We start from the raw sequence: 141,537 nt of genomic DNA, 5'->3' as shown, positions 1-141,537 counted from the left end.
ACTTTTGATCTTTATATTTTATCTTTATATTTACCTTTTAAAATGTGTTCATTCAGAATCGTCTGGAGCAGCTCTGCATCCACTTCCTCATACTAAAAAGGTAAACAATATTTTGTTTAAAAAGATTTCAGCTTTAGTCTTAGTTAAGGTGATAGTGTAGGCAACTTTTCTCGACAGTAAAATCGAATACCCCTCAGAAAATCAGCGCCACAGAATCCAGGATTAATGATGCTGGAGAGCTATTATCGCTTCTTCACCAAAGCCTTTGAAAAACTAGAAATGCCCACTCCTACCTTCAGGGTTCCAACTCTCTTGGTGAGAATCAAAATTGTTTGTATGTCTTTACACACTGTAACTATCGTGGCATTACTGTAACATTTTGAGTAGTTACCTGATCAGAAAACTGTCGGAATAGCATTTTCTTGTTGTTGTCCTTTGTTTCATTTTCTTCATGCGAGTGCTGGGAGATATTATATTATTTATATCATACTTCTCAGTAGGGGGAAAAATGTAATGCATTTTACCGACCTGTTCCCCCTCCTCATGACTGTGATTATGGCCCCCCTCCTCATGGATGTGGTTCTGGACACTGGAGCTTTCACTGCCAAGAAACAAATACAGCAATGACATTGTTTTTTTGTGTGCATTTGCATTGATTATGCATTGTTTTAGTCTAGATGGACTGACTGGACGTGGGTTTCGGCCTTGGAGAGGATGGTCAGCAGGAAAGTAGCTGTCTCGTTGGGCTTGAACGTGGATGGCACAATCAGGTATTCTCCAGGCAGCAGCATCACAAATTCCATCACCTCACGCGCGTCCAGGTGTTCTTTAGTCTGAGCCACCACTTTGTTCGTTTTAAAGAAAGAAGCAGGAAACTTCCCTTGGACTCCCTTGTACTTGTACATCAACAAGAAGAAATGTATTATAGTACCATATTCAACCTATGGAACAATGCTATAAAGAAAGAAAGTTATGCTTTCTTACATTGTCCGGCACGGCAAAAATTGAAATTCCAATGCCACAGTTTTTCACCAGTCGTCTGTTCCTCTTATCGGGTTTCTGCATAAGTGACACCAGCATGTTCTTTTCCCCTTGGCTCGTAGCACACTTTTTAAACGCGTCAATCTTCACTCGATACTGTGGATTTGTCCAGAAGCTATCTGCACGCAAAATGGATAAACCTTTCTTGTTGGAATTATATATTCATATTCTGGACCTGTTGGCAATTATTTATACAATATTCTTTCTTCTCTTGTGTTTTGCTTGGGAAATATTACCTGGGTGGTTCAGGCACCCTCCTGCTGTGGTACCTGCCAACCATCTGCCCTCATAGATGGACTTTTTCCAGTGACAAGTGGAGCTTCCGTCCAGAAAGTCAAGACTCAGGCAGCAGATGTCCATGTCTGAGTAGAACTTACAGAAGTCCTCCAAAGGCATCCTGTTACAGCAAACAGTAGGTTTTGTTATCTCTCTCTTTAAGAAAAATAATCAAACTAAATATGTTTACCAAAACTCTCCATCGTCAAACACCTTGAGGCACATGTCACGCTCTTGGGGGCTCACCGTCTGCCAGAGCGGTGACCTGCACGATATAGTTGGTTTAATAACTTTCTCCAGGAACATTGTGTAGGCAATGTGTCCTCTTACTGATCGCTCCAGTCTCCATTCCATTCCCCTGTGCCCCATGGGTTCCACAGACGCACCAGCCTCTCAAGCCGCCCTCTGCTCATCATCTGACAAATGAGCAAGTCTTATACACGAGTTTGCAGATACTACTTTGCTTTTAACAGCCATGTTTCTACAAAGGTCATACCTCTTTGACCCCAGTCACAGCATAGGCATGACCTTGCACCAGTCCATTTGGCAGGACAGTGTTCTCAGATGTGGCCTGTGAATGCAGGCAGCGTTTAGTCAGTGCAGTTTACTTATTTTCTTTGGCCACTAACCACACTTATCTCATTACATAATACAAGCATCAAATTACCTTGTGGTAATAAATATTTTCACATGGGAATTGTGCAAGTGATTGGCACCTGCATCTGCATATATTGGTCTGTATCCAAAATGCCCAAAGTTGTTTATTTTAAACTTTAGAAAGAACTTGATTTTCTGGTTTTGGCTCAATGATGCCTAGAAAACATTATAATAAGAACACTTTTCCTTCCAACCATAAAAGCCATTATCTTTTATGTTGTGTTAATATGATTTTAGGCAATTCCTAAATGCCGCGATCATAATTATTTTGTTGGACTTCGTTTACCCCTTGAGGTGTTCCACATCCCATGAGTGACTTTGACTTCCCCGCTCTGCACATGAGCTCCCAGAGGTTTGGGGGAGGACTGGACAGTTCCACACAGATGTGCACTCCTCCAGTGAAGTCCGCCAGCGCCTCGGCCGGAGTCCCAGAATTCATGTCCGAGTAGGACCCACACACTCTGACAGAAACATGTTTCATCTCATGAACATCTCCTCTAAAACTAGTATTTTTCTGAAACAAATCATTTTTAAAACATAAGTGTTACATACTTAGCATAGGCTTTTTCCAGTAGGGCGGGCCAGAACTCAGTGGGGTCTTTTGAATGAACAAAGATCAGTCTTCCGTTGATTGTGGGGAGTTTATCGTCAATTACAACGTCCACCCACCTCCCGAATCTCCAGAACTGAGAGGCACCAATACAACCTTTGTATCAGTTTTTATAATTGCAGCATTAAGTCCCAAATAGAGAATGTTTACCCTAAAGTGGAACAGACCGCAGTAATTCTCCTCAAACATCTGGTCCTTTGGGACAACCTGAGCCAGGATGGCTTTCTGGAATGTTAGAGCTCCAATGGATGCTAGGAACCAACAGTTCCCTGGCAAATACAAATAATAATATTACTGCACAATACTATTTCAATTACATCTCACACAGCCATTAATTTTAACAATACTCAAAAAAATAATAATAGTATCTTACCAACCATGCCTTGACCAAAGTCAAACCTGGAAATACCATCAACAACTAAAGATGGATTTGAGACAAGTTTCTAGAAAATAATTAAGTTAAAAAAAAAACACTCATTTAACGTTTATCTGACATTTTATTTTTTGAATGATCTGGACCATGCTTTCATCAAGCCATACTCACCCAAGGCCTGACCCACTTCACTTTGCTCAGGTCTGAAGGATTCAGGATGGTGGGTCCGATGGATCTCCTGTCAGGGGAAACATGTCATCGATGTAGCGGACCTGTCGGATCAAACAATACTGCTTGAGCTGCTGGTAGTCCTGGTTGAGGAACTTCTCGGGGGTGTCTTGGCTTCCGCAGCCGTTTTCAGTGTGCCTCGCATTAAGGATGCTCTGGCAAACTCCTGGGACTGCCATGGCGCTGTGCTTTTTGGGCTCCAGGTATGTCTGTTTGGAGGCTTCTCTGCAGTGTGGGCATGAACTGAAACTCAATTGGACCTTAGTCCTACCCGAGAGAGGTGTGGAAATTGAGCAGATTAAAGGAACTGTGACATTTATACAAGCTTGTGTGTGCCTGAGGCGTTTGGTACCTGCATAGTCATGACTTTTGCCAAGTGAACACGCCTCCATCCCATAGACAGACAGCTTCAGAATCAGTGGCGGCGCTAGAGATTTGTTCCAAGGGGTGCTTAGGGGGTGCTGAGGTTTTTCATGGGGGTGCTCACAAAAAAATTACATTTTGAGGTCGATTAGACAACATAACACACGCACGTGCACCCGCAAATGCGTAATTTTCTGTTCACAATTGCGTCCAAGCAAACGCACCAGCAGTCTTTGGGCTGCAAAGGCGTCGTGAGCTGTAAATGTCCTGTGTGGAGGAGGAGGACACTCTGGACCTGCCTTTAACTCCAGCGGCACCGAGGAGCCTCCGTGAGACGGTTTTATGTAAACCCCCGGGAGGATGTTTGGCCAGAGGAGCAGGTCCTCGTGAATGTGTGGCACTGCTCTCACATCGTAATCTCCCTTCATGCTCCCCTCACTCTCTGCATCCTAGAGCTGCTTTTATCTCGACCACAGTTAATGTTAAAGTTGAGCTGATTGTCAGACGGATGCCCACGACTTGAGAGAAGGGCACCGCGCTCGTGACTTAAGTCAACTTTTTTCCGTGTTGTGCGTAATTTCCCCAGCCAGACTTTGGCTCGCTGCTGGAGGACTCGGTCTGTTGTTGTTCTTCAGGTTGAGAAGAGCACAATAATAACCTCTGAGCCACAGGAGCAGTGTCTGACTTTATAACATCAGTCTAACTTCAGCTCATTGATATATTTTTGTAATAATGACCAAGGAGTCAGGCTCACCCCGACTACTGATGCTGTCGCCGAGCGTGTGCTCTGGGTCACGACCGCATTGACATCACAATGGGCCTCGGACAATGCCCCGTACTTAGTTGAAATTAAACCAGTCCTACTCACTCCTTTTCATACTAAACGTCTCAGGAATGTTTCTGGAGATAAATAGTGCTCCTTTGATTTAGTGGCCAAAATCTTTGGGGGTGCTGGCGCCGCCCCTAATCAGATTAGAGGTGCGTGCAAAGCAGGTCGCATTTAGAGTGCACTGTAAAATTCACTTACAAATGTTTAATATCTGTGCTTGTACAGGACTGGGCAGAACAACCTGTTATTACTGAAATTGTCTTATGAGAACCAATGTGCACAAGCATTAAACTATATATCTTGTCTACACCTATCCCTTCCTACAACAACTTCACAATGAAATTACACACTTTAAAACTCCCAGGGCCTGTAGACCCTGGTGACCTTAAGGAATGGTTGCACGCTGACAAATTGCCAGTTGCTGCACCCAACTGTATGTAAGTCAACAACAACATTTTTAGGCTCCTTTCAGGCTAAATCTTTTAAGACCCATCTCAAGATTCTAAAGCCTTTTTCACCTTTTGTTCGTAAAAAGTCGATTTATAGCTGTGTTTACGGCCCATTAAGGCACAGATTTATTTGGTTTTACTCCCTTACTGTAGACCACACAGCATGCAGTCTCATTTCTTTCTATTTTATTTATTTCATTCAATCAATCAAAAAGATAATTCATTACAAATGCTTTTGCGATCATAAAGCAGTCTGCACATATCTCATTTGAGTGTGATTCATCAGTAGACTTAGTTGACTTGTTTTCGTACAATGCTAAAGAGACACTTTTGGACAGCTGCTGATTTGTCATTATTGGAATATTTGCTAACGATATAAATCATACATTTTTCCACGGGGTATATTGCTGTCATATAATTGCTTTACTTTCTTCCTTTTCGTATTTGTAGATCCGTCTCCGTCCCACCGAAAAAATAAATGCGCAAAAATGTAAGCCCCCCCCCCCCCCCCAAATCAACCCAATTTGGCACGTGACTCCTCACTCTCAATACGGCACCACTCGGACCAGCATCAGCGCTATGTGAACAGTAGGAACTTACACAAACTGCAAAGAACACGCTTACCATCGAGGCATGGAGGTTGCATACAAAGTTGATGGCCTTAAGCCTACATCGCCGGCTTGACGCTCCCGACACGACGCACAATCAGACAACCCCAGACTAGCCGCTAGCCAAGCCAAGTCCCGCAGCAGGTGTGACGTAAGAGAGGTGAGAGGGCAGGTGATGCGGAAAAGGCCCCTTTTATAGCTCTCTACATTTCTTTGGCTAAATGTCGGGACACCTGCCCCACCTCACTACACATGGGAAGCCGCTCTGCTTCATCAAGCGCGCTCCAGAGAGCGAGAGAGAAGTGTCAGCTTTACAGCTGTTCCCTACGCAACACCACACCCCCACGGACAAAAAAAAAAAGAAAAGAAACGCAATAATATATATAAAATGTCCAGATCGTGAAGTTTTTGATCGTCATTTATTTCAGTTCTGTTCTTCACAGAGCCTTCTTTAAGTTATCCTGACCGAGGAAAGGTTTAACCTTGGCCAGGAGACGGAGGTGAAAGAAGCTTGTCCTAACAACAGTGTCGAGCTGCTTGTCGAATTTCAGTTTGTCGTCAAACTTAACTTAACTAAGCTCCCAGGTCCAACACAGAGTCCATGAATTTTGGTCCAAACAGAATGCACTCACTTTTACTCTTTTACAAAGCTGAAAGAGAATCATATTTTTAGAAATCAGAAGATTTTTCTTGCTCTTGTAGATAAAATATCAGGTTAAACACACAAGGTATTTTAATTTTGCCCACTTCAGATGTCTCTCAGTTTCAGCCCAGCCAAGAACAAAGGGCATGAGGTTGGACAAGGACTTATTAGTGCAGTCGTCAAGTCAGGCACCAAAAGACATGAGCACATCTCGCCCATTCGAAAATTCTTGCTCCCTTGTTTGTTTTCGTGTTGATTTTAAGATTATTTTGATATGTTTTTAAATTCTTTCTTGGCCTCGCTCCACGGTATCGCTCTGACCTTCTGCCGCCCTACACTCCTGCTCACTCTCTCAGGTCGGCAGATTTTGCTTGTGGTGCCCATTATAAATAGGAAGCTGCGAGAGGGCCACTCTCTCTCTGTTTTGTGACCCAAATTTTGGAACACATGGCCCCTGTACCTTTTCACAGGCTGAGTTTCTTGCTGATTTTTATTGTTCCATTCATTGTACTGATTTTATTTTGTTTTGATGTGTACTGCAATTTGATCCAACATTATAACAGCACAGTGCCACTTGTGGCTTCTGTTCTACAGGTGCTAAACCTGAAAAATGTTGCTGTTTTTCTTTCAAAGAGTTTTAAGTTCTTATAATAATGACAGTTTCATATGCAAGCCTACATTTTACGTACATTGTATATATAGCTTTTGATGTGGACAAGCTTCCCATATAGAGATTCATTTAGAGATAACATGAAACTAAATCATCAAAGGGCAAATGCCGTCAACAACTATAGCGGCTGTTTTTAACAAAATATGTGGGCAGTAAAGTCAGACATGCATTTTCATGCATTCTGTGTCATTCACAGACAGTATGCCAATCGGAGTAAGCTGTCGGCACTTGCCTGTTTTATAGTGTAATGACCTCATGGGACATAACTACTCCATTTTCGGCAATAGAGCACAGAGTACGGGTGAGAGACATGGCCAAACAGCTCGTAGCAGGAGCCGGTCTGAGTACCTCTCACTGCACTGTACGAGAAGCCACCGTGAGCGTGAAGAATGGGCAGGTCGCCAGGGTTATGAATCCTGACATCGGACTGGGAAGCTTTTCACGCACAGTTTGAACTGTTAGCCCAGGCAGCCAGATGGTCTACACTGAAAAAAGTAAAACACAGGCTTAACCTGAAAATTATAAAGAAATTATTTACATAACATTTTTATTTCATAATTATATATATCCACTAGACCAACTATAAATGTTTCATCAGTCACCATTTGTTTTTGTCTCAGAACTTGGATCTTGCCGCATTTGAGCCCAACCCACTCTAAATCACTGTGATTTAATTGGCTTCTGAGTTACGCTGTAGGCCAGACGCCGTGAGTAACAGTAACATGACACTATAACATGACACTACAAGTGTTATATTTCTTGTAAACAAAAAGGCTGAGGTCTCACGCTCTTTAGCCTGTCTCAGACCGAAAGGTGATGAAAGACGTCATGGAGCTTCTGCGTCAAACAGATATTTCATATTTCTGCAGAATGAAAGATTGAATATCAAGTATTTCTTAGTCACTAGCAGAGGTGGGAGTAAGTCCCTAAATGCAAGTCTCGAGTCAACTCCAAGTCGTGAAGGTCCAAGTCCCAAGTAAGTCCAGGTCAATCGGCCATGGGGTCAAGTCAAATCATAGCTTTTGTCAAGTCAAGTCTTGCTTTAGCTGGCAAGTCACCTCAAGTCACAAACGCCAGCGTGTCTACTTTTCAAAATGTGTTTAATCTTGAAAATAATAATAAGTGCTTTCTCAAGATATAGCAATTTGGAATTTAGGCTAAAATCACACTTTTTAAAATGCCATGGATTTGGATTTAAAGTTTAATTAAAATTTAATCGCCACAAAATTCAAAATACATATATTTTAAATGTTCCAGTATATGTACAAAATTACCGGGACAGCATTTTAAGGAAGGGGGCCGACTTAAAAAAAAATGAAACTGAGTCTTTTAAACATGAGCTGTTTTTCCTTGCAGTCTGAAAGATAAAGATAAAATAATATTTTTTTATATTTATCGGTCTCTGGCAGTTTTTCTGTCAGTGGTTCCCCTGTAATGCCGCAGCCCCTGTATACTCGGATTCGCCCCTGCTCAAAATAGATTCCGTAGCCTTCAGTCCCGCTGTCACTGGGCTGTGTGCGGATGCGTAATATAACCACTAAATGCTGTAAACTTTGTGTGAACGCCTTAAAACATCGAAAAGCCCCCAAGATTTCTGTTGATTAATCCAGCTCTTAACCCCCGGGAAAACCGATTCCAGTTTAACCCCTTAACCCCCGGGAAAACCGATACCCGTTTAACCCCTTAACCCCCGGGAAAATGAATCTCAAATTGTGCTTGATTCCGGTGTGAGTTAAATGGGATGATGACCTTGACTAAAATCCTGCATTTTCTTTACACTTGCACACTACCCATATGTATCCAGTAGAGGGCAGTAAGTGGCGTCTTTTTTTTTCCTTCTTCCAATCAATCATTTCTTGTACGGTCAACATTTTGCATTAAACAGGCCGTTTCAATCCAGATGTGAGGGATCTCTCATGATAAAGCAAGTTATAGTAAGTAGCTAATCATTGCTTATTTCAGTCATTTATGTTGCTGTTGTTGAGAGATGCCAGCGCTGTTCATGAAAGCGCTATAAGTATTTTGTGACATGCCCTTTATTCTGTTAGAATACTTGCAATGTATCGGTGGAGGAGGGACGCACTCATTTCCTGTGATTGTCGCCGGGTACTTCCTGTATTTAAAGTGTGCTCATGGCCTCAACAAACACAGGAAGCGTCTAGATTCACATAAATGCCCTGGCCACTTTCAGTCATAAAACACAGCTCTTTTAGGGGACAAACAAGTGAATCATGTGTCTCAGTTTAGCAGCTGAATAATTTGGCTTATCAAGATAAAGCATGTTTTCAAAGAACTATTTTTGTGCCATTTAAAGGGCCATATCTATTCGTGTTAGTCGTGAAACTCAACATACATTCACTTCAGTAAATGTTGTTAATATTGTTCGATTGCCGTGCTTAAAACAATTTCTTCGCAATAACATAGTTCATTTAAGATCGTACCCCAAGCCTGAGCCTGAGGGCGTTTTCTCCAGTTCAGCTTTACCCGAATCTAATCTCGACTGGAGAGTGCCTCATTTGAGAGGAAAAGTGATCGGAACTTTTCTTTGACACGTCGTCACCACGTTTATGTCACATTTTTGAAGCATATTTGTTGTGTCGTCGACTCATTTTTGTCACTTTTTTGTTGCTTTTCCGGCACATTTTTGTCGCTCTGTTGTCGCTTTTTTTTGTCTCGTTTTTGTCACTTTTATGTCTTTTTTGTTGCTTTTTCATCTGGGTTTTTTCATTGCTTCTTTGGAGTGTTTTTGTCATGTTTTCATCACTTTTTTGTCATATTTTTGTAGCTTTTCTGGCACGGTTTTTGTCAGTTTTTCTGTCTCGTGTGTTTGTTGTTTTTGTTTTGTCACATTTTCATGTTGTTTTGATCCTTTTTTTTTTTAGGTTTGTAGATTTGGGTGATGTCAAACTGAAATAAAGATACTTGGTTCAGGTGGGGGGTTAAGACTATTATATTTTTTGTTTCCTTATTGGACATTGGACACCGAACATATAAAGAGGCAGAATTTCCATAATGTTGTGCAACCATAGTATACACCTGGGTCAAGAGCAAGTACTAGTTGTTTCCTTTGAAAATGGACCTCAGCATCATTGTGCCCTGAAACTAAGAAATAATCATGGGCACAGTCCTCTGCTTGGAAAACTCCATGGAGGACTGCAAGTAAAACTCTTATGATTACCCTCTCCTCTATAGTAGTTACAGTAGTTGTAGTACACTCTATCAGTTTAAGTTTCCCTTTGTTGTGGATAAGGTTTACAGTCTGTCAAACTACAGACATGCTACTGCATTCCCTCCATCCATTCGTCATGTTGGCTCTGACCTCTTCATATACACGCATTGTGAGGTTACAATCAGGGAGTCACTTAAAAAGTCCTCTGGTCAGCTGGGGCCGGAGACATCTGGAGGGGCAGTCAAAACACCGCGGGCCTGCCCATTGTTTTCTGGGCCCATAGCGGAACTGCTCAGGGGGGGAGAGGGAGAGTGGGAGAGAGGTTCCATATCTGCTGCAAAACATTTTTCCGTCTTTTCTTACTCTCCCTGAAGCATCAAACAGCCAACTAGGAGCATGACTTTTGGCGCAAGAGCTTCTACACGGTTGCCATGAGTGTGCAATTTCAGCTTCTACCGCTTCTACCTGAATTTTTACACTCTTTTCCACACATTTTGCAAGTATGCTGCTGATTTTTATGCTCATGTTGGCGTTTTCTCGTGCAGAACACCAGACTTTGTGCACCTCCAACGCCTGTTTCACCCTTCACTTGGACGCCGTTTCATTTGACAAGGCGCAGAGGACTTGTCATGACAATGGGGGCTATCTAATGACGATAAGAAACAAAGAGGAGGAAGACACACTCCGGACGCTTCTATCTCAAACTCCAGAACAGGAAAAGCCTTTGAAAATTCGGATTGGACTCAAACTGCGGAGAGAAACCTGTGCGATATCCCACGCGGTGCTCAAAGGATTCCAATGGGTGTCGGGGGAAGAGGATTCCCAGTATTCAAATTGGGGGAGAGAACCGCCGTCCACTTGCCACGAGAGGTGCGTCGGTGTCACCTATCACCCAACGGCCCACAATCACATGAAGTGGTTCGATGTCAGCTGCAATAGGCACGTCCCCTACGTGTGCAAGTTTTATTTTAGAGGAATGTGCAACGCTTTGACGCTTTTGGGACAAGGACATATCACCTACACCGCCCCGTTTTCACAAGAATCACAGACTTACCAGATGAAGTCCCTGCCGGTGGGAACCTACGCCGACATAACATGCAGCGACCAAGAACCTCTCTACTCGGTGTGTGCCAGAACGCATGATGACCTGTACGCGTGGTTAAAACCCGGTCCCTTTTGCCAAACAGACAGAAGCTGCACGACCAAAAACGGAGGATGCGAACATGTGTGTGACGTGGAAGGCGATGAGGTGATGTGCTCGTGCGATGATGGTTACGAACTCGACGGAGATGGACATTCCTGTAGGTTGAAGAACATGTGCTTTGAAGACACCTGTCAGTATCAGTGCGTCATGGGAGGGACGGGGTTTACCTGCCTCTGTCCGCAGGGCCTTGAACTAGCCTCGGACCAGCGCACGTGCTTTGACATTGACGAGTGCCTTTCGCAAGAAGTTTGCGGGGAGCATTTGTGCGTCAATACTGAAGGAAGTTATGCTTGTTTTTGTAAAGAAGGTTTTGAGATGACGGACGGAGAATGCATGGATTTTGATGAATGCGTAAGCCCTATGTGTGAACACACTTGCTTGAATAGCATTGGGTCGTTTTCTTGTCAGTGCTATGACGGTTTTGAACTGTCAGAAGATGGACAGTCGTGTGAAGATATCGATGAATGCTTGGTCGACAGTTGTAAATTTGAGTGCGTCAATACCAGGGGGAGCTTTCTGTGTGCGTGTCCCGTTGGTTTCCAGCTTGACCGCAGTGGAGAGTGCTTCCCCAACGCTGTCCCCTCAGCGTCCCTGCCTGAGTCTCCATCGGAGTCGTCAGCCGTTTTGGAAGTCCAGGAGAACTTTACGGAGTCTTTCAGCAGCACGGTTGAACTGCAGCACGAATCGCCTCACACAAACGCGCCCCGTCCTGAAATCAACCAAACCCACGATCACGAAAAAGCGGACACTTCTCTCACCACCAGTCGAGGCATATCCGCCAATTATAAGATCATAATCTGCGTCCTCGGTTCCGTCATCCCGCTGGTGGTTCTGGTGGGGATAACGCTCGGGATTTTGATATTTAGATACAGCCAAGTCAAAAAGGAAGCCAAGAAAAACACCACGGCAGACGGGTACTGCTGGGTGCCCTCCGGCCTGGACCCACGTTTGGAGAAACTGTACGAGTCAATCCCAACAGACGACCTATGACCTCTCAGAGAGACAGACTGCTCCTGTTTGATGTGTACATTTTCTGAAATCGAGCACCTGCTACATATCTAAGTTTGCACAAATAAAAAACCTCTTGTGTTTTAAAATGATGTAATTAAAGTTGGAGTAACATATCATAGACCTATATTGCGTAACCAGTTGTTTTTATTGATGTAAATAGTGTTTTTTTGCTTCTTTGTTTTGATCTAAATAGAGAATGTCTTGAATAACATATCTCAAACCACTGACTGATTGTATGTTGGGCTCTTTTGTTATAAATAGATTTATTTATAGTCCATGTGTCTACTTTCTTTGCTTAAAACCATACTGCGTTAATATTTCACCCCATAAATAGAAGAGAACACAATACAAGCATTAATTCTTTTGTTTTTATTTGTAGTGTTCAGGAAATAGGTACATTTTTGAGGAACATGTGTCATATTCTGTTAATATGCATGTATGGAAAAATAAAAGAGGCAGTACCATCATAGTAGATGTTTAAATATTTGTCATGATTGCAATGATACACCTGTATGCGTCGCACTGTAAAAAGTAATGGCTTGAAAAGTTGAGGTAACTCTCAGCATTGCATCTCTTTGCATTATTTCAGCAGGATTGCAATTGTCTTCAATCAATAAATTATTTTCTATTTGGATAACATGAATTTATATACAATTACATATCTAGTTATATTTCTACTCAATAATATTGGCTTACTTTTTTTCTTTTTTTTTAAGTTGAGTGCATCTCAAAGAAGAGTTGGAGGTCATTGCATTTCAGCAACTGGAGGAGTGGCTACAGCAGATCGGAAATACATCAGACAGGGTGCAGTTCTAGGAACAGAACCCTCAAGCTATAAACTCCACTATAAACACTCTACAACGCTCCAATAGACAAAGTGATTACAGCAGGTGACTTGAAGAACTTGTGTGGATTAAGATGGTTAGTGTGCCATCTGCTGTGGAAATGAAGTAACTGCAAAAATAGTGTACGGTTAGAGCAGTTTATTTAGCTACTTGTTGAGTGTTGCTTTTATGAGATATAGTGAATTAGGCTTGGCTACCAATAAGTAAGGTAAAACACCAAAATGTTTTCAAAATATTTTGCAATGTTAGAAATGATTACGAGTCACATATCCTCTAAAGCCACCCCTGCTTTAGAGGATAGTGCGGCCTGGAGCAGGCACATATCGTCAGAGATGCAAATGAGACATTGAGTCTCAAGAGACTAGATAAAGGAAATAATAATTTAAAAAAACATGGTTGGAAAAAAAGCATCATTTTTTTTGTGCTAGAATAGAATGGAATAGAATAGAATTGGGAAACAATTTATCCTCTCTTAACTGCAGTGTATGACTGCAATGTATGACTGCACTGACCAACGATCTATGGCCCCCCATAAACATTAATATGCAGCCCTCAAAGACAATCGTTTGGACACCTCTGCTCTAAAGATTGCTCTAACTTTATGGTTTTTCTGATTTTTACATTTGTTTGCCCAATCTAATGCCCAATGTCCGTGCAATGACAAGACTGCACTGTTTGCCTTTAACATATTTTAACAAGCACATGTTTATTACAACTTTTTTTTCTCTTGGGCAAAGGCTTGGAAGAACATTGGACGTTATCTTGCTTCCTTCCTCTCCCTATCCGTGTGCTTGTTCTGAGGGTGTTGCTTCCTGAGTAGGTATAGCCTTGGGCCCTTATGTCTTTCCTGACTCCCACCAGCCAAACATTTTATTATAATCTACCACTCCATTACAACATGGCCTGCCTGTACTCACTCACTTTGAAAGGAATAGCAATCAATTTTTGGCTTGCTTTATTTTCTGCAGGTGTGGAGCGGGCTGATAGCTGTAGACCTCACTGCACTGGAAGCTATTGCGTAACCGTCCAAAGACTCAAGGTGGATTTCAAGTCAGCTGATGAAATTTGCCGAAGGAGCAGAGGGGAGCTTCTCTCGCTTTTGCCAAATGACGACATCCTGCACACACTGGATTATGGAGGCTATGGCGACTTCTGGATTGGACTAAGTTTACCAGACAGAACATGCACAAACCTCTCTGCTCCACTCAGGGGTTATAAATGGACAAGTGCGAGTAAAAATTCGGATTTATCAGTTAACTTTTGGAAAAACAGTGCCCAAGTGTGCTCCCCGAGCTGTGTGTCAACATCCTTCGACCTAAAGTGGACAGAGAGGCCATGCTCGCAAGAAATAGAAGGCTTTTTGTGCAGGACTGACCACGAGCATGCATGCCAAGTCCAAGAATTAACAGATTTTTTTAGAAGCACCACTGGTTGTTCAGATGCCCCTTGCGAACACGTCTGCATGCCGGTGAAAGATGGATATAGATGTTCATGTTATAAAGGTTACGCCCCAGACAGTAAAGACCCAAGAAGATGCAACATCCACTGTGCCCACGAGAAGTGCCCCCCAGTGTGTGACGCAATCGACAAATCAGTCTGCTCCTGTGCTGGTGGATTCATAATCAATGGAAACATGTGTGAGGACATTGATGAATGCGAGATGAACGAGTGTCAGCAGAGGTGTAAAAATACATATGGTAGCTTTAAATGCTCGTGTTTTAAAGGATTTTCTCTTAAGGACCAGGTCAAATGTGTACCATCAGAGGACGTTGTATATTTGGACAGCACTACCCCAATTGTACCAGCCTTTGTCAAACCAGCACCTAAAAATAGCACATCGAAAGGGGCCTCATTGTCCACAGGAGAGTTTATCTGGCTGTGGATCTGCTTAGCTGTGTTGGTGATTGTTTTTGTATGCGTGGTCAGATGGTATGCTCTGAAAAGGCAGAAAAGGGTACAGCAAATCTCCACGCAGCAAATGACTGTCACTCAGGGGATCAATACCCAGCGTTAAAACTCTTTTCGGTCTCCTTTTCATCATGCCATTGTTTAGTAATCATGCACTGATAAAAATAAAATAAAAACTTGACCAATGTATTGTTACGTTGATGATAAAAAGCACTTTTACAATATGTTTAGTGCATTTGCAGTGTAGCTCTAGTGCATGTTGCAACTCTTTTGAGTGAAGTGCACAAGATTGTGCCCTCTGGTGGTTGAATTTGAGCAAAACTATGTTTTTTATGTTGGCCTATTTAGTAACATAAAAAACTAAATATTACAATGCATTAAATATCTCATCCTAAAACCCTCAATCATCAGGCCCAAGCCACATGTCACTAACATGATGTTTGCTTTTTGTTTTCAAATAAATGTCATTTGGTTTATGAGCAAAAGTTGCTTTTTTGTTGCAGTTCCTGCATTAGGCCTACCTGGTGTATAGGTCTAAATCTAATAGGCGTATGGAAAATGTTCTATACCTTCAGAATGGTGGGTAGACTAGGCCTATGTCTCAATAAAAAGAAAACATACGCCCTATTTGTTTTGTGTTTTCGGTAGCAGGTTAGAGGAGGCAACAAAGTAACTGGGAAAACAAACGGAACATTGTAAAACTAATAGTTTGTTTTGCAGACTTTTGCCTTGGTGCACTTGGCCGACACTTGGCAGATAATACAGTAACCTCGTTGATCATTATGTAAAGTGTGGTGGGGGCGGGTCTACCCTGGACTGCTCCGGTTAGAGCTGACCCTGCCTCACCACTGCTGGTAATTATAGGTTTTGCGGACATGGATGCAGCCAATCACATCAGGAGGAGTTTACTCATGACCTAATTGATAAAAACGCAAAAGAACCTGTAGTAGCTACATGAACAGCACGCCACAATATGATTAAAATTGTGCAGAGCGTTTAACATGTGTCGTGATGTTTTATGTATCCACGTTTTTATATAGGCTGTCTAGGCTTTGTCTAAATAGTGGCAATGACAAACATTGTTTTCACAATGTGCTCTTTTTTAAAGGGTGAAAGGTTTTATGGACCCACAGAGCTATACATTATTGGCGTAAACACGGAAATGGGAGGCAACTTTAATATTTTTAACCAATCAACGAGGAGGCGTGAGTGACTGAGAGAGCGTCATTGGATTAAAGTTTCCAGCCTACATGGCTGGTATAAATAACAAAAAGCAAACTCGAATAGCATGTGGATACGTAGGTGAAGAGCTGTAGTGCTTCTGTGCAGTGAAATAAAGGCAGCTATCTGCAGTTTGCACACCTCTGTGTTCTGTTTGGAGGAATCTCAGCAGCATGTCGGCCGACGGTGTGTTCAGGACTCGCTCCCTCGGTGTGGCCGCCGTGGGTCTTCCTGACCAATATGCCGACGGGAAAGCGGCCAAAGTGTGGCAGCTGTACATTGGGGACACTCAAAGCCGGACACAGGAGTACAAGAGCTGGGTGGTGGCGCTGCTGAGGGAGCACGGAGTGAAGCGTGTGCTGGATGTAGCCTGCGGAACAGGGTACACGATACACTTCCTACCACAGGGAACGTCTCACTGAACTGCATTGATATTTAGCACATTATGGCTTGTCATACGTCACAACACAGTCAAACGCTTTCTGTAAACTTTAAATATGCGATCACGTCATATCGTGTTGAGCTCTTAGGCTTATTATTACTGAGTTATTACAAATCCACACTGTTTATCATGGCGACATCGATGTCATGTGCAGCCAATGTGCTGTTCCTTTTTAGGCAAATAGGCCTTGAACTGCTAAGCTCATAAACTCCAGACAAAATCTGGATTAGTCCAGAGAAAAGTGAATGAAAGTGCAACGTTGCACAGTCATGGCAGTGTCCTGGGTGCAGCACATGGCTCGATAGGACATGTTCAAGTGTTATTGGCTGCCTTTGTGGGTATGATAAAGGCAACCAATGATAATCACATATTCACAATGTTGTTTCTCGAAGGTACTTTAGACCTGTTTGTTCTGTTTGGTTAGTCTGTATTAGGTTAATCGTGTCCTGACTGGTTTGTAGCAGCTGAGTCTCACCCAAATAGTTGTCTATTAATTGTGTACACAGGGGCTCCTGTCAATATCAGCATTTATTTGATGATCATATAGTCTATTGTCTCGTTCTTACTTTATGCACATGTGTTACATGTTCTTTAGATCGCACTATTTTATACCTAAATTAGTAATTATATTGTAACTTTTGTAAAGGTCTGTTATTGACACCAGTCTATAGTGAATACCAGTTGTTTGTGTCCCAGTTTACTGGAGCATTGAGGGGCATTGCACACATGCTTCTAGTGGAATGAGGTTACAACTCATACTATTTTTGTCCTTACTTGTATCCAAAGTGACTAAATTTAATGTTACACTACATGAAGGTGACACTGTAAAATACACCTGCACCGTATAGACTTTAAATACATGTGTTAGTGTACTGTGTATTGTATGTGCTGTGTTTGATATTGTTCATTTTTAAATGCTGAAGGAAAGATGGATTGCAAAAATATTTTTTTTCTCGTGATAGTAAAACATCCATATGCTCCATATACTTCATTTTTCCCTCTTTTTTTTCAAATTAAATTCTACTTTTATTTAAGCACTGCTGAGTTTGTAAGTTGTTTAAAAAAAAAAAACTTTACAGATAATGGTTGCTCTCTTTTGTTTTGCAGAATTGACTCCATTATGTTGGTGGAGGAAGGCTTTAATATGGTGAGTGTGGATGCCAGTGACAAAATGCTTAAGTATGCACTGAAGTCAAGATGGGAGAGGCGAAAGGAAAAATCATTTGACCAGTGGGGTATGACAATCATTTCTTTATTACCCTCATCATGTCTTAAAACTGTACGACTCTTTTTCTTTATTGAGGCTCTTTATTTACAGTGATTGAGGAGGCCAACTGGCTAACGTTAGCAGATGATGTTCAGAAACCTGGGGATGGCTTTGATGCTGTTATCTGCCTTGGCAATTCATTCGCTCATTTACCAGACTTTAAAGGTAGATATCAAAATAGGCGTGGGCATATTATTTTCCCCCGTGTATGGTTTTGTAAGAAATGTTAGTGTAAGAAATGTTGATTGAATAATGATGATTGGATTTTTTTTCATTATCATCAGGGGACCAGAGTGACCAGAAGTTAGCGCTTCACAACATTGCCAGTATGGTCAAGCCAGGCGGAGTCCTCATCATTGACCACCGCAACTACGACTACATTCTGGAGACTGGAAAAGCACCGCAAGGCAAAAACATTTATTACCAGGTACGTTCTCATTTTGGATTTGCCTATGTCTTTGAAAAACGGTGCATTTGTCCGATGTAAGGAGACACAACATGTTTTTTACTTGTTTTGTATTACTAGTAGTATTAGTATCAGTGTTAGTATTAGTATCATTCAAGACATTTTGGCCCAGCTTGTGCCAAAATGCTATGTTCCATAACTCCTCATTACGACAAGACATTTTGAAGTTTTGAAGAATGTTGTTTGTTTAAATGTTCTCAAAGCTCCATATTGTTCAATTTATTCAAAGTAGGATCCGTCCATCTGGAACCCGACAGCACAAATACTTAGTCAACACTGAGATGCTGCAGGGAAAATCCATTTTATATAGCCCTCTAATCCCAGTCTGTTCTCATGGCCTGCCTTCCTCTTCCAAAACTTCATCATGCTATACTTTTATTAATGGACATGACAGCTCTAGCTCTTTTCTGCCTTTTAAAATATTTTGTGTTACAGAGTGATCTAACTCAGGACATCTCTACCTCCGTGTTGTGGGTGAACAGCAAACCTCATATGATCACGTTGGACTACACCATTCAAGTGCCCCCAGAAGATGACCAAAAGCCTCCCGAAGTCAGGTATAACAGTGAAGCTGCCATTGGTGATGCTGTTCAAACTAGAGCTGCACTTTATATTGTCATTTATTTTTTCACTCCGTTTTGTTGAAGTGTAGTCTAAGTGTAAGGGTAGTAAGAACTGGTGTCAAGTGATTATGCGGTGTAAAATGTACGATAAAGGGTGCAAACAGCTGCATATTCATGAAGCAACACGAGATATTTGTGAGACTGTTGCACATTGTCCTTCTTATCTGAACACACTTTGTTTTGCATTCTTAGAACTAAAAGGACAAAAAAAAATCTTCAATATTTTCTGAAACGCCTCACTTTCAAGGTCGCTTGACTCTTGCACCGCCTATCCCAGACACAACATGAATGTTTGTGATGTGTCTCTGTTTTTGCAGTAAATTCCGCCTGTCCTACTACCCTCACCAGCTGGAGCAGTTCAAGGGGCTGCTGAAGGAAGCGTTCAACGGCAAAGTGGAACACAGCGTCTATGGAGATTTCAAGACCTATGTCCCGGGACAGGGCCAGGCTCCTTGCTACTTCATCCACGTCTGTAAGAAGACGGCCTGAGCTTGACCAAGTAAAAGAGCATTTAGAAGATGTTACATTACTGGTTTTATGTCAATCGGCCAAAAGCGTTTAGTCCTCCCAAAGAAAAGGAGAATCTTTAATTTTGCCCTGGTTTTTATAAACGCAACGTCTTCTCAATTAATTTAGAAAGAATCAAAGAGGGAGTTAAAAGCTCTCAGGTGTCCTGGTTATGTTCTGTTTTTTAATAATCCTGGCTTTGTCTGTGTCCGTGTAAACACAGTACCCTGACTTGAGTGTGCGGGACACTCTTATTACCTTAAATATCCAGGACTGTCATTCCACGCATACTCTTCATGTACTCAGTAATGAGTATTGCTCGCTCGCCCTCCCCCGCTCTCCTGCGCCCTCTCTTTATCTTGGTGCCTCTGTTCACGTAAACATTATACCCACAACAACGTCTGAACCATGATAAGACCTATCTGTGACGTTCAAGTGCATGAAAACCCATAGCGTTTTCGAAGTTTACTCTTTTATTATCATCGATTACGCACACAAAACATAACATGAAGTTTTTTATCAAAATTTGACCAAAGAGTGTCCTATAGCATATGAGCTTAATAAACATTTTGCGTATGCTGTTGCCTTAAGCATTTTTTAAAGTTTATTTTTCATTGTAAAATGGTGCTGGATGTCCTTGAGATAAAATATTTTGTCTTTTCAAGATATGTACAAAATTAGTTTAGATTAGGTAGTGCTTGTATTTCAAAGGTCTTAAAATGCTGTAATCAATTCCGAAGCTTGAAAGTCTTGTAGTTAAACAACATTGTCTTAACGTCAGTGCAAATAAGCCGAGCCTGTACTAGGATGACTCTGCAAATTCATCTTTGGGCAGGGCATCTGTATTAATTCTTTTTGGATTACTCAGACCTGCATCACTGTAACCCAAACAAAATAAGAGTATGCTGTATATGCATCCATATCATTGATAGTTCATGTTATCAAGTTTGTGGCACCAGGCCATCATTTACATCGGAAACTCAGATCACACACAAATACATCATATATTCTCTTTCTGATTCTAAAATAAGGTGCCATTAAATACATAAATACAAAAAATTTCTCTACCAAAGAACAAAAAGCAAACTAGACACTGACTAAAAAGTATTATGTATGACTGTGATATAGATGTGTTTCCAGAAAGAATCATTTCAAGTGGAAGTGTTTTATGTTTAAACTGTGTAAAGAAAATGCTTATTCGAAATGCATGAAGCACTTAAAGAGTTGTCATTAAAAAAAAGCCTTTATTAAAATGTGTCGGTAGATTTTTCTTTCTTACATTGATGTGTTGCAGTCATACAAACCCTGAAGAAGAAGGCCACGTCTTTGTTCGCACTCATTTTAAAAGCCTTCATTGTAGATCATTCTTTTGGCACAAGAGGGCAATGTTGCACTGATTCAAATGACTTGACAACCTTGAAAGGGCTTAAACCTTTATAATATGTGTTTGATTGTATGCACCCAAAGCTTAAGCAGTTCATGTACTTGCTTTCAGAACAAGAATTTACCTAAAAACATCAACTTATTATGAGCACAATAAGCAATAGAAGAGTGGACTGTGTAGACCATCAGGAAGTGGATAATATAATCATGTTTTTTTTAGTTTTTTTTTTTATTATTACTGAGATTGATTGGTTAATGCTTAAACTATATACACCCCTGATGTAGCAGTGTTATGAAAAGCATGCAAACAAACCAACTTTATGTTCTGAAACTAGAGTGACATACTCAAGTGTAGAACTGGGACTGTTTCATTCAAGGCCCTTGTGCTCAAAAGGGTTGATTGGTGACAGTTATGTAACAACTACATGTTCAAATGTTAAAAATGTTCAATATATCCGCGTTTGGTGAAATGGGTATAATGTGTTTGAGATTCCTGTGATGGGCCCTTTCCTGTATCTAGAATGTGCTATCAGACGCAATGGTCACGCACAGCTAATACACAAAACAGATGTGAGAAGAATCATGTGCCAGATGCGGCTGCTGAGGTTGTTGTTTTTTTGCTTTTTGCTGTGCTCCAGTTGGGAGAATAAAAAGTGGTGAACCATGACTGGCTTCACCGCGGAAGATCATTTACGCAGCACACCAGTGGACAAGTCAAACAATCACAAAACTACACTTTTTTTTTTTTTTTAAGTTTCCACAACAGCAATGATTTACAGAGCAGACGCCATTGTTTTTAACAGTGAGCAATGCCAGGTATTAATCCAGCTGTTTTGTATTACATCTGGATTCACTTGGTCATTCTTGGAGTGAAAAGAAATCCGGCGTTGCTAAGTGTGTCCAAAGTCAATCTGCTGCATCCATGCTTGCAAAAGGTGTAATTGTATGGAAGTTAGATTGTCTTTACGGTTTTGATATTAAGACAGTTATGGTCTGTTGTTGTCTTTGGGGAGGTGGGTGGGGGGAGTGTGAATGCTACAATGTGTCTGTTTTTTTTTTTTTTTTTTTTTTTTTTTTTAATTTTAATTTTTATTTTATTTTTTGGAAGGAAGTGGGTGTGAGAGAATGTTTTTAAATCTGTAAAGCACTTTGTGTTACATGACATGTATGAAAAGCGCTATACAAATAAAATTGATTTGATTTGATTTGATTTGATTTGATTTGTTCACATTGTGAGTTACAAAATGGAAAGGCTCCATGTCAAACTTTCTTTCTTGTAGGAAAGTTTTTTGTTTTGTTTTTTCAGCATGTTGTAAAAACATTCATTTATGGAACAGTGGTTCAAAAGAGAGAGAGAGAGAAAAAAACAAAACAGGAATATTATATTTTATCACATTATCTTTCATGTTTATCTTTATATATAAATGACCTGAGGTGGGAAAAGTCATTAAAACTGAGGAAAAATAACAGATCTTTGTGAAAATATGAATGATTGTGTTCAATAACTTTTTTATCTTATCTAACTGGAGTGAAAGGTAAAAGGAGAGTCAGGACTTTGGAGAGAAGCCTGTTTCTACCATTGAAAAAGCTCTGTTGCCACATGATCATTAGCCAGTCACAATATTGTTGATAAGACAAAGGTGAGAGTTAGCCTTGAGGTGTCAAGTGCCACCTTAATATAGCCTCCATTTAGGTTTACGTCAACAAGACTGAAGTCCTTTGTGGAACTTTGTCTCACCACTTATGGAGAGACAAAGTTCCATTGAGGACTTTGTCTCAATGATCTTGCAATATGAGTTCTTTAAATTAAGTTCATTTAAAGAACTTAAGTGTAAGTTCTTGCCTTTAATGCAAGTTCACATTTAAAGGCCGAGGTCTATTTCCTGAAAAGCAACAACAACAACAACTTTTTTTTCCTGATCATATTCATCCATCTATTATCTTGGGGCTGCTTCGAGCCTTTTAGAATATTTTCTCTGCATGTTTATAATTTATGTGACAAACACACATGACGTTGACGCTGTTTAAGGCTGTGGTAAGATTCTTGAGGTTGAGAGTACAGAGCTCTGGGTCTTTGTAGCTGACTGATTAACTTACGGTGGTGAATGGGGGAAAACAACACAAACTCCACCCTGAATGGCTTCACTTGATCTGGGAGTCAAACCTGGGACCAGTGTTGGGCAAGTTGCTTGAAAATTGTAATACATTCTATATTAGTGATTACAGCTTTTAAAATGTAATATGTTTGTATTACATATTACTGTTTGAAAAATGTAGTTGCCTTACACTACTTTGAGTTACTTTCGAGTTACTTTTGGCAAAATATAAATTGAAAATAGTAATAAAGCCACTGAGCAAAAATGCAGTTATTTTCCCCCATTCTCTTGTGTTTTGTTTTGAGGACATTAGCTACTGACTGCAGATCTTTCACACCAGTGTCCAACTTGATTTCATACAATAATTGCTCTTGTAACTTGAGTTACTTGAATTGTAATGACTAATATATTCACATATTTAATATGCTATCTTCCTACGTTACTGAAAAAAGTAATATATTTTTTAACTCATTACTTTTGTAATACGTTACCCTCAACACTGCCTAGGACTGTATTGCAGCAAGTCCTTTTCCATCAGGAAATTCAGTCAAAATACATGTAGATTGTTTTTTACTGACAGCCTATGAAGTGTGGAAGTACAGTCACCAGATGGAGAAGACTCTTCTCTGCACTCCCATCAGAAGAGGTGGGAGTAGATCAGATTGGAAAGATTGAAATATATATATTTGTGACTTGACACAAGGGGGCAATGTATAACTGCTCAAACTACAGTACAACGATGATGTACATAATTTTAGATTCATGTGTAAAAGGAAAGCGTAACTTGTCGCTTTTACCACCTTTACAAGCACCGAAAGAGAAGCTACGACTTTTGGAATAGGAACGTTTCAACATTTCACACTGAAAACCCTAATATAAAGAAGAGTAAGAAATAGCATTAATGTGACTTGCTATTCTCAATAAATCAAATTACAATAATACATTTTTTGAGACATACGCAATAAAATAAATTGTGTTTTCATTCACTAACTCCAAACATTTGATTTCACTGCTAACATGTGGCCTATATTCTGCGGTACATACTGTATGCTCTTTAGTCAAGCTCTCAGAAATATAAGTGTGTCTGGTCTGATGGCCTTGTATAAACTCACTGAACTCATTTTTTTTTTTCTCATCTTCCTCCCACACAGTCTACACTTTTCTAAGCAGGGTGCCAGAGAAATGATGCATTCTTCAATCCCCTCATGTACTGTATATATGTTTGGAGGCAAACAGGCAAGCCCGACTGAGGAGTAACAGATGTGCATCCTCCCAGTGGCTCCAGTGGTCATAAAATAATAGAATTTACTGGGTACTTCATGTGTCAGCCCGTCACTTCCAAGTATAGGACTGAATGTATGTCATGAGTGCATAATGTCTAAGGAGGTTTCTAGCAATCCGTCTTCATGGCAAGCCAAGTTTAGGATCTGTAAACATTTATGGAGCCATTACAAAGGGGGGGGGGAAATGGCAGGTCACACCAAGAAACGCATCTGCAGTTTGAGGGATTTTCCGAAGGCTGAAAAAGTTTGAATGGTGTGTCTCGTGTTACGCCAGGGAAACGGGCTAATCCAGACTGGCCTCACAGCGTGCATTTTGGAGAGGGCCCACCGAACAATGGGGGCCGACGAGTGAAGGGAGCCCCCTGGCAACCTGCCCACCGCCGGACAACAGGGCACTTGTTTCAGCTCCTAAATAACTGAATGACACGGTTCCACTTGGTTTCACTGGCACACAAAGAAGAGCATGGGAGCAGGGTTGGGCAAGTTACTTTCTAGGCGATCTCCAAAGCATTGGGAGTATTAGGGTAACATTGTAATCATTTTGGTACACTTTCGAAGAAGGTGTCTGGTTGGATTGGGTGGATTTTCCTGAAGTTTTGTCCCCCATCACACATAGATCAAAACTTCCAACTAGATAATCCAAGATCCAATAGCTCAATATTCGGACATGGGTCCCCAGGCGCTTCCGACAGATTGCCCTGAGGCTGTTAAAGGACAGATCAAATAAAGAAGATACATTTTCCTGGAACTATAAAGTCTACAAAAGCATTTGAAGAGAACTTGTGAGCTCATGTTTGGAGCACTTTTGTAGTGTACACATTACGGTGTTTCGTTTACCTCCCATGATCCATCAAGTCCATCCCAGACCACCTCCATTTGGCCATGTAGGTTGACACAGACACCTGGCAGATGCCGTCCAAGAAGCTAAAGAATTTGTCATCGAAAATCTCCTTAAACTCCGGGGGCCCACACCTTGAAAAAAAAAGAAAGTGTCCTTTGTTCCACCTGACTGCATGAAGGACACTGTGAGTAAACAAGTTGAAAGGTGTCATCTTGCAGACAGCCCTGTGGTGTTTTAGTGACAGCCCGTAGCACCCCATAAAGTCTGTTATTTGAAGGCTCTTAGCCAGAGAGCGGCTTGAAGCACTGGGTGGAGGACAGAAGATGTTGCACGGTGATAGAAGTAAAACCAGTCATGTGGGCATCCGTGTAGGTTTTCTTGAAGGAAAACAAGCTTGTCACCATATTGCATTTTTGACTGTTGCTCGTCTTGCTGCCGGGATGTGCTCTCAGTGGTCTGACAGCAAAACCTGAACCTGGGCAGACTATTTGTGCCATGCTGCTGCTTGGGCAGAAGTGTGCATTTTCTGCCTTTCTGCGAGTTCTCTATCCAATGTTCCATGTCCCCTTAAACCAAAATTTGAAGGAATTGTACTTCTGTCTTTGCCTCGACTTGAAAGAGCATATTGCATTTTCAATCTCTCTTACGCATGTGGATGTTGTACGCCGGTATTTTCTGGAATCCTAATCGGCTAATAGTTGCCTTTTCCCGTTGTAAACATCCCAGTCACAAACATAACTCGTTGCCAGTCAAATTTCACGGTTCATTGCACGGGCAAGTTCGTCTTAGCGGAACGAAAGCCGGACTGAGGGGGGAATTAGAGTCCTTTCATAATGGTGGTTTGGGGACATCCTACACACATTTCAGCTGTTTATCAAATACCAACAGCTCCGCAAGCGCTGATGCATTCTGCGGCAAGGAGAGACCCAAAAACATCAACAACACTCAGAGTAACGCCATGTTATATAATCTGAACGGAATTGATCCTATTGGGGAATCAGCAGTGACGAGGGAGATCTGCCATGACGAAATCGCCCAGGCCAAATGATCACACTGGCATTTGTCATGAGTCTGTGTTTACATTTGTATAAACCCTTTTCCCTGCTTACATCATCAGTGACATCACCTGGGGGCAGCAAATAAGCAGCGGACAGAAAATGTCCATTGAAAAACTAGCAATCATTAGTGTAAAGTTACAACTACAAATGTTTTTGACCTTTGAGTGACCCAGCGGCTGAGTGGTCAGCTTAGCGCCTTTGCTCTCCATCCCGCTGCCCCCTCTGGCGCTCCAGGATCAAATCTATTTCAGTTTTATAGGGTTTCTGGTTGGTTTTCTGGATGGAATGCATACGTAGCCATTGAGACAGATCAGCAGTAAAAACCTACCAGAAACCCTTAAACTAGTTGGTCCGAGAGCGTCTTAGAGGCCACCGGGATGGAAAGTAAAGGTGTCATGCTAATCAAATACACGTCAATATTCACTTTTTTTTTGCATATAAGTATAAGTAAGTATATAAGTATAGTTGCATAGTGCACCTTTATCATCCTTTAGCAATTTAGCTTCCTGCTTCCAGCCAAGCCCCGCCCACCATTTTCAATGTTTACAAACAATGACCTGGAAAATGCATGTGGCTTAATGTTGAGATGGTGAAGAGGTCAAAATCACATTCACTTATATGAAAATGAATATAATCTGATAAAGTGTCAAAATCTCAGGCTGTGTCAAAAGCCAAAGTGAACAAGTGCGTTTTAAGAGATTTAACAGATTTAGTCCTGGGTTGCGAGCGCTACAGTTTGCCCCCATCAACCTAAAACATGTATAGTAGACAACACACTTCCAGCCTGGGCACTATTTCTGTGGGAAGGAATGAATGATGTTTATTTTTCCTCAAAATCAGTGACTCTCCCGTTCAGTTTCACAGGCCTTTCCCCTGCAGATTATGAAATAATGACGTGAAACATACACATAGTGAACGCCGCCCTCGTGTAGAGAACCTGACCAGGCATTTGAGAAGGGTATAGGCAGAGCGGACAAAACAGCTTGTACAATATGTTTGATGCTGTGAGGTGAGCTGGATGAAGGAGGAGAGAGGGAGGGGGTGGGACCTCAGAGGCTTCGGAGCCAATTTAAGGACCTTGTGATGCAAAACCAGTCTTCGGTAACAGACAGTTCCCATGGCAACGGCGGGCTGCCAAAGTTCCTTGTTGACAAATGACAGCTCGGCGCTCCTCGGCGCTCGCCCCGTGTATATGTGTGTGTGTGGAGCTGTAAGTGTGTTTTATTTGGCAAGTGCCCATCTTAGCCTCAGGCACGACGGACAGAGAACGAAAGAGCTTTGTGTTGTGGGCAGACATGCAGTCACAGCAGCAATGGCAATGTCAAAAAAGCCCTCAGTGGCTCATGAAAGATATCTGTTCGGTTGGAAGTAATATGGTGTATAAAAAAATGTAGCTTCAAGCGCACACAGGTGTGTGTTTCAAAATGTGTAATGGCTTTTGTTATGCTTTTGCTGTTTTTGTTTTAAACTGATCATATAGGAAAGACCCCGGGATCCCAAGAGAGATTTGCATTGCCACATAATCTATATAAAAGGTAAACATAAAAGAAAAATATAACATTAGACATCAAAATTGAGCATCTTAAAGGGGGGGTATTATGCAAAATCGACTTTTTCAAGCTTTACATCATGTTATTATGTCATTCCCTCATTAAAAACATGCTTGAAGTGTTGCCTTGGCACATTCACGTATTTTTGAGTCATCTGTAAAAACTCTGATGGCGGCCATTTTAGGAATAGGTTTGCCTGAGTCCTCCTAGGAACGCCCCCACCTCCTGGAGACGCCTCCGAGCTTTCGTCACCAGCCGAGTAACCAACCACTGCTCCTCAGCAGAACCCCCTCCCCACTGATGCCACAGGCAGCGTGTGGAGGGGGCGTGTCGGAAAGGGTCAGAGGTTTTTAAAGAGACAGAGGCCTATTTCAAGACATTTGCTACAGCCATTTTGAGAGAGCAATTTTATACAAGGCAGTTATTCTAATTTACTGCATTTACAGACCAACAGAAGGTTTCGTCATCATTGTAGTGTGCTATAGACTGGTGCTGTGTGATTGAAAAAAGCACAATACCCCCTCTTTAACCCAACTGAAATTGTCCTTGAATGGTAAGTGTGCATGATTTAATGACTGCCTTATTAAAAAGGCTTAACTAATCAATGCTTCTGTAATGCTTCATTGTTTGCATTTTTTCCGTACGCCAAATACATAAGAAAAATAAAATTGATATATTGATATAGTGCTTTTCCTTCATCAGGCACTCAAAGTGCTTTACAGTGTCAACAAAACGTCAGTACTGTGAATCATGTGCAGTGTGGAGGAAGCAAAATACCGAGGGTATAGGATCTATCATTTCTATACAGAGCATGTGTCTATATCAAGAAATGTCTGGCTTGTTGGTTTGTTATGTATTTATCTCAGTGTCAGGCAATTCCTGTTAGACTGAACTAGAATTTGTATGAATTTGCCCGGTGACGGCGAGTATAGCACCTGTGCGCTGGTGTGTATGTGTCACCCGCCCACTTTTTAATCTTGTGGAACTCACTTACACCATCTCGAGAAGTGATTTGGTTCATCACAAAAAAAATCGTCTGATCTCTATGTAAGAAATGAAGCTGTATCATTTTATTGAACTTTGCCAATACTTGTTGATCTTTGAGCAGGCTGTAGGAGGCCTGCAGTAGATTTGTGATCCGCTGCCACAATAGGCTGCTCGCAGATAACCTCAATTTCGACTAGTTCCTCGCAAATACTTTGGCATCTTCAGGCTCTGGAAGGGCTGCTGTATCTAATTGCCATTCCAGCTGCATCACTCAGCTACATCTCTAATATAAAATCATTTCACTCAAAGTAAGAAACAACAGAGGCATCGGTGGCAGAGGCAGAGAATAGAGGGAGGAGGGCAGGCTGAGCGGCAGGAGACGCGCACCCCTGCAGCACAAGTGTCGTGAAAAAGATGATCTTCCCTCCTCACCTCGCAACAGAGCTGTCAAGATGTTCAGACCTGTGATTTAACCTCCCCTCTTCACGCTGTTAGAACATCCCCCTGGCACTGCAGCAGCCCACACAAAACACACATCCACAAAGGTATGCACCGCAGCACTTGGCCTGCTTATACAGCGTCATTATAAACCAAACAGGAATCTGCACAGATGAATACGCCAAGTCCTGTGCACTGTTACATATCACTGCCCACTTTGACAATCATCAACTTTGGCCCTGAAGAAGTGATGTTGAGGATGCTTGTCAATGTTAACCTGTACTTATATTGATTACGGTATACTGTATGTCCATCTGAGGAAAATGTAACTTCATTTATCAAGGAAGATTCTTCCTCTAAACTCTACTATTTTTTGACATCTGCCTGTGCGGCTGTCAGTCAATCACACCCTGCTAACTTTGCCTCAACGAATCACTTCTCCAAACCACACCTCAATGTGCAAATGCTCTCCCTGTGCTCCGCTTTACCCTCCAAGCTACTCTTAAAATCATTTACGCCCCTCTGCCACAAGAGCAGCAGACCCATCAGCCACCTCAGACTCTCCATAGGTGACTTCATACATTTAACTTCAAATTGGGGCTAACGGTTAATGATTAGATTTAAGTACAATATTGTATTAATATGTTAGAGCATAATATACTTTAATTTTAGCAAGTCTAATATTCAACAATACAGTGAGAAGAAAAAGTAAGTACACTGTAAATTCTATTTGTGGTCATTACTACATGAAATTAAGTGTAATAATTACTAGGGGCCCGTAAATCTTCTGCAAATACAGGGTTTTACCTGTATTTACTAACTTTACATGACACCAATAATGATTATTTGTAGTCCTGTTATGCTCATGCTCATTCTAAAGTATCCATTACAGGATTCTGTCCCATTTACTCGGATTTGCCAGTATTGAATAATATAGGCTTAACATTGGCTTTACTTGCTTTTGTCTTTATGTCTTTTTGTCTTTTTTTTTTTAGTCATTCTCATTGACCTCCCCAGTGTCCCCTACTGTCCCTCTGTAATGGGATCTTGACTGTCATCATATGTCACATGTGCAGAATTAGCCAATCAGATTGCTCTGAACTGTTTTGAATTCAAACTAGAAGTGTTCATCAGCCCTCAGTGTGTTATCGAGGAGAAACAGCAGAAAACAGGACCCTTCCTGTTTTATTTCTCATTCATCAACTTAAGGTGAGTGTGTCTTTGGATGTATTTGTGATTGCTTTAACAGTTGTGTTGTTGATGTTTTCCAATTCAAGCAAACACTGTTTATTCATTCTTATGATTTTGATGAAGATCAGATCACATTTTAAAGGGCCTATACGGAGTTTAAAAATTGTAAAATTATCTCATTTCCTCCCCCAAAATGTTCCAACAATGTCCTAAGGTGTAGAATGAGCCCAGACCTGTTCACCACAACTGCCTCTAAAATCCCGCACTTTCAATCAAAAAGGTGTCACTTAGGTCCGAATTGCCGCCATGCACGAGCTGAATATAGAAGGTGTAGTTACACGTATGACCTGAGGTGGCAGTAGTGAGTATAAAATGGCTAACTTGCATCTAGCCCCTTTAAGCACCAATTTAGGCAGAAATGTGAGAAATTCCAGATGGTGTACTTACTTAAAAAAATAAAAATAAAAAAAGTAGCCTACTCCTAATACACATTTACGTTTATTTCTGTATCATGGGCAAACAATGCGATTTGCCACTGACTAAACCTTTAAGAAATTGGAAACGGAGCACCGACACCATCAACCGTGACGAAGGAGCGTTTCTCCTGTCCCACACCTGGGACACCCTCCTCCAATGATTACGCCCCCTGTCGCCCTGAATCCACCGGGCGGCAGGGGGCGTGACCAGTCTGTCGGACCTGTTGGGACCGTCAGACTGGTCACGCCTCGGAAGTAAGAACAGCTGATAAGTGACACGTCACCGCACGCCGGTGATACTTCTGATGACGGCCTGCAGATGGCGCTGAAACATGTAAAGGTAAAAGATCTTTAACATCTCTAACCTTAGTGTCTGACAAAACGAACCAAAAAAGTGATACTTTAAGAAATTGGCGTCACAATATGAGAAAAATCGTACTGATCGTTTTAAAGGGGCTATATGCATGTTGTTCATTTTTATACTCACTACTGCCACCTCAGGTCGTACGCGTAACATTAATCTAAATTAATCTTGTGCATGACGGCACTTCGGACCTGAATGAACACCTTTTTGAGTGACGGTGCAGGATTTTAGAGGCAGTTGTGGTGAATAGGTCTGGGCTGGACATGGCTGGAACATGTATTCAAAATGGACACTGCTTCACTTACTACGAAAACTATCATTTTGCCTTACCCTGTGCTGTTCTATTGAAATTTGTATAAGAGCTACATAATAAAATGGAAATCATGCAAAGAGGTCTGAAAATGTAGCAGGCTATTTTTGATTATTAGTAACAACTGGGAATCTATAAAAAAAAAAAGGAAAAAAAAGAAAAGAAAAGGGGCATCAATATTGGCATCAAGCTGATGTGGTGCAGCCGGAGACAGCAGGGACAATATACGTGACACCGGCAGAGCACGGCGGAGTGTGGAGGTGACTGCTCTGAGCGTAATGTCAAAGAGATTAACAAGAATTGAGTGGCAAAGCGACACCTGAGAGACATTTGGCGAGAGCAATACGCCGCCGCCGCCGCTGTCGCACTCCACTGAGCGCGCGACATGACGGGAAGACAATGAGCGGGAATCCACACACGTCCTCTCTCTCTAAGCGCACACGCAACCCGTCAGGGAGAACACGAAAAAAACACACGCAAGACAACAGGCAGAATTTTAGCGACAATTCTTTTTACTTAACACTTTGTCACAAAACATCACAGAGGTTTTTCCAGAGCTGTCTTTTGCTCTTTTGTTGCTTTTTTTTTCTTTTCTTCCTCATAACGACAATGTAATTAAAATGTCTTTTCTTTAGAAACACCCACTGATTTGTCCTGGAAATGAAAAAATAGTCAGTTAAGCTAATCACAACAGTCTCTGATATGTGGTCTCAAAAACGCAGAGGTGGGTAGTGATCAGTAACATTTAGTAAAGTTCGCCTTGCGCACTTTTTGGACGACTCTGTACATCAAGCGTACTTTTACTTGCTTTTTTTTTTCTGACATGACCCTTCTCTTAAAGGCCCTGTACCCATTTTTTTGGTTTACAAACAATGAAAGAGGTGGCGAGTGAAGTTTAAAGGGATTTTTCAGGATTTTTTGACATAGGGCCTCATTTCCTAGTTATCCAGAGTCCTTATATTTACAGTTTAGTGGTGCTAGGCTAGCGCATGTCTATGGTATCTAGTAGCCTGCATTAAAAACCTCTTCAAAATCATCGGGTAGTCCTCCGAACGTTGCCATATCTGATTTGTAGAAAGCTCCTTTGTGAATTCCACGTGTAGTAATGCCGGCCGCAGGTAAACACGCTAAGTAGCTCCGGTAACCTAGCAGATCACTCCGCCACTAGCTTACAACCAGGAAGCTGATGCTGCTCAAATATAAGTTATTTTAAATGCAAAATTGTTATATTTTAAAAATTATTCAGTCAACACAGACATTTATATTGGTGGTCTGGTGTTATGAGTGATTTGCCTCAGGTGCACTGTGCTTGGGTCAGACTGTTTTTAATGCAGGCTACTAGTTACCATAGACATGCGCTAGCCTAGCACTAGCCTAGCACCTCTAAACTCTTCAAATATAAGGATTGCATGAATTAAAAAATATGTATATATCTCCAGAAATCAACAACACTCTGGATAACTAGGAAATGAGGCCCTGTGTCAAAAATCCTGAAATATCCCTTTAAGCTAGCTGTTAGCTGTGGTCCAAAACTCATTCCTAACATCATAATTCTTCAAAAGGATGAGTTTATAAGCACGTCTCACCACGGTCAGGGAGCCAAGAGGAGCCTTACCGTCATAGTAATGCTAAAAACAACTAGCCTGCAAGATCCCAATCGATAAAAATGCTTGATAATAAGATGGACAACGCAACATTTACTGATGTCTGTTCTTCTGCTACCAAACTTCATTCCACTACAAGAAAAAAACGAGTACAGGCCTTTTTCTTTTTTTTCTTTTGACTTTTGACTTCGACTTAAAAATTAACGTAAAGCAACATTGGCCTTGCAAATGTTTTTGGCTACTCTACCCACCTCTGCAAAAACATGTCAAGTAAAAAAGAAAAAAAAAAAAAAAACGTAAAAGTTAAAGTAAAGGAAGTCAGCATACAAGTCGGGATGTGGAAAGTGGAAACACTATTGGCTGATATACTTCGTATCAACTTTGGCTTTGGGGCGGTGATTAGTGCGAGCAGCCTATTCTTCTCAAGTGCCAAACAAGACACAATGACACACAAGACACCACTCATTACGGCATCAGGACACAAAAGGCTGGGATCTGCGACACCCGCTAATCACGGCTTCACGGAGAATGGCTCTTGATTGGCTCAGTTTTTCATTAGAGGCAAAATGTATGGACAGAATCCGCCGGTATGTGGAATTATGTCGAAGTGGCACCGTTATTAGAAGTGCTTTGTCAAAGGCTAATGGCGGATAATTGTGAAAGCAGATGGTTTTGACACCGGATAATATACATCCTGCTTCTTCGTATGGAGATAACAGGCCGTTCTCTCCTCCTGAAAACATTTACTCTGGTGCGTCTGTCTTTGCTGGCCTCACCACGGATACGTCTCGCCTCTCGTGCTGGACACCTGTTTCTTATTTCTTGACTACTCTTCCCAAGTCCTTAAACACTTAGAAGGTCAAGATACTAGGTAGTGCTAAAACATGCAAGTAAAACGAGTGACATTTGGGCATGAGAGGCAATTTGCCTTTCCAACACAAGTCCGTGTCCTGTTTTTGTCAAAAGCAGTCACTGGGAATGCGAGATAAGCTACAAGAACAATGAAATGACACAATAAGTTTTTTTTTTCCATTAAAAAAATAAGGCACTTGAGTTGTTTCTTTAGAGATGTACATTTGTAACGTTGATTGTTTCTTCTCATTGTGCTATCTTTGCAGCAGTTAAGTGTTGTTGCCTGAGACAGCAGTGATACAACCTATGCATTAAAATCAAGTTTTGAAAATGCTACATCATTTATGTTCACGACGCACGGACAAGCGCACGGGCCTTCATTTGATCAGCATGTTTAGGGTCCAGGGGGACCGGTGCACTGACGCAAAGCCTTTTTCTGTTTCTGTGCTGAAGGACTTTTAAAGAGTCTTGGAGACAGTGCAAGTTTCAGACTTTTTCTAAGTTTTCATTAAGCATGACCTTAAATGTACTTTAAACTGTATATCAAGATGTGTGTGTGTTTTCTACTTACGAAGAGTCAAATGAAGCTCGAAGCTGTGTGCTACTAAATAGATAATAAAACTTCCATTGGATAACAATAGACCTGTGTGAAGGATGGATAGAGTGACAACTCCTAAACGCCACACCTTCTTGATCCTTGTGTTTTGTTTTCTGCAGGATTACTGCTATTTAGCCAACTAATGCAGTAAGTTACCAAGAAATAATGTGTCAGTTAAGCATTGTATCACGTCCTTCTTAAACGTATAGCTTAGATAACCAAACAACTCTTTTTACTCCGCCCATCTGGCAACACTCTTTTTGTTGAATAATTTCATTTATTCATTTTGACTGAACTAAGGGCTTTGTGACGAGCCAAAAGCTCAGATTTCGTTTTTTGTGTCTTGTTAGTTTTGATATTAACGTTTGTTTCTCTGATAGCTTGGATATTCTGTCAATATTGAGTCCATTCAGTTCCAATAATGAACAGAAAGACTATGCCTGTAAGAGGAAAAGAGTAAGTCTGGTTGTCCAGGCCACTCTGAGCCGTCTGTCAGCCTCACAATGGAACAATAGGTTACAGCGTAACGCTAATGGGGGCGTAGATTCTCATCATGGTGACATTTTAATGCCATTCTAGTCCAGTTTTAATGCAACATCATTGTCTATGAGCTCTCCGCTGCCAAAAGCCAACCTTATGGAGCTCTTTTTCCGAGCTATCAGAGTCCCAGGGACTTGCTGCTCCCTCCTCTTCCTCATCCTCGTCCTCCTCTTCCTCTCTGCTGTCTCTCATGCTGCTGTCCTCCTCTGTCCTTGTGTGGGCCTGTTTTAGACCCTCTGCAGTCCTAGTCCTTTTTGAACTGGACTTGTTCATTAAACTATGGGAAGTCCCGGCTTGTTCTCTGCTGTCTCCTTCCTCCTCTTCTTCATGTTCTTCCTCTTCCTCGCCATCTTCGTCCTCCTCATCCTGATCCTCTATATCCAGAGTGAAGCTCAGTTTACTGTGGTTGGCCAGTTGGAAGAGGGTGGAGGAGTGTGAGGTGGTGGGACAGGTGGACAGAGCTGCATCATACATAGAGAAGGGCAGGTGAAGGTAATGTCCCGCTGCAGCTGCTGCGTAGATACAACAACAAGTCTGAGCACAGTCGGGACGCAGAAAGTCCTGTCCTCGCATCAGCCTGTAGCGCTTCCTCTGGGGGGGTCCCGCCTGCGGGGGCAGGCAGATCCTGTTGGCTAAGGTGCCATGGAGCGCTGGGTGGGCTGGGGTGGTGCTGGGTGGGAGCACACAGGGCCCAGCAGCTAAAGCTGGGTTTGGAGGGAAACACCAGTCGGTGCTCTGCAGCAGGATCTCAGCGCGCAGGCGCCGCAAGAGGTTGTTGACAAGAACTGAGCGGCGCAGGAAGGCCTCAGGATCATCGATAAATCTCATCTTCTCCACTGAGAGACGGAGCACGTGGGCACGCTCCTCCAGAACTGGTGCAACCTGGAGGGTACAGCAGTCTGTGAGCATGCCATAGTCTTCAGGAAATGCTTAAAATCGAAGGCATCATTGAATACTCACGGTCTGGCAGTACGTCCTGAACCTGAAAGGGGCTTCATCTTCATCATCAATAAACTTCCTCTTGAAGTACGCAATTCTTGACAAAGAAACTGGATCAGGAACTCGCCTGCAATGTGGCTCTTCAAAAGAGAAAAAAAAAAGTTATTTAGACAACATTCCACAAGTTCAAAATGCTAAATGCTTTGGTTGGCATCATGGTCTGTGGCACATGCATCATACATTTGCTTAGTGTGCACCTATTGCACTTACAGTACAAAAATCTTAAAGAACATGTAGGTGTGTGCACGTACCGCGTGTAAACGACTCCTCTGAGCTGCAGGGCAGGGAGGGGTTGGACAGGCAGCTCTTGGTACAGCGCTCCGACTGCCATATTTGCCGGTATGTGGAGAGAGGAGGGTCTCCTTCTGGATCCAAAAACGGATTCATGGACAAGACGAGGGTCATGTCTTCCTTTTAAATCAACCTGACAACAAAAAAGACAATCTTTTTAAACATGCTGTATTTGTACCAAAGTTTCAACAACATTCAAAGACCTCTTGTTAACCCTGCATTTCATTCCAAAGAAGAAAATCTGCTAAAAATTTCAAACAAATGCTGCCCTATTGGCAGCTGAACACAATATCTTAAATCCCTGGAGTATCATTTACATTTCTCTATAAATGTTAACAAGAGGGTTATCTATGCCACAGCAAAGGCACTGGTGCTTAGCAGAGGAGTAAGCAGCTTCTGTTGTGCCAAGCTGCCTGACAAATCTAAATGACAATAACAGCACAGAAAAAAAATTAAAAAAATAAATTGGCAGATGGCTGGCAACACTGAGATACGCCTGGTACTGTAACAAGTAGGACACAGATGGAGAGATGACACCCACTCACACCATGAATTCCCTATTGATTAGGCGCCGGAGAGTTAGTGAGATGTTTGACACCAATTTGTTCAGTGAAATGAATCCCACACACTGAACTGCACTGGGAGGCTGTGTCAACAGAGTGGTAATCTAGGAAGCAAAGGAGCTGTGTGCCGTGGCAGCCAGAGCAGTGCGCCGAACAAACAAACGCAGAAAGGTGTGTTGCATTTGACATTAGTGAAATATTATTCCTAGTTCATCGCAGACCTTCCCTGCGGTCATGAAAATTCAAACTACTCAAGGAGAGGAACAACTAAATGCATAACACAAAGACTGCAGTTATTTTGGCAGTACCATGACCTTTAGCAGTGTCGTTATCGTTTTTGTCGTCTTGTTACTTTCAAACCCTGTAGTTCAGACCTCTACAGGCACATTCTGAAACACATGTGCTTCTTGTAGACAGAACAATCCATAATGCAGTCGTCTTTCACACAAAGTTGTGAATGGACACGCCACTATGCACTCAACTGAATCGAAATTTGACAACATATTGCAAGGCCTAAATCGCAAATGTAATCGCAATTTCATATTTTCCGCGCCCTGCAGCAGAGGGGCGAGCCTAGAGCACATTTCTTTGTGGTTTATAAGACCGGGACGCGGCGCTTTGATCATGAAGAATGGCTGTCATTTTGCTCTCTGTGATTCCTCCCCTTCATGCAGAATTCACCAGCAGCTGTTGGAGGTGTCACTAGCCAGGTCTTGTTGTCACCACTGCACTCCTTCAAAGTATGGTCGCTCCCCGCAGAGGCACCCATCCGCCTCACCCCCGTGGGGCGGCTGATGAGAACGTCCGCCTCAATGAGCTCCTCGTTTTGCTCAGCTGAACAGTTCCATTTCTGTGCGCTGCCTTCGCGACAGTTTGCATTTGCCGGACTGTAATCACGCGGGCCTTAAGCTGCTGAATGTCGTGTTTCATAGTGTCACCCTGACGTAAAACCCCGGGAAGAATCGATTATATATGATTTTGTGATGCTATGGTGCGGACGATTTTGACAAATTCATTCAAGGACCTGTGAAATCACTACTTTTTACAAATATCTACTAATACTTAAAAGTGTGAGCATTTTTTCTTTATCGTGCTGTTTATGTTCATGCGCTAAAGGCTGACAGTGTTGCGTTCTCATTTGATAATTACGTAATAATTACAGTAATTAGAAACAGGGCTCTTTGATCTCACAGATTAGTAAAGGAAAGCGCAATTAATAGCAAGCATGCTATACTCGTGTACGTGTTATATTGAGCTAGGTCAAAGTAAAGCACCGAGTATACAGCCACATTGCCAAACATTTCACCCCATGAGACACAATACGAGGCGTTTATGTAAAATAAATCAATGTGTCAGACTTGACTTGTTACGTTGGAGATGGTGGCGCTTTGCTTTGGCCACAGGTGGCAAAATTAAGCTTTAAATACATGAAGTCTTTTTCCAAATGCTTTATTCTGATGACTTATTACTGCATATGGTGGTTGATGTGTAGCTTAGAATTTGTTTATCAGAGTTTTACATCAGTTAAGTTTCTCTAATGGCGTAGCAGCATTGAACATTGTGAGTGTGTCTAGTTTGAACTATTATAAGTGAAGAACACAATAGTAACCAAGCGGTAGGGTTGGGCAATATCGTATTGCATAACATTATTGAGATTTTTATTTTTTATTTTGTTGTAATTTCCTAGTGGACACGATATACGTAATTAATGCTACGCTCAGCTCCATCAGAGCGGGCGAGAATGTTTGTAATGTCTTTTTAAATGTCAAGCACTTTGCGATGCACCTGTGTATGAAAAGCGCTCTATAAATAAATATTGTCGGACACAGGGGCGGGTGCTTAAAAAGTAAAATGAAATGAAAGATGTCAATTGCTTGAGTAGATCATATTTGCGAGGAAATTAGCATGGGCGGTAAAAAATAAAATAAAAAAAGGGAAATATATTTGCATTGATCTTCTAAATAGGCTTGAGGCAGGAATTTTAAAGTAGTTTGTCTATTGTCAATTGTATCATCAAATATATTGTTATATTTCTTTTTTATATATCGCGATAGAGATTTTAGGCCACGTCTCCCTGCCCTACCACACGGTGTAAAAGTGAAAGCGTGCCATTTTTGAAAGCATCGTTTTTCATGATTGCATTTTGTGATGGCCAATGTGTGTGGGGGGGGGGACGCTGGCTGCAGAGATCTCTCATGCACTGAAACCTCCTCTTGTTGAATGGTGAAATGTCACAGAAGCACCTCACTGACGGCAGAAGAGGCAGACGCTGAACCCATGTGCGTCAGAGGCGACACATGTCTGAACGCGCTCCAGGCCAATCGTGGCAGACGCAGAGAGAGAATCAGTGATTTGGGGGAGTGGGGGGGGGGTGTGTGGAGAAAGTGTGTTACATCAGGGAGAATTCGCCGCGTTATATCACCATGTTGGGCCTAAATTCCTGCACCGAGGGCTCCCCTGCCAAGGACCACCAACAAGGGCCAATTATGTCAGTGCCATTGAGTGCCAGTGCCACGCTTAATTAGCAGCTTCGACCCCACTCGCCCCCCCCCCCCACTCCCATCCCTCCCCTGAGCCGCCTTTTTTCCTCTCCGCTCTTCTCCATCACCCCCCCCCCTCCCTTCTCGCCGTGTTGTTTGTCGCTTTTGCTCGGGCACAAAGAAACAAGCATGCCATCACTCCGCGGTGCCCTCCTTAGGGACCTCCATCTCGACAGCCCCTACCCCTCCTCTGTCTTTCATCCCCCCCCCCATTCTCAATCGCTCTCCCTCTCTCTCTCTCCCTCGCTTCTCTGTGACATCCTTTCAGTGGCGGTCACAGTTGACAGCTCTCTGAACCAGGGGCTGAGGAGAGCGAGGGGGGGAAGAAAAAAAAAAATTACAATGAGGATAGCGACAGAGCAGCTTCCCCGCATGTACAGCAATACTTCTTGTTCTTCAAAGAAAATGAGGAGGAGGCAGCGGAGGGGAAAGAGAAAGGGAGAGAAATAAAAACAAAAGGCCGAGGAGCGGAGGAAAAGCTCCTTGGGGGATATCGCTCTGTTCTAGATGCCGCTGTCTGCATGAGGTGGAAATGTGAGCGTGATTGAGAATACAGGATGTGTGTTATGGGGGTGTTAAGCAGAGAGGATCCAGCTGAATAAAAGGTGAGAGATTCCTATGACAACCTTGAGGAAATGCATCCAGATATTGCAGTATAACAATGTAGCAGCGACAACGACGCTGCGAACATCTACAACCGCAATTTCCGTTCCTGAACTGAGTTTACAATACACAAAGACAAACCAATCACTGTTTTCTAGGAAATGTTAGAAACAGAGTCCAACCAACACAAACAGGAAGTTGTTTTGCATGGTATAGTATATTTACAAGCAGAGCACACCCAGTTGTAAAGGAACATCACTGCCCATTGGTTTAGAGCAGGGCATTTTTGAATAGATTTGTTAGAAAGATACTCAATCAGAAAGCAGTTCTAGGTGTTGATCAAAGGGGTGCAAAGTGAGATACCTGTGGAACGTTGAAGAGGACAAGTCATGTGTAGTAGACTTTTATGAGCTTAAAGTGTTGCTCCCTCATCAAGAAAACATACTGTACTGGAGTAATATTTAACTTAATTTCCGCAAGTTTGACTTAATCCACTCTACTATCCTCGCTTCAAGGGCAGAAATAACGCTGATTTGGACTTCTTGCATTAGATTGCACAAAACCGGACCCCAGAACTGCACTCAAAGTGTGTTAATCTTGATGCCATTGATTTTTTTAGCATGTTGTTGGCTAAAAATGAAAGGTTTCACCCATTGGGGCATGCAGAGGAGGCCCAAGGCCAAATAGACACGCAGACCAACACAGTCTACACTGTCAGCCACAATTGTGCTTGAAATGTCCAAATAAGGCAACTTTGTGATGCACTTAAAACTGAAGGGGCAAACACTTTGAAGTGTGGTTCAAAAATATGGATTTTTAAAAGCTAACCAAAAATGAAGAAGGTGTTTTGTCGTTTTTTAAATGATTTTGTATTTACAAATACAAAGGTCAGTAGCCACATAGCTGATTGGCTTCCATTATGCCTTTAAACTCATAGCATTATCTTTTCCCCATATCCCTGTGTTGAAAATGAATAGGAATTTTCGCAAAGGTGGCGATGAGCTTCACCTGTTACCTGCCACCTTAGGGTTAGGTTTAGGGTTAGGGTTGACTTCAAGGGACCATACAGAATTTAAAATTGTTAAAATTAAGTATTTTCCTCCCCCTACATGTTCCAACAATGTCCTAGTCCAATGTCCGTAGAATGAGCCCAGACCTGTTCACCACAACTGCCTCTAAAATCCTGCACTGTCACTCAAAAAGGTGTTAATTCGGGTCCGAAGTGCCGTCATGCACAAGCTTAATATAGAAGCTGCAGTTCCACGTATGACCTGAGGTGGCAGTAGTGAGTATAAAATGGCTATCTTGCATCTAGCCCCTTTAACACCTGATAGCTGATATGCCAGTGTGATACCTCATTTAAAAGCCAAGACCTTATAGTTTCTAAAACTATGTGTAAGATCTGTGTGAATGAAACTTACATCACATTTGCAGTTCCTAACCCTAACCGTAACCCCAAACCTAACCCTCACCCTAACAAATAACATGTTAATGATCCGTTTTCCCTTAATTGCATTGGATTCCAAATTATTCCCATGCCAGCTTCCGTTACAATAATACTCTCAGTGGGTCAAATCTATCTCCAAAAGCTTCAGGTTGAGGATGTCAACATGAGCCTCGGGAATTTTTAGCCCGTGACAGAGCTACTCGACTGCGTGGACACTTATCCTACTCGGTGGTGCAATTTTCCACTGCCATTTTGAACTGTGGCACACCTTGGAACTGCTAATTGCCACATGCTTTGGCGTAAAAGACAGTTTCATCTCTTTGTTTAGTCCTCTGGCTTCACTCTTATCTGCCACACTCGCAGACTCACTACCTCCCCGTGACTCCTTTTCATTACACAGCCTTTGATGACGAGCCTTTAATTGCAGAGCGAGGGCACTAGACAAGCGGAGGGAGCGGGAGGGAGCGTGCGATGGAGTGACGGTAAAGGGGAAGGAAAGATAAGTGCCCGCAGGAGCCTTGTCATGAGTGGAGACAGATCACCCGCGGGGATGATTTGTGCTGCTGTGATTGACTCACTCCCTCCAGAGCATGGAGAAGGCGCGCGAATCGTAGTGTCCTGAAAGATGTCAACTCGGGCCACACCGCAGTCAACTCATCTGCTCCCAGGGTACGGCTGATGCAACGCCGCGCTGTAGATGCAAGCTCAGACAAAAGAATCTGTGTCCTCAAAACAGGGACGCGCTCAAAGAGAAATGGCAGAACAGTGAGGTTTTTTTTGTTTTTGAACAGATTGATCGTTTGTTTGTGTTCATCTCGCCTCGCAACAGGAGCTATCGCGGTGAAAGAATTTCTCTCCAAGGGCAAAAAAAAACTGAAAACACTTACCACCTGCTTTTTCTTTCTTTTATTTACAAGCAACCAAATAGAGCAGAATGATCAAGTCTAGGTTATCAACCCGTCCACGGCCTAAACATACTGACAATGATGTGTTACAATGATTTGCTCTCCTGATTTTCTTCTGATGAATACAATAGCTAGTTGCATCCCATTTGAAGAGTCTACTGCACAGACAACACCAGTTCAAATGAGACTTAAGTTTCCATTCGACTAAGGAAGAGTCAAAAAATATGTTAAGGTTATGTTGCTTAGCTTATGAACCCTAAAAAATGTATGGTTGCATTCAGAAAATGTCTAATAATTCCCTATAAAAACCCTCCTTTCAGACAATACCCAACCCTATACTGTATATCTGTTATCTTGTTTAAAATGTGGCTTTCAGTTTTTTACAAGGTCGTTCCTTGGCAATTAAAAAAAACTGTAGTTAATACAAGTGTTCATTGTCATATAAATCTGAACACAGATGGTAATAAAGATAAACATGTGCTGTCTGTTTTGCCTTTTGAATGCAGCAGTGCTGGATACTAACCCAGGACTAGTGCAGTTTATGCAGAAAGAGCACTTCAGCTGAAGGCAAAAAAAAGACTATACTTGAAATATTAATCAAATCAGCGCATGAGAAAGTCTAACCTATTGAATGAAAAGGCACTACGCTCTGTCCCACAGTCTCTGAGGAGGGCTCCCTGACTTCCTCTTCCATTACAAGGTTCACTTGGCAGGTCTTGCGTAAAATATTCATGAACTGTAACCTCAAACTGTAATATTTCCAAAAGTTCGGTATAAATAGTCAGAATTAGACTTGCTAATCGCATCATCAACATCTGAAATCATGAGCGTGCCGTAAGTGCCTCCTAGAGATGAGCAGTTTGTTATTTGTACAGTAAAGCCGCCATTTTTACTCTCAGGTTACGCCAGAAAATCAAATTTCTCTGAAAATATAATGATTCTGCCAACACTAGAAGGAATTAGCTGCAAAATCATCCAAAGCAGCTTTATGGGCTCTTAATACTTGATGAAAGTAGAATTTCCGACCATCTGTAAATAAGAAGGCGAGCATTAAAGGGTATTTCTCCTCGGGGAAGTTTTAAGTGTATATAATCATATGTGGCTTACTGCGTGGCTACACAGAGCCTTTAATTAAAAACATTTTGAAGGCAGTCTCGTTCCAGTCTGAACTGTGGGAGATTTCATTTGTTCAGCGACTCCGGGGAGCAAGAGTCATGTCTCTAATAAACTTTGTGCTCTCCCTCAATAGATTTTTCTGCGCGGCCTCGAGAATGCTAATGGATCCAGCATGTGTCGTTGTACGGGAGCGCTGTCTGTGATGTGTTTATGTGTTTACTCGCTGCACTTTCTGCCAGGTTTCTCTCTGCGCTTCGGAGCCACGGGGGAAACCGAGCAAAGCTGAGGTTTTCACATCAACAAGGAGGCGTTTTCGGGCCCGACAACTGATTGCAATTGTTCCGTATTTTCGCTTAATATAATGGTCCTTCTTCCATAGGGTCTTAATAATAGTTTGGTATATAGGCAGTTCAGATTTTAGTCTTTTCTCAACTGATAAGGCTCCTGGACAGGTTTAAAGACCAGTGTTAAATTATTCTGAACTTCAAAACAGTCATCGCAAATCTAATCACAATGGCAGTAAGATATTTTGCCAAAATCGCGCAGCCCTCGAGCAGCTCCGGTACATGTCCAGGTATGTCCTAGTGGGAAGACGATGGTGTAGTCCTCAAAATGAATTGTGGGTCTACAGCGCTAAAGATTGTGTCGTCAAAACCGCCAAGATTTCTAGGATTCTTGGCGCTTCTGTAAAGTTTTTAGCCAATGTGATGTTTGCTACTACATGGCCAATTTCTATGGTAGCGATCCTGACCTCTCTTCATGCTATCTTGTTTTAGCTCCACCGGCGCATTAATCATATCATTAAGCCCTGGTTTTATGAAGTACTTGAACTTGAAGGGTACAAGTCAAGTCCCAAAGCAAAGAATGTTCTCATTGCTTGTTAACACACTAGTCGCCCATGAACTATACAACACTGCATATGACACTGCAGTGTGTTGTTTTTTCATTACACAAAGTATACCAGGTTTAACTCGGAATTCAACTTTCAAAATAGTAATATGTGGGGAGAAAAAAAGCACAGTCTCTGCCCAGAGTCCAGACAGTTGTAATAAATGCATCCAGGGCAGCGCATGAAAGGCTACAAATAAAGCCTGATAATACATTCCATCCTCCCTCAGTCAGACGCTCTGGATCAGAAACAGCATTTGAAGATCATTCGAAGTGAGGAGTCTGAGCCAGGCTATCAATATGGCTGTTGGCGTGCATGTGGAGAGCGCTGCCACGAGAGGCTCAAGCACACAGCCAGACAGAACAGATAGAGAATAGATAATAGCTATTACCACGTCAAGATCTCCTTCAGAGGGCCAGCAACACACTGCACTGAGCGGCGCTATGAATCAAAATGCAGCCTTTGAAAAAAACAAGCAATTAGCCCCCCGCTAGCACTGGTCCGGACCAGCCAAGAAGCACTAGAGCTTCAAACATGCTTTATGAGATGTGATAAAAAGGATACATCAATGCATTTTCAAACGGGAATGGAGAACTCCACAAAGACCGCAGTATTTAGACTGTAATGGGAAGCAAATAGACCAGTGTTGCAATATTTTGTACACCGCTGTAACAGTAGACGTAAAAGATAAACAATTTGGTTTGACTGTTTTGTTTCGCCAACACAGGAAAGATTCATTGTCCACACATCAAACTAGACAACAAAGTGGAAACGAAGAAATGGACCTGAACTATTTGGCCCACATGCCCTCGGACTATATGCAATCACAAGCCATTGTATCGTCCAGCTCTAAGGAATTCGCGGAGAGTCTGTTCCCGCACTGAGACCACTGGCCACTTGTGGTTGTAGTTAATACAAAACCCTTCCAAATATTCCTGGGTTCAGACAGTGTTCTGGACGCGCACCAACACTTAATCAGAAAAACAGACGCTCCCAGGGGCTTTTTACTTCGAGGCCGCTAGAGGTAAGAAAAATTGCGTTTAGCACTAGGGGCGAGGATTGGCGACAGAAAAAGAAAGAACTGGGAAAAGTACCTATAAATACGGCGAATGGTTATTTTGGGTGAGTTTGGCAGGGATGTTGTTTGAAGACAGAATAGGGGTGTGCTCTTGACCTTGACTTGGTTTTTAAATCACGTTGGGTAAAAGTATTGCTTACAGCTTGATTTATAGAGCAGTACATCTGGAAAACATTGCATTTGATTTTCAAAACTATAGCAGGGACGGTTTGAGCATTAACTTTTGAGAGAATGCTAGAATATATGCTGCGGAACGAATTCAAGAAACGCAATGCTTTCAAGAACACGCTCCCTAAATGTTTGCGGGTTTGTTGCAACCACAACGTTTCAACTTCACTGCGATTAACGGCGGCAACCTTATGTGGCAGTGTCGAAATCCGAAAGCCTCTCCCTGACGTTGGTCAAAAATAGCCTCCGTCCGCCATGATGCATCCTCTTGTGCGTGTGTTTTTGCCGCTGTAGCTCACATTGTGTTAGCGGCAGCTCGCAGCCTGTCAGGAGTCATCAGCGCGGTGTGTGTGTGTGTGTGTTGGGCGGAGGGTCGTCATGGCGGCGGTGGCGTGACTGTGTGCGGGGTTCAGGGGCCTCGGGAGCCAATGAGCGCTGACACATGTGCTGTGACAGGGAGGCTGCGTTACCCACTATCTGAGGACAGCTTGTTTTGGCTGTGAGGGTTAACAGGTCACTGCTCTGTGCGTGTCGGTCAATGGCCGGCGACCACGGGGGACGTGTTCAGGAGTGAGGGGCATCATCACTAACATGTGACCAGCAGAGAGCGATATAAATTATTCAAGAGAGAGCTGACAAAATGGCCATTGATTATATGTCGGGATGCGTATGTGCAAAGTCAGCTACACTCTCATCAAAAACATACTGTGGTGTAGTGTTTTCAGTTGTGTAGTGTATTTAATCTTGCCTGAGAAAGTTTTATAGTCATGTCCTTGGTCACATATTACTAAAATAACAAGGCCAAGGTGTCTAAAGTATTGTTTCAAAACTCATTTACGTCTATCTTTCATTTTTTTTAAAAATCTTTGACCATCTACAGTAATTAGACTGTGTTTTGACAATCTGCTAAACTTTCTGTTACTGTGTACTTTTCTTGTTGCAGTTTTTCGTCACGCTTCATATGCTGACTAACACTCGTGCAGTTCTGTAACTGTGTACGGAAAAAACGGCAAAGGACGGTTTAACGCAGGTTTTTGGGACTTGTTTTGACTACAAGCTTCTACATTAACCGCAGACGGTCGTCGCCAACTTGGACAATGTACACACAGTGAAAAGCTTCAAAACTCCACTGTGTGTGTGTTGTTGTTTTGTTTTTTTAGGTGAATCATAAGGCGGTTGCTCAAAAAAAAAAAAGGAAAAGAAAAAGAAAAACATCTTGTCACACCTTCCATAGAAACAAAATGTGTGTCCGCCTTCCTTCTCAGGTTGCCCACATCAGCGCTGAGTCTTTCTTTAGCACAAAAGCGCATTCATGATCGGGAGGTATTGCCACTGCCCGTAGTTGGGGGGGGAGTCGGGGGCAACACCCTGCAGTAATAGTCAAGCCGCTCAACTTGTCTTCTTGGCCCCGGACCTTTTCACACAAACGCGGCACAGAAAGCAGACAAAGGCAATGCGACAGGAGCCGGGCCCCCATATTTCACCAACTGTCAACACCGCTGTCAAGGCACTTCGTCCTTTTCAACCTACCTTTTCAGCGCTGTTGGTAAATTGCAGATAATTACACGTGTGCGTAGGAACAACACTCTTTAAGTGGTGTCACTTTTACAGCCCCCGACGTCTGCTGCCTTTTTGCATTTAAAAACACCGAAGCTGCTCGCATCTTCGCCATGAGAGCTGTGTTTTGAAATGCCGCTCCAGATGTAAGAGTGCCACCCCCCCACCCCCCCCCACCCCCCTGCAGTGGGAAATGAATGTCTGAGGGGGGGCTGCGGGCTACCTACAGGTTCACGTCCCTAATGAGCAGAAGAGTGTGTTGGGAGCTCGATATGATTGATAGTGGCGCGACCGGGTAGGGGGGGGGGAAGAAAAAAAGAGGAAAAACGCAGCAAGTGCTTTTGATAAAGAGCAGAGCAAATGGAAGAGGGGGGGGGCGTCTGGCAAGAGGTAAAGAAAAGGAATCTGGCATCGGACGTCCAAGATTAGGTGCCAAGAACTGGTCCACAAAGCAAAGCCAGGGAGAGAAAAAGAGATAGAGAGAGCGCTTTCTTGTCATTTTAATGCTTTCCTGATGTTCCTCCCTCTCGCATACTCCACATTACACACTCCTTCTAACTCTAAGGAACATTCTTTTTTCAAAAATAAAGCAACGGTGGATATTCCTGGCGAGCCCCAGGTGTTGTTGGCAGCTGAACTGAGCCGAAAACGCATCCGACCCCGTTACCAGCCCCTCTCTGTGCTGTAAAACTGTCTCTTACCGGATAAATAAAGAAGTCGGAGTGGCGGTGAGGTGTCCATGTACAGCTCTTGCTTGTTTGACAACACACACACACACACACACACACACACACACACACACACAAACACAAAAACAAAATCCTCTCTGGAAACTGAAAAGAGTGTTAGCGGTCCGCTCCCGAGCCGAGATGCGGTGGCACTAAGTCGAAGAAACCGCACACACACACACACACAAAAAAATGACATCAAGGAGAAGGAATTACAACAGCGGCTAAGTCTTATTGCTTTCAGAAGGCAGTGGTAATTTGCAGCCGAGAGCCATTCCTGCAGAATAATGAAGTGGGGCTGGACAATGCCAAGAGAGTGGCTGGTTATGTCAGCCTGCATAATGTGTTAGAACAAGGTCTCTGTCATGTCACAGTGGTGGGCTATTGACTGCACTCATGACCAATAATCCCTGTATTAGTACAACGAATTAATCCACAGGCAATACTCTTGTAATACTGTTACTGTGATGATGTAGAAGGATGTTTATCTCACGCCAAATAAGGGCACTGTGTTGCAAAAAAAAAAAAAAAAAAAAAGTAGCCTATCTAAGAATAACGTAGCATATAGAGGCTGGAACTTTAAGGAGTCTGTGATCTCCAGTGTATCCAGAATAATATATATATATATTTTTTTTTAGTACAAACCGTGCCACTTACCCGACTAGAATTGTTTTGACCTCGTCCTCGGCTCCACTCTCTCCACTTATGAATGCCACTGAAATCCAAGTGCACTGCTGTGGAAAAGGGAGGAAAGAAGAAGAAAAAGAAGGAAAAAAAAAAAACTCCTAAATAAACAACAGAGTCCTCCGCTGGCTTTCCCTCCGGTCTAAGTCGTAGATTCTCGAAGTGCTACGGCGATCGCAATAAACAGTACTTATGTAATTACTAGTTAAAACGGCTAATTGTCTAATAGTCATTGAGCGCGAGCGGCTCCCTCCTCTTCTTCGTGTCGGCGCGAAACATCCCCGCGCGCTCTTTTTTTCTTTTTTCTTCCTTTCTTTCTTTCTTTCTTTCTTTTTTTTACTCGGGGATAAAAACAAAACGGAGAGAAGCTGTTGTTGTTCTTGTCCCCGGCGGTGGCGAGACGAGCGGGGCTTGTTTTGGTGCGCGGTAGTCCATTCACGGCGGGCTCGTCGTCTGTGCGGAGGGTTTCGCAGCAGCTCGCGGTGTCGTGGCGGGGTTGACAGTTAAATGAATGTGCGGCGCTGAAAACAACAGCAGCGGCGCAGCTCCATCCTCCAACTACAGCCGACTGAGGCGTTCAGGGCGGCTCGGGATTTCGGCCCGCCGCTGGTCTACAACTTGTTGGCCGCTTCAAAGCTAGAGCGCGTGGTACATATTGTGAACTAGTGGCTTTGCGTCATGCGGCTGTAGTGGGGCTACAGTGTGGCGACAGGCTGCGTGTATTTTCGATACAATGTGGCATCGCTACGATACATTAAACACACATTATCGTAACTTTCTATGTCTTACATTTAGAATAGCAGGGCTGCACAGTATTGTTGAATTAGTGGCTTATTGACAAGAAGCCCCACTCGGTAAATCAGAGGACTTAAACTGTGCCAAATCTGTTTTAGTCATGATTTTCCTGATTTAGTAGGATTTTAGCCTTCATTTATTTACAGATATATTTATTTTGGCTAATAGAATGTAATACAGGCCTATTAACAGTATTCATGCTATATATAATATATTGTAATAGGCTATAGCCATCGCAATATTCATGTAATCACATATATTTTCTTTCTTTCTCTCTGTCTCTCTCTCTAGTCGCGCTGCCCAAATGAATAAAATATCAGAACTGAAATGTCCCACAGTCATTGAAAGCAGCCCCTTATTTCCACAGTTATTTTAGACTAGTTGTGTGCTGGAGATCAGGCTCTGCAGGGATGTGACCGACAAAAGAGGGGAGGGGGGGGGAGCGAGCCCCGATCATCTGTTCTGCATTTCCCCTTTGATTCAGCAGCAGCCACTGAATCTTATTTTCCAGCACCACTCCCCCCAGAGCGTTTTGTCCTGCGCTCAACAAAGGAATGTGCAGCACATTATCTGTCTGACTGTAATAAAACTCTGCTCCTGGCTCCTCTGTTTTGTAAATCCTTGGAGGTAATTAAGCTATAGCTATTTTCAAACAAGGTGCTGTAAGTAGAGACGGTCTTCAAGAGGAAGTGGCCTGGCTTAGAATAGGACACATGCATATATCATATATCAAATTCATGTGCCAAAATTGACCAGATCCATATGGTATTTCGTGTCATGAAATACACGACATACCTTTTGCAGTGCGCGGGTACACGTGGCCAGATGGTACAAAAACCGCCAATGACACGCACTGCCAATTGTCACTTCAGGGAATCAACGCTTCCAGCCACACTTGGCAACCCTCACATACAATTACTCTATTTATACACATCCAGCGTCGGAACAATTGACGTAAATACAATGCTTGCTCCACCTGTTGGTTGAGAATTGGAAATGCAACTTTCTTTTGTTGGGGTTGACAAAAAGATCATGTTGAACGTGTTCTCACTCTCAAGAAAAAAATACAAATGGGTAAATTACAATAAGCCTGTCAAAGAGTAAGAAATAAAATTAAAACTACACTTTATTGTGAAAATCAGAAATGTGTGTTTGTTTGGGTTTGGTAAGTTTCAAAGCAAGAACAATAGGATCTAGTTACTGTTCCAACTTTGCTTATGTTCTAAAAGTGGGCGGGCCTACTACATCATAAGAAATAAAGGGAATCCTCACAGTTTAATGTTTTTGATTTTACTCTTTTATATGCAATATCATCACATAGAAATTATTTCCATCATAAAGACTTTACAAATAAACCTTGTTACAGAGTGGCTTCAATTTACAGTACATTAAGACACTTGACACAAGGGTTCTGAGTGTAAAACACTAAGGCACCAATGCCGACCGTGGCATAGGTAGTATAGAAACAAACCGCAAAGTCAACTGTAAAGAAGGAGTAACAAAGCCTGCGATAAGAGTGTCCTATATTCATAATTTTGGGGAACACATTATGTGGAAAAACTGCAGTTTCAGAAGCAGACCACGATTACGGCGCTCGGATTTGTGTCTAATGCTTCGATGTCAGACACTAAACACTCTCTTTTAACAGCATCAAATAATTGCAATGCACGTGGCAGTTTTCTCGCACCGTGTCACACCTACAGGTACTTGAAGTGTGCTGTGAGTTGATCGATAATTAATGCATGAACAACTCGTACAACTTTTCACCTTTACGTGGGAACGGAAATGCGATGTGTGATGAGAAACTTTTCAGACCTCATTAGTTACTTTAGTTTCATTATGTCATCACTTTCTCTTCAATTGGCAGAATCTACGCTGAGCACCTACAAATAATCAAATGAACAATCTGTGCTTAAGTCATTTTGCGGCTTTTGCTTTGTTCCTCGCCAACACTGATGAGTATACAAGGATGTGTGCAAACATTGTAATTATTTTGCTTTTTTCAGGAGATTGCCTCTCTCATTGTTCATCTTGGTGGTTTCTTTCCTTTATATGTAAACTTGTCCAAAGTTTTGAGTGTGTAGAATGTCATTTAAGGGGAGACACAACAGGCAAAACCTTTTTTTTTGGGCCAAATTGGTCTCTGAACATACAAGCTTTCACCCGGAAACAGAAAATATGCCTAATCTTCACAATAACATGTTTAAATATTGCGCTGATTCAATGTTCCCCCATAGACTTACATGGGACAATGCAATTTCAAGGGCTTTTTTCTCAAAACACATTTTTCTGTCATTGTGGCGACACAATGTCCACGTCAGTCGGACCTAAAGACTTCAAATTTTCCAGCCTTGGACTGAACAATATTTGGAAGATTTTTTCAGAGGGATTTTTTTATTATTTAATCCCTAAGCCCCATTTATTGAGTTTTGAATGTCAAAAAATGAGGCGAAAATTAATTGTTTACACATTTTTCCACTAAAAAACAGCTTATTTTAAAACTAAACAAGAAATCCAAAATCCCCTCTGAAAAAGTCTTGGTAACTCATTCATCAATAAAATGAAACAATAAATTTGAATGTAGCTCTATCCATTATTCAGATTTCGTCGTCGAAAAAGATGGGAAATTTGGGGCATTTTTTGGCATAAAACACCTTGTTCTTATATGTAAAGATAAAATGACAGAAAACTTGCAATGTATTTTTTTCTTACATTTATGCCAGTGATCGACAGCAAACGTTTCAAATTGATATCTGTAAATATACATTTTTTCCCTATTCACCTGCAGTGTCTCGCCTTAATTGTGTCTTTTTAAGCGTGACACTTAACCCGTCGACTGCAGATGAAAAATGGTAGACCCACTGACTTGTTGAGTTATGTGCATCGTCCCTGAAGTAAATAAAGCAAGTTCTATTAAGAGAACTCTCTTTTCTGTCTCCAAACTGTGAGTCTTCCACATAATGTATTCAGGTGTTGTGCTTACTGTTTCGCGGCGACATTAAAACAATTCCGTTACCAATTCTGTATTGTATTGCTCGGAGCTTGGATCACCAATTTCTGTTACAAAAATAGATATGAAACATTTACCGTGTATAAAGTATGCAGCAGACATTCAAAAGTGAAGTATCTAAATACCAAATGGCATACAAACAAAACGTGAAGAAGCCGAGACTGCCCCTAACAAAGACTCTAGAATGCACTCAGTAAACACTTCACTGTTTTAGCTTCTACAGGCACAGTCTTTGAAATTAAAGGAGAAAGTTAGCACAGTAGAATAGTAGAAATACCTGTAACATTCTGTACTTTGTTCATGTCTGAGTAGAAGTGTCTAGAGTGAGTAGAGTGTCTGATTGTTTGTTTGTGTGCTCCACTTTGTTTCTGGTTTCACTGAAAAAAATCAATTAACTGTAAGGCAGAATGACAAGAATGTATGGGGGAAAAAAATAGGATGTTCAAGAGTTGGAGCATTAACAACGCAGTGGAGGAAACTTTAAACAACTATAAATTAGCTACTTACTCACACTTTTCTATGTCCAAGCTGAGCCACAGCAAATAGACCACACTGAGTGAATAGTGACAGGAAGTAATAAACAAAACGAAATGCATACATTTATATATAAATAAATTAAAAGTTTGCGAATGCTGTATGCAACAATAAAAATAAAATAAAAAATACAGTAATTCACATCAACTTTCTCATTTTAGAGCAGGGGTGTCCAAACCTCTTTCATGTAGCCATATATTGAAGCATACAGTACATGGAGTGAAAAACCACAGATTGGTGGTCTGGTGTCGTGAGACCTTCGACGGGTCTATTTAGCAGAAACCATGCCTTAATGCCAGTCTTCCTCACATAAAATGTTGACTTGTTGAGGTTAGAAATTTGTAGAATTATTAAAACTGGGGGAAAAAAGGACCATCTCTGGTGATGTGTGCCCATTCAGCAAAAAGCCCGAGGGCCACCAAAAACTGCCACACTTCAGACACCCCTGCTTCAGAGAAAGCTATTGGTCTAATTAGGAGATACGATGACAAGTGATGTCACAAAACTGCATTGGAGTTCCTTCGAACATTCACAAATTATTTGTCTAATTTACCCCAAGCCAATCTTCAGTTTTCATAAAAAAAACTTCATCAAGCTTCATCAGCAAAACCCAGAGGTCTTTTTGATGAAACTGAGCCAAATGCCTGTGTATTAAAAGCTTTAAAACATAGATGAGAGAATGCGCTGACTGGGTGAAAGTGCCATGTTTGTATCCCCCTGTACAGATGTGCTGACCCTGGTTTCCACCAGTCACCTGGCTTCCTCTGGCTGCTTCTCGTTCCCCTGAGGGAGCAGCGCGGCTGTGCAGTCACACCTGACATGTCACTGCGGCTGTTAGGATTCCAACAGACTGTGCCAGCGGCAGACCTGCTGTCCTTTGGACTCTTTCATCTCAGTCCAGTGGGACAGTTCTTCCTCCCCAGAGCTGTTGAGGCCCAGAGAGATCCAGCCAATCATCTCCTTGCGCTTCATACTGCGCTTGTTGTAGACGGACAGGATGAGTGTGACGTCGGAGAGCTGGAACAGAGCCACCTGGAAGATGAATGTCTCTTTGTAGGTGGGGTTGGGCTGGCCTCGGCAGATGGACGTCTTACACTTGGACATCTCGTGGCCCATGGAGTTCAGTAAGGTCAGCTTCACATATGTATCTAAATGGGGGACAGGTGCAGCAGTTACCAGAGGCCAAAATAGGCATTTAGAGCACAATTCATAAATCTATCATGTGTTCACAATGAATCGCTTGTGCAAAATCCTCATGCCAGAGCGTCATTTTAAAGTGTGCAGTCAGTGCCCACACAAATGAGGCAGTGTTCTGTAATCATGTCACTGCTGCAGAGGTGTAACATTAGGAGCAGAGGACGTGGTTTTCTCCTGATCAAACACAAAGCGCTGCACTCAGTGTTTCTGATAACACCAAGCACAACTCAACAGTGAAGAGTGGGTCTGTAGTCCTGTTGCTATGCAACTATGCTGAACCTGAAGTGGATGATTACTTTGAAGATAAAAATGGACCAAAAGTTGGTAATACATTTTCCTCTTCTTAGAGGATGCAGAGCTACTTCCAAACATACCATGTTACCATGTGTTAATGCTCCATCACAAGCCCCCTGCAGAAGATGCTATTTTTTATTTGACTTTGGCACAGTGTCAGTGTCATGACAGACTTCTACAGCCCAGGGCCGTGTCCTGGAAAAGGGCTTGCTCCTGAACATTACTCACTTCTGACAGAGGAGGCACACACCAGCGGATGCCGTGTAAATGACATTGTTCTAGTCTGAGCTGAATGAGTTAGTCTAAATAGTACTGATTATAATAATAGTAACTGAAAATGTGATTTTCATAATGAAATAGAAGCACTTTCCATCAATCTAGAAATAAAACATGACGTAGAGCAGCTTTTATTCTCTCTTTAAAAATGTCATTCATCAAAAGCTCAGAGTGAAAGAAAACCTCGTACGACTGCCATTATCATGTAATTTAGCATTCATGGTTTTCTTATTCACTCCGCATTTCCACACAGGAACCACAAAGCGAAGCCACAGATCCAGCTGAAAGTACATGAGGCGAGACTGGCAGTCACAATGGGTCTTTGAGAGTGTTTCGCCCTCGTTTACAACCACACTCCACAATAACGTTCCGTATTATGTTCCTGTCTGAGAGGAGTGTACCCAATGAATTGCCGGGGCTTTCATGCCGTCGAGTGCCAGCTGCCTTCCCAACGCCTCGCCCGCCGCCTCCAATCACACATTCAGTTGCTCTCTTTGACATAAAAGCGCAGTAGAAAAAATAGCCTTGATTTCTTTTTTGACTGCGGCTGAAAAGGCTGCGAGGAGCAGTGGATGTCTTAAGTGGTCAGTGGCGGCGATGCATGGCTCTCAGCTATTGTTCCTGAATGAGAGGGGCTGTGACTGATGATTAGCTTGACTGGAGGGATCGGCACTGTTTTGAAATTATCGAGAAGCGCCTTTGAAACTGCTCTGCCTCATTCAGCGCACTCTTCCTCTTTGTGCCACAGAGTCAATCACGGCGCACATAAGGATTTTGCACAACACTTTATTTAGTATTAGCAGATGTTCAACAGTTCCTAAATGGATGTGGATACGCCGCTCAATTAAGACAATGTGGAGGATTTGAAACTAGTTGTTAGCTGCACACTGGCAAGTACATGGAAGATTTTCAGTAATGGGCGGGCAGTGCAGTTTACATCTACTCAGTAACAGTGAAGGAGTCTTGACGAAGTGCGGAGACGTGCCAGAGTTTGGTGGCTAAATGAAGCAAACAGCCAGTGATCCACAACAGTCTCTCCGAGCTGGCCATTAGCCACCAAGCAAAGCAGATAGGGAGCGTCTGGTTTGTACTAGTGATACAGGTATGCGCGCTGGTGTGAGTGGCACCAACACAAGGGAAAGATGCAAGCGGGGAAGCAGGGACACAAGCACAGCACAGTCTTCATGGATGGAGGGTTTGTCCAACTGAATTGTACTCATTTTGGGTGAATATATTTTGGAAGATAGTAATGCACAAATTGCCCTTGCAGTTTATGCTTGTCCTTTCAGTATATTTCAACTATTGTTCATGGAGTTTTAAGAAAGATAAGTGTTTGTAAGGCACTGGTATGTTCTTGTGAGTGAGAGCAGTTCAGACAGGTAAAAACAGGCACGTGCCTGATTTGGTCATTTAGGATTGTAGATGCTATTTTTTATATTGCTTTAATCACAGGGTTTGTTTACATGTGGTGTGCCCTCTGCATCCATGAAGGTGATAATACAAATATAGAAATAGATACTTACCTCTGATTATATAAACCTGTCCCCCTATCAAGTGTTTTAGACAACAGAACAGTCCGTCTGACAACAAGGGTTGGACAGCAGTAAGAAAAAACAAGGTACCAGGATGTCAAAAGGAGGTAGGTCAAGAGAATTGCAGACACAACAGAAGGTGAGGGATCAGGAGTAAGAGGTAAAACATAACACACAGTTCAACAAGAGAGTCTGGTCCGATCCCTGGAACAGACTGAGAAATGACGGGCAGCAGGGATCAGACCGCGCATACTCGAAGCAGAGATAGCACACACTATCTCCCAACTACACATGTTGCAACAAATCTGAGCAAACTTGTCAAATCTATTCATGTAAAATAAATAAATAAGTTTAAACTACAATGGGCCTGGCAGACTTTCAAGTTCCTGCAACAGATTATTACAATTCATAGGCAAGTCAGAATGCTAATACTTTTAAAGGATTATGAATTATTTAAATAATAGTGTGATCACGTTGCATAGAGGTTTGCTGCTCTTCTACACACACTAAGTAACCCCTCCAGGGTACTTACTGGGTGGCTTGTTGGCAGCCAGGTTTTTGAAGTGGATGCCTTTGATGACCTCCACAGACAGGCGTCCTGTTGTGGCGTTGTACACCAGGCCCACGAGGATCTCCGGTGTTGAGGTTTGGCTGACGGACTGGAATGATGAGGCGCTTTCACTGCACGTCAAGTCTGAAAGGCTGACTTGTGATTCGCCACCCTGAAAAACGTTTGCTGCAATTTAGAAAACTGTGCAGTGTTTGGAGCCCAGGGCGTAGGACTGAGTGTACTTTGAAACAACACTCTTGCCAGAACCGCATCAAATATTCACCAAGTGAAATGAAAGATTCATTACTAATTTGTATTTCTGCTCAAGCTTCCAATGTGTTGCTTTGTCAAAGCTATATAAAAATGCAGAAACCTGATACAAAAATGGCTTGTGGCATGAGTTTCATTACTGGCAAGTTGATCCAAGAAATACTATCGGATGAAACATTATACAACTGCATCTTTGGAGCTTTATCTTCTGCATTTTAATAATGTTGTCATAATATGCTTGGAGTAACAGAGACATGCTTTGATCTACAAAGCTCTCCACTAAATTTCACATACAGGATACCCATATTACAGGATAAATCTAACATTAACCTATTATATGTTGGAGAACTATGCCACAGCCCTACCATAGTGTGTTGAGTGATGCCTTACTGGGAGTGTGCAGCAGGGGTCCAGGATGACGGGCACAGACATTTTGCCCTGCAGACAGAGCTTGGTGAGGTAGAAGACTTTTTCCCCCAGCACCTTCTCCTTCTTCATGCGCCTCATGCTATAAAGCCGGAAACGGATGGCGTAGTTCCCGATCATCTCCGACTCCACGTGGCTGAAGTAGAATGTCTCTGTGAAGATGGGACAGGGCCCGCGCTGGACGCCGGTCTTGGCCCGGTGCTTCTTGGTGGGCAGTAGCACCAGATGTACCTGCCAGGAGAGGTTGCCCATGCGCTTCACTGGGGGCAGGTCTGTGGCCGCCATGATGGTCACTCCCAGCTGCTGGTCCTCCGAGTCATAGTCGAACACCACGTCCAGCGTGCCATACTTGGCCACGGGGTCCGGTTCGTAGCCTTTAGGGAGCCGAGCGGCTGATCCTCGGGCCGAGATGTCCTGAAGAGACACAGCCGACCCTTCTTAAAAAAAATCTTAATACATGATGACCAGATGTTTCATTTTTGGTTACTCTACCACCAAGTCTGCTCTTACTGTAGCAGTGTTGAGGTCTGGACTCACCTCGGGGCTAAGCACCGCAGTACTGTCGCTGGGCGCGTCCTCCTCGTAGCCCTTGTTGAGGTAACTCTCTGTCTCTGGGCCCTCGCTGCCCTCGCTGGGACACTTGCCAAAGGACATGTGAGGGCTGCCGCTGGTCTGGGACATGTCACACTTGGCGTCCCCCAGGTCTGAGAGAGTGCAGGACATGCGCGGGGACCCATTCTCGTCCTGATATGGCGGGGGCTGCAGCTCATCCAGCGGTGGGGTTCGGCTCATGCGCTGAATGCAGTTAGCTGGAGAGAAGTCAAGGAAACCCGCACATCATCATCAAATATTGCATACAAGTTAACTTAATATGCACTGTCCTTGTAAGTAAACTACATTTAAACTTCTTTTGAATTCATACAAGAGAGATCTTAAAGCAGCTTGAGAGGTCTAAATCCCTGCTGAAGCAAAGAGGTGACTCTCCCATCCCAGTCTTTTCAACAGATTTTTTTTGTTTGTATGTTTTTGACGATTTTGTATAACATTTAGATTTCATGTTTTTGTACTGCTGTGTTCCTGTGTGCCCCAGATGCCCTTATTCTGCACATACATTTAAGATATTGCTCTGCATGCTGTATACTGTTGACTTGTGTTGTTTGCACAGAGCGTTTGAGAGTAATATCCATTCTCTCTATGGGGTAGTATTGACAATAAAGCTGACTCTAAACTTCGCGAATAGTGAAAGCATCAGGTCTGTCAATGCTGATGAATTGTCCACACGCAATATGAATTGTACAGCCACTACATTTCTCAAAATCAGTGTTATTGAGTAAAAGAAAACGCACCGAGCTTCTGGTACAAAATAAGACTTCTTTTGTTCTGCTGAAACGGCGCGCAGCTGTTACTCTATAGCAAAGGGAATAGTGCGGGGAAATGAGCGCTTTAAGTCAGAATATCATTTATCATGCAGATCGACAAATATTAAGACCGAAGTTGCAATCAAAAGTAGAGAGGGGGAAAAAAACACATCAGTATAAATATGCATGAGCCTTCTTTAATTGCATACTTTAATTACAACTAATGTCTTAAAAGGGGATTTATTTTACTCAGGGAAAAAGACTCGCTTCTCCTCGACTAACTGCAATATATGAAGCCCGTAGAACTAACATAAAATTACATCTTAGAAGCGTAATGACAGTGGAGCCCTCTGAGTGAGAGCTTCTGCAGTCTCTAATTAATGCCAACCTTCCCACACTTTTATGTAACACACTTCAATATTTAAACACAGACACAGCCGCTCTGAACAAAGTCCTTCCCGGAGAACACAGCCACAAGTCCAAATGTTATACCTCTGGTTGATACTACTGCAATTCAACATGTTGGTCCACGTTCTGCAGTTTGATGAGAATGGGCAATACAGAAATTAAATTGGCTTTTTTGTGTGTGTGTGTGTGTGTGTGTGAGCAAAGGATCAGTAATCCCAATCATTAACCATCTCCGTCTGCAATTTATCCTAAGCCTAAACAAACTACTGAGGGTCTGTGTGGCATTTACAGAGAACCTTGAATTGTGTTGTCATCCACTCTCTCAAATCTGCCTACTCGGCCCAATTTAGGACTACAAAATTTGAGCAGCTGCGGCTTATACTCCCACCGGGACACGGGCGATAAGTGCTTTATATACCTGCTTCTGTGCAAAAACAAAGGAACCAAACAGCCTAAACAAAATGATGAAGGGAAATAGCAGCAACAAAAGTCCCTCTACGTTTTTGGAAAGAAAAAAAAAAGCCGACGGTGACGTAATGCCGCATTGTTCTGGAGTTGCTGAAACTTTCCCTCTTAATAACGTTGGTTAGACGGCGTTTCAAAGTGGCAGGCGTCAGTGGCAGGATGGAGGCAAAGGAAGTCTTAACTAAGTGTCATGGAGAGGTTGATAAAAGGAGCAAATCCATTCCGAGCTGTTTTTTTTTTTTTTTTTTTTTTCCCACGCTGAGCTGGGGGCGGCCGACTTGATGGGAGCCGCGGCGTAAAAGCACAACTCCTCGCTGCAAGCTCACTAATTGGAATAGTTACCATTTTCATAACCTCCACGCTGCCAGTTTGCCGTGTGCCGCCTTCCCTGTGCCTCTATGTGTGAGGGAATTGGGCCAAGTATACATCCGAGGTAAGACATGAAGCATCGATAACTGCAGTGACTCTTTCTAAATAGTCATTAGGCTTTTCTTAAACTTTTAGAGCTAGCAATCCCTATCCCCATCTACATACAGTGGGAGGAGAAAGTGAGTGCTTTTGAGTGAGGCATGGTGCACATCTGACAATGCTTCTCAACAAATCTCAACTAATATGTGTTTTTTTAGAGGCAAGGGCAGCTTTAAGCCACACCTCAGTGATTGGACTTCAAAATGCCTGCACAAATATGTTTATAAGTATTAGCTCTTGGAGGATCCTTAACCAGGGTTATGTTATGGCCAATAAAAAATATGCCAACATGTAATTGTTTGTGTGGTATTAGTTTAAGCAGACACTGTTTACTCATTCTTGTGATTTTACTAAAGATCAGACCAGATTTTAGGAGCAATTTAGGCAGAAATGTAAGAAATTCCGAAAGGTGTACTCACTTTTTCCATGCTGTCCTGTGAATGTTTACATGTTATGGCCAATAAAAATATGCCAACATGTAATTGTTTGGGTGGTATTAGTTTAAGCAGACCCTGTTTACTCATTCTTGTGATTTTACTTAAGATCAGACCAGAATTTAAGAGCAATTCAGGCAGAAATGTAAGAAATTCCGACGGGTGTACTCACTTTTTCCTCCCACTGTATACACTGTGTTCGACTGAGGCAGTACGCTTTGAACTAGTAATTGTACTTCTTGGAGTAGTTGAATTTGCTTTAAATAGTACTGTTCATTTTGAAGTGTCAGTCAATCCAGAGACAAAAAAGGTCACCCCAAGCAGATCTGTGGGGGTTTAAACAAAAGCAATCGAGGACAGATAGGGAGAGAGCTCAGAAACAGATTTTTTTTTTTCATCAAATGTACCCAATTACCCACTCCTCCCTACCCGTTTTTTTTATTCTCATACCGTTTTGATTGGAGACTATTGTACCCCCACCTCTGTGCCATGTAAATGTTTTGGAGCAATGACCTGATACAGAGCCGTTTCTCTGTGCGGTCCTCATTAGCGGTGCGCTCGGACGGGGCCCGTGTCTTCCGTCGCTGCTGCTTCTGCTGCTGCTATTTTTGGCGGCACCGGGGCACACAACCTCCGTGATTGTGCAGCCTCGGCACAATCCTCCTCATGTATAATAAATGCATGTCCCGAGGATAAAAACGCTCTCCTCACAAACAAGCCGCGGTTTGGAGAATAACACTTTTACAACTTTTACAACAAGGGCTGATTGGAATTGAATGAAGGGGCTTTAGTGGGATAAATGCTACCTCAGGGAATGTGCGGGAAGTTCCTTTAGAATCTAATTAATAGAAACAATTATTCTTGAACTATACATCAATGAAAAGGCCTACAAAGAAAATACTGCCACTTATATGGGTGGCGGATATAAACTGGCTTTGCTGCTGCTATCTTACCATTTTACCAGCCCACAACATCTACTACTACTGCTACTACTACAACTGCTTTTCAAATACTTGGTTATGGTCACACACAAAACACAATAATGCTATAATTGATCTCATTAAATTGATTGTGTAATACATTAAATGCAGTGTTGGGGAGTAACGGAAAAGCATGTATTCGTTTTTAGCTGACTGTATTATGATTGTAACTGTATGTGGGTAAAGTTACTCTATCATTTGAGGGTATTTATGTTGCGGGTGGTACCTCAGGGTGTCGCTGCTCTCCCACCGGAACTGTGTTGAATGGGAAGTTTGGCGTTTCCCCGCAGGGTGCCAGTTTCCGTGGGAGGCCAGGGCGTTTGCTGGGCCCACGCCATAATTGTCTGATTCATTGTTTGGTGAGTGTTTTGGCTTGTTGATTGTGCGTTAAGGTGGTGCCGTACCTTAACGCACAATAAACAAGCCGAGGTACAGGTTTTAGTTGTGTTTTTATGGTAGGATGGCACGAGGGTTTTAGCCGTGCAGGTGATGACCTGTGCTGCTGAACGGGAACTGTGTGTGGGATTCGACGCACAGGTACAGCCATTTGAACTGTTTTAAAGTGAAAGTTAATTCAAGAATTTTGTATCTTATGTGGTTTGTATTTTTGTTTTGTTTTTACAGTGACATTGCCTCCTGCTGTCCTTGTAGTTTTTTGCTTCTTTTTAGTTATTCCGTCTCGCATTCGTAGCCTATGCTGGGGAGTTCACTCTGTAAGGGCAGACTAACTGTTTTTTTTGGTCTATATTTTCAATATTTAGAATAGAGTTACTTTCCTCAAATCAAAGGAATACATCACAGTACTCAAACATTAAATTTCACTTTCATATTCATAACAATAAGAAAGAAATGATCAAAACTGCTGGAAAAAAGTGTAGCTCTGTCATTCTGGGCATTTGCAAAGTGCTTTTTTGCATTCAGAATTAGTGGTAAATAAGTTCTTAACAGTCGTGTAATAAGTGTAGCTTACTGCATCCATTTTAAGGTATTCGGTAACTGAATACAAAGCATTCTCCCCAACACTGATGAAATGTAAGTGCTTTGAATTGTGTGAGCCATAACAGGATCAAAGGCTGAGCAGATGACAGAGTCCATCTAGTGGTGGATATAAGCCATTGCAGAACTTGCATAACAACCTTGTACAATTGGGTTCCTTACTACTGAACGTCTCATGCATTATTTAGTTCTTTGCAGGACATAAAAGATTCCAAATAGTCAGAGGCATAAAATCTTCTTTACTGTATCTTTACTGTGAGATTTAAGTAAATGAGAAATGTTTTGAAAAGAATTCTGCTCCAAAGTTGTTCAGGAATAGCAAGCTAAAACTCACAAAATTGAGTTTCTAGGTAAGAGCTTAAACATTTCACTATCAATTCCACTGATCGAACTTAATTCATCTCCACATATTCTGTCGTCAATTGCAGACCAAGTTGCCCCATCGTCTCAGCGTAAAAAGAGATCCAAATAGGCCATGGCTTGTGGTCTCTCATGACTTTCCTTTCCATCCGTCAGTGAAACAGGGTGTGATGGTGAGGCTGGCAGATGGGATGGAAAATAGAAAGAAAATAAAGAAGGAGGAGTGGAGCTGCAGCGGTGCACAGACAGTTTGACTGTTTCCCCACCCTCCCACGGAGAGTGCGCTGAACGGGAGCAGGGCTTTGATCACCTCTGGATTATCTGACAGTGCGGGGATCATCGCGGCCTATTTATTATGGATAGCGTTTGGATCAAGCTTATTAAAGAAATATGTCTGATTGCTTATCTGTGCTGAATTATTTATCTGGTTTCGGAGACACAGAACGTACCGTCATCGGCGGAGGCATCGCTGCTGTAGCCGTCGTACTCGGCAGTGAGCAGGCTGTACTTGTGCCGACTGTCCCAGCAGAAGCCTCCCAGCAGTTTGGAGGAGGAGGAGGACCTGGCGCCTCCTCTCAACCCCTGGGAGCGACTGACCGCCTCCTGGTACTGTCCGATCAGCTCGTCCTCACTGTCCGACGAGGAGCCCTGCAGGTGGCCATCCGTGTAGGTCTTCTCTGTTTGGGAAGGGAGGAAGGAGACGTGGTTTTAGTCACTGTCATGTTGCAATATACTAGTTGAAGGCAGGACATAAGCCTCTTAGATACACTTCCTCTTCACTATTTCAATCAGGACAAGAATTTAGCTATTACACTGGCACAAAGATACCTGGACAACGCTCTTACCAGCACTTCATCACTTTTTAATCTGATCAAAAAGTGACAGAAGAATGTGATGGAAAAAAGTGACAAAAAAGCCACTAAACAGCAAGTAAAAAAGGGACTACAAGAAAAGGCACTCGGTTAAGGCGGGAGTTAAGAGGTTGAGTAAAAGTCCCTATATGCACAAAGGCAATTTTAGACCTTATTCAACAAAATACCAGTGAGCGCTATTCCATTCACTATGCCTCATTCAGAATTTCCCCCAAAACCTGACACAAGTGATTTACCCTCATGCAATGTCACGTTTCAACCACCAAGAGGCACCAAAGTTCTTCGATATCTATGTGGTTTGAAGCTACATACCCATAACAGATAAATGTTTGTTTAAAGGTATAATAGTTACATTATGTTGTATGTATGTATATATATATTTTAACCTCAATCTGTGCATTTTGAGAAAGTCAGTGATATTTTCCACCTCGCCACAGCGCACTGCTTCTCTGTGCTTAGACCAGTGTTTACGAGTTGGCCTCTTTGGGCACAGGTCCCTCCGGGCGCTCCCTGGTGGCCACCAAGGTTTCAGCCCTGTGGCACTCAAAGCCCTGTTGACAAGTTAACAGCACTACATCTGTCTGGAGCAGAGAAAGGCCTGTGACGACGGGCTTTCAAGTAGAGGTCTCACCTAAAAGCACTTGCCTTTTGGATCACAAATGTTAAGGGTGGGGTAAAGCAGTTGTTACAGTAGTTTTTTGGGGGGGTAATGAAAAGCTTTCTCGGGTTCACCTTGTGGTTCGGTGTTTTTCCTGAAGTCGTCAAGGCACGGCAGGCTCCCTGAGTTCTCAAGGGCCAGTTTGTTGTTGAGGTACCAGAACAAGAAGGTCATAAGAACGATGAAGAGTCCGATGGCTGTCAGGAACCCCAGCACCTCAGGAGAAACTGCAACACACAAGACATCACGGTTTTAAACGTTTAGGAAAGCACTTAATCGCCATTCACAAGTTGTCTCTCAAAAATGAAGAACATTTTTGGTAGAAAGTCAGGGGGTTCTCATTGTAGAACCGTAATATTAGTGGAAAGTTGGAAACCTGAAACAGATAACAGAAGTAGAATTCATAGGTGAAGTGGAAGTAGGCTATTAGTACTTGTATATTAATCTGTACTTGGAGAGATATTCATTTGAACACCTTCAAGACCTTCGCCCTACAATGAAAACCTTTGCAGTTTTACTCTATTTTGTGTATGAAAAAAATATTTTTTTGGCTGAACATCAAAACTGCTGTAATCATCTTTTTCATCCCGTTCTGCAAACACCTGTGCCCACATTTTCTGATTGAATTCTCCATAAAGGGTCGGAGCACAACATGGGTCCACACCGAGGAGACGGAGAAAGCAGGTTACGCGTGCGCTGCCACAGCGGTTACCATAGCAACAGGTTCAGCAGCAGCATCAATCTGAGCCCCAGACGCAGCAGCGGCGGCGGCGGCGGAGGGTTAGTGCCATAAAACACAACGCTGATTTGATGCGAGTGACGGAAGGAAGGAAATCGTTTCGTCAGCCATTTGACAGAACAACAAGACGTGTATTAAAAGGGATTTGGTAAAAAAACAAAAACAAAAAAACACAAATCTGGGTAAATATGACCTTGATCTTATGGACGACCTTCACTGCGGGGAAAATGCACGCTGCTCTGAGTGGCGTAAACACCTTGGACTTGGCTCCATGGAAAAGCTCTTGTTTAGATGATTGATATAACTGTAACTGGGGGAAATGCATTCTAAAGAAAAAAAGGCATCACATTAATTAATGAATTGGAATTGGATGAATTGGATGAATGAATGAAAAGGACATGTTCACAGCCTCAATCAAATAAGATAAACTGGCAGTAAAAAATGTATATATTTATTAAACTGGTGGTTCTCAAGTGTGCTGGTAATTTTTATAAATGTTCTGGTTTGGACATGGCCTAAAACCAACTTAAAGCAATTTAGAATAGAATAGAATAGAATAGAATAGAATAGAATAGAATAGAATAGAATAGAATAGAATAGAATAGAATAGAATAGAATAGAATAGAATAGAATTTATTGCCATTTGCACAGGTACAAAACAGTACAAGCACATTGGAATTCTTGTGTGTTTCTCTCAATTTAAATGCAATTTCGTCTCAGGTTGATCTTAATCCAGTTCAATCCAATATATCGATTTTTGCGATATATCGCGATATTATGCGGGACGATACCATACAGATACTTTTGATTCTGATATAGATGCTTTTGATGACGTCATGCATATTAATGAGCGACAGTAGCGGCAGTGCTCCCCTGCTTTCAGTCGATAAAGGCCAATAATGATCAAGAATTCAGTCAGGACAGTAGAGGGCAGCACTACCACTGAAACTTGGGTCAAACACTGTCACAGATACATTACTTGTAATAATAGTTTTTATAATTGTGAATGAGACTAATGTGTGGTTGATTTATTCCTTTTGAAACAGGACTCTGGTTTCTTCTGTAAATAATTAATGTCACTTATATATTTAAAAAAAATGGCACATGAAAACAAATTTAAATCATGAACAATATGTTGTATGTTTCTTTAAAAATTGTGATGTATCGCAGTCGGTTATTTTTGTGCAATATATTGGTTATCGCAGTATCGGCGTATTGTGAGATTATCGTTATCATGAGCCATGTATCGTATCGTGAGGTACCCGGACGTTCCCACCCCCATTCACAAGGCACGATTTTTGCATTGAGTGAGCGCAAAGCAAAAAACTATTTTGGCAATTATTATTTTCTACCTGGCGCTTGCTCATTTGCAGAGTTACCCTGGACACTGGCTGTATAAAATAATGAGCTAATTTGCTTTAACTGTTTTGGACGGCTGCTAATTTACAGCCTAATTGATGAATGCGTTGTCTTTTATTATAATTGCGCTGTGTTGTCGGCGCTGATGAAGTGGATTCAGCCATCTCAGCCGTTAATTAGCTGTAGTACCTCAGCCCGAGCGGCCATAACTCAGCTCCCATTAGATCGTGTGTCCACGCAGTTACGTAACAACAACCCACCGGTCGGCTGCCACAGAATCTCTCAGAGTCAGAAGCTCCAAACCTCCGAAAGTCCCCGCAGAGTTCAACAATGGGCTGGTGAATATTGCAATTGGGATTAGATTGTTATTTGCAAGGGACATTGCACATCCTAAAGCAAATAACTGCAGAGTGAGTGTTCGAGGCTGTAACTGTCCTGATTCATTCGGTGAGGTTCTGACGGGAGCTGCCTTCTCCTGTGGGAACAGCTTTCTGCTCTGACTCTAGTGGTGGCTAAATTATTCACCGCACAGATGGGTCGGGATCCTGAGCTGCCGAATACTTCCCTCAAATGAATACCAAGTAAGAGAAAAGATAGGGTTAAAGGGCGGTGTTTTAAAACAACGTCAAGCACAAGGTGACAGCTCATTGTGAGCCCCGCCTTAACCGAGCGCATTTTCTCCAGTTCAGCTTTACCCAAATCTAAAAGCTTCTTGACTGGAGTTTACAGCCTATGTAGCAGTGTAATCGATCGAAGATTTTTTACTCACATTGTCGTTACTTTTTAGTTTATATTTTTGTTGCTTTTTTGTAAATGTTTAGTTGCTGTTTCATCATTTTTTGGTTGCATGTCTTGCTGCGTTTTCGTTGCCTGTTTTGTTGCATTTTTGTTGCTTTTTTATCACTTTTTGTTGCCTGTTTTGTTGAGTTTTTGTCGCTCTTTTTGCTGCGTTTTCATCCGCATTTATGTCTCATTTTTGTTGCCATTTTGACACTTTTGTCAAAAAGCCTTTAGATTTGCGTAAAGTCAAACTGGAGAAGATGTTCTCAGTTAAGGCTAGGGTTAAGATGTTAAAAAAATGAAAATATTGCTATGTTACAGTGAAAAGTACAGAGGAATTTAGTTGTGGCCTGTATATCAGGTGGTAGAGAGGTTGACAATGGTTGCTGGTTTAACTCCCACTCCTCCCAGGTTATATAACCCACCACACCTGTGAGATTAGAGATCATAATATGTCCACACAATATGAAAATCCCTAAACCTTTTTTTTCCCCCATCAAATTCCATCGAAGACTGTAAGAAATACTACAACTATTTGCTAATTTATTAGCTACTGTTACACAAAATCTGTAACGTAAATCTCAGTTAGACTGAAAATCTCAGTTTGTGATATATTGTGGCTCCGTGCGATAGAGGAGATTGTGTCAATTATTAATATTGTAATGATGTATCTGTACAGCCCTATGAGATAGCAATAAGAAGAACCAACTCTTAAAGAAAAGTTTCCTTGCTGAGGGGATAGTAAATATGAAAAGGAAGTAAAGATATGGCATTTCAACATCCAGTTTGACAGTGCATTTTCCAGCATGCCTGTGTTCCAGCAAAATAAAAGAGAGAGAAAAAACTAGGCACCGACGGGACATTGCTGGAGGAAAGGACATCCAGAGAGCGCCCATTTGCTGACCCTGTTGCCTTGGAGACCGGGTCCGGTTCAGAGATTGATGGAATTATAGGATCACTGAAATAAACCAGACGGGCAGCAGTTGTGTGATATTATTGACAGCTTGTCTTTTTAAATGTGTGGCGGCTCGTAGTTGCAATTGTCTGTGTTGTCTTTGTTCAGTCCTTTGTCAAAGTTGAATAAAAAAACATTTCTCCAAACCACAAAGAAGGCGCCCACTCGGTGCCGAGCCGGGCCGCGAGCGCTCTCCACAGCAGAGCCACACACTCCCACACATGTTCACTACAAGCCTCAAGTACAATGCACCTCATACTCGTCCACGCAGCAGCACCGGAAATAACACTCGCACCGAGGTCAATTTACATAATGGCAAAGCAGCGGAGTTCAGTCTCAGCCCCAAATCACCAGAAAATGTTGAGAAGAAGCTTTTCAAAACTTACTTTTTTCCATTCAAAGTTGTACTGTGTCTGAAGGTTTATACGAATATCTATTTCGACTTCCTTTCTTTCTAATTTGAACATTTCACAGGACAGAACATGATGGAACACATAAAGCACAATTGTGGGCACAGCACACATTCACATTATTCACATTAGGGACACTGGATGAACACATAAATGAGCGGTGGGGAGTCTATACCTTTTCGGACGCAGATGAGCTCGTGAACTCCACAGTTGCGCTCGCCACCTGCAAAGACAATGCATTCTGAATGAGCCGCTGTGATGGGGAGGGGAGGGGGGGGGGACAAAAGACCACGACCAGCACAGGGGCTGATAAACACTCGCATTCAGAACAAACCCCAGAGAACAATGAGCAAATGTCAACAGATAATACGACGGATAGAACAGGAGCGAGACAGGGACACAAAACACTCCATAAAACATGATGGGAATGTAGGAAGACAGGACCTCTGTGCTTACAAACACATGAACAAGACAAGATATTATTCAGATCATCCTGATATAATAGTTGATAGGAGGACTTAACTCCCTGATTTAAATAGGGGACATTTGACAAGTTTACACTGCAAAAAGTATTTAACTAGATCAGTATAAACATATCAATTTGAGCAAAATAATCCAAATTTTAGTTGTTTTGACTAGTTAAGAAGTTGTTGGGCATTTGTCCTGGATTATTTCACTTGTTCTGAGATGTTTCTGACTCGTTTCGATACATTTCGTCCTTATTTCAGGTCATTTTCTTTGCCAATGGGGTAAGAAAATTGGTCTTGTCTCATTGGCAGTTTTACTTTCTTATTTCAAGCGAGATTTACCCTAGAACTGGTCTGAAATGTCCTCAAACAAGCAAAGTAAACTCGGTCCGATCAGGAAAAGTGTCTGAATGAGTGAAAACCGCTCAAAACAAGATACATTTCCTCAATTCAGGTCATTTAAGCCAATGCTTGATATTTACTTTTTATAGTGTACACTAGAGCAGCAAGAGCTTTTTTAATCCATTCAAGACCACGTTTGAGCCAGTATTGTTGAGCCTCATTAGTATGTATGACGTCATTAAAGTGTTGCGATATGAATCTTCAATATGAAGCAATTATCGCAACATAAAAGAGCCACAAAACAGTAGTGTGCTTGTGTTTGCAGGAGCAGATCTCTCTTACAAACCTACTGCAGATCCGAGCAGCACTATGTCCAAAGCTACAACCTTCGTTATTTCATGATGAAGGTTAATTTATTTTCATCATAACTAATTTAGAAGCTCTACACCGCTTCTCTCTGGTCCTTGGTGCATCTTTCATGAGGTTATTCAGACTAGCCAAGAAGCGCCAACAAGAAGTCAAGAAACAAAAATCTGCTACAGTGGGAGGAAAAAGTATGTGAACTGTTCTTCATCAGAATCATAAGAATGAATAAACAGTGTCTGCTTAAACTAATAGCACCCAAATATTTACATTTGATCATATTTTAATGGCCATAACATGTAAGCATTCACAGTACAGGGAGGAACAAGTAAGTACACCCCAGAAATATCGCTGAACTGCAGCAGTTTTGTAAAGAGGAATGGTCCAAGATTCATCCTGATCGTTGTGAGAGTCTTGTGAATTCATTTTTCTATTGATGATGTCACGTTGTCCAGGCCCTGAGGCAACAAAACAGCCCCACACCATGATTGTCCCTGCACCAGACTTCACAGTGGGGATAGTGTAAAGATGTCGATTTTTCCTCCACACATGATTTTGTGTGTTCCTCCCAAACTATTCAACTTTGGCTTGCGAAAGAGCTCTTGGATGCCATGCAAACATTGTTAGAATCTGAAATAATAATACGATTCACTTGCTATGAACTCTGCAGCCCTATAGAATGAGATTTTCTTTTTGCTGCCCGACTGGCTTAGAGTGAAGACTTTGAAGTGAAAGACAAAACTCTACCGAACCATATGCACCCAGTCCAGAGATGCGTTCCCACGAGTTTATTGTTCATGCAAAGTTCATCCGCAACAACAAAAGGGCCGCGCTGTCGTCTTTCGAAACACTGATGCCCTCGGACATGTTCAGACTACAGACGACTCCTCCACGGTTTTCGGCACATCTCGCCTCTAGACGGTGGCGGTAACTCTGCGCTCTCTTACTCACACTTGTCTGGGAGCTGGGGGCCGCCGGGAGCTGCTACAGGTGGAGGGACAAAAATAACTCTCGCTGCTCTCTTTGCTGTGACCTTCCCGGATTCATTCAGGCCTCCAGGCAACACAAAAAGCCCGAAGCACTCGAACGCACCTCATAACATAATGGGCTCGGAGAAGTTCGTCCTTACTGATATCAGGAGAATGTCATTGTGGTGAAGAGTTTCGCATAACAAGCAGCAGTGTGAGCAAGAAGAGTGTTTTCAACATTTATTTGTAAAGGTTGACACAAGTGAAGGCTTTCTGTACCAAGACCGATTTGTCAGACAGTTGTAGCCTCTTTTCGATAGTTGTAGCACTTAACAGAGCACATTTTCTCCAGTTCAGCATTACCCAAATGTAAAAGCTTTCCGACTGGACTTTCTCACTGTGTTTTTGTTGCATTTTTGTCGCTTTTGCGTTAAATCAGAAGGTGTGCCTGTTAGCAATCACGTCTCAGATAACTCATATCATCAGGCTGGTGTCATTGAAAAAAAAAAACGTTGTATAAAAAAGAGCCAGTCTTTTGAACGGCTCTTTGAAATGGATCCCGAAGACATGGGCTCCCAGTGAAGATCCGTAAATCCCATCACTAATTTGGAATCTGGAGAAAATGTGTTGGGTTCAGGTGGGGGTTAAGAGGTTAATGCACAATATAACCATTTCAACGATACCATCATTTGGTTTCCTGAAAAATAATAACACCTATATTTACTAACATATTTGATTTAAGTGCTACTACTTGACTGAGTGGGGTTTAAGAGCATTTGTCTCCTCCGGAATTTACGCAACATACGACAAAATGTGGTATTATCTAATATACACATTCAAAAGTGTTAGCTTCTTTATGGCCTTGCGATTTACAACCACGATTTGGTCTTGAGGAGCAGCAGATCTGTACAGCAGCTGGGAGTGGGAGGAAGACACACTCGCCACACGTCAAAAATAACAGGCTCCCCTTGCTCAGATCATAAACATAGAAAAAAGACCGGTCGTCCATATTGTGACACATTACTCGGATTCTTAGCTATATCCCAACGCCAATGTTTTTTCATACGTGTAGCTACAACTGATGTCATTCTGGCACACTTCTAAATCATCTGTTACTTAATCTTTTTTTTACCGATAATGACTAGAACACAAAGACTGTCAGTGTTCTCCATTTTTGACTGCACTACCCAATTTGTCCAGTTTTCAAACCTTGACAGGGGTAGAGGAGTGTAAACTTTTAGCTGCAGCTAACCAGTGCAGAAGCAATGTTCTAGTTTGGCAGATGCCCTCCGTGTGATCTCCAGAAGTGGAAACGAATCGATTTAAAGCAGCGCTGATCGATACGAGGCTTCTCACTCCTCAGGTCAGGTCCGCAGACTTAATCCGGGCCGCCTTGTCCTCCGAGCAGAACGAGGCTGACTTTTTTTTTGGAGGGGGTTTGTCCCAGTTTGTGGACCAAAACTGCTCGTGCTGCAGATGACTGCCGCGGGAGGACACAGAGCCATTAGGGAATCGAGGTCAGAGGGAAAGTAAAGATAACAACGAACCAGCAGTCATGGGTTTCATACACAAACTTCCTTTTCTTGTAAATGTGTTGCCAGTTCCAATACTTTCTCATTTAGATTACGTTAATGCCATTTGACGCCGTCTCACTTAGTTCTCGCCAGTCAGTTAAAGCCAATTAGCCGACCTTGGTCAGAGCACGTCAAAGATCCTTATCCTCTTATCCTATCTGACTTCTACTACAGCGTCCTGTCCGAGCCCATGCGTAGATCTGCGTGAAATCTCTGTGAGTCATTGCTCCATATTGGCCGCGTTACCCGTAGCCCCCGGGCAGTGGAAAGACGGCTCCAAAAAGTAGTGCAGTCGGGCGGCTTATTTTTAGAACCCACCCAAAATGTGCCCAGTTTAGAGCGAGAAAATTCCACCGAAACACCCCTTTGTGCCGAATATGCACTCATTCAACCACACTCAACCACAGGAAACAGTCGCCGATTTGAAGTTGAGTATATCGAGAAAGGAAAGTATCGCGATAAACGATATTATTGGCTGTAACGATACTGGATACTGTCAACTCTCAGGCATCAAAATGACAGGAAACCATTGTACTAAAAGTCTTAAAATACCACAAAAGCTGCAGTAAACATGAAACATTATGAAACTCAATTTGCTTCAGTTAAAAATCAAAAGAAAGAATGAACAGGCGATAAATATCCAGCCCAAAAATGTATCGCTTATTTGTTATTGAAGTTGATATAGTATTTATCGTGACAGCCCTAAGCAGTACAATCGAAATCCATGCACTCTTTGATTATTAACAATTTGGAATGATGCTCAATACAGAAGTAAAGTAGCTGTCAATCCTATCAGGCCACCTTTACACAGTGTCCCATATGGAAAAACTACTACTGTGTTCCTTTACTGACCCCTTATGGCGACAACAACAACATATGATCCTCTATTGTAATGGATCCGTCAAATCATTTCCTCAGAAGTGGGCGGTTACTGAAATCATTAAAGTTACATCTTGAAAGCAAACTTGCCGATCAATACAGTATAACAGCAGGGGAGCGTGCCCAACCGTGAAGTGCACCTTCCAGCTTTAAAAGAGAAGAAACGAATATCTCTCTTAATGAGCAGAGACAAAAGAGGACAAATGAGTGTAGTAGCGCGTGCTGGGGCTCCAATCCATCGGAGAGAGTGGCCCCGGAGCAGCGCCAGCAGCACGAGAACTGCTGCCTGATCAAACACTCCCACGCCGAGCGACCGGTGCACAAACAGTCGAGGCTCTCTCCGGGGGACGAGACGAGGAAAAAAAATAAGGTGTGTTAAAATAAAGGCCCGACAGTTTTGGCTGCAGTGTTAAAAACGCACTGTGATTAATGGCCGATACTTTATTCAGGTCATGGTTGGCACAGTGAATAAGGATAACACATGCCGTATTGATCAGGCGCTTGTGGACTGCACGGGCACTCAATAGTTTCAAAACGGGATTTAAATGAAACTGTTTGATGAAATATAAACATAGAAAAGTGCTTCAAGAAATAGAAAAAAAAAATCAATATGAAAACTATGTATGATAATAACCCGAAATAGATGAGTGGATAAAGATTAATGGCTACAAGTCCATTATCTCTCATTTGAATTGGAAAACTTTTGGCAAATTCAGTGAGAATTTAGCAAATCTAAAATAGGCGATACAATATATTACAAATGGTCTACAGTCCCGTCTGAATCTAGGGATTTACTAGGATTTGTTTTTATCGGTGAGTTGGCTCAACATGTCTTCTGACGACACACAACTCTGACCTTTTTGCCGAGAAAGGTCAGAGAATTTAGTGGGAACAAATAATGAATGTTGTGTGATTGCAGGGGCATTGCATAATCTGGAGTACGTTGTCATCATAACATATAAATCTCCAGTCACGGTGTTTGGTCTATAAATGATTCAGCCGAGTGATTATTTTCTAGAGTGTTGTGCAAACAATGAAATAGAGGAAAAGAATGGGAACTCTTCTGTTAAATAGTACTGGACTGGACTCTTTGAAATGAAAGCGCAGGCTAGTTTTGTCGTGCCGGTTTGACCGAACGTGGTGCAACCCTTCCCTGCACAAAACCTCCCTTGCTTATTTATGGCGTGGTAAAAAACCTCATCAGGTAATTGACGGCGCTGTCATGGCGAGCTGTGTAAACATATTGATCGTGGGCAGTGAGGGACATGCAGTAAATACTCCAAAGTGCCAGTGCTGTGTCTGCAGAAAAGAAAAAGAACGGCCATTTGAGCTATCATCACACACGCCTTTCGTCTCACAGCAGCAGCAGCAGCAGCAGCAGCAGCAGCAGCAGCAGCACACATTAGGCACAAATGGTCAGCAGAGAGACTTAATGTCAATATCTACTCACATCCTGCTTCCTAGTCTCCCCAACAAGCCTTCAGACTGATGGGAGGAGTTTGAAAGCAGTAAACGCCGGCCGGCCTGTATATCGGGCCGATATTTGGGGATTTTATAATTGTGCCGAATAAAGCCGATATTTCTGGGACCGAAAATGATAGAGTCTTCCCGTTTGCATTGGAAAGAGCAATGTCAGGGCTTTAAAACGAGTCCTCCCAACTCCCTAGGCCTCAGGGGAGGTGAGAAACACCGCAATGAAAACTGGTTAGCTACAAGTTTGTAAAGCAGAAGTTTCACTAAACCTGTAACAATATGGACATGCTGTGAAGTGCAGAAACTGGAGAATTCAATCGCTAGTTAGTTTTAACCTTCTTCCTACTCCCTTTGAGCAGCACTAACCTCTTATGTTGTGAATAATTCTGTATGTTATATGTATACTATACCTGTATGCATCTGTTGCTCAAATAAACAAACTAAACTAAACTAACCTCCACTATTGTATTTTTGAACGCTGGGCAAAATGCAGCGGCTTAGTAACAATGTGCTAATGCTAGCGACAACTAATCAAAGCTGGGACAGAAACCATGAGTAGATCACCTAAAATAATGAATAAAATCGGCCAGTGCTGGAGCTTCCAAGTATTTGTTTTTACAGGATCAGACATTTGGAAAAATCGGCCAAAAATTTCAGTCTAAAAGATCGGCCGAGCATATCAGCAACGACAATTAACATCCCAAATATCGTTATCGGCCTTAGAAAAACCCATATCGGTCGGCCTCTAGAAAGCAGTGTATTTGAAGCTCAGACTAGAACCATACGCATTTCAGAACTTTTCACAGGTTTGTAAGAGAGCTAAACTACAAGGTTTGCAGGTTTTACACATATAAGACCACAGGATATTTTTTGAATGAAGAGGATCTTGCGATTCCGATATGTAGCAATTAATCAGCTCTTGGTCACTGGTTACAAATGATACAAAGTGAGGACACAGAGACGCTCTTTTGTTGCTATAATTTGGTCGTGATACTTCCACAGCTTAACGCCCACTGCTCTGCCCACTGCTGGCTGAGGCTCCACACTCATCAGCGCTTCATAAACGTGGCACGAAGGGAGAATGGTGAAGCTTGTTGGACAGAAAATATAAAGAATAGAATGTAGATTATTTGGGGTTGACAATGATGACTTTTGGTAAATCAGAATGTCTCTAAAGTACTTCAACACTGCACAATTCTTACACGGTCACTACAGCTACTTTGGACTATTAAAAATGTGTTGACCCAAAGGAAATTACATTGTGTTATAAGTCTACCATTATAAGACAACAAGCAACACTACGTAAATAATAGAATTGACAGGCAAACACACTAATTGACGCGTATCTTGATAAAGATTAGCCACAGTGGCCAGCAAGCAAAAAGTCCATGTGCAAAGAATATTAAATAACGCAGTTGGGTTTTCAGATGTAACCAGAATCATCCGCACAATGATGTAACCCATTCCATTTGTCCTGCAAAAACGACCACTTGACAAACAGGGAGATACAATAATGGTGAGTGCTGCAATCGTTATGTAACCAGCCGGAATAATGTCACTGAATTCAGGCATTATTTTGGTCAAAGTTGTGGACTTTCTGAAAAAGCCGTGTTTCTCAGTAATATGATAAAAAAAAAAAAGCGGTATTGTAGATGGAAGATCGTGAGGAAATTGATTTAAGCGTTTTCTAATGATAGCTGTGCAATATATAAAGCACTATTGGAACAAAGCACTTAAAGTCCAAAGCAAAAGTTTAAAAACAGTAATTAAAAGCCGTCAAGTGTGTAATAAACAAGGAGCACAGCTTGCAAAAAGAGCGCTTAAGCCGCGGGATAGTAGCCGGTCAGCCTAGGTGAGCCGCTACACATGCCATAAATGTCATGTGAGCGAAGCAGCCGTCCAGTGAAATATGGCCGACAGAGCCTGTTGTAATGATGGCTCTTTCAGGAAGAGCCTTTCTGCTGACTAATGTGGTTAGTGCAGCGGAGGCTCAGGTCAGAGGGTGTGGCGAGGAGAGAAGGGGGTGAGTGATGGAGTAAGTGAGTGAGAGAGAAGTGGCAAAAGCACCTGAGTTAAATATCCATCTATAATGAAGAACCAGTTGTAGAAGCCCATGACATTTTCTTTCAATGTGTCTGAACATAAAGAATGAAACAAACGGCAATAATATGGACTACAATCATTTGAAAATAGTAACAAGCTCGCAATTATACATTTTAGACAAGGCTATACAATCCTACAGCTTTTCCAAATGGACAGAATGAAAGCAATAGTGTCATTATTTTAACCACTATCTCAAGAGCGACATGGCTAAATCCATGAAGTAATAAGCTGCTGTATAGTATTAGACTATATCTGTTCAATTGTTCCCGGAAAGGACCCTCCAGATCCCCTTATTCCCCCTAAAGCAGTCAATACAATTTCAAAGATTTTACATTCAATTTGTACTTTGAATTATCTTATTTATCATCACACTACCAATACAAATATGATGTTTGCTCTGTTGCGGATCTTTGAGACTTCCTTTTGGAGCCAAAGTGGCTCTTTTGATGTTGATGGTTGCAGACCCCTGTTTAAAAAGGTCATTTGTTACAGAATAATGGAGATGGCTACAGCGTTCTGACTTTCCCACAGACATAAAAATCACGGTATTCTCTGATGTCAGAGCTAAAGCAGCTTAACAACCTGCAAAGTTACATAAGAGCAGTAGGTGAGGGCAGAGCTCATGTCTGTAAACACTAACGCCACATGGACAGGCACAGGCAAGACATAAACATATCTCACACAGAGATAGAGCAACGGCCCAATTGATCAAGGCAGAAAAAGAGAAAATAGCCTACAGGGGTTTCCATTGCAAATGCACAATTAAAGTACGCCAAGCTGCAATACATCAAATCATAACAAGAAGCACTAGCATCTTATTGAAGTCTGCAGAAAGCGCATCGTTTCATTCACTTTTCGCTACAATCCATTCAGTAAAACTGTGGGAACTGTCCTTTCAGCACCACCACTCCAATGATAACAAGTCCGTGCTCGCAGCTTTCGAACAGGACGCACAGACATCTCCCCAAAGCCCCCGATGCTCCCAGTTTCAACGAACCGAGCGCTGACACGCGTTTATTTCCAGCTGAAGTTAATAAGAAAGGGGTGGAGAGGCGTAATTGGCCTACTTACCATCAATCGCCATGATGTTCTGTTTGGTTTCAACCAAGGCGCGAGGTAAAGAAGGGGGAGCGGTCCATTATGCGCGAGAGAGGAGGGGGGGACTTAGGGAATGGTACGGTCCAAAAAATGCATCAAAAATTATCAAAACGCTCTCATGATTTAGCTTGTATTATTATTATTATTATTATTATTATTATTATTATTATTATTATTATTATTATTATTATTATTATTGTTATTATTATTATTATTATTATTATTATTATTATTATTATTATTATTATTGTTATTATTGTTATTATTATTATTATTATTACAAACATGGTCCTCAAAATGACCTGAAAATCGTCCTGAAAATGCTAAAGATGCTAAATCGTATTAGTTTGTCCTTTTACATTTCTTTCTGTCGGTTTTTAAAGTCATTTTGAACATGCCTATTTCAAAATAGTCACTAAATGATTCACAATTGGCAAATCATTTAAAAAAATAAATAAATAAAAACAAGACAAAGAGTACAGAGTGAAATATATATTTCTTTCAAAAGAAAAAAGAAATGACTGGCACACAACACAATGATGTAGCAAAGATCAATGTGCTGCCACGTTAGCGGCAAATCAAACTTTGACGCTTTGTCTTCTTTCCCTCTCAGGAGCCTCCAACAATGTGCCACAACACAGTTTCAATTTGAATTTGAGGGCTTTCTCTGTTGCAGCTCCAAAACTGTGGAACTGCCTCTTCACATAAGAGCTGCACAGACGCTTGACCATTTTAAAACCCTGCTTAAGACACATTTACACTCCAACACTGTCTAGCACATATCATGGCCAAAATCTGAGCTGTTAGTGCTTTAGCGCCTGTGTATTGTTTTATATTTCTGTACTGTAGACCTTTTGTGAAGCACTGTGGTCAACAACAGTTGTTTTTAGAACTCAAATCTGACTTTCCTACATTATTTGATTTATTGGCGATGAGCACCTGGCTGTGATGAGATTAAGAGCTTAGCCAAATTGACTTAATACCTGCCACGATGATGAATCCATTAACAATAATCCACATGTATGATACTAATGCAACAAGTTACCTTTATGTGATTTAGTTTATGATCTAATACAGTTGAATTAAAACAGCAGACATACTGGCACACACTTAGCTCTCCTTACAGTAGCTCTGTCTCAGCCCCTCTGCTCTTCAGACCTGATTACAGCCTTTCCAAAGCAGCAGGACTCCCCACAGCCATCTCAGGTCACACTCGGGGACAGACAGCTCACTGTGAGGAGGGAAACTCATCAATGATTTGGTTTTACTGCCAAAGGGCAAACTTACCATACAGACTAAATCAGATACATGATTTTGATTTGATTTTCTCCTGTGTTGTTGTAGAAATATATTCACTTTTGCCCTCTTGACGTCTAAAAAGTTAAATATTGCTTTCGCTTTCCTATTTCTGTAAATTGGATAAAATACTTTCAAATCAATTCCTTTTGTAACTCTCTCATTTCCGTTGTTTCACTCATTTGTAGCAAAGCAGTCAATATTCATTTTGTGGAGCTTCTCTTGAGCTTGTATTGTGGATCCATCAAGTTTTTTTTTCTTTTTTTCTTCCAGGAGTCTAATTTAAACTCGCCATGTTGCCGTCAGGTTGTCATGGATACACGGCTTTCCGCTCAGATCCGGCGCGGCCAAATTTGGTCCTTTTTTCTGATGCCGTTCGAAAACCAACTAAGATGGCTGCAAAAACTGTAATGTTCCCCTAATGGACCGGTAATTAGATAAGTGATGCTATTATGAGGAGATTTTTGGCTGTGAGTCTGCGGTGCCGAGTTCTGGAGGATCTTAGGGGATCATGGAGGATTAGTGAAAATGCCATCTGAGTCAGAAATCACTTTTAGCTCAGAGGGAAAATGAACAAAATGGCAATGAGTCTAACAACAACACCGCATACTACAAAATCATCATCTATCGTAAGGCTCCACCGAATGAATAGACAGTGCGAGTAGTGGCTCAGACCTGACTTGTGACTTCGGGAGCGGGACATCACCAGCTCATCGCCCTGGAAACACATTAGGTTTACATCTGCAAATGCTTCGAATTGATAACTCCCCGCAAACACATCCCTGTTGGCGTTAAGGGCAGGTTATGTAGCTTGGTGAAAATAGAGAAAGAGACCGTTCTGATGAGCTGTCAAAGTGTGGGAAATAGCCTACACACGTTTTTTCTTTTTCAGTTTGACTTTAAAACTGCAAAGATTATAAAAAATAAAAAAAAACACTGATGTTACAGAAATAAAACTGAAGTACCGTTTCCATAGTAATAGCTTCCCACACAAGTTGAGTGGACTGCATATTTCAGCTGTGGGTGAAACCACATCACGTAATCATAAAAAGAAAGTAATTAAATACTTGGATATGTGAAGACAATGAAAGATTGCGGGATAGACATGTATAATGCTGCTTTGGTCTAGGGCTGGACTAGTAATACTGATGATAATGAAAAATCACTGTCCAGAAAATAAGTCTTTACATTATTTTTTCCAATCATTTGTTTGCATTATTCATTAAAAGGTGGCTTTGTCCCAAAATACAGGTGTTGACCCACGGCTTCAAAGAGAAGCGCTTACACTGTGCTAGATTAGTGAGCTACAGCACCACCCTGTGGCTAGTAAAGTCGTTAAAGCTGCAGGGAGTGCATATCATTTTCAGGTTGTTTTATCCATTTTAAAACTTCTGAAACACAGTCTTTGCATTTTTATTTTTGTCTGTTGCAGTTTAGCCCAAAAGTTTTGTCCTGAGGCTGGAGAGTTGCTTTGTGTCCACACTGCTGCCTCCACAGACAATGACCACCACAGGACCCAGAGAGGTCGGCAGGCGACCTGAACAGACAACCATTCAAGATATATTTGAGAGTATTGTTCGGGAACAGGACAGAGAGTTGTGGAAGATAAAAACTTTGTCAACCTCTTAACACCCGCCTCAACTGAATGCATTTTCTCCAGCTTTACACAAATCCTAAAGGCCAGTGTAACCTCATTTGAAAGCTAAGACCTACAAAATTCCTCCTCATGGATCTTTATCCATTTTTGTCACATTTTTTCATCACTTTTTCCTCACACTTTTGTCGCTCCTTTGTTAGGTTTTCGTCACGTATTTTTGTCACTTTTTGGTCACACAATTCTGTCATTTTTTCATCGCCTCTTTGTCACGTTTTTGTCGCTCTTTTGTTGCGTTTTTGTCACACATTTTTGTCACTTTTCCATCGCTTTACTGTCACGTTTTTGTCGACCTTGTTTAGTTTTTGTCACGCATTTTGGTCACTTTCCCATTGCTTTTTGTCACTTTTTAGTCACAAATTTTTGTTGCTCTTTTGTTGCGTTTTCATCCTTGTTTTCATCCTATCTTTGTCACTATTTTGACACTTTTTTCAAGAGGCGTTTAGATTTGGGTGAAGCAAAACTAGATAAAATGTGCTCAGTTCAGATGGGGTTAAGAGTTTAATAAATAGGATTTTTAAAGACATTACTTTGCTCTTACCTTCACTTTGCAGCCGAGTAATAACTCCGCTGTAGACAGCAGCGAGTGCAGCACCACAGGCCATCTCCACCAACACTCGCTCTTCATCTATACAGCAAAGAAACCATTTTGTTTAATCTTTCAGTGAGACACAAGCATTTGGGTGACAGTATTTCCATAGGACACACTTTGTAACTGACCCAGAAATGTTTCGACAGCGTGCAGGGCCTGCTGATCTGTGACCAATTCAGAAATGATGTTGACTTCCTGGCTATATTCAAAGGCCTTTTGACAGACAGTCTTTGCTCCAAGACACGCTGCCTCACTGTGGACAAACAGTCGTCTTGATTTCATCTACTATACAGTATTTCATAAACATTTGCGACAATGGAGCATAAATATATCCAGAAACATTCTATTTCTACCTGGTAATGTCATCCAAGGTGACCCGTTTGCCAGCTTTGACTGCAGCGTTGAAACAGTCGGCCCCCACTGTCTCCATGGCCAGAATGGGCACATCCGACCAGCCCGCGCTCTTTAGCCCCTGGACGACCCCACACAGCAGTCCCCCTCCACCCACAGACACCACCACAGTCCCGGGCTTCACTCCAGACCCCAGGGAACGGGCCACCTCTGTGACCACACTGGAATGGCCCTGCCTGGGTGAGACGGGGGAAAGATTTATTCATTTGGACAAGTTGCAAAAAGAGTAGTATTGATCATTTTAGAGCTGCTTGGTGTTACTGGGATATTTAGCAACAGCCTTGAATAGTGCGATTGTTCTATTATTGCAACATTTTAAAGGAATAGGCCACCGTTTTTATATACTGAGATATGCTCTTACCTCACTTTAGCCAAGTTAACCAAACCATTTCAACGAAGGGTCTATTAATTAATACTAAACCTTTTTTTAGGCGGTAATAGCAAAAAGTAAGAGTAAATCTCAGTCCGATGAACAATTCTGCATTATATTATGGCTTCGAGTGATGAGTAGAATCAGCAAATATTGCGATAATTTGGCGTTATATTGTGCAGCCCTCTTTTATATATTGTTCATTTTTACCAGAGAAGTGGGTGATCAAATGGGGGGACGTATGTGAGACCATCGTCATCTGCCAGTCGAAGGGCTTCTGCGTTGGCGTCGTCCCAAACCTAAATGTAAAAGAAATGAACCACTTGATTTTTGCATTGCGCAGAATATATATAAAAGTCACCTGAAATCACCTTGCCTACACGCTTGACAGTCGCCCCCTGGTCCTGTATTCTCTGGACCACCAGCTGGGGAGTAGACGATGGGACTATGATTGTAGCTGGCACACCCATTTTTCTGGCCACATACGCAGCAGCCATACCTGCATTACCGCCTAGAAAAGACCCCACATCGTCAACTGTTCTCATACACCTTCATACATCTCATCTAAAGGATCTGAAGTTACCTGAAGAACATACCACTCCTTTAGACTCACTGGCAAGCTGTGAATAAATGTGTGATCAGTACTTGGGCTGATATTATTAGTTCTACTGTGCACTATTGGAAATGGTTACTTTTTGGCAGAGGTGTCCAATCCCACGGATCTTAAAGGAGCCGGAGGGCTGTGAGTTCTCCATCTTCATATACACAGTGGTGCCCAGGCGTTTGGACATGCCCGTGCTCTCCAGCAGAGGAGTGTGCACGTGGAAAGGTCCAGCCATGGTGCTCTTGAGAAGAAAAGCTAAACATGTCAATCCTTTTCCTTTATATTTGTGTGTCTGTAACAAACTTGATTGATCCACAAGGAATTACGTTGTAACAATAAAGCTTAATAATACGCACACAATTAAATTATTAGATGAAAATAAAGCAGGATGTATACCAATATAGTCTACAAACAGTGTGTACACATACACTAGATAGTATTTATTTTTTACAAATTAATATAGGCTGCATAAGAGGAAAAAAAACTGAAAACTGGACAAAATACAGGCAGTAATAACTTGTTTACATTTTATTGTGCTCAAGAAACTGATGTCAACCTGACGCTTGTATCTACTGTAGTTTAAACTTATTTTACATCAAGAAAATAACTTACAGAATCGAGCGTCTAGAAATCTATAGCATAACTATCCATTTGAGAATCACGTGGACTTCAGGCAAATAAGATTCTGTAAATAATGCTCGATGCTACACTGTAGCATGAGGCGCTATGATGTTTTACACTTCCGGGTACAGATAACAAAATAAAATATTTGTGCGCAATATCAAAATTAAATTTATTAATATATATATATTTATATTTAAATATATATATATCTTAAAAAAAATATTATGACATTTAAATCGGATCATACAACGCGAACAAAAAGGTGTGTTTAATACAAAAAAGCGTTTGTATTTGTGTCCAAAAGAAATGATAAATAAACTTACATGTCTCTCTCGCAGATGAATGGCGGTGACTTTAGTGACTAAAGTCCACCTTTTATGACTTTGTAATAAAGGTGAATTTGGGTCGTAGGTGAAAAGAGGCCAAAGTTACAACATGGCAGAGAAAATACCACAAACAACAACAGACGCCTTTTATTTCTTAGTTTACACTAGATTTTATTAATACTGTACACGAGCTGTGACACGTTGCTTATGCACAAAATGAAATGGTTTACATTTACACTCCTTTATAACATTATGTCAGCCTCTTAAACCTACAGCATGTTTCGCTTTTCTGTACACTAGATGGCAGCAGTGAGTGGCACTAAACATGTTAGGCCTATGTGATAGTACAGCATTTGTATTAAAAAAAAACTTTGAAATTAAACAGAGCAGGACATGAAAACATTATATTGATTCATCTAGCCTATTTAATATAAATACTGTTTGTAAAAAACAAAATATCAGACTTTGCACAATTTCACAATCAACTTATCAATCTCTAATAACATTTTGCGAGTCATGTAACTTTGTGGGATTATTCAACAGTTTTTTATTTTGTCCCATAGGGAATAGCATTTCACACTGTTTCTTGAGAATACTATACATAAAAATAGATCAGCATGTTAGTGTAACAGGCAGCTTTTTAAATAATGGTTATTAGTTAGAAAAAACACAGCATAGCTAGAATCAGTTTTTTTTATCGCATCTATCTTTTCTCAAACCAATATTTCACGCACCACAAAAAACTATCATCCAATCATTCTTAGTCTCCTCCGACATACTAAGACAGGCTTTACCAATATTCAGTCAGTCCAACCACATAATGGACATATATAACTGACATGCCTTGCACTTTTATTGCACCTAACTCCTCCCTCCTACACATTCGATCTCCATCTTCATCATCCTGCGTTATTAAGCATATTTTGACACACACTTTCTTCGTGTTTGCATACTGTCTTCATTGTATTTCAGAGGATGCATGCTTCTGTAGCGCACTCTGTGACTTTACAAAGATGGACGGCATTTGGCCATACAAATATAAAGTGATAATTCTGAGTGAAAGTTACATCCAAATGTTGCGTGGACTTTGAAGCATCTCTCTCATGCAGCAATGATTAATTCTGCTTTTTAAAGTTACATTCAAGCTCTTTTTTTTTTAACCCATACAAACAAAAAGATGTGTTCATCCTGGTTTCAGTATATTTTGTCTCTTTTCCAATAAGCCTTGGCTTGGCCCACATGCTGCTGCTCTTCTGGTGCACGTGGCTCCAGCTCTGGGCTCTACGCCAGTGAGCGCTGTCTGGGTTTGATCCTGGGATACAGCTGCAACACCAAAATGAGAGAGGATCAGGTCACTGCATCGTATTATCATGTACAAAAATCTCTAATCTTAAATACAACACAAAAAATAAACATGAATGACTGAACTGGGCTTTCTGTGCATCGTGAGACAGCATTCTATATCTATACAGTAGGGCACAGCTGCAGAGACAGAGCTATATACGGCACTCGGTATTGGACGGTTTTATTAAAGTAGTTCAGCTGTTCTAATAAAAGCCTGAGCCATACGCATTATAGAATATGTGCCTCTGTCCTCCCCAAGGCATAAATCACCCTGCAGAAATGTCTACGGACTTCAGAACAGCGTTATATTGCACAATGTATGATCATCTGCAATTACTCATTATTACAGAGCCATTTACACATCCATTATTTTTGTGTAAACAAAAGAAACTTAAGATAGTGATTACTCGATTTCCTATGTTGAACATGTGATGTAGTTTTGCAATAATCCAGCAACATATTGAGAGCTCCACTTCACTTATATCCGTCACACCTGGACAGTCGAGTCTCTTATTTGAGACATTTGCCCACTAACTCTAGGGTTGTCAGTCCCGTTGCATGCTGTTATTTCCCTCAAGACACCGGGCCTACATTTAACCAGGAAAGTCCCACAGAGATTCAGTCTCTTACATGGGAGTGCTGGCCATACAGCAGACTCTATTGTACACGTTTTTTCATTTCTACAGTGAGGCTACAGTCACTGAGCAGTAGCAGCTTTCCAATGGTAAAACATTACATTGATGAATTACACTTATAACAATTAAAGAAAAAGACAGTTAAAACAATAGCAAGCGAGTGTAGAAAACAAATGTACAGATCAAACCAAAGAGATTAGTCAAAAGCCAAACGATAAAAATTAGTTTTTAATTTAGTTTTAAAAATTGCAAGGGAGTTTGCTGCCCTGATGTCGCATGGCGGTGAGCTCTACAAGGTTGCGGCGTGAATCCTGAAAGCAGCATCCCCAATTTTTTATCCCGATTGATTTTGTGGTGTTTTTTTGGAGATTTGGAGTAGTTTTCGGAAAATCGCAGTGCTCTCTGTGGTTTATATTCTTTTATCATGTCAGTGATATAGGCAGGGGCAAGGCCGTGGAAGGCTTTGAATGTAATTAAAAGTATTTTAAAATCGATTCTATAAACCGCGGGAATCCAGTGCAGTGACTCGAGCACGGGCGTGATGTGGGCTCTTCTACCTGTGTGAGTGAGGAGACGAGCGGCTGAATTTTGGATGATTTAAAAAAGGGCGAACTTTGGTGATGTTTCTTAAAGGTACACTGTGTAACATTTTGGACGGTGCTGTTGCGGCAAAACCAAACATGTTCCTAATGACACAGAAAATGCTATTACTGCAGTGTGTAATAAAAGAATGGACTTGGATGAGAGACTAACCTGTTTATATCTCAAATTCTACTGCCTTTTGTCACATCTCCATGGAAACGAGCTGGAGACGTACCCACTCCCAGTAAAGTTTACAGTCATCCCTTAGGAGGGGTGAGCCTCATAAATGTTTGTTTGTACATTTATGGGGTATTTTTCAATGATGAAAATATCTGACATAAAACAAATTCTTATATTCAATTTTATTTATAGGCTAAAATCCTACGCGGTGTGGCTTTAAGTGAGAGAATGCAGCCTTTGTGATCTTATTTACATGTGCACGAAAACTAAAGTCTAATACCAGGTACATATAGCTTCATTACCATGTGAAAAAAGCCACATGTATTCTTACCCCAAGCAAGTTCCTGGGCACATATCCCTCTCGATCATTGAGACGCGCCCACCACCACTCTGTCTCAGTGTCGTCACGGCGACGCAGCACAGTGATGGCGTCTCCCTCACCGAAGGAGAGCTCGTCCGACTGCTGGGCCGTGTAGTCCCACAGACCGTACACCAGCCCCTTGTTCATCACACCCAACTTCTCCTGGACACCTGAGGGACAAATTTGAAAAAAAATATTAGATTACGTTTTGATCAGTCTGCGGCGTTAACCCATTGTTTTTTTTTTACTCACCGTATAGGAACTGGGAACATTGCGTATATCCCTCCTCCATTTCTTCGCACTTGTCTGCCGCTGTCTCCACATCACTGATTGTCGTGGCAAAAATGGCCGCCCCGGACTCCACCAGCATCTTACACAGGTGCACGCTGTTACAGGACGCCGCGCAGTGAAGAGGAGTCCTGAGAGGGAGAGGCGACGTTTTCTCAGTTCTTGAAATTGCTTTACACTACATTATTCATTCAGTTTGAAACCATTTTTTGCCACAAATGATATCAAGGTGTATTTGTATTTGTCATTAAAAATAAGAAAGTGCCGCAAAAACCCTGCCATCTGAGAGCCAGATGTGTGTGGGCTCTGCTTTGCTCATAGGCGGGAGATCTGTAATTGGCCACACACACCTAATGAGAGCATATGATTAGATGACATTAGCTAAACATGAACTGAGAGTGACGCTCCATTAATCAATTTAAGTGAGTTTTGATATGGAAGCTTATTAGACTTATAATAGCTTCCTCTGGCTTAGCCCACTCTGACAAATCTGGAAACGCTATTATGTCCGTCATTGTTTTCTATGGCGAGCGCGGGCTGTTCATTACCAGACGCCCTCTAGTCCTTCAGAAGGCAGCAGTCCCTCATTACTCTGTAACACGATTGAAAAGGCCGAATGGAAAGGGGCTCACCATCCGTCACTGTCAGCCGCGTTCACGTTCACGCCGAAGTCCAGCAGGAACTTGACGATGTGGTGATGTCCGGCACAGACGGCGTTGTGGAGGGGAGTGATGCCCTCGTCGTTCGGCATGCTGGGGTTCTCCACCTTTCAATATAGACGCATTTTAGACATTGTGGGACATTTTTAGACATTGCGGGACATTCCAGGTTGTAAAGTATGGCGAAACTTCATAAGAGTAATCTTGTCGTAACATAAAGAAACGTGGTTAGCAGGACCAAACATGCTATGACACTTGACAATGGTAATGATTTGTAATCTATTCTATTTACTGGGTGAAATGCTAGGTAGGTTGCTTGGCTTTAACCTCTTAACCCCCGCCTTAACCGAGCACATTTTCTCGAGTTTTACCCAAATCAAAGAGCTTCTCAACTGGAGCTTACAAGCCAGCGCCCCATTTGAAAGCTAAGACCTTCAAATATCATCTATGCTTCTTCCTTGTTTTTGTTATCACATTTTAGTCGTTTTTGTTTTGTTGTGTTTTTATCATGTTTTCATTGCTCCTTTGCAGCATTTTGGCGTTTTTTTTTTTTTTTTTTTTTCGTGTAATGTTACTGTGATCAAGAAAAGACATAAAAATGTGACCGAAACATGTCAAAAAAGCAAGAGAAACATGATGAAAAGGGTGGTGGGTTATGGACTCCTGTTGGACCCCCGTTGATAAGCTTGTAGCTATTTGGGTGTCCATTTTGACAATGTAGCATTGCTCGCATTGGTTTATAAATTGAATTTCCTGATTGTACTAAACTAAAACTAAACTAAAACACAAGATAATGTCCTCAGTGACAGTGGGGGCTAAGAGGTTAATGCATACTTCACTGTACATAGTAAGACTTTCAATGTAATCAATTAATCTCTGCAAGTAAAAGAAAAATCCCAAAGATAATCCCATAATTTATTCCATTCTGTCAGTTATTTGTGGCAATCAGGGCTGCATAAATAATCACAATTGAATCAGAATTTCAGTTGTTGTAAATTGGTAAATCACAAACATGTGATTTGTTTAGGCAACCACAAAATATATGCTCTTATATACCAGTAGTCTACTTCGGGTCTTGTTATGTTTAAAACTTGCTAAACCTGTATTTTAGGAATCTAGAAAGAGGTTTGTTTTTGTTCAGCAGTAGTTTCGGTCTTCTTTCCTGTCTAACTGCTCCTGGATGTGCTTGAAATGTGAATTGAACCACTACTTTAAATTTAAACATAAATCCAAAATTTACACCATCATAAAACTTGTGATGCCATTTATAGAAAGTTCCAATAAAAGGCCTGTCTGTCATAGATCACTTTTGAGAGAAAGGACTAACAATGTGCCAGTGGAATAGTTATAGCGCCTTGTTCTTAGGAGCTCTCTGTACCTGTTACAGACCATTATTCTTTCTCCGGTGTATTGTCTATTGTCGAAAGTTCTAATCTTTGCTCTAACAATGCTGCCGCGGATCAAAGATGTCAAAGTTTTGTCAAGTAGGTGCAGACGTCTTTGAATTCCACACAATGGAGTCGGTGTGTGGGTGCTCGCTGGAATCAAAACTGGTTGTGTAACTGAACCAAAACGAGACCAAATGTGTTTTTTTTTTTACCTCATATATAATTCTCTGCACCAGGTCAAACTCTCCCTCCAGAGATGCATCCAAAAGCAGCGCCAGAGGGTTGAATTTTACTCTGAGGCCATGACCAGTGCGCTCCGACGAGGGCTTCTTCAGGTTGGTTCGCTTCACCTGATTGGAAAAGGATGCTGAGCTTAAGCCCCTTCAGATACATAACACTTACATAATATATTGTGCAGTTTGTAGCAGTACCTTAGGCTGTGAGGGTGCAGCAGGCGGAGAGGGCGATGGGGAGGGATGGCTTACAGGAGCAGGACTAACACTCTTCTGGCTATTGTTGTTCTGGTCCTCTGGTCTGTCAGGGGCAGGAGAGAAGCCGGATTGTTTGGCGGGAGACACGTGATTGGCTGTTTCCGCTGGTGGCTCTTTGGGTGTTTCTTTCACAGCGGATGACGGCGACAGGCGCAGGTGAGTGTCCGGGATCAGGCTCTGAGGTTCGGCTTCTTTTGCGGTCACAGTGGCATGCTTCTCGGTCGACTCGAGGCCGCCGTTGGCTAAATGGAGGCTGTCCATGTCGCCCAGTAGGCAGTCGGGCTGGTAGAAGGTGTTTGCTGGAAGATAGGTGCAAGCTAAGCATAATGGAGGCATATATGCGTTGTGTTAACCTCTAAATCCCCACCGGAACCGAGCACATTTCCTCCAGTTTGGCTTTATCCTAAAAGCTTCTTGGGAAAAAGTGAAGGAAAATATGTGACGAAAACAAGGATGAAAATGCCACAAAAAAGCCGCAAAACTGCAACAGAAAAGAAATGTAAAAAAAAGTAACAAAAAAACAAAACAAAAAGTGAGAGCAACGCAAGGAAAAAGATCGGTTTAGATGAGTTTTGCTGGTCTTAGCTTTCAAATGAGGCGTTACACTGGCCTGCGTTTTTGTCGCATTTTTTTCCCACATCTTCATCGCTTTTTGTAACTTTTCTGCTGCTGTTTTGTGGCTATTTTGTGGAATTTTCATCACCTTTTTGTTGCGTTTTTTGTCACTTTTTCATCACAATACTGTCACATTTTTAGGTCACATTTTTGTCGCTCTCTTTTGTCGCATTTTCATCCTTGTTTTCGTCTTGTTTTTGCCACTATTTTGCCACTTTTTTTCAACAAGCATTTAGATTTAGGTAAAGCCAAACTGGAGATTAAGTTCAGGTGGGGGTTAAGAGGTTAAAATGGGGGAGGTTTAAGTTTGAGAATTACCTGTGACTCCTTCAATGCCTCCAGCCAAAGTGTTGAACCTAACAGAAACAGGAACGCACAATCAGTACCAAATGTAGACATGTTTTTAAGCATTCACTCCAATAAATGACTTCTGAACTGTACTCTAAGTGTAAGTACTGTATCGGCTTTAGATCATTTAGAAATTGAGCATGGATCAATAACAGTTTCACATAACAGGGGAGTATTTCCCTTGTTTGTGGTGCATTAAATCTGAGCCGCCCCCTCTGACCTTTGGTACAGTAGCTTCTGAATGTTGGGCCCCTGAGGTCCCTCCGGTTCTGTAATTGAGCTGCGCTTCTTCAGGGGTCGAGGTGCGTTGCTCAGGCGACGGCGGAGAACCTCCAGGTCCGCATCGCTCTGGTATCTGAGCTGGGAATGGGCTGCGGAAGTGAGAAAAATGGGCACAGAGTAATATGCTGCAAGTTTTTTTTTTTTACTGCTTGAAGAGACCATAAATTACTGTGAACTTTCAGCCCCCTTTCTTCACACTCCATTTCACTTAGTTTCACGCTTCTATGGCGGGCTTATCAAACTGGCGTTCTCTAATACGTACCCACTGGGGTGAGTTTAGTGGGGCTGAGGGGGCGGGGGATGTTGTCCACAGTGGGAGGAGCCATCCCATGCCCGTCGGCGCTGTCAACTCCTCCACCTGGTCCGCCATCTCTGTCTGAAACATCTTTGGACACGCCGTGGAGGAACGGGACAGGAGATGGAGTGGCAGAGGAGTTCGGCAGGATTGGTTTTCCGTACACTGCAAACACACACACACAGATTTTACCGGGTGCATCGAAGCAGTTTGGGGAACGCGAGCGCTGTCAAATCACTCTACCTGCTTTGACAGCCGTCCTGTTACTTAGCGAGCCGTAGTTTTTGTTCTGCGGCTGGTGCAGGTACATGCTGTAGATGGAGCTGCTGTTCATAGTCGCTGGACCCTTCCTGGGAGACTGGGGCCGGGAAGAGTGCTCTGGGACGTAGGGCCGCACAGCCACCGCTGGAGGGGGGTCTGTCCGCTCTGTTTGAGGAGACAGTGAACCTGAAACGATTATGAAGCACTCCCTTTTATTGTACAATCAATTTAAGGTGTGGCTCATAGATAGATTATATATAGATCTGAAATTACGACATCCAATTCTTGACTGTCATGAACGCAACCTGTTCAGCCTGGACTGTGACTTTACCTTGACTGGGCGGGACAGAAATGCGGTGCTGAATTTGTTGGGAGGAGGATGATTGCGATGAAGATGAGGCGGAGGCACTGGAGCCGGAGCGAGGCCAGCCCAGAGTGCCAGGGGCAGAGCGGGGCAGGGAGCTGGTGGTAGAGTGGTGCGCCACCTGGTGGGTGGCGCTGGGATAAGTGCCATAGCCGGAGGGAATCGGCTGGGGGAGAAGAAGAACAGGGATTTGTAAGTGGTGTTCTTTCTATCGGGTATGTCAAGTAGACTTTACTGGTGGTGAAGTACCTGCTCAGTACTGTTGCTTCTCCAGTCGGATAAGCTCTTACTGATGCTAGGCCAGGATGCTTCATTGGCTAAAGGGAAGAAAGGAGGTTTGGGTGTTATGGTTTAGTCGGGGGGAAAAGAAATAGGGCAAAATCCACAGATGACGATGATGCTCTAGTAATGAATGATACGAATGAGTAAAAAAACATGTACAAAAACAATAATTATTAGTTAAGTTAGGAAAACAGCACTTGGGAAAACAAAACCAAACTCAAATAGTCACTGAATCACACATAATGGACACACGATTTGACTTAACCTGCAGACACCACAGCAGACACCACAGCAAACAACACAGCGCCTTATTAAGAGCCACTCTGTATGTTCAATCGTAATTACAGCGTCCTTCACACACTGTCACATCGCTGCTAAAGCCTGTCTGACCATCACGGCGCTTCCAGGAAGTGGCACTTTGACCCAGTCTGTGTGTCCATTACATAATGAAGGTGAGTGGACTGGTCAGCCTCTTAGTCTGGTCCCACTGTCTGTTATAGCTCACAGCAAATACTAGTTAATACTCTACAGGTGAAGAACATGAGCCGACGAGACTCTACTGTCACAATATGGTACAACTCCAACACCATCCGGAGTTCCTTAGTGTATTTTTGTCCTATTTTCAGACAGCACTTGTTTATAGCTAAATAAGCAATGGTTTAGTTCTATTTTAGATCAAGCTGAGCCCTAGTTCAGTCTTAATTCAACCTAAATTTAGATATGGTCTTCTTGATATGGTCTTGGGCTTGGCTTGTTTAGATTTGGTGCTACTCGTGGAGCCATTGTTTCTAATCTCTTAATTTTCTAAAATAAGCCTCTGCTGTAGTATAGTAGTATACACACACTATACTACAGCAGTATTATTTATTTATTTATTTTTGTAACTTTGAGTGATCCGGCGAGGACAAACTAGACTATCAGCAGCTAGGAATAAAACCTGTAACTTGGTGTGGCCAATCTCTATGACATACCAGACATTCGCATGGAGGCCAGGACTTTCTTATGGGGCACAGGCAGTAAGGAGATTAAAATATCTTCAGTTAAAGCAGAACTAAGTAACTCATGGCCCTAGAGGCCATAAGCGCCAATGCAGGTGTTGCGTTTTTTTAACTCATTTATTGTTTGTGAGAGTAAATACTACGCTGACAGAAAAGACCAAGGGAGAGAGGGATGTTGTACATTGTGCCACAACTCAATTACACAATGGAGAGAATTTTTTCTCTCAAACTTGGCTGTAAACACTGCTAAAGTGGTGCTAGCACACAGTTAGCTTTGCCCATTAGCCAGTTAGCTTCTTCTTCATGACTCTACTAGCGTGTATTAACACTTGTATGACCTCCAGAGGGACCACGGAAAGGATTTATTAAGGTAAACAAGCTACTTAGTTCTTCTTTAACGCTTAAGTGTGTTATAGAAAGTAAAAGTAAAAAAGTGTAAATATATATATATAAATATATATATATATATATAATATTTATAAATAGAAACAATCTTATACACTTTCCACCAGTGGTTGCACTTCTAAAACATGAGAAAGAAAGAGTTTACTACCCATGCGCACACTGACACCGGGCCTCTCTGTTAGACTGTTATGTCAATGTTGTAGTTACTTGGACAGACTAATACTGATTAACCAGTGAAGCAGGCGGCCCTAAGCTACGCAACCTATGGCCTTACACTGTGCCCTGCTGACCCCACGGACACAACAACCACAGCTAACAAACAAACAGCTCTGAGGCAGATCAGAACCAGGTCAGAGCCAGGTCCGGATCAGGCGCAGGAGACGCTGCCTAACAAAACCGGTCTGCCAGACTTAAACAAACAAGTGGTGTTTTTCCATTCCTAAGTAAATATTTCTACCCATCAGCCCCATGACGGTGCTCAGACACAAAAATAGACAGTCGGCGCTGCCATTTTCTGGAGCGCTTTAATCTCTCCAGTGAGTGCACCAGCAGCTATCAGTCAGCTGCAGAATACACAAAGCATGTAGTTAGGCCGCATGTCTGTGTAGGTCTCAGTTCCTCTCATTCTTTTACCGCCGGCTCTGTCCCGCAGGCTCTTGACGTGATTTATATTGTGTTTTCCACGTTACATAAGCAGCGACGATAAACACAGCAGTGACATTTGCTCTGGCATTCAGCGACGCAAAGGTCCAGTCTCACTCCTGTGTCAAGACACTCTGTTAGTAGGTAAACTTTAGGAGGGGTTTATAAGAGGGGTTTATAAGAATTCTAATGTCAATGAATAGTTATGGCTATTATATTGAATAGTTGTTGTTTTTCTTGGCTGTTTATTGGACTCATTTTGATGTATTAAATTGCATGTATATATGTAATTATGACAGGTCTTTAAAATAAACCTCTTGAATGGAATAAAAATACTTTCCACCCCAGTACCACTCCCCTAAAATAAACTAGGTACATGCTGTTACTGCTACTGAACACCTAATTAAAAAGAACCAGGCTAATTTTGATCTGATTACATATGGAAGACTGACTGAGCCCAGTATGTTCTCTGGTCTTGCTCTTTTTTTTTGTCCATTTTGTTTTGGTGACCTCCCGCAGCTGCCAAGTGTCCAGTGTCATGTTTGGGCCCTTACATCCTGCACTTAACATTAAGAGGTCAATTTCATACAGCTGATCTAATAACCCTCTCCGTCCCGACCATCTGTTCCTCATAACACGGGTATGCCAACTGTCTTCGCCCTCCCTGGACCTTAACTTTAGCCAAAACACAAGACTGCGGACAGACGTGGAAGCAGGCGCGACCATCTATCTGTCACTGGCGGCTCTCGTGAGTGGCGAGCAACCCGTCACTACCACCACTTGTGCACTCACTGTTAATACGGTCACCGCCCCCCCTTCTCTCTGGGGACGCGCAGAGGACCACGTCTAAATCGGACTCTTTCCAATGGCTGGGAGGCTTCTTGACGGCGCTCCTGTCGTCGTCTGCGCGGGTGGGCGGGCGCACCAAGTTCAACAAAGCAACAAGGACAAAGGGGGACCAGCCGGGACGGAATGCATCATCGTGGTCACCCCACAATGATGGCGAAAGCACATCGTTTACAATTATGGGGTAATGAACAAAAGAACAACATTTAAGGGTAAAAAAAAAAAAAAGCAGGGTAAGAAAGCCAAAGATAACAATTAGAATCAGTATATATCAGTATAGTGAATTGTTGTAAGAGTTGAACTAACCTGAGTGCGAGCGGATGTGACTGAGAGGTGTGGGCTTGGTCGGTGGATCAGTGGGCAGTGGGTAACTCTTGTCTTGCCGGTTCTCCGATGGGACCTGGATGTAGGGGCACACGGCCGCCACCCGTCCCGAAACGTTTCCACCCGAGTGGGAAGACGTGGGTGGAGCAGTGACCCCTCCTCCATTCAGGCGGCTCAACTACAGAAAGGCGGGCGAAAGCAGTTGAAAGTCCTGCTATCCTAATAAGGCCCGTCGCAATAATGGCTGAATCAAGTTATTGTTGCATAATGTATACATGGAGGGAAAACTGTGTGGGTACCTCGGCCTTCTTCTTGTGCAGCCTCTCGCGCAGGTCTCCGATGCGCTGATCCATCATTGTCACCTGGGTGTTTCTCTTGTTCAGCAGCTCCTTGTTTTGAGCCAACTTGCTGCTCTGCTCCAGGTTATGGCGGTTTCGGGCCTGGCACGGAGGACACACCATGCACCACTGAATGTCACAACTTAACGTTCATGTTCCTTTTACAAACAGTGCAGAATTTTGCATTTTATGAACTATATACCTTTGTACCAGTGTTTTAAAGTGTACATTTTACACATAATAATAGCTCATCATAAACCTGCTCAAAGTGTGGTTGGACTTTCATACAGCAGGAGGAATTAAGCATGCTATTAAACATTGTGAGCCTCTAGTTTTACCCAATGGTCTACTAACCAAGCCATAGCAACATGATTAAGGCAGTTAGAAGAAGAAGAAGAAGAAGGAGAAGAAGGAGAAGAAGAAGAAGAAGAAGAAGAAGAAGAAGAAGAAGAAGAAGAAGAAGAAGAAGGAGAAGAAGAAGAAGAAATAGAAGAAGAAGAAGTAGAAGAAGTAGAAGAAGAAGAAGTAGAAGAAGAAGAAGAAGAAGAAGAAGAAGAAGAAGTAGAAGAAGTAGAAGAAGTAGAAGAAGAAGAAGTAGAAGAAGTAGAAGAAGTAGAAGAAGTAGAAGTAGAAGTAGAAGAAGAAGAAGAAGAAGAAGAAGAAGAAGAAGAAGAAGAAGAAGAAGAAGATACGTAGAAGTAGAAAAAGAGGAGGAGGAGATGAAGGAGAAGAAGTAGAAGAAGAAGAAGAAGAAGAGGAGGAGGAAGAAGGAAGAAGAGATTTACTCTTTTTTAAGCTACAAAAATAGTTCATTTTGCCTATGCTCCCTTTACATAGTAAGACACCATACAGGTACAAATAGAAGTATAGGTAAGAAAAAATAGTGTAATAGTGTAAAATTGAGTAAGAAATGTGTTAGAAATGTAAATAATTTTTACTTGTTCGTAGGTAATGTTGTATCGATGTAAATTCTGTTAAAGTGCAAGATTTGAGATTCCATGATGGTGCAAATACCTGTAATTCCTGGTAGAGTTTTCTCAGTTCGATGCCTGCGGGCCCGGACAGAGGTGACCCTTTCTGTCCGGTGATGTGTGCGCCCTGGGGTCCCGTGGGTGCTCCGTGCTGTGGACCTAACGAATGCAGCTGCAGACGACCTCTCTTCAGGTCCTCCAACTGCTGTGTCAGCTAAAGGTAAATGGCAAACGTAAAACATACATCAACTTAATATTGATCTTTTATTCATGGTCTTTGTGCGGCGGTACCTGGTCGACCCGGACCACGGCGGACTGCAGCTCGGACTGCTTTTCTTGAAAGAGATTGCTCACATGCTCAATCTCCGCCGCTGAGGGAGGAAGGGGAAAATTACTCAGCAAAATGTGAAATTGAACCACTCCATCCATTATGACTGGCTTACTCCATCACAATTAGAAGCCATGACCGCCATAAAGCAAAAATAAGCCCTAGTAATAAGAGGTCGGGGGCGGCAATGCTGTGGTTAGAAATGAAAATCTTGTATTGTTTTGTGATGATTTCTTGTCTTTGATCATGTGCTTGATGCTGTCACTCTGCATATCTTTCAAGCAACACTAAAAAAAAAACTGTATACTGGCTTTCGTTATTATTCTGCCTGTGTAGACGTACAAAGGTTGCCGTTGATCAGTTTACTGTAGTCCACTTGGCCTCTCATGGCTCGGATCTTCTTCAGTTTTGCCTCCTGGGTCTCCACACGCTCCTTTAACCGCTGCAGCATCTCCGCTTCAGACTGTAATGTAAAAAAAAAACATGACATTTTTCTGTATACGGGACCAGGACTTTGAATCTTAGAGTATATCTGGACCGTACCTGAGACTGTGCCTGGCTGCCTCGCCCCCCCTGCTGCAGATACCTCAGCCTCTGCTCCTGCAAAAAGAAATGCGATTGTTATCCTTTTTTGTATACTTTTCTTGTAATACCTCCTTTCAAGTCTTCTGTTGTGCCTGACATGTCAACAAAACTTTGCTCTACCACCCCAGCCCCAACCTGCTACTGTCAAAACTTTATATTATACATCAATTGTAAAGAATTTGCCAGCAATGCAAGAAAACTTGAATACAAATGTGTTTTTCCTCAACAGCTGGCAGGTGTGAATATCTAGAGAAAGCAGAGGAGAAGTTGTTTACAGCCATAAATCTAAGCCAGACACTTCTCTGTCAAACCCTTTCAGGTCTACACCAACTTTTATTGTATTCCGTCGGCTCCGTATCCATCATGTTGTCACCTAAAACTTCCTTAGCCCAGATAACTGAAGACGAACTTTATGAAGAGCGACTCCAGATGGATTTGACATATAATGGGATATCAAAGGCTACTACTAATCGCAAAACATTTTAAAGCCGTTGTTCTACCAGGCGATTTTGGGCCAGCCCGGACATAATAAACAAACCAGAGGAGGGGGAAACAGACAGGGAAACGCTGTGTGCTGTGCTGACTCCTGCAGTTTACACCTCTGGCACGTACTAGAGCTGACCTGCCACTATCCCACACGCGCTTCGGACCGGGGCAGGAATGTTGGCAAGCGGCACCATCAGTCACTGCTATCACACGGTCGCTAATAACAAGTTACGTAATGCGAGCCTGTTTTACTATGATGTACATGGCTTCCGTAGGTGTAGAAGCACGGCAGCAATAATACTAGATGGACGTGTTTAATCAGGGTTATGCAGTAATAGTAAGCGGGGGGAAAAGTGCACTGTCACCACAGAAAACAAGGAGAGGGAAGCACTTACTCACTTACTGGAAGGAAACACTTTATAATTATATGTGAGAAATATTGGCTTTTAAAAAAGTGCTGAGTGGATGGATTTAGTAGGCCTTGGAGTGTTGTCAGACAGATTCATTTTTTCTAATGGGAATACAAGGAATGTAATCATAGGAGGTGCCGAGGTGGGGAAAGAAAGAGCAAGTTTAATGGTTCTTTTAATAAGACAAGTGGTATAGTAGATGTTAGCTGTGCCGTGGGAGCAACAGTTGATAAGAAACACATCACATACGTCATATTAAAGGTGCAGTATGCAACTTCTTATGTTGGAAAGAAAAGTTGATATTTGTATTTCACCATGTAGTGACCCAGCAGCTGTATAAGTGGTTAGCATTGTGCCTTTACTTTCATTCACAGTAGTCTTTAGGATGCTCCAAAATCAATTGATTGGAAGTTTTTTCACTGATGATAGACCCTCTCACCAGAAAACCTACAAAACAATTGATCCTGGAGCATTGTAGAGACCACTGTGATCGCAAGTAAAGGCGCCATGCTAACCACTCATACAGCTGGTGGGTCACTACAAGGTCAAATATGCACAAATCAACTTTTTTTTCCCACATAAAAAAGTTGCATAATGCACCTTTAAGGTACAGCCAACATGTACTATACCTATGGTCTTGTATTGTATTTTAACTATTAAATAATTGCTACATTTCAGAGACTAAATGAAATGTACAGATAAGAAAAAGTACTGCTACTCTTACTGCTACTGAATCTTTTTCCAGAGGAGTGCTTTTCACCCTGATAGAATACTAGCATCTTTTAAGTGTACTAATGACGACGATGCTATACTTACAGTACATGCACTACATTGCAACCAAGGCATATATATATATATGTAAAAAAAAGTCCACAATCCACTTGAATTAAGTAAAAGTATCAACATGTTAGTATTTGTATGTAGCTTACATATGGTTGAGTGACTGACAAAATCAAATCACTTCATAAGATGCTGAGAGGATAGTCGTTCCCAGCAGCTGTGACCACTGACTTCATTTCCTGTAAACGTGGAGGTCACTTCCCGGTGCAGTAAGTTCACTGTGAGTCAAACCCTGCTTGGGAACTGCGGTGTATCCGATTGGAAAGCCTCTTCCTGTCAGCTCTTGACCTATGACCACCCGTTTCCATAGAGGAACCAGCGACCCGCACGCACATTCCTGTGAGCCCGAGACCTTTCCCTCCGTGCTCTCTAACGCAGAACACCTTTTAGCCTTTTTCGCGCAGCCTTCCCACCTGACATACACTGGAAAGTTACCTTGGCGACCAACATCTGCTGCTGAGCCTCGATTTGTTGCTGTTGCCTCGTGGCCATTTCCTGGAGCTCTGAGAGGGTCAGCTCCACACGGGGAACCTATGAACACGGGGAAAATACAAGGTTACTATTACAACACCTGCCAGCTTTTACAATCCATGTTTCAGTAGTTTAGATAGATACAGAGATAGATAGACAGGGCTTATCTTGGACAAGACTGGGGTAGAAGAGTCTAATAACAGGAAAAATTGAGAATATAACCCATTTTAATTTAAAACATTCTGCAGGACCGTACAGCCGACAGTTGAATATGAAACATTGGCTTCTCTGGTACAGTATATATATAGCCACTGGATCCTATAGACAGCAAACTACACCTGCACATGGCCACGCACTGGGTCAAAGAGCATCTTGGGTATAGCGGGTAATGTTATTAACCAGCAGCTGGAGGCCTTGGCATGTGCAGACAGAATTATAGTTATCTGATTGAGAGAAATAGCCTGGAGGCCATCTGCCCTCAGCTGTCACCATCGGCTGGAAAAATCAAACCCCGCTGCAGCTCAGTTTGCCTATATATTTTCTACGGTGATCTATGAGAGCAAAGGACACGCTGAAGGAAGGGCTGTGTAACTTAGACGCCCCGCTGGATGTGTCTCAGAGCATACGTTTCTGTGATTTACAAGCCATCATGTCACCGGAGAGGAGCGGGTGTGGGGAAAGAAACGGCTTTAGTGGGACACATCCTGCCATTATGTGTGGACAAAGTCTTTTTTGTATTTTCTGAAAAAAGGAGAATGTTTCTACTACCACCACTGAAAATCACACAAGTCAGCAGGCTCACAATGAGTCATCATAAAACTAATCTGAGTGTGGCTCGTGTGCTTATTATGATTATACACACAAGTTGTTATGGAAGGTGTAATTAGCGAAGGCCACAAGTGTTAGAGCCATATTTATAGTTTGGGTACAATTAGGTCAAATATGTGCCATACCATAACAGGAAAGAACCTTATTGTGATATTTTACTGGATGATCTCGAATTGTGTCACAACAAAAAATGCTATATAAGGACAGACACATTACAAAATAATACAAATCATGATTAAAACTTACCTTAAAGCTGCACTATGTAACTTTTCATGTGAAAAAAAAAAACTTGATATTTGTGCGTATTTGACCTCAGTGGCTTTATGGGTGCAACATGGCACCGTTGCTTTCCCTCACAGTGGCCTTTATGACGCTCCAGAATCAATTGTTTAGGGGTTTCTGGCCAGCTTCTGGTACGAACCCCTAAAAACAATTGATCCTGGAGCGTCATAAAGGCCAGTGTGACGGAAAGCAAAGGTGCCATGCTGCACCGATAATGCCACTAAGTCATTAAAAGGTAAACTATGCACAAATATTACGATTTTTTTCCACTTAAAACTTGCATAGTGCACCTTTAAAGCTAACATTTGTTTGTGTTTTAGCCGGTATTACACACAGTCAGATGAAAGACCTCAGTGATTTGGTTATTGAGTCACACAATGTTGCAATAATGATCATTTGGCTATCTGAGGCTAGCATACAGTGCATTTTGTTTTCTTTGGCATTCTTAGCCTACTGTATGAGAGTCTCAACAACTTGGAACATTCACAAAGTTATCAGAAAATAACGAAAGAGCAAAAACCTTCTTTCACCAGATGTATAAAAGAAGTCGCTTTCTACTGCAGAATGAAAAATGTCTCTCCGCTGGAGGGCTATAGCCTCAGCAGGACTTTAAATGTCCACTAAAAGTCACCACATATCTCTGCGGACCCTCTGCTGCCATGACTCAGGAAGAAGAGGATCAAAAACTCCATTACCCAGAATCGAGCCCAGGGGTTATTATGGCAATCCTTAAGGTATAAAATCAGTGGAATGAATTAAACCCATCCCCTATTAAGGACCACAGGGCTCTAACTGTGTAGCACTGACAAGCTGAATATCAAACTTGAATGACATTACAGCTAGAAGCAACATTTTGTCAGACGGAGTTATTGAAATTTGCCAGGAGATTCCGCAGACACGCATTTCCCAATCCTATTTCTCCATTATGCACATTACAGTGGCTTTGCAGTCGCCGGTGCCACATGTCATTAGCTAACTGCTGACCTGGGAGCTCGAGCAGATCCTCCTGGCTTTGATGCGGGGTCTGCGCAGACACTTTGCACTAATGGACCACAACAAACAGTATGGTCATCACTGTATCATGTGGGAGCTTTGTAAACAGGAACATTGTTGATCACGGTGTATGCCTTCATTTTAAGTGCCTCATTGTTCATTCATAAACTCAACTCACGGCTGTTTTTCCTGTGCCTTTTTAAAGCTACTTTGGGCCTGAGGCAACGACAATTGAGTCCTGTGCTCAGTATTATTGTCTATATACAGTATGTATGATTATATTATTGAAAAACTAGGGTATTGGTCACTACCTTTGACTATGTAAAAGATGGATTTTGTTTGTGTTTTTTAAATTGCTATGGCCAGACACTTCTCCGTCATAAGCGTTGTTGGTTCAAGTCCCAGCCTAGAGAGTTCGCTGAGTGTCTCTCCCTGCTCTTTAAAGATTCAAAAGATGTTATTGTCGATTCATACGAATTTTACGCTAACTTTCAAAAAATACTAAGGCAGTTGTCCTTGTTTTTAATCACTTGAGAAGTACTCACGCAGAATCCTTTCCCACCAAGGATTTATCCCCTGTGATCGGAGTAAGAATAGTTCTATATATCGACACTCGATCCTGTGGCAGTAGTTAGGACTTAGGAGGAATACAATGGAAACTAAGCTGAGTTCCATGTCACTGGAGTGGAAAACATTCAGTCAACATTGCTCAAAATGAGGAAATGCAGTTGATTCAACCTTTCACCATATGGCCCAGCTCAAGGCATTGGCACAATATTCACCCCCATAGTGTTAGAGATCCTCTTTCTAAAAATGCCATATAACTATTATTGCTGGTGTGTCATTTACGCCGGCATCAGCAGAGGCAAATGTAAATGTCAACAATCAGCCAACCTAGAATCAATGCAGTGCTGGTTCAGGACGAGTTGCAATGCTGCCTTAACAGAAAAGTTAACAATTCACTCTCCACTCACTCGCTGTCACACACTTGGCTGCCCATGCTCATTATACCACAGGCTCCGCGGCAGGGCTAACATTATCATGCAGTTTCCTATTAGCCTCCCGCCATGCCCCCCCTTCTGTATTTACCTGCAGGCTGTCCCATGTGATCCTGCAAGAGCGCACTTTAATTTTGCTGCATTGTCCTTCAACAGTAAACTCCTGCACCAGATCTACCTCGTTCCACTCCATCCTTTTTGCAGCTCTGTTCTCAAAGTAGAAGTATTGAATGCCTCCGGGGGGGTTAAGAAGAAATTACGTCTAATAAGTGGGAAAATGGGAGCGATCCTTATCACAACTTTCCGTGTCGTCCATCCGGTGGTCTATGATTCACGACACCTCCCACAGCACACACACACACACACACCCCAACCAAACACACATACACTCCCTCTCTCTATCTCTCCCAACGCTTTCTGTTCTCTTTCAGCCCACACTCGCATCCTCGCTCTGCTTTTCTCTCGCCCGCCTGTTATTGGTGTGCTTTCAAATGACGTGTGAACAGAGTGGAGAGCCCATAATGGCCACTGCATCCAATTACAACAAACTGTGATGAACTGTAACTATGTGGGAACCATTCCGACGCACTGGAACTTTTGCGTCTATGTCCGTCAGTCAGCTTTGACCAGCTCTCAATCACCCGCCACACTTTGTCAGCATTAACCCTATCCCACCGCCCCACATATGCATTTTTGATCTCGTCATTCCGCCGCAGCTGGCTTTTTGCTGCAGCGACATCAGCTGTGGTGCCACCCCTCCTACCCCCACCCACTCTTCCCTTTCTCCCACTTTCTCTCAGAAGGGAAATCACTGCACCAAAGCACGACGGACAGAGCGTGAGTCTCAATCACAGACCCCTCCTCTCTCTCTCTCCTCCTCCAGATGCGCGTTATGGGGAAAGATGATGACGCTGTGATGATGCAGGCAGATTAACGGGCTGCAACATCGAGGGGGGCACTGATCCGGCAGCGTGCGCTCACACACCGGTAACTTGGAATCTGTGCATTCGAAACAGGGAGAATGGGAGAAGACTTAGTAGTGCTATGCTGGGTCAGATTCTGTACTAGTCACAAGCAGGGGGGAAGAGGCTTCCATGTGACAGAGCACATGAGACACAGACACGCATTTACTGTACGACCAGGTGAAAGCTGAGCCATGTCCACCTCAATTGTTTTAGCTAAAGGCTTCTGGAAGGAAAAACACAGATAAAGTCAACATGGTATTACGCAACACCAGTGCCTGATGGAAATTAGACTTTCACAGGTTGATAAATATGCATGATCAGATAGTGAAACCACAAAACTAAATCAAAGTGCATCGAACATGAAATAATAAGATATCTTTTGGTTTTCTGCTTACAAAAAATAGTTGTGTAGTATACAAAGAATCTTGCAGTGTAACATACATAATAGCTCCGTGCCAGCACTTGATAGTGATATCACTTGATAGTGTCTATCAGTGAAATGCAAAACCTGTTCATTTGACCTCTTACAGTCACCACCGTGTGCATGCATCACTTACTTTTGATCAACTTATTTATATTTGAGTCATTTAAGATCAGCTGATAAGTGGCACATGTTGCGGTAAATGCAAACTAAACTTAAAGCTGCATTATGCAACTTTTTCTGTGGAAAAGTTGATATTTGACCTTGGAGTGACCCAGCAGCTGTATGAGTGGTCAGCATGACGCCTTTACTTTTGATCACAGTGGTCTCTAGGACGATCCAGGATCACTTGTTTGGAAGGTTTTCTCTGCTGACGGACCCTCTCAACAGAAAACCTACAAAACAATTGATCCTGGAGCGCTTTAGAGGCCACGGTGATCGAAAGTAAAGGCGCCATGCTGACTACTCGTACAGCCGGTGGGTCACTACAAGGTCTAATACAGAAAAATATTAACTTTTTTTCCGCATAAAAAGTTGCATAATGCAGCTTTAAACCTATTATTGACTTAAAAAAAAACGTCTATGATATCTTACAATTTGTGTGACTAAAAACAATGAAACTCAAATGGACAGTATTCACGTCATGGAACACGCTCGACATATCTATAGCGTCTGACCTGTTTTATACTGGAGGAAGCTTGCCGGTTCTTGGTTCTTGTTTCGACACAATAATAGTTACCAAAATCAAGTCATTGGCCGCGCTTCTCACAGCCTCCCGTCAAGAACAGCCTATTCACACTCTCTTCTGTCTATCTGGGACGGTTGCCACGCTTTGGCCATCTGAAAATACTTCTGTGTGTTTACTCAGAACCAGTACATTGGGTGGAAAAAAGAAGATTTGCCTTGAGCTGTGATATGAAACGCAATACTCCGCCACTTCAGGCATGTTCGACACAAAAACCCATGAATCGATCATTGTGAGAAACTGCCTTGAATTCCCACCGCAGCCGTGTCATGTTGCCGCCGCAGCCCTGCATTTGTTCTGATCATATAAGCTGAAGCACATGAGGATGTTTAACCTTCTCGGTGTGCGCGTATTACATTTCCCCGCTGCTTGCTGCGTGTGCCCTCGGAGCTGTGTGCACACCAAGGTTCTGTACACACACGTTGTTCTGATCATGCAAACGAATCCCGTTCCCTCCCCATCTGCTGTGCGCCCCCAGTGAAAATATTGCTCCTAATCTACAATAACAGCCCTGAGACATTTCTGCAAAACCCGAGAGGAAGCCTTTGTTATCAGAGCCATTCCAAATGGCTGGGACGCACACAGCGGGACGGCCCGAGCCAACTCACAGATCCTCCCAGAACTGAGGTCACTGCCATGAACCCGGCCGCAGATGACTCGTCTATCATTAAACGTCCTACAACAATGTCACTGGGTAGAGTAAGTTAGCACCTACTGACAGAGAGTGGCTAGATTTAGCACTACGTATTACATAAGTATTGTATGGCTTTAAAGCATTCATACTGGAAAAAAAACTGTTGAGACAATCGGTCAGTTGTGTGAGACTTGAGCCATCAAACCTGCAACAGTGAAAATTCTGCAATGTACTTAAATACCAATGCCATGGCACAGGTAGTCACACATTATTGTACACTAGAATAGAATTCATCCTAGAACCAATGTTGAAGATGGTGGATGATGATTGAGTAGAAGTCAGTGGCGAGTCAGGCTGGGTACCAATAATTGAGAGCATCAGGGAAAAAGGTACTACTGGTATCGAAAACAGGTATGGAAAAAAGAACGGCACTTAAACTAACTTGGTTATTTCAGCTCAAATAAAAAGAAAAAATATCTATAACGGTTATAGATGGCTAATATTTCAGTACAGGTAGCGAAAAATAAAGTGGCTCCATTGCACAAATTGAAAGGTCAGTGGTTCAAACTGATTGGCACAGACTGTTGTTGTATCCATGGGTAAGGACCTGGGTATCCTTAGGTGAATGTGAGGGTGTGAGTGAGTGGTTGTAGTGCTTGGACCCGATGGTGTGAATTGGCAGCCCTGCTTTAGTCAATCTACACCAAGGCAGCTGAGGCTACAAACGTGACTTACCTCCACAGAGTGAATGAATAATGACTTTCCGATCAAAAAGGCAATGCCATAAGATCCTGGGACTCTACTCTCCCAAATACTATTTTGCAAACATTTTTATTTTTTTATTTATGGTTTATTTGGTAGGGACAGTGCAAGTTAATGAACAAGCCACACCGGATTGTAGCCTCCCATGCGCACTCTCATACATCCTGGCCTATTGTACATGTTTTTAGTGGTAGGGGAAACCGGAGTACCTGGAGGAAACCTACGTAGACACGGGGAGAACATGCAAACTCCACACAGAAAGGCCCCGTCCTTGGTGGGAATCTAACCCGGACCTTCTAGCTGTGAAGCACAAGCACTAACCGCTGTGCTACCGTGCCGCCATATCTAGGCATTGACAACTATGGGTTGACGGTGGCGCAGTTGGTAGAGCGGGTCGTCTCGCGATCAGAAGGTTGTGGGTTCGAGGTTCCCAGGTCCCGTAATATGTACACTGTTGTTGTGTCCTTGGGCAAGACACCACCCTATTTGCCTCTAGAGCCTGTGTAATTCATACTGGAGGGTGAATGGCTGACTAACCCAGCACTTGAATGCAATTTTGTTGTAGAATTGTACAATGGCAGCATTTACTTACTTAATACTAGGGGTGGGCCATGTCGTATCACATATTGTCATTGCAAAATAATTTCTGATACAATTGTAATTTGTTATATTGTTGTGGACACGATATAAGTTACACTCAATTATGTTACGCTCAACTCCATCAGAGCAGCATAAACACTGACGGTAGAGCACTGTGCTTCAAAGGCAAAATGAAATGAAGGATGTAAACAGTTATGAAATATGACTGAATTACTCTTCCCAATGGGTGTAAGGCTGGGATTTTGAAGTAATTTGTCCATGTCCATGTCAGTTATATCGTCAAATATATCGTTATCGTGATATTAGGCCATATCGCCCTGCCCTACTTAATACACTTCTACTTATTGTGCCTATAGGCCTCTGTGTCATGTTCTCTTTAAAATTAGTGCCTAAATTGATTGAGCACCTTGGTATAGCACTTTGAGAAGCTTGTCAAGCTTGTAATGCTTGATACAATTGTAATATAATCTTTACTTATTATTATCTTTCCAATATCACCACTGAATATACAGTAGAGCAACTGAAAGTCTGCAAGTTAAAAATTACAAGTTTAGGGCAAGCTCTAGAGTCTAGTCTAATGTAATAGTCTCTTGATATCATTATCGATTACCGTGCTAATACAAATAATAATATAAATAGTATTAAAATCTAACTGGTGGTTTGATATATGATATGATTAAACACTGCGTCGTCAAACAACTTAAGTATCTTAAATCAATGACATTCAGAACAAACCTTCATCTTAATCTGTATCAACACAGCCTTACAGCCACATAGAGGCTCACCTGACGTCTGAATATATCTCACAAGCGCTCATGCTCACAGCTGGAGGGAGTACAGTTACACTCGGAGGGATCGACACCCTGATTTATGCGAGCATGAAGGGGTGCAATACCGTCCCGGCGGTGGATCTGAGGAGTAGAGGCACTTCTTCTTCGAGAGAATGGTGTTTAGGTGATGGAATGATGGAATGATGGAATGGAACCACTGTTAAAATAGACTTCCTTCTTTCCAAGCGCGAGAACACAAATGTGCCAGAGACAAATGTAAGCATGTTTGAAATGGGAAACTTGGATATGCTATTTCAGTAAAAGCCTTACAGGTGCTGTTACTATGACCTACCACATTTACTCTCCTTCAGCTTTGGAAAGGGAAAGGGATAAGGAAACATTGTCCCGAATGATGATACAACGCAAGGAACCATGTATCAATTAAATGCTCAGATATACACAATCACAAAACATACACAAACAGAAAACTATCCAACTATACAATCCAGCTTAGCAATACATTTATCCATTAGCTTAGTTCCCATTTTAAAGGTGTCACAAGCAAGTTTCAGACAAAATCCGTGTATAGAACAAACAAGAAGTACAATAACAGCCAGCTAAAATATAACAGCCGCGCTCTGTTGTCATCACCAGTCGGAATGAGAAATCTTTTGGGTATGATTTCACATTTTAGGGCCACACCTAAGTATGTTTACATCTGAAGGAAGGGTAACACATCCTCAGGGTTGTGTCCAGTTTCCACATGAGCAGGACGCTGACCTACTACAAGCTTTCAGCGCGGCAAGCCATGGCTTATTCCACTATGCTGAAGATCACTAGTTGTTCAGCCAACTAAATAAAACGGAAGACTTTGAAAAGATAAGTTTGATTATACCATAAGCCAGAAACAAGTACTCTTATTGTATACATTTCGTTTCACAGCTCCCAACTTCACCAAGCGAGGATCCAAAAGAGAAGAAGAAAGAGAAAGAAGATTTGAAACTCACCCTCAGTTCAGTTCCTTCTAGTTTAATCCAAAATCAAATAAAGAGGAGAACGAACTGGGGGACCAAAGACTTGTGAAGAAGAAGAAGAAGTGAGTGAGGTGAGAGTAGAGCGAAGGAGGAGTCCAGTTTGGCTGCCCCAACAATCCTCTTAGCCTGGTTATGTCATGGGACCAAGCTAATCCTACCTTCACTGACTGACCAACACACACTTGTACCGTAGTGACTGACAAACTGACCAGCCTTGATACACCCTTCACACCCCACAACCGAGGCGCACAAAAGGCGACTTCAGTTTGGGGTTTTGGCAAGCGCGTTCCAAAATAGCACTTAGGGATAAATAAAGAACTGCGAGCATGAGGTCAGAGGCCGCTTTTTGCGCCCGTGATTCATTTCTGTTTTTCATTTGGGGAGCTGTGGCAAAACAAACCAATTAGCAAGTGATGATAGTTGCGAATTTGGAGTCTTCGTGTCATTGTGAAAGACGTCTGAGCCATATGTGTGTGTTTTTTTTACTTGGCTCTTGCAAGTCGCCAGCTATAATCATCACTGTCACTAATCCATTTGAGCTAATCTCGCGGAAAACACAGGGAGACTGCTCGTATGTGGCTCTATAGCCTATAGCGGGCGTACTTTCTAAGACATTCATGAACAATGGACAGAATAACAATAGCCCGTAACAATCAAAAGAATGTCTGCATATAGAATAAATCTGGAACAATAGAATGGGATTTGTGAAAAGAAGGTGCAAGGCGTATTTCATTTTCTCGGTGATGATTTTTTTTTTTCATAGGCAAAGTCGAGGTCTCCAGCGATTAATTTAAAATGCCTAACACATCTCCCCTTCTGTCCAGCAGCTCGGCCCCTTGTGAGCGCATGAGTAAGAGCACACCTACCCTGTCATTAGCGCCGTCCGGGGCTTCTGTGGTCCAGCCCTGCTCCGGAGCCTGCTGACTACCTGCATACAAATGGATTCATGTTATGAAAAAAAAAAATCACGACCTCAACGACTTCGTCAGATTAATAATGAGATGAAACTTGATTTATCTCATGCTGGATACATTTACTTGTAGAAAAAAATGTGATACCTGATAACTGTCTTAACCCCCACCTTAACCAAGCGCATCTTTACACAAATCTAAAAGCTTCTCGACTGGAGTTCACAGACTATAGGCCAGAGTAAAGCCTCATTTGAAAGCTAAGACCTGCAATACTCACACTTAGCTTCTTCCTCGTTATGATTGTCACATTTTTGTCCTTTTTGGTTGTCTTTTCATCACGTTTTAGTTGTGTGGCTAATGAAATGTGGCCAAAACACTACAAAAAAGCAACAACAATGTGATGAAAATGTGACAGAAAATGTGTCAAAAATGTGACAAAAAGCAATGAAAACATGACGGGGGCTTAGCTTTCAAATGAGGCATGACACTGGGCTATAGGCGGTAAACTGAACTGGAGGTTAAGGGGTATTAAGGGGTAAGTATTATAATAACACTGTTGTTGCTGTATTTTAACATTTCAAAACAGTATGTTCCATGTCCATAATCATCTAATTCCTTTAAACGTGACTTCAAAAAAGTACGTATGTAAGTCAACTTCTGTTTGATTTGTTCTGGCCTTAGTAGTCGTGGGTCCATATACCCTATAATAACAACTGCTACATATTATGCTCATTAAAATGGGTAGAACCAAATTATTTATAGACTGTCTACCAGAAGCAGCTAAATCCCGTTTTGATTCCCATCATTATGAACAACTCTCTCTCTGTAAGATATAAATAGGGTTGGTATAATTCCAGTTGAACCAGACAGGTGCAATCTGGGCTAATCCCTGGTAAGATTCAATGCAAGTCAATGGAGCACCCACAGCACCTACACAGACTGAGAGCTCATATGTTTTTAATAAATCTTCTGAAATCATGGGTTGCATGATATTTTGTAAATATTGACCAGTATTATGATACAGATAAACAGATTTTAACATTTTCATTCAATGGTCTGAAAACGTTAATACCTGAATGAGCACTATACTGATTTACTTTGTTTTGATGACTTTGTTTGTTTTCTGAATTTCTAAAGCAATAGCTGTAATTATGCATAGGATTCTGCCCCAATAGATGCACAGAACAATATAACTCTATGGGGAAAACTGAGGCCACATGTAATATTAATAACAAGAGCATTCATTTTAGTGATGAAGAGGAGCAATGCAGAGTCAGCACTTTTTCAGAGGACAGTAATGTCTTTGAGTGGAGAAGGGACACTGCACTCCTTGAGCAGGCTGCATGAATGCTAAATTACATTTCAAACATAATTTATTTGGGTGATAAAAAACGGTTGATGGCAAACAGGAGCGACTTTGCTTGTGTGCACTTATTTACAGTACATTTATGATCAACATCACATAAACTAGAGAAGTTGGGACATAATCTTCAGCACTGGCTGCAAACTATTATAATACTTTTCTGAAAATATGAAATACTGATTTACAATTACAAGAGGGCAGAATAACATTGCACTCACCTAAGATAAATCATAATGCTGTTTTAAGATCTGAGTCAGCTTTAATTCTAACACATTTTCAATCAAATTGGCATCAAATCAAATATTACAGCGATAAAGATTATAACTGAGCTGCTTCCCTCTGCAGGTCACTTTGTATTTTTCTTTTAGTCCATTCAAATTCATTTGAAGGTTGTACAGTGATGTTACAGAGGTGACCAAAACGGGCTTTATGAAATATACACTGTATGTAGCCCTTTTAATTCCTCTATTACAGCCTTCTGGTTAGCAGTGAACAGTAAACTTAACATGTTAGATTCCACCATAAATATTCCACTAAAACAGCCTATTTTTCTTTTTTCAAACATGAGCCCCCTCCCCAATATGTTCCCTGCCTGGTTCACGTTACGTAACACTAATCACCTTTTCAGCCTAATTACTGAGCTGCCCCCTGATCCGCCTCTAGATCTGACTGTACACTTACACCAATGACTATGGACTTCAACACATGACCAACAACAGTGCGTGTGAACGCTGGGTCCAGCCCAACCAAGGAGCACTTTGATCTGTGTGTAAAATACAAGTTACTCAGGAGGGATTTAGTGAAGGCCATGGGCTGCACTGTACCTGGTGTCCAGGAGGGGCAGTGTCGCAGGTAGAAGCTGACCTCAGGGCGTCTGGACCCCCACTGCTGCAGGAGGTCCAACAATAACACGTCCTGAGGAAGAACTCGCTCTGAGGAGACAATGAAGAAATAACTCACATTAAGCCACACTTTCTGTTTTATCGTTTATATGTTGATACAAATACAAATGTGTGCATCAGTGTTTTGATATTATTTTATATTTGGTCCAAACTGATGTTAACCTCTTAACCCCCACCTAAACTGAGTACATTTTCTTTGGCTTTATCCAAATCTAAAAGCTTCTTGAACAAAAATCAGAGGACAATGAGGATAAAAATGTTTGTTGCATTGTTGCAAGCCAAAAAACAAAAAGTGAAAAGAGGAGTGACGGAATTATGACAGAAAAGTGACCAAAAAATGACGACAACGCGAGGAAAAAGATCCATTTAAATGAGTTTTGTAGGTCTTAGCTTTCAAATGAGGCGTTAGAAAATGCACTTTAAGGCGGGGGTTAAATAATGATCCCAATTCTTCACAGGGATGAGTTTGTAAGCATGTTTCAAACATTGAGGGAGCAACACTGTCACTGTAATGAGAACAACAACAACATGATCAATAAAAAGGCTTAATAATAAGATGCACACAACGGTCTTTTTTCACAAATGTCTGCATTTACAATGTTCAACTACAGATTTTATCCCAAAAATGAATCAGGTATATGGCCTAAGGTAGCACATATTGTTTAGTGGTTTAATTTGCTAAACACAAACCAGACACAGAGAGAAAAAATAATAATATTTTCATGTTATTACAGTGTTATGACTATAAAACTTAATTTTATTACTCACAGTGTCTATTTAATGACTTGTTGTTATTGTACGTGACCTTGCGGATGTGTGACTGTAACTGAACAAATAGCGGCCCGGAAATATCCTTGTTAGCCTGAAGCAGCATTATAGCTACAATAGACACAGCGCAACACAAACCATTTTTACAGCAAAGTGTCATAAATCGCATGTGCATTCTATAATGACCCCTATATGTGTAATGAGGCCGGGGCTGGCCTTTAGGCATGACCTCTCACCACGCAGCAACACCCCGGCACAATAGCATTTATGACAGTATTTATGGTTTATCCTTCGGCTTAAGCCACGGCCATTTATAGTCCGTATCTAACAGCTCAGTCACACCATAGAGAAGCACTTAGCCCCATGCTGCTTTGTGAATCACTGTGATAAGGTAAGAATCTAGGCCAAGTTTTAATGGACACAGTAGCTCAGTGTCTGCATGTGATGGAGAGATGACTTGAGAGTTTTCTAATGTGGCGTTTATACAGTACTTACAAGCTGCAATGTGTCAGATGGTGTTTATTATTAGCTTGTAGGGCAGTGTCACATAGTTTTATCCTGTCGTATAAACCCAGATTAGAACGGTGTAGAGATTCTAATGCACAGAGGACATGAGTGTCAATACAGATTAACTTAGTGCAGAGAGTGTCTGAGATGGAAGACTTTGGGCAGGTATCAAAAATGGATTGGTGAAAAATTTGGCAAATTTCTAGACAATACTAGCACTGAGCAACATCTGTTTCAGCACTGCCAATTCCAAGCTACAGTGCCACAAAGATACTAACTTTAGCCACTAGGGTTCATAAAAGATGCAAATGAAAAAAAAAAAGAGGTACATCCACAAAAAAAGCAAATTTTTTACTACATAATTTGTAAAATGGATGAACTTGCAAGAGCTTAGCAAACACAAAGAGCGTCTAGCTTTGCACATGGGCCTTTACGTTTTGTTTGAATCTGGGTATATTCTGCAAATTTCAGGAAAGAAAAGTGGGACCAGGTGAACAATTTGATGGGAAATAAGCTTGTAAAGGTAAAGCAGTACTAAGTAACTTGTTTACCTTAATAAATACTTTCCGTAGTCCTTCTGGGGGTTGTACAAGTGTTACTGGATGATCTCCTGGTGTCTCGAGCCAGAAAACCACAATTGCAACTTTGTCTGCACCGGGTTAGAGTCCCCAATACACACTAATGGAATCATGAGGAAGAAGCTAACAGGCTAACGGGCAAAGCTAACTGCAGGCTAGAACCACTTAAATTTACAGCCAAGTTTGAGTGAAAAAAAATATCTCCATTGGGTAATTGGATGTACAATATCCCTCTGTCTTTTCTGTCAGCGTAGTATTTACTCTCACAGACAATTAGTGAGTAAAAGGTAAAATGCTACGACACCGGCAGTGGCGCTTATGGCCTCTAGGTGTATAAGTTACTTAGCACTGTTTTAAATACCGATAAAGACAATACAGAAGGTAGATATCTTTTAAATAGTCATTTGTTAACAGGGAATAACAACATATTCCAAGCTATTTAGGAGTCAAAAGAGTGTCGATCGACATGTGGTCGTCTAGTTCCAGTGTGCCTTTAAATGAGTCCGGCTTGTGTGGATTTAAAACTGACCATGTCCACTCCAGACCTCGGCCAGGTGACACTCCCCCTCTCCCGCTTCTTTGCAGTACTCCACCACGTCCACCACTCTGGTCGCCGGGGTAACGGGGACCTCAGTGAGCATCTGCTGTGTGTCATTGAGGTAAACAGTCAGGATCACCTGCACAGAAAAAGACAAGCAAGATCACAGTTTGTAACCGATGTCCTAAACAGGTATCATTCATGGGTTTTGTGGGTTTCTATTCACATTCCTTTCTTCTTTGATTTCTCCCTTAAGTGACATTGGGTGAGTCAGTTTATTTTGTTAAAATGTAGGGACAAGATGAAATTCAGTTACCAGCCGCACAATTGTATTGGGATTGTGTCATGAAAAGCGCAATGTATTTTGGGAAGAGGGGTATGTTCCATAATAATAAACCAATTGACTAACCAATTATTGTTTACCTAAAAGCCTTTGGAGGACTTTCTAGTAGTGATTTGCGGATGTTAATATTATGGACAGTATTTGCTTGTTAACCATAAAATGGTAGAATTCTACGGAAACATACAAACTCCCAGCTCTGAACATTTTTCCGCACTTTCATGCTTAAAACGTTCTCTCCAACCGATCAGCAATTTATTTAGTCACCAAGACTGATCGATACAAATACAGCATGACTGCTGTAAGTGGCAAACGGCAATCAATAGCCTGCCCTGCTTCTGTAAATGAACTCTAGCCTCGCAGTGGTAATGTCGTGTCATGTCAGATCGTCTGTTGGCTGTGGACTGATAAATTTAGGGTAATCTGGGATAGGACCACAGACCCAGGCTCATACGTACACGTTTAATCTTTCCTCTCCTCCTCTGGTGCACAGCTTTTATTTGATCTCTGAGCAGTCACCCGACTATACCACACACTAATCCACAGCATTGTACACACCTGTTCCAGATCTGCGGCTGCAGATACAGACGCACTAAACAGGGACATTCTGTTGAGCCTGGATTAGAGCCGCACCACCGCACACACTGAGGACCCTGAGCTCGGCAACACAGCAGGGGCACGAGCGGACCACAAATCATTTTAAGACGGCTAATCGTGCTTTCCTAGTGCTACTAAACAAGAGTTCACTGTCCACTGCTTTTTATAAATCATTATAGGCCTTTACTGGAAGTGACCGCAATGAGCTATAATAGAGGTTGTTTAATACGGATTTATAAGTAAAAGGAATAATCATGCATTGTACATAAATAAAATACAATTTGCAAAAACAGTAAAATTCACAAGGATTTCTTTCAAATTTACAAGATACAGTATTGGCCTGAATATGGAGCCTTGAGGAACTCCCTTTGAGTCTAATAAACTATAACAATAATAATTGACAATTATTAACTATTGACAAACGCAATCCCTGTCGTTTCCAAAACTCCTGCGTTAAAGCCTAACATAATTTGGTGGCACATTACAGTCTTGTCTGCAGTGTCCCAAAATATCGCTTAGTGGTAGAGTTGCACAAGAAATTACAAATGTAATGTATGTATTGCAAATGTATTGCAATATTAGGTGATGCAATATCCATATCACAAGTACAGTATATTACATTAAGGTCTTCCTTCTGGCTGATTTAAACTTTTTTTATTTTAAATGTTCTCTTTTTACTGGTAATAAAAATCTTATTTTGTCTCATATTAGCCTCATATTTCATGCAAAATGGACTGCAGCTCTACTACTCAATATAAGCAAGCCTACATCTAAGAAATGTTCAACTCAAGTAGCAGCCTACAGATCTGTTGTTTACACCCAGTTTAAAGCATTATATGGGTCACATAGATATCCCATTAGGGTCACCTGAGATCCCACATACACTTAGCAGGTCAACAAGCTACAGGAGAGCACATGTCCAAAGAGTAAAAACAGCAGCCAGGAATATACAGCGAGTCTTGACTCAACATGCATCAGGCTCCATAATATTATGTTACCCATACACTGTTACACGTGAAGAAGGCACATGCTAGTTCAACACTGGGCCAAAGCCTGACACACTGACTAATAACCGCACCCTAATCTGTACAGTGGTTGGTTGGTGTGTGTGGAAGTAGTGACAGACGTTATTGTGGAAGAAGTGGTCACAATGCACAATAGTATATGTTGATATGGAGACAAAAATGCACAAGCTGTGGTTCCTGAAATGCCCCTGGAGCTGACCTGGGTTATTTTAGGAGGTAAAGATAGTCAGAAGGCCAGGCATTTGGGTACAGCATGGACATCTCTGTTGCAGAAAGTAGTTAACTAATTCTAAACCTATACATCTCCTTTTGTTTTTTCCTCTTAGATGCACAACTATGCCTTCACGACAAACTAAATAGGATGTCACACCTTATCACAGCATTATTCTATTCAATATGAAAAGTTTATTACTTAAGGACACAAACAATGCGCTGCTACTCACAGTTCTCTTTTTCTTCCCATTTTTGCTCTTCTTCTTTTTTGCTTTTCCGCATTTATTCACTTTGGCGTTCTTGGACAAAAACAGAAGCCGCTCGAACAACAGGCCAAAGAAGCGTTTCATTGGAAAAGCATTGGGCACAGACACACACAGAGTGTGCGCGTGCCCGTCCGTGTGCATGTGCCTCCAGTACTGAGAAGTGCTCGGCTCCAGCAGAGAAAGTGCAGAGTTTAGGTGAGAGTCAGAGTGAAATGTGCCTGTCAGACAGAGCAGATTGACTTAAAGAGTGTGAGCGAGCAGGACAGGGACGAGCACAGAGGGAGTCGCCTTACACAGAAGCAGGCCTCCCTACAGAGAGCGCGGAATCGAGCTGATATTGACTGATAAGGTCCTGCCAGACACACTCCGGCTCTGAGGAAGCTTTTAGCCTATCTTTGATACACCGGTGTTTTATGTGACAACAAAAAACCATTAGAGGCCTGGAGGAAACAGTGACTCATCTGGATGAAGGGAATCAGACAGGGCCTTTGAATGGATTTGGCTGAAACTTGGGTCCATCAACATCACACTAAAACTGTGTCCTCCGGTGCTTTTATGGGGTTGTGCAACAGGTAATTACAAAGGCATTAAGTCCAAAGCCTTCCATGTTACCCTTTCTTCTAATTCAGAAATAGGAAAAAGTTTTGAGTTTGCGGTTTACCGTCAGGGACACACTCCTGGAGTCTTTTGAAAGCCAGACGACCCAATGTCTGAACTTTTTATAGCAGAGTGCCGGAGCCGAGTAGGTCGCACAGGGTCAGCGCAGACACTTACACTGTGCCACACTTTTGTCTTAACTTTTTAATAATGCCTTAAATATAAATGTATCCACCCAAACCACTCCAAGTATTTCTGACCGAGATCTTGGTTTAAGATCTGGAGATGGGTCCGGGGCACAGCGGTCACCTGCTGCTTCAGAAAGAATGAAGTAAATGCACATGACAAACAATCAGGGCAAACAAGTACAAATACCAATACAACATAAATTCATGGTGGAGTAGAGGTATGAAACATGGACTGGCAAGTGTCCAGCAGAAACAAAAGTGGAGCAAGAGGCTAGAGTCAGACACACACAAGCATAGTGGTATACAAACTCAAACATACAGCTAAAGGGCAGAGAACGTCCCCAGACTGCAGCAGTGTCCTGCCATAACATACACAAGGTCGCACGTGAGGTGGATGCGCTCCAAACACACATAGGCCTCCATTATATCTGTACTAGAGAGAGTAAATCAAGGGGCAGACCATTGCAGCTGTCAGATCCAACAACACAACATTGTTCTCTGTTTCAAAGTGGACACCAAATACGCTAAAGGAAATGCTGGTAAACGACACTGGCACATTGGCACCATAATTACGACTAGTACCACAACTATCCTGGAATCAAGCCGACCTTGGATTGAGATAAGAAAACTATTTGTTAAAACACTGTGCTGCTTTCTCTGAGTTTCCAATGTTAAAAAAAAATGTAAGCCATAGGTTAACCTGTGCAATTATTTGGCCATGTAAAAAGAGGCTGGAGTTGACAGCATTATGCATAACATGTAGATTAGAGTATACAAAATATTTAATTTACACTGACTGCAAAAGTACAGACTTTCAATTGCAAAAGTATGCATCCTGTTGCTTTAAGTTCAACATTTTACTGTAAGATGTGTTTTCGATGCTTAAATGAAAGCCACGGAGGAAGAGCTGCCTTGCACTCACAGCCTTCTCTGTATTTATATAAACAAAATGTCCTTCCAAGTGGTTCGAAGAGAGAGGATAGCGCAAACCACCCACAGCAGACAATACAACCACGCTACAGATAGACACACTCCTATCATCCCTACTACTTCAACTGAACAATCTTTCAATCCATCTCAGTCTACTTTCCTCAATGTAAACATCTTCTACTCCGAGGCCACACAGTTGAGACGCACAGGGGAATGTGTGGCTCATCAGCTGCTGTCACCAACTGCTTAGCACAAGGACAAATGTGCACAGGCTCATGTAGAACAGGCAGTTTTAATGAGGTGGATATGCCTCATTTGTTTTTGGGTTAAGAGAGGCAAGAAATTAGCAAACCATTTCCAGTTCTGAGACTTTCATTTTCATATCTTTAATGTGACTTTAATTGGACATTTGTTTGTAGGGCTGGGCGTAAAACACTGAAAAGTAAAAGTTCTAAAGAGTACAAATCGTGTGGTGATTGAATGCACTACACAGCCGATTACCCGCCGACTTTAAATTCTACCACAACCTGTTATCTTTTGCATTTATTTTTGTTTTACTTGAGGCCTGTCTGCAAATGTGTGCTCAAGTGACAGCCCAAGGTGAAGCGTTCTCCTGGGACCTCAATGATTTTCTGTCAGTGCCATGTGTGAGAGGCCGTGGCGTTTTGTCCAACTCCGATTCATTGTCCACTAGGCTCCTCATTTGTTTCAGCAGCCCGTTCAATGAATCCCTGCATGTGCCTTTAGGAGTTGTGCACTCGGGGGTTCATTCAGCGTCCGTCCTCGCATGTGCAATATGACTCACGGGGCAAAAACGGTCACGGAGGCAATGTGTGTTGGGATTTTATTAGCGCAGTCGTTTTATAGTTGGACCAAAATTAGAAAAAGTGTTGCACAGGCAAGAATGAGACAGCAACCATCACTGCATGGCTGCGTGAGGTTAACTCCAGCCACACCTGCTAATAAACTTTACAGCAGAGGTGGAAAAATGGATACTGTTGGTGTTGGTATATTTTTTAAAACACATTCATATTTTTAACTTGGGTATAGTTTACTTTAAAGGAGTTTAAAAATGTTAAAGCTAAGTATTTTCCTCCCCCTACATGTTCCAGCCATGTCCTAATGTGTAGAATGAGCCCAGATCTATTCACCAAAACTGCCTCTAAAATCCTGCACTGTCACTCAAAAAGTTGTTACTTTGGGTCCGAACTGCCGTCATGCACGAGCTTAATATAGAGACTGCAGTTACGTGTAAGACCTGAGGTGGCAGTGGTGAGCACAAAATGACCAACTTGCATCTAGTCTCTTTAAACACATTGCTACAGATTGAAACTTTTTCCTTTCATCCAATAGTATAGTAATAATCATGCATGGGTTTTATTAGCACTTTTCTGCCCATACAAAGACACTTTAATCATTCACTTTATTCTCTGTGGTGGTGCTTTTAGCCATAGCTGCCATGAAACAGACTGAAGGAAGCAAGGCTGCCAATCTGCGTCATTGGACACTCCAACCACCACTCATTACAAGGTGGCAAGGTATGTATTCCCCAGGGACACAATAGCATTCTTCACCTGGATTCAATTGGCTACCAATCCGGTTAAGTTATACTTTATTAATCTCTGTAGAGAAATCTCTGTAGAGAAATTAGTCCTCAGCATTTGACCCATCCTCAATGTCACTGGGTGACCTGTAGGAGCTCGGGGACCCATCTCCATGATGTGGAGCCAGGCTGGTGGTCAGAAACACCTGACTGGAGGTTTAACCTATTGCACATGTTTTTACCATTAACCTACACAGACACGGGAAGAACATGGAAACACCACACAGAAAGGCCCCGTCCGGGTGGGGATTGAACCCAGGGCCGTCTACCACTGTCACCCCAGTAGCACAAAAGTGAAAATGAAAAATGCCTCCACCTTGCCCATAGAAACAAATAGAAACTTTGCACAAACGTTTTTCAACCTTTAGAATATGTGCAATAGGGTCTAGAGCAGACTTTGAATCTTAAGGTTTGAATTTCATGAATAATGCACAGAAACAAACGTCCACAAGCCTATAGGGATCCAAAACCAGTTATATCAGCTCCTGCCTGCCTTTTGCCTGTGCGACTACTTAAAACCCTGACAGCTGACAGTGATTTGCGTTTCAGGCACCCCCCAGCTCCTTCACAAAAACACACACACACACACACACACACACACACACACACACACACACACACACACACAAATCTGTCACTAATGTCTCTATAGGAACTGCATGTGACCACCAAAACACGAGACCTAGACTTCCATATAAACCGGTGACATTACACATAAAGCAAACCCATCCGATGCAACCCTAGACTCTCAGAGAATATTGCCAACTTCCACCAAGGGAAATATGCGCTGGCTGCTTAGATCTTGACAGATAATATTGCGGTCTGTTTTGCATTCAATTTGGAAGCAAGAGGAGCCTCGAGAATCAGCCTGAAAGTTGGTCAAATTGCGTACAGAAGGAATTCTTTGCATCTGGGATGAAAATTCTGAGTTTCAGAGTTTGGGGTGGCAGCTCGCACTTTCTCCAATAGCAGTAAACACAACCTTATATCTTCAGTGCATTGTCCCCAGCTGACAGTGGCCACAAAGAGGGGCAGTGTCTTTGGGACTGAGGGAGAGGAAGGAAAGGCTGTAACAGGAACACAAATGTTTTTCGCATTAATTCGAGAGAGCAAATGAATTAGGGCAAGATCTGTGGGTCTCCTGTACAGTGTATGGAGAATGCATCCAAATGTAATATTTACATGCTGATTGTGTTTTGGATGCAAGATATCCAGAAAGTGAAACAGACACAATAGTTTCAATTATGGAACCAATATGATTTTAATAGGCCAAATGTTTCTGTTAGTTATCATGGACAGTTGAAGTCCGAGAGCCACAGGAGGTAGGTATGTCATAACTTGGAAAATTGCTATAATTCAAAAAAATCACTTCAATAAGATTATGATTTTATGAAGTTAGGAAACTTGTCTTATTAGGTCCCATTTGTTGTTAAAAGTTCCCGACCAAAAAAACCGGTTCATTTGACAAATCAAGAATGCAATACTACTAGGCTATCTGTTAAAGAAATGTACAAGGTCGCTCCTTATCATAACAACAGTAATTTCCTTGACTTGAAGTGACCGTATCTGCTATCAGCCTTTTTTTTTATGGCACTGGTCCCGTTGATAAAACGCTGTACAGCACTTTCATAAAGTTTCATCAGACTTCCGAATGGACAATCATATTTCCTGCGCGTAAAAATCAATGGACACTCACCGGTAACATTGTGCGTTCCCGTTAGACATCAAAGTTTCCTCCTCCAGACGTCTTTCACCTTTTTGTCTCTGTTAAACTAAGCTGCACCATTCACCATATTTCTTAGATAAAAGTCCATACGTCCGATCTTTTTCTTCTTCGTTTCCAAACCGAGAACCAGATGCTTAGGTGGGGTGGTGGGGAGGGGGGGGGACAAAGTCTTGCGCTACTCAACACTTTCCTCTCGAGCCCTCCCTCTTCCTTCCTCTACCCCCGTCTCTCGATCATGCTCGGTCCGTGCCATTGTACTCTGCGCACACCCCCTTCCCCAAAAGAAACGATCCAGCGGAACCACTGGAAACAACTGCAGCGCGAGAGTTTCATTGATTTCGTCTCGTTTGTGTCGGTGCTCCGGTGTGGCGCGCGGGGTTAAGTGGGTCATCTGTCGAGGCAAACGTTCCCTGTGCGCCCCTGGTTTACTATACGCAATTACGCATCCTCTCGCGCCGACATTTACAACCGCAAACTGAAGTAATGTGTGTCTGGAAAGATAATTGTAAATAAAATAAAAATGGGCAATGTTTTGTTTTGGGGCCAATTATATTTTGTGTGTGTGTGCGCCCCCTTCTGGCGACAAACTTAACTTCGGTTTAATTAGGGTTTTTTGAGGGGGTTGCAGACAAGTCCTACTATTATTTTTGAACGACCCTCAGACGTTGACACTTTTCACTCAAATCCAACACAAATGGTAATTTTACACAGGATAAAACCCGAGTACTGAGAAGGCATGACTTTTCAGCGTTTGAATTAAACTATAGCTGGGTAATTAAGGAAATTAAGTGACTTCAGCGCCCTCTACTGTTCTCTACTACCACAGAATCGTATAGAAAATATTTGCCACTAACATGTTGCACGTGTTTTGGGGTCAGTCGACTGTAACTAATCAACCTCGAATCACTCATCGGATCCATGTAACGCTGCGTTTTCGGCCAAAGCCTGAAGGCAAACTCCCATCACGCGCAGCGGGCACCACTGAGATCAGCCCGGGCTCAGCTGCGCGCTGGGCCGCTGCCAGAGAGCCATATAGATGCAATCCCATCTCAGAACAAGAGCTTTTCCGGCAACATGGCCAAAACATGGGATTTTTGGTGTATTTTGAAGGGTTTCCAATAGGAGTTGACCTGATTTTGTGCTTCCTCCCATCATTCATATGTGCATGTGATAGTATTAATCAATAGCTCCCTTAGTTGTGAATGAATGTAAGTGGTTTTCTGTAACTTTGTCTTTACATTTAGGCTGCAAGAATAGATCAAATATGTCCCACTCATGTCTGAAATATAATAAATAATGATAAACAAGGGATATTTAATTACTAAACATCTTTATTAATCAGAGAAGACAGACACCAACGCACTCCCCTCTGCAGACACATATCACAAAGAAACACAGTGGGCATAAATAAATATGTTTAAGTAGAAATAGGGGGTATCAAATGCAACCTATAAAACAAAACTTCACAACGACCAACAGTTTCTTACAAATGTAGCAGCTGGCAAAGGTAGCTATGTAGGTACAGAGCTGGGCATAGACCATATCAGCCTGTGTCGCGCCACTGTGGTGATAAAAGTACACAAGCAGTGGAAACTGTCCTATTGGTACACATGTTCTTGGCCACATTATATTTACTATAGTGCATGACATTTTTTTTTTTTTAACAGGCCATATTTCGCACTATCATAGCAGTACTGAGATGCAGGATGCTACTTGCACATACAATATTAAGGGCACATGTAGCCAATAGGACAATGAACTAAAATCCCCAGGTTGTCTTTTCTAATTACATTCGGCACAAGAGAGTTGGCCGTTAGCGCAGTGTCATGATGGATAGTGTAACACATTGACAACAATTTCGACAAGCAGACCAAGCACCTAGGATTCAGGTTTGGGCGTACAATCGGTACAGTAGCAATGTGAACTACAGTACCTTTTCACACAGCAGATTTCACATGTGCACCTGCAGACAATATGCATATCACACATTATAATATAATATGAATTGTGCTAAGCTCCGACTGCATAACAACATCATTTTGCAACAGAGGATTTTTTTTTCTTTTACATTTCATAAGGTTTCTGAAACCTTACATCAGAAAACACGAGGAGTGAATTACAGTTTCACAGTAAATTATGAGACTGTATGCTACATATAAAATAAAAAGGGCAAGGCTACGAGCCAATAAGGAATAGGATTCAATTGGGAACGCATGTACAAATTTCGTATGATTCTTGCATAAATGTTTCAAATACAATAACTTTTAATGCTATCCTACAGCTCGAAACACATTGCAGGCTTTCTGCGAAGCATCTTTAGAAGCGTGTTTTTAAGCAGTGCTAGTGAAGTGTGCTTTGAAGCTTCGTAGAAAAGAAGCAGAGCGTTTCGAGCCTAACATAGATCCTTCATCTCATGCTCCTTCCTACTGAATGCAGCAGGTCTGGCCATTTCCGTCCTTTGAGCGCAGACACAGTTTAGGCTTGTAGTTCTCCAGGTATAAGAGCTGCTTGGCATTGAAAGCTCCACGGCGCTTCCTGATAAAAAGAGAAAAAAAGTCATGTAAATGAATAAACAAATAAATAAATATTAACTGAGTGTAACCCAATACATAACAGTAAAAGGTGTACTTACTGTCTAATGAAATGCACAGCATCCTCATATTCCATCCCACACTCAATTAAGGCCAAAGCCACCAGTACGGGAGCACTAGAGGGGTTAGCATTTAGCAGTCAGTCATATTGCAAAAAATGTCTCCCCCCCTCAAAAAAACATCAGAGGAAATGGATGTTCAGTAAAACCTACCGCCCTAGTCCAGCCACACAGTGCACCGCCACACAGGAGCCCGGCTCGTCTCTGAACTTTGTCTGCAGTAGATGTAGCCAATCATCTACCACTTGCTCAGGTGGAGCAGATCCATCATCAAACGGCCAATCCTACACAAAATGGATATTTTTTATTGCAGTAACAGTCATTATCATTAACATACTCTATGAATGATATCAAGGCCTACAAGGATTTGAATTCCTTCTTGTTCCACAGGCGCTTTATCATAGGTAGCTTCACACACTCGGACAAGAGTGTTCACACCAAAGCTTTTAAGATCCTAAAAGCAACAGACAAGGTCACAACAGTGAAAATAAAATAAAAATGTGCATATTTTTTAACTTAAAGAATATGATTGAATTATTTGAACTTACTTCGATGAACTTTCCCAGTTGTACATTAGTGGGGTTGTGAGTAATAAGAAACCTCAGGCAATCATAAGAGATTTCTACTGGAGCTGGTCGATTCATTTTAACAAGAAAAGGATGGACACTGTGCTTCTTAAAAAAATGTTAACACAGCTGATAATACTGTATTCTCGCTCAGGAAATAGGGCACTTGAATCTCTAATAGAAAGAGGTAAACAATTGAAGAATAGGTTGAAGGGAAAAAGATTCCTTGGCAACAGCAAAATCTGGCTCTGATGTTCAAGAATGTTAGTGTCAGTAAGAAAAAGGCAAAGACAGAATAGAAGTCTGTCCCTTTCGCTTTGTGTTTCCTATCCCATTCAGATTTTACACTGACGGTTTCTGAGCATTGAAGCAGTATAATAAGTAAGGACTGAAACAGAGTGTGAAACTACACTCCCAGCACAGGCAAAGGACTGAAAGATGGCTCTTCTTCATATGGGTTCAATAGGATGTCAATAAAGACCTGTAAAAGAATAACAATGATTAAAAAATAATGAATTCTCAGTTCATTCACGGCTCGAAAACCACAAAGACACACCTCTCGATACCAGTGGCAGTTTTGATGTCTTTCTCCTGTTCACTTGTCCACAATGAGCAGTAGGTGCTGTGCCTGGCAAAACTCCCCTCCAAGCCTTGCAAACGCCATACATGTGCAGCCTGTATCAGAGATGACAAGCGTACTACAGGAGAAGCATTGCAGTCGGGCTCACCAACGACTATGAGTGCAGTACTCACTGTGATGTGAGCTGAGGAGATGGTTCATTGAGCGTACACAGGAAAATGTGCCGGCTGCTCGTTGTAGACACACCATTGATGATGATGCTGCTCTGGACTCAGTCAGACAACGGCCTGCTAGCTTCTGCTAACCTAGTTATGGACACACACAAAACATAACTTTTAATTGTGATTGTATTAAGTTGTGTGTAAGAGTTTGATTTCAGGTTAAAGTACGTTTAAATGGAAAAGAGCATCATCATTGTAGTAAATCTGTAATACCCCGCGTGTAAACAGGTCAACCACTGTGAGGTTAGTTCTCCTACATAAAACATATACAACGGGATAGAATGAGACAATTGGGTTAAAGCTAATACGGCTTGGTCTAAATGTGTGACACAGGACATTTGTCAGAGGTTAATCGTGTCGGTGTCACCGCTAGGACAGCAGCCTGTGACCACAGCCATGTACATCCTTTGACCCTTATTCCACAATCTGCTGGAGATGCTACCTTCAAGCTAGCGCTAGCAACGACTGTGGGTTCACGGGGTTCAAAATAAAGAAAAGGCAGGTGGGTTTCAATCTTTCACACATAGTATGTAGCACAGACACATCGACAACGTCCTTTACACACATTCAATCACTGACTGTCCCCTTTGGTCACAGAGACATCCATGTCAGGCAAACCAGGTCAACATCCATGACACAAGAAAAACAGCAGCTCGTGATGATACAGCTCGGACAGAAGCATCCACTGGTCCCAGAAAAAAAACAATATTACCACACTGTGCTGGTGAGAGGTGAAGACATCTGAAGCACGCGGTGTTGCTGATGTTGTGTGAAATGTACGAGGAGAAATGAGTTAATTTCACTTACCAAACGTAGTTCCTCTCGAACGACGACACGGGCTGTATTAGTGGTGGTGAAGGGCTTGCAAGGTATGCATGATGAGCTGGAAAATGTCAAGCGCGCCGCACTGAGCCAAGGGGGAAAGGAAGGACTTCCGGTCATGCGTCGAAACGACCTTTCGGGGCTTTTATTTTGAAATTGAAACACAACTTCCTTTATCATCTTCAAAGCACAATACTGTGACCATTTACATCAACTTACCTACTTTGACCGTGATTTTTATTTTATTTATTTATTTTTAATTAATATTATTTTAATCCATAAAGTGAGGCAGGTAATTTCTCCAGATGTGTATTAACAATAATAATAATAATAATAATAATAATAATAATAATAATAATAATAATAATAATAATAATAATAATAATAATAATAATAATAATAATAATAATAATAATAATAATAATAATAATAATAATAATAATAATAATAATAATGCATTGGTTATATATAGCGCCTTTCTGGACACTCAAAGATGCTTTACATTGCACAGTTTCCCCACGTGACGTCTTCCTGGACAGTCAGCCAGACGCAGCACTTCCTGTCGCTGGTCGTTTTCACAATTAGCAGGTTCCCACACAAAAATAGCGATAGCTCAGGATCTGGTTAAGGACAACGAGTTACTGATGGACAGTCACAGCAACGTATTACAAACATCATGTTCGCTGTGAATCCAGCACCCAAAGGAAACGCCAGCTGTCGTAAGGTAGGAGCTTTTATCTTAGAGCTAAAGGCTAGTGTTGAAAAATGATAATATAACATGTAAACAAGTAAATATTATTTAAACTACTAACAGGACGATTCTTTTTTGCGCAGGCTCGTTCAAAACTTTGCGATAGTTTTATTTTTTATTTTGTTAGCCGCGTTAGCTTCAAGACAAAAACATCCACCGTTATGAACAAGGAGTTTCCTCCAGTGAAGTCGTTGCGTCTCACGTAATATTTTTTAACCTGCTCCAGCCACATCCGAACTTTTACTCACTGTCCTTTACCAAATCTTAAGCTATTGCTTCATTTCTGTGAGACCTGCTAATTTTTAATGGGAAGAGATAACAGACAGGAAGGACAGCCTCTGGCTGACTGTCCAGGCGGAAATCACGTGGGGTCACTGTGCATATAGCCCATTCACTCACCAGTCTGCGCCATCGGCCCCTCCGACCACCACCAGCCACTCACTCACTCACTCACTCACTCACTCACTCACTCACTCACTCACTCACTCACTCACTCACTCACTCACTCACTCACTCACTCACTCACTCACTCACTCAACTCACTCACTCAACTCACTCAACTCACTCAACTCACTCAACTCACTCAACTCACTCAACTCAACTCACTCAACTCACTCACTCCATTCGCTAGGTTTCCTGGTGTTCCCAAACGGTCTCCCATCCAAGTACCGACCTGGCCCTTCCCTGTTTAGTTTCCATGGTCTGACGGGATTGGGCATATCAAAGGCGGTATGGCCACGTAACCCATAGGCCACCCTGCAGATCAACTAAAAAAAGCTAACGCATAAAGCATTGCTGCCACCTGCTGTACAGTCCCATTCTGTGCTAATGAAAGTTTCATTAATGGATGTAGTGCCTGTGGTTAACCCTGATAGGTGTTTACTGTCAGGGTGGTGACACCAGTTGCTTTTAATTACCTGGAGCACTGACACAACACTATCTGACAATAAGCTCCATAGTGTTGTCACTGCTTTTATGCTGTTTCCACTCTACTATTAATTTTGTTTGTTTGAGCTCTGATTGTGTTGGCCCAACCCACTCAAAGTAAAGAATTCCTGAGTGAAAAGAAGGGAAAACTCAGTGGAACATCTGTGTAATAACCACAGAGGGTGTGGCTCTCATTCCTTCCTCTTCCATCCCCCTAATTTTCTCTTGGTTGCCTACACACACACATCCGTTGTTATGGATAAAATGCTTTAGCACCACGTAAAATGAAGCTTATGCCTGTTTACCTATTCATAAGGTTTTGGTTTACATTAGCTGGGAACAGGGAGTGGATGCTACAAGACTGAGCATGCAAATTGTATTGTGTGTGTGTGTGTGACGCACTGATGAATCTGGTTTGGCAGGATTTCTGAGGGAGGAGACAGACGGTCACTAGAGAAGTAAGGAACTCAACACTGAAGCTTGAAGATCGAAAATGTCTGCGTTTTTCTTCTAAAACTTGGAGGGAGCTAACACTATCTGAGCCAGGTTTCTTCAAAAGGTAAGGCCAATAGAGCACAAACTGCCATCTTCTATAAACTATACAATCAAAGCAACAACAAAGATTTGGGGTCTCAGCATATGCTCTACCCATGTAGAAAAGGAATCCTGTGTTACCGTGTAAGAAAGTCAAAAGTTTTGTCATTATAGACCAAACAAAAACAGCACTTTTACTTTTGTTACCACTCGGAAAAGTGTATAAGCTTATTACGCAATAGACCATTCCTCAAAGCTATGTATGTAAAGCATGTGGAGGCTTACAAACTTACTGTCTTTGTCTCTGTGCAATCGCCTATACAAACCTTGAGCAAATATGTTGTTGTTTTTTTATGTACGGAAACTCAACCGTGTAGAAATAGAGAAGTGAAGAGGTAGCAGTAAACATAAGCTTGTTAAAAGGTTTTCACAAATCTAAACATTCATTTCATTTCTAAACACTAGGAGGACATGCAGTATAGACAAACCAGGCCCTGAACAATGTGGATGTATGAGATGTTTTCCCATTTTGGAATGTATTTTTAAATCAATATAAATGTCAAAACATTGGATCGCGATGATTTTGTATAGTGACAAAACAAAGTTAGTGAAAAGAATTTGACAAAACTGACAATTGTAGTGACAGGGAAATCCTTTATGTGGTTTATTTAGGCCATACTTTATATTTAATGCTATGTTTTTTCTGTTGTTTGATATCATCCTAGGTTTTTTTTTTATCTGTTTGCAAAAAACCCTTGTACACAACATTTGCTGGGGTGCCTTTTTTTGAACCACAGTCATCTTTGAACTTGACCGTTTTTGAATCTCATATTGAGCAATGCAAAAAGCGCATGAACAAGGAAGCAGTTATTTGTTGGTTGGATTCACACACAATGTCTCCAGGGAAGAACATATCGTCATTGACACAAAGGGGAAAGAGGCGAATACGAGGTAAAAGAGAAACAAAGCAAGACGATGCTTTACTACTTCTGTTATCGTCAGAAGAAGAAACAGCAAAGCCTAGTCGTTTCAAAGACAAATTATGTTACAGAGAATAATCATCAAAACGTATAGAAGTAGCATGTCAAGAATGCCTATTACTGGCTTATGGCATTAACTAAATAAATACTGAATTCAAAAGATGATGCCAGTATCGTCAATAACAATGAACCCATAATGAACTGCAATAGCCTTGTTGTGGCAGGGAAGATTTTTATCATGAACGGTTCAAACTGGATCTTATTTGTGGAAAGAGGCAGTTGTTTTCTTGTCTTTCTTCCTGTTTTTATGCAATTTAATTTGACTAAACAAACACATGAAACAGCATGACAGCAGAGCACACGACATAAGTGAAAGCTTTTAGCTGAAGAAGTATTTAGTATTGCAACTGTTTTACTTATTTTGTCTAGAATTCAAAGGGGTAAAACCAGTCCCGCTGGAATTTGGACGATTTGCATAAAAAAAACTCTCAATTATTTGATCTCCGAGTTATCTCACTGACTTTAAAGAGGTCATCACAATAACAAGCCAGTCGTGTGAATGCCTTTTTTTCAAATTATCCCCAAAATTCAGATCTCAGGAATTGTCAGGAATCAGAGTCAGGAATCCCATCACATGTGTGGGACTTTATTTAAAGGCACAATGACAATAACATTTTGGATTATACTGTTGCCAGCAATACAAAATATACTGCTACTGACCAGCGAGATGCAGAAAACGCTATTTTTACAATGGGTAGTAAAAGAATGGATTTGGATGAGGAGCGAACCTATTTAAATCTTGTATTTGGGTCCCTATAGTCATTATTTCCATGGAGATGGAGATGTCACTGCTCCAGGAAGTACGAGTTAGGTCTGAGGAGAGGTGAGCCGATCACAGCAAAGACACACAATTGTTTGTAAAAACAATTTGGGGGTATTATTTTACAACAAAAATATCGGGAATAAAATAGATACTTGTATTGTACTTAATTTAATGGGGGTGAAATGATACACATCATCCCCCACCAATTTATTTTTAAGAATACATTAGATCCCCTGTACAGATTTTGACGTTGAATATTAGGTTACATTGGCATAGTGGCTCTATATATAGTATAGTATGTGCTGTCTCTGTAACCATAAACTATAGTCATAACTGTATAGATGAGGTCTTATTTCTTACATAAGACATTGTAGCGTCTTGTTTAGTTGTGTTGCATCTGAAAGATCCAGACCACTCTAAAACTATTCTAATGCAAATGAGTTACCTAGTTTAGAAACTGGTTCTGGTATCGACGACAGCATAACAGTGAAACTGAACCCAACTGTGTTTCACGTCCCAGACCGGAGGTAACAGAATCATTTCTCCGTATCTCTCTGTACCAGCTGACAAAGACATTCATTTTCCACGCTTGAGCGTGACATGGTGTGTCCTCTCCGGCCTGCGCTTGCCTTGTTCTGATTACTGGAGCGTGGACTTTCATTACCACACCGCCTGATATAATTCAGACCCCAGTAATAAGTTATGTACTATTAAATCAACTTTTCCAGCTTCTGTGTGCTTAACGAATGCAAAAGACAAACTTGCCATTTTTCTCTGGAACTGGTTTGAGGATTTTAACATACCTTTGTGGGCATGATTCAAGCATGCCCAAGCAAGCTCCCACAATGCAGCTGATGTGGGAATGTGAGCTCACCCAACTGTGCCTCAATTTGATTCTATTTATTACAGCTATGTTTTTGTCTTTTAGGGTTCGCAGTCAGTGTCCCCGGCTGGAGCAGCAGTTGCAGGGATGAATTGGTCGGGTCTGGAGAACATCCTCAGTGGGGTGAATAAATACTCCACAGCCTTCGGGAGGATCTGGTTGTCCATGGTGTTCGTGTTCAGGGTGATGGTTTTCGTGGTGGCAGCGCAGAGGGTGTGGGGGGACGAGAGCAAGGACTTTGTCTGCAACACACGACAGGTAAGAGCAAGAAAGCAGTAAACAAGCTATGTTGTCAAACGAGAAAGGATTGTGGGATGAGCGATGCATAATATTACTGATAGCATTCACGTGGAAATCTTCTGACACTGCTCACTCCCTTTACTTGTAACTCTACCCGACCATTAAACTGAGGACTTGGGCCGTGACTTGGAATGGTGAGGGTCAGGCTAGAAGACTCAGACTTAGACTTATGGATCAAGCCCTTAGCACTACAAACCTTTGAACAGCCACTTTTTTCAACAAAGAGTAAGTGCACTGCTTGGAATATAATAAGAAAATCCTTCTTACATGGGCTGGACTTATGGCTTGGACTTGGATTTGGACTAGAACAACTATGACTGATGTTATTGACACAAGAGTTGAATAAGTGGTTTCATAACTCACCTCTTCCATGCAATGTTACTTCACTCTAAAATACTTGAAGTTTTATCGTTTCATCTTACCTCAGGGTTAAAGCCACACTGCAGAACATTCACTCATTAAAAGCTCAAAAAAATAACTATCCAGCGATACCAAATATGCATCATGATCAGCTGAACGCAACCAATGCCGTTTTCGTAGTGGGTTGAAATAAAATATTCAGACCTGGCTACATGTAGTAAACATGACAGCTACATCTCCAGGGAAACAAACTGGTGATGTCCCACTCCCAGCAAAGTTAGAAGGCGAGTTGTTTGTTTGTTGGTCTAAATTAACTGAATTAATGCTTATATTTCTAATTATTGTGTGAAATGTTACACAGTGTGGCTTTAAGTCATTGTAATGAATTGTATGTATCGAGCACAAAAATGACTGTTTACGTTCTAATTCAGACGTGATGCTGTCCAATGCCTCCAATTATTTGCTGTAAAACTGGATGTTCATAACCAGTTACCAACACGGTAAATAAATGTACTCCATTACAGTCATCTCAGCATCTTCTGCCTGTGTCTGTTTCAGCCCGGCTGCACCAATGTGTGCTATGACCACATCTTCCCCATCTCCCACATCCGCCTGTGGGCCCTGCAGCTTATCTTTGTCACTTGTCCCTCGCTCATGGTTATTGCTCATGTGAAGTTCAGGGAGGGGAAAGACTTGAAGTACGTGGCTGAGCACCATGGGTCTCACCTGTACGCCAACCCTGGGAAGAAGAGGGGTGGCCTGTGGTGGACATACCTGCTCAGTCTTGTCTTCAAGGCTGGATTTGATGTATCTTTCCTCTACATCCTCTATAGGATATACCACGGATACGACCTTCCACGGTAACTTTTTTCTCAACTCTTTTTTGGTCATTTAATGCCTTACAATTACATAGATCTCAAGATTACATTTTACATACATTATTTATTCATTCTTTCACTCATTGCGGCAAGCTACTCATGTGCCCACAGCTGTCCTGGGGCTGCCTGACAGAAACATGGCTGCCAATGTGTGCCGACAACGGCCTAATCACGGCAATCTCTCACTCTGTCATGCCTCTAAACTCCTGATATTAGACTTTTTCTTTAAAAAAAAAAAAGTCTATTTATTTATTTAACATTTTGGAGTCTTGTTTTAGATATAGAAAGTTATTGGTGTTTTCATTATGATTTACATATTGCATTCTCTCCCAGGCTCTCCAAATGTGCCCTGGACCCCTGTCCGAACACTGTGGACTGCTTCATCAGCCGGCCCACAGAGAAGAAGATCTTCATGGTGTTTATGGTGGTGTCAAGTGCTCTCTGTATCTGCATGTGCATCTGTGAGATGCTCTATTTAATTGGGAAGCGCATCAAAAAACTGCTCAAGATCCGTCATGACAACCAAAGGCTCCTGTTTGCAGAGCAGCATGAGCTGACCACCATTGTACCCCCACGGTCCCAATATAAAAGGACTGATCCCACGCTGGGAGACAGCCAGCTCAGCCTAAACAAGGAGAAGATCAGGGAAGGGTGCACCACTACAACACTATAGGACTAAAGCAAAGAGCTCAGAGACTCAAATAGCTGGATCTTGTGATAAACAAGACTAAACATTCCTACATGTGAGAGTTTTCTATGGAAGATACACTTGCTGTACTGTAAGTTACTTATCTCAAAGCTAGCTGGACTCTGTTTTGAAATCAGGGATTGTGCTTTTATGTCAATGGTGTTTAAGAGCATGTTTTATTGTGTTTTTCTATATATGGAAATTGTCAATATTGTAAAGTAAAAAAAAAAGAATACAAAAATGTTGTTTTACACAAATGGGACAAAGCCACAAGAGGACATGTGTCTAGTCCATGAAATGTTTCGAGAAATAACTGTATCCTTAAGGAAAGAGCTGCGAAATCTGGATTTAATGGTGAAAGTTGTGACTGATGTTGAGAGATTTCAGCTGTCCTCTCTTAAGAGTCACACAGAAATTTTAATCATAGGGCAAACTTATTTTTAGAAGAAGAAAAAAACAAGAGCTATGTTAGAGTGCTTTTGAAAAGGAGATTTCTTACAATGAAATGCTGGTAGAATATGTGCCAAGGTTGTTTTTGTAACCGGTTGAACCAGTTAACCAAGTCCACATAATGGACTTGTGTGAGGCTTGTGTTTGGCCACAAGGCGGCGCCGTTTGCCTAAGAATGGTTCTGGTTTGTTTACATAAATTTTAGATGTTTGCATATTTTTTAGAAACAAAAGTCGAAAGAATAAATTGTAATAAGTGAATGCTGACTGTCATATATGCAATTTTATTGAACATTTACATGGTCGTAAAAACGTTTTACTTCGGTGTCCCTATTTGCTTTAGCCACCAGATGGCACCAGACGCAATGCAATAATCTGAAGCGCCAGAAAAAAAGACTTTACAGCATGACGTAGGCCTACATGACTCCCAAGTGTCAAATACTAATTTATGATAAAAGGGCCTTTTAGTCGATATATATATATATTCAGATTTTAAATATCTTCTCCAATATTTTTTGCAAGTGTTGCGTTGACATGCACTGAACTTTGTCTGCCAATTCTTAGATTCGTGCTCTACTACCATCAAGCCTCACAAACTGACCTGTCACTGAACCATTCATTAGGAGACGAACATGTCCATAAGCTGAATTTATTGGACAGTCTTCTCAATGTAATTTGGTGCATCTCGATTCCGACATTGTTTTGCTGATGTAACACGATGCTGAGTGAGGAATGTATCAACTCAAGAGATAGTCAGACAGAGGGGATCGAACATTTATTACCCTTATTAAAAGTTACAATAAAACCATTAACATCTTAAAACGATAGCAAAATAAAGAGAACCAAAAAAATTGGCCAAACATATTTACAGAGACAATTGGCAGATAAAAAGCTCACATTTTTGTACACAATCCCCACCCCTGCATCATAAACTCTGAAATGTGAACACTGCAATAGTCAAGAAGCTCGATGTGATTGTAGCCGGAAAATAAGCACAAACAAAAGACAGATCTCTTTTCCAACTCCCCTCCTCTGTTTTTCACTTTTCTATACATGACAAAATACTTGAAATTTTGGGGTAAAACATAGGAATGTAGAATTCTAAAAATTAATAAGATCATTTGAAGGTTTATGTGTCCATTAACAGTCATTTCGAGTGAGATGGTCTGTCCCTCTCCTTAACAGTGACATTTTTTTGAAGATCCCAAAAGATGACAGAAAATAAAATGTTATAGGGCTGCCACGCTGTTTCAAGGATGCTTCGCCATGAATTGGGAAAATAAGTCAGTATTCCTGATTTGCTTCACATCCAATCCATTACCTTTGCCACACACCAGTCCCTGTGTGTACCATGAGGGGGCGACACAAGCTGACACTTTCGTCATGAGAGGGCCCGGTGAATTCCGCCTGTCAAAGAACTAATAAAAGGCAGTGAACTGGTGGTTGAATCAGCAAACGTGATAAATCCTTGTCTTCATTTGTCGTTTTGTTTAGAACTTTAAGGACGTGGCACGAGTCTCTCATATATATATTTATATACTTTAATCTTGGAAAATCAGTTCAGGTGTTGGCAGTGTGAGGTCACTCTGCCTTGGCCTCAGGCTCAGAGGCTGCGGGTGTCGTGCCCTCGGCAGGAGCCTCCGCAGCTGGAGCAGCCTCTGTGGGAGGGGCCTCCTCCGCAGGCTTGGCCTCTGCCTCAGGGGCAGCTGCAGCAGCTGCCTCCTCTCCCTCTTTAGCCTCAGCGGCGGCTGGCGTCTCCTCTTTGGTTTCCTTGGCTGCGTGGCCATTCTCCTCAGGCTTGTCCTCAGTCGTGGGAGAAGTGGCCTCCTCTTTGCCCTCTTCGCTGCCCTTCTTGCTCTTCTTCAGGGAGATGCCCTTGAACTTAAAGGAGTTCTTCAGAGAGAACTTCTTCTTTTTCTTCTCCTTGGCAGGCTCCCCCTCGGTCTTAGCAGGCTCTCCCTCGGCAGCAGGGGCGGGCTCAATGGCATCCCCAGTACCAGCCTCTCCCTCTTTGGCTGGCTCTGCTGTGCCATTTCCATCTGCAGCAGCAGCATCCCCGTCGGGCTTGGCCGACACGTCTCCATTAGTCTTCACATGGCCGTTCTCCTGTGGGGCACAAACTGCATTAGTCACAGACGCAATGATGTACCTCAATACTCCAGCTTTGGGTGACAGAACAGGAGCCACCGCCAGGTAATCATATGCAGTGAGAAACTAAACTCACAGAGGTCCAAGTGTGCAACCGTTCTGCATTACCCCCGTTACTGTGCCTAATCCAAGCTCTGCACAACAGGCTCCATGCCCAGACAGCGGTTCACAGAGCGACTCAACAGCTGTTCGCGCTTCTCCAGTCGGACACACGGGGGCAGTAGCGCCACGTCTGAGCGTCACCACAGACACCGAGTTGGGAACAAAGGAATCCCCGTGATGCCTGGCTCCTGCTGCTCAGCCTCTGTCTGCTATGCCCGGTCCAGTCTGGAGTCCGGACTAAGACCATTTCAGCCAATCTAAGGTCACTCTGAACTTAGGATCTTTACCCATTGCTGAATCGGCCTGGTTCAAGTTATCACCGAGAACATTTCTCAAACTAGAATTTTACAAAGAAATTTATTTTACGTCTTCCAGATAAAACATGCATTTCCTAAACTGTCCCCTTTGTCCTATCTGGACACGGACGCACTGAACTCGACTAGATCTAGTTAAAAACTGGTCTATTGGCGCTTTGTTTCCAACTCCGAAATGCGCCTCCAGCAGAGCACATTTGCATCCTTTGCACCGTTTGCTCTGCATCTTTTGTTCGACGCCAGGTCGACTACATGACTGAATACTTGCAACTCATGAGAGAGAACCTTCTCCAAACAACCTTCACAATCAAAATACATCGCCCGTGAGTCAGATTTACGAGCTGAATGCCCCCTTTGGCCGCATACATTAACAAAGCGAGGCTGGCGGGGGCAGAGCACGCTACTCGGCTGTCAGACGGAGAGGATTCGCACTTTCACTCAATGTAATATTTCAAAACAGAATTCATTCAACTGTTGTAAAAGTCGAGCACACATAAGCAGTGAAACCAGCCCGATGGCTCCTCTGGGTGGCACCATGCAGCCTGCATGCAGTGGGCGGTGGGTGCCATGTGGCTGCCCGCTGAAGAGGCGCATCAGGCGGTGGAGACTCACCTGGCCATTAGCTTTAGCAGCAGCAGGGTCAGCGGCAGCTTTCCCCTCGACAGCCACATCACCCTTGGACATATGGGCTCCCATTTTCCTTCAGATATGGTCAACTAAAAACAAAATCTAAAAACAAAAATCCCTCAAAGAGTTTTGCGTTTAAAGTTCCAGTTCTGGGATGGGTGCAGACGCCAGGTGGTGAAAAAAATCCCAGCGACTCCCGTTTCTGTGTGGAGAGATCGGCAGATCCTTTCAGGACGTGTGGACCCCACGGTGGTTCGACACAAATTAAAGGATGTTGGAGAGACGACTCTGAGTACTTCAACCGCGCCTCGAAATCGACCACATGGCCCTCCCACAGGCGGGACCAACCCCTCTCCACCAATCAGCGCTGAGCACTGGGTCCGCTTCAGTCTAAGTGATGCTCTTATCAACTCTGCTGCTTGTGGTATAGCTTCATAAAAGAACATGGAAAAGATGGGTATCTCCACTTCACTGCATGTGGTTTACAACTGTTAAAAGTGGCACTTTGCATAGTATGTTTAGCGTATTTGTTCAAAGGAAAATATGTTACTTACATTTGTGTGTTGTCATGAGTTAAGTATGAACTGCATTTTGCATTGGAATTTTAAAAGAATCCCAAAATATCTTAATACTTTGTCTTTATGTGCTCTAAGTCCATTGAATGTATCTTTGCTATAAGAGGCAGTGGCTCACCTCTGCAGACTGGAGATGTTTGGTGGCATTGCTACTGGCTAGAGATTCTCACACACAAGAGGACATTCAGCCGTTTTGAGCTGTTCTGACCAGGGACAGGTGACTCCTTCCATCACATATACACACATACACACATACACACATATACACATTTACACATATACACATATACACATACACACATATACAGATTTCATTTCTTTTGGGTTTAGTTTCGCTGCTTCCAAAGTCATTAGACAAAACCACGTGACAGTGCGAGACAGGTCTTTTAGCAATCCTTCAAGCGATTGTTTTAAGCCTACAGATGCTTTTACGTTAATAACATTTCTATAAACTACAATTTACAAGTTACTTTATTGCACTACCACATTGTTCTAAACATAACACATGTTGCAATCTTTAAATACTTTCTTATTAACAATCAACGATAAATAACACTTCATGTCTGAACAGTTACTCTGGCCTTATGTGAGTGAATGTGTGGCTGGTATGTCTCATGTTTGTCAACTTTTCCATATAGTCTTTTCCCACAAATGCCACTATGTCCCCTTATCATCTCTGTGCAGGGCTTAATTAAGTGGAATTTATGATATCCTTTGATGAAAGCGTCTTATCCACATGCTGCATCTCTTTGTGCATGCATATGTCTCTTAGCTGTCATTGTTCCCAGTACCGCCCCATACATATACACGCACACACACACACACACACACACACACACACACACACCCACACACACACACACACACACACACACACACACACACACACACACACACACACACACAAACATGTCATGGGCCTGGTATGTGAGGTATGCATACGCCACCCTGAAAATGATCTCCATCCTTTCACAGTGGAACACAGCCTGGGGGCTTCAAACTCTGCACCCCCACCCCTCACTAACCATCACCAGTCCTCCACACATTCCCCCAGTGGCTCGAGAAAGCACTCGGAATATGTTTTTTATGAGAAGGATTTTTGCTATAGACCTAAAGCATGCACAATAGACTAAAGGTTCCAAAAAAAATGTCCTCCTGTTCAACATATAGGGACAAACTTTGCCCCGATAGAAAATGAGTCAAATGCAGTGAGTTTATTTCTCTACACAAGTAAAATAAAAAGTACTACTCCCAGTAACACTGTCACAAAGTCCTAAAGTATGTCTGGGGAAACATTGGTTGGGACGCCTGACCCTTCAGGGCAGTTGAGGTCTCCGTTTTGAAGTTGTCAGATTTCAAAGGGACGTTTCTGGTTTGATCCGGACACGAAAGGGCTGGTCTCACAGCGGGGAATCCCTTCTCCCCACAGACTCCTGACCTCAGGGGGAGCTCACTAAATGCTGGCAGATGATACAGACTTGGAGATGTTCATCAAATGACTGGGATAGGTAAGTGCTTTGGAGACAGTGATTGATCTACATTGGCTAATTCCTGGATAAGTGATCAGCTTTGGGCCTTCAGCGGTGTTGGGAATGGGACATATCCCGCACTGCAGTAGGTCACATGGATGCCACAGATAAAGTATGTGTTAGCATGTAGAGTTACAACGTTTTAGCACTAATGCTCATGGGCTTTATGCACAATGTCCCCCACGTGATCTCTTGCTGGACAGTAAGATCAGTGCTGTACTTCCTGTCCCGCATCCTTTACATTTAAAACTAGCAGGGTCCCAAACAAATGAAGAGATAGCTTAGAATTGAGTAAAGAACGACAAGTTGATGATGAACAGTCACTCCTATGTATTAAATGTTCGCTGTGAATCCTGCCCCAAAGAAAACACCAGTGGTCGTAAGGTAGGAGCTTTTATCTTGCTCTAGTCGCATCCTAACTTTTACTCGATGTCCTTGAGCCATCGCTTCATTTGTGTGGGACCCTGCTCATTTTGAATGTAAAAGATACGGGACGGACAGCGCCGACGCTACTGTCCAAGGGAAAATCACGCGGGGTCACTGTGGATATAGCCCATTGACGTATAATCAGGCATATTCAGCTTTCTGGGATGCGTGTGAACTGAGACAACCGTGATCTGGCCAGTTCTAATATTTGGTTGGACTGCCTTTAGCGCACTGATTATGACACGCAGTCGGTGTGGCATTGTTTCAAAAAGCTACTGCAAAAAGTCAAAAGATCCAGTGTTGCATTCATTTTCAATCGATTGTATAAGAGTGTGACCACAGCGCAAAGCTTTCTCCAGCACATCTCAATGGGGAAGATCTGGACTCTGTGGCAGCCGATCCATGTGTGAAAATGATGTCTCATGCTCCCTGAACCACTCTTTCGAAAACTGTGAGTAGCACATCTTGTTTTTTGTTTTTTTACGCAGATAATGCTTGAGTACTTCCTCTGCCAGCTCATTTCTGAGGTCGATGACAGCGCCTCTTCTCCCAATAGATTTGTCCTGACAAAGTGGCAATAGGGGAAGTGATCTGAGCCCTGTGTTTATTTAGCTTCTTGTGCAGACTTCTATTAGACGGCAAAGGTCCGATTTGCATATCTACTTTTTTATTTTGTCACTTGATCCAGATGGAGGCACTACTACTGGAGCCATATTAGTATCCCACTGTTTTAGCTGCAGATGGTTCATGAAATTTGCAACCTCATATGTCATAAGGCAAGGTTGTTGGCAAATTGTACTTCAACAAGATGGTGTCAATTCAATCTTGTGAAGCTAGAACAAGAAGACGGGACAACTGGACATTTCTGGCGCCCTCCAGTCCCACTCAAAGCCATCATTGTCTCACTTTCAGCTTACCAACGGAGGAGCATCACCAGTAGATGAGAGAGAGAGGAAGCAAGTGGATGAGGGTGACCAAAAACATGTCAGCGAGGGGAGGAGATTCCAGCAGTCACCTTGGCCAGATTACAGAAGTCTGCAGCATGGTGAATGTGTGATTTCCCCGGGTTCTGTTTCGTCAGTGGATCGTGCACTCATGAGAACAAAACAAGGGCACGGGCAGGCAACTGACTTCCTGTGAGCTCTCAGAGGGTTGTAACCAAGCTCAACGGGGAGAAACCTTGGCAACTTCGGTACTTTCAGAATGTTCATGAAGGAAGAAGTTATGAATAGCTAATAGTTAAACTTTAAAATGTACAGTCAATATGAAACATGAGCGTAATTTGCATGTATTGGTTTGCGAATTTCATGAAACATATTATTCATTTCAGAACTTGATCTATTTCAGTCAGACGTTTAAGTCAATAACATGGAAACAAAAAAAGTAAACTTAAAATAGTTGGGGACAGATCATTTATTACTGCTTCATGCTAAAGCTGCTGGTGTTTATGGTAGCACTCAACATTATGGTGTAAAACATGTT

At 42.1% G+C, this 141,537-nt stretch overlaps 9 protein-coding genes and 1 pseudogene across 18 annotated transcripts in view; 3 read left to right on the top strand and 7 right to left on the bottom strand.

Annotated features, from left to right (window-relative positions):
* LOC306976354 (calpain-2 catalytic subunit-like) overlaps positions 1–3,423 on the bottom strand; it is a 4,857-nt pseudogene extending 1,434 nt beyond the window's left edge. Inside the window, exons 1-14 of the transcript XR_013794303.1 lie at positions 3,129–3,423; positions 2,958–3,027; positions 2,735–2,853; positions 2,527–2,660; positions 2,261–2,435; positions 1,814–1,888; positions 1,648–1,733; positions 1,508–1,582; positions 1,278–1,438; positions 985–1,160; positions 688–896; positions 529–601; positions 392–460; positions 35–92 (exon numbers count right to left, since the gene is read on the bottom strand). The product of XR_013794303.1 is annotated as a calpain-2 catalytic subunit-like (transcript). The remainder of the gene's footprint in view (positions 1–34; positions 93–391; positions 461–528; positions 602–687; positions 897–984; positions 1,161–1,277; positions 1,439–1,507; positions 1,583–1,647; positions 1,734–1,813; positions 1,889–2,260; positions 2,436–2,526; positions 2,661–2,734; positions 2,854–2,957; positions 3,028–3,128) is intronic.
* A 6,643-nt stretch (positions 3,424–10,066) lies between these two features.
* On the top strand, positions 10,067–12,386 carry cd93 (CD93 molecule). Its single transcript, XM_079573944.1, has one exon. The coding sequence runs from the start codon at positions 10,419–10,421 to the stop codon at positions 12,108–12,110; it is 1,692 nt and encodes a 563-aa protein (XP_079430070.1). The 5' UTR covers positions 10,067–10,418; the 3' UTR covers positions 12,111–12,386.
* A 3,760-nt stretch (positions 12,387–16,146) lies between these two features.
* gnmt (glycine N-methyltransferase) lies at positions 16,147–19,903 on the top strand. The gene is made up of 6 exons (XM_079573822.1): positions 16,147–16,487; positions 17,655–17,782; positions 17,866–17,979; positions 18,099–18,241; positions 18,716–18,837; positions 19,221–19,903. The coding sequence occupies exons 1-6, from the start codon at positions 16,279–16,281 to the stop codon at positions 19,390–19,392; spliced, it is 888 nt and encodes a 295-aa protein (XP_079429948.1). The 5' UTR covers positions 16,147–16,278; the 3' UTR covers positions 19,393–19,903.
* A 13,302-nt stretch (positions 19,904–33,205) lies between these two features.
* LOC306976217 (SERTA domain-containing protein 4-like) lies at positions 33,206–49,185 on the bottom strand. Its single transcript, XM_079574113.1, has 4 exons — positions 48,523–49,185; positions 36,232–36,404; positions 35,942–36,060; positions 33,206–35,863 (listed from the first exon to the last, which is right to left on the bottom strand). Exons 2-4 carry the CDS (start codon positions 36,383–36,385, stop codon positions 35,039–35,041), a joined length of 1,098 nt encoding a protein of 365 aa, XP_079430239.1. The 5' UTR covers positions 36,386–36,404; positions 48,523–49,185; the 3' UTR covers positions 33,206–35,038.
* Positions 49,186–53,487: 4,302 nt separating this feature from the next.
* Positions 53,488–77,955, bottom strand: syt14a (synaptotagmin XIVa). 5 transcript variants are annotated; one of them, XM_079573294.1, is made up of 9 exons: positions 77,916–77,955; positions 68,851–68,898; positions 64,507–64,659; positions 63,352–63,579; positions 57,971–58,242; positions 57,398–57,847; positions 56,720–56,909; positions 56,179–56,253; positions 53,488–54,036 (listed from the first exon to the last, which is right to left on the bottom strand). In XM_079573294.1, exons 1-9 carry the CDS (start codon positions 77,926–77,928, stop codon positions 53,723–53,725), a joined length of 1,743 nt encoding a protein of 580 aa, XP_079429420.1. In that variant the 5' UTR covers positions 77,929–77,955; the 3' UTR covers positions 53,488–53,722. The 5 variants fall into 5 exon arrangements, with proteins under 5 accessions (XP_079429420.1, XP_079429421.1, XP_079429417.1 ...); XM_079573295.1 differs by lacking the exon at positions 68,851–68,898 and having other exon boundaries at positions 77,916–77,936; XM_079573291.1 differs by lacking the exon at positions 77,916–77,955 and having other exon boundaries at positions 68,851–69,091.
* Positions 77,956–80,600: 2,645 nt separating this feature from the next.
* On the bottom strand, positions 80,601–83,519 carry sdsl (serine dehydratase-like). 2 transcript variants are annotated; one of them, XM_079573296.1, is made up of 9 exons: positions 83,482–83,519; positions 82,958–83,110; positions 82,849–82,885; positions 82,637–82,776; positions 82,476–82,564; positions 81,838–82,071; positions 81,613–81,737; positions 81,434–81,520; positions 80,601–80,775 (listed from the first exon to the last, which is right to left on the bottom strand). In XM_079573296.1, exons 2-9 carry the CDS (start codon positions 83,102–83,104, stop codon positions 80,672–80,674), a joined length of 963 nt encoding a protein of 320 aa, XP_079429422.1. In that variant the 5' UTR covers positions 83,105–83,110; positions 83,482–83,519; the 3' UTR covers positions 80,601–80,671. The 2 variants fall into 2 exon arrangements, with proteins under 2 accessions (XP_079429422.1, XP_079429423.1); XM_079573297.1 differs by having other exon boundaries at positions 81,440–81,520.
* Positions 83,520–83,982: 463 nt separating this feature from the next.
* Positions 83,983–122,371, bottom strand: LOC306975951 (apoptosis-stimulating of p53 protein 1-like). 3 transcript variants are annotated; one of them, XM_079573778.1, is made up of 24 exons: positions 121,893–122,371; positions 114,429–114,576; positions 111,969–112,076; positions 109,737–109,798; positions 99,803–99,898; positions 97,590–97,646; positions 97,389–97,509; positions 97,010–97,089; positions 96,762–96,932; positions 95,709–95,849; positions 95,392–95,587; positions 95,032–95,142; positions 92,162–92,229; positions 91,880–92,078; positions 91,531–91,734; positions 91,255–91,452; positions 90,931–91,081; positions 90,681–90,718; positions 89,688–90,046; positions 89,469–89,606; positions 87,842–87,975; positions 87,174–87,340; positions 86,892–87,091; positions 83,983–85,142 (listed from the first exon to the last, which is right to left on the bottom strand). In XM_079573778.1, exons 1-24 carry the CDS (start codon positions 121,899–121,901, stop codon positions 85,101–85,103), a joined length of 3,198 nt encoding a protein of 1,065 aa, XP_079429904.1. In that variant the 5' UTR covers positions 121,902–122,371; the 3' UTR covers positions 83,983–85,100. The 3 variants fall into 3 exon arrangements, with proteins under 3 accessions (XP_079429904.1, XP_079429905.1, XP_079429906.1); XM_079573779.1 differs by lacking the exon at positions 95,032–95,142; XM_079573780.1 differs by lacking the exons at positions 109,737–109,798; positions 111,969–112,076; positions 114,429–114,576; positions 121,893–122,371 and adding an exon at positions 103,031–103,285.
* Positions 122,372–123,235: 864 nt separating this feature from the next.
* LOC306975955 (protein tyrosine phosphatase type IVA 2-like) lies at positions 123,236–126,878 on the bottom strand. Of its 2 annotated transcripts, none has more exons than XM_079573786.1 (8): positions 126,747–126,878; positions 125,892–126,023; positions 125,695–125,836; positions 125,121–125,619; positions 124,934–125,026; positions 124,726–124,856; positions 124,555–124,629; positions 123,236–124,457 (listed from the first exon to the last, which is right to left on the bottom strand). In XM_079573786.1, exons 4-8 carry the CDS (start codon positions 125,214–125,216, stop codon positions 124,346–124,348), a joined length of 507 nt encoding a protein of 168 aa, XP_079429912.1. In that variant the 5' UTR covers positions 125,217–125,619; positions 125,695–125,836; positions 125,892–126,023; positions 126,747–126,878; the 3' UTR covers positions 123,236–124,345. The 2 variants fall into 2 exon arrangements, with proteins under 2 accessions (XP_079429912.1, XP_079429911.1); XM_079573785.1 differs by having other exon boundaries at positions 125,695–125,813.
* Positions 126,879–128,680: 1,802 nt separating this feature from the next.
* LOC306975953 (gap junction beta-4 protein-like) lies at positions 128,681–134,562 on the top strand. Its single transcript, XM_079573783.1, has 4 exons — positions 128,681–128,998; positions 131,705–131,917; positions 132,878–133,179; positions 133,531–134,562. The coding sequence occupies exons 2-4, from the start codon at positions 131,747–131,749 to the stop codon at positions 133,868–133,870; spliced, it is 813 nt and encodes a 270-aa protein (XP_079429909.1). The 5' UTR covers positions 128,681–128,998; positions 131,705–131,746; the 3' UTR covers positions 133,871–134,562.
* A 529-nt stretch (positions 134,563–135,091) lies between these two features.
* On the bottom strand, positions 135,092–137,806 carry marcksl1a (MARCKS-like 1a). The gene is made up of 2 exons (XM_079572919.1): positions 137,511–137,806; positions 135,092–136,440 (listed from the first exon to the last, which is right to left on the bottom strand). Exons 1-2 carry the CDS (start codon positions 137,592–137,594, stop codon positions 135,916–135,918), a joined length of 609 nt encoding a protein of 202 aa, XP_079429045.1. The 5' UTR covers positions 137,595–137,806; the 3' UTR covers positions 135,092–135,915.
* Positions 137,807–141,537: the final 3,731 nt, after the last annotated feature.

Source organism: Gobius niger (genome assembly GCF_951799975.1).
Source record: "Gobius niger genome assembly, chromosome: 16".
Classification (NCBI taxonomy): Eukaryota; Metazoa; Chordata; class Actinopteri; order Gobiiformes; family Gobiidae; genus Gobius; species Gobius niger.
The sequence above is the reverse complement of the archived record's forward strand: the minus strand, read 5'-3'. Positions and strand labels throughout refer to the sequence as shown.

What these genes read in the sequence shown, in the direction of transcription:
- cd93 (XM_079573944.1), top strand. Translation starts at nt 10,419, where the DNA reads ATGCTGCTGATTTTTATGCTCATGTTGGCGTTTTCTCGTGCAGAACAC.
- gnmt (XM_079573822.1), top strand. Translation starts at nt 16,279, where the DNA reads ATGTCGGCCGACGGTGTGTTCAGGACTCGCTCCCTCGGTGTGGCCGCC. An exon ending in AAAATCATTTGACCAGTGGG is followed by an intron (nt 17,783 to 17,865) that starts GTATGACAATCA and finishes CTTTATTTACAG; the next exon opens with TGATTGAGGAGGCCAACTGG. An exon ending in CAAAAGCCTCCCGAAGTCAG is followed by an intron (nt 18,838 to 19,220) that starts GTATAACAGTGA and finishes CTGTTTTTGCAG; the next exon opens with TAAATTCCGCCTGTCCTACT.
- LOC306976217 (XM_079574113.1), bottom strand. Translation starts at nt 36,385, where the DNA reads ATGACCCTCGTCTTGTCCATGAATCCGTTTTTGGATCCAGAAGGAGAC. An exon ending in AGAGGAGTCGTTTACACGCG is followed by an intron (nt 36,061 to 36,231) that starts GTACGTGCACAC and finishes TCTCTTTTGAAG; the next exon opens with AGCCACATTGCAGGCGAGTT. An exon ending in TCAGGACGTACTGCCAGACC is followed by an intron (nt 35,864 to 35,941) that starts GTGAGTATTCAA and finishes TGTACCCTCCAG; the next exon opens with GTTGCACCAGTTCTGGAGGA.
- syt14a (XM_079573291.1), bottom strand. Translation starts at nt 68,998, where the DNA reads ATGCGAGTGTTTATCAGCCCCTGTGCTGGTCGTGGTCTTTTGTCCCCC. An exon ending in GCTCATCTGCGTCCGAAAAG is followed by an intron (nt 64,660 to 68,850) that starts GTATAGACTCCC and finishes TGTGTGTTGCAG; the next exon opens with TTTCTCCTGAGGTGCTGGGG. An exon ending in ACAGGTTTATATAATCAGAG is followed by an intron (nt 54,037 to 56,178) that starts GTAAGTATCTAT and finishes TCCCCCATTTAG; the next exon opens with ATACATATGTGAAGCTGACC.
- sdsl (XM_079573296.1), bottom strand. Translation starts at nt 83,104, where the DNA reads ATGGCTGGACCTTTCCACGTGCACACTCCTCTGCTGGAGAGCACGGGC. An exon ending in TTTGATCACCCACTTCTCTG is followed by an intron (nt 82,072 to 82,475) that starts GTAAAAATGAAC and finishes CGTCTCACCCAG; the next exon opens with GCAGGGCCATTCCAGTGTGG. An exon ending in TACTCGGCTGCAAAGTGAAG is followed by an intron (nt 80,776 to 81,433) that starts GTAAGAGCAAAG and finishes TTGTCTGTTCAG; the next exon opens with GTCGCCTGCCGACCTCTCTG.
- LOC306975951 (XM_079573778.1), bottom strand. An exon ending in CAGGACGGCTGTCAAAGCAG is followed by an intron (nt 91,453 to 91,530) that starts GTAGAGTGATTT and finishes GTGTGTTTGCAG; the next exon opens with TGTACGGAAAACCAATCCTG. An exon ending in ATGTTCCCAGTTCCTATACG is followed by an intron (nt 87,092 to 87,173) that starts GTGAGTAAAAAA and finishes TTTGTCCCTCAG; the next exon opens with GTGTCCAGGAGAAGTTGGGT.
- LOC306975955 (XM_079573786.1), bottom strand. Translation starts at nt 125,216, where the DNA reads ATGAATCGACCAGCTCCAGTAGAAATCTCTTATGATTGCCTGAGGTTT. An exon ending in AAGAAGGAATTCAAATCCTT is followed by an intron (nt 124,857 to 124,933) that starts GTAGGCCTTGAT and finishes CATTTTGTGTAG; the next exon opens with GATTGGCCGTTTGATGATGG. An exon ending in GCTGTGCATTTCATTAGACA is followed by an intron (nt 124,458 to 124,554) that starts GTAAGTACACCT and finishes TCTTTTTATCAG; the next exon opens with GAAGCGCCGTGGAGCTTTCA.
- LOC306975953 (XM_079573783.1), top strand. Translation starts at nt 131,747, where the DNA reads ATGAATTGGTCGGGTCTGGAGAACATCCTCAGTGGGGTGAATAAATAC. An exon ending in TTGTCTGCAACACACGACAG is followed by an intron (nt 131,918 to 132,877) that starts GTAAGAGCAAGA and finishes TGTCTGTTTCAG; the next exon opens with CCCGGCTGCACCAATGTGTG. An exon ending in CACGGATACGACCTTCCACG is followed by an intron (nt 133,180 to 133,530) that starts GTAACTTTTTTC and finishes ATTCTCTCCCAG; the next exon opens with GCTCTCCAAATGTGCCCTGG.
- marcksl1a (XM_079572919.1), bottom strand. Translation starts at nt 137,594, where the DNA reads ATGGGAGCCCATATGTCCAAGGGTGATGTGGCTGTCGAGGGGAAAGCT. An exon ending in CTGCTAAAGCTAATGGCCAG is followed by an intron (nt 136,441 to 137,510) that starts GTGAGTCTCCAC and finishes TGTGCCCCACAG; the next exon opens with GAGAACGGCCATGTGAAGAC.